Source organism: Dipodomys spectabilis, unplaced genomic scaffold (genome assembly GCF_019054845.1).
Source record: "Dipodomys spectabilis isolate Male_0828 unplaced genomic scaffold, ASM1905484v1 ptg000231l, whole genome shotgun sequence".
Classification (NCBI taxonomy): domain Eukaryota; kingdom Metazoa; phylum Chordata; class Mammalia; order Rodentia; family Heteromyidae; genus Dipodomys; species Dipodomys spectabilis.
In genome coordinates this window covers 1108589-1247934 of record NW_024870908.1, presented here as the reverse complement: position 1 = coordinate 1247934, position 139346 = coordinate 1108589, and the positions used below count along the sequence as shown (strand labels likewise).

The following is a 139346-nucleotide window of genomic DNA, read 5'->3' as shown; positions in this document are numbered from 1 at the left end:
CACTCACAAGGACTCTGTTGCAGACACTGTATTGTCATTTGCCCAGAAAGACTCCTGCATTGAAGGATTAATGGGTCCAATCCCTGAGAAGCAATTGAACCATAAGGGCTCTGCGTTCAATGATGGATTCATCCGCTGATGATGGATTCGTAATCTACAGCAATATTGGGAGGTGGTGGAACCTGTTAGAGGTGGGGCCCAGTAGGAGAAAGTGGCACACTAGGTGTATACTCAGAGGGACTCTCCCTCCTCCCCACCCCCTCTCTGTTTCCTGGCCACCATGAAGACAGCTCTGTACCACCTTGCCCTTCTCCCATCATGCTCTCCCTCACATCAAGCCCAGAAACAATGGAGCCAAAAGTCCATGGACTGTCACCTGTGTAACTGAGAGCATTCATTCCTACGCCAGGACATCTGTACTGATTGTGGCCCCACTACTTCTTTACAGGGCCAGCTTCTCTCCTTGCGTGTTAGGGACTTTAACACTGAGCTCTGCCTCCTACCTGCCTGTCTCCTTTCTTTTTTTAATTACAATTTTTTTGTTGTAAAGATACTATACAGAGGGGTTACAGTTACATGAGTAAGGTAATGAGTACATTTCCTATTGAGCATTGTTACCTCCTTCTCCTGTCTCCTCTTTCTAGACTGTAAGACCTTGCTGCTCTGATTTTGCTCAAAACATTACATGGAGCCTGGCCCTGATAGGATTCTCAGTAACACTGCTGAGAATAAACCCAGGCTCCACATTATAGCCAACATTCATACAAACACAACAAGCGTGTTACAGTATTCCCACTTGGCTGATAAGAGGTAAGAGGCTATGGGGTATTGGGGCTCACGCCTGTAATCCCAGCTACTTAGGAGACTGAGATCCAAAGGATCACAGTTCAAAAACCAGTCAGCAGGAAAGCCCCTGATGCTCTTATGTCCAATGAATTGCCAAAAAAAGCCAGAAGTGGAGCTGTGGTTCAAGTGGTAGAGCGCTAGCTTTGGGCAAAAAAAAGCTCAAGGACAGAGTCCAGGCCCTGAGTTCAATCTGTAGGACCAGCACACACACACACAAAGAAACTTGTCTGTGAGTCCCACACTTTGGAGGCCGAGGCAGGAGGATCCAGTGAGTGAGGGCACCCTGGGCTACATGGTGAGACCCTGTCACACACACTCAGCAAAAGGAAAAATAGCTCCTATGGGTTCACCTTAAAATTAAATCCTGCTAGCAAATATTATGACAGGCTTGAAAACTTTTCATATATTTGTCAGGCCCATAAATGGAAAATGAGCCAGACCCGTAATTAAATAAACAACTATATTCAGAATATCTCCAAACAGAATAAGAGAATATTTTTAGTCCAAAAATGCATAATAGAGACTTTGGTTCTTCTCCTTCGGTTGGGGCTGGATAGCTCTACACACAGCAGCAGCAAACAGATCAACAAACATCTTGTAAACATCTCAAAGGGGGGCTTCTAGCCAGCAGGATGTGCAAACGGAAGGGAGAGAGAAGAGCTTGAGAACTCCTCACCAAGCTTCCTCTCACCTCCTCTTTGCCCATCCTGGAGAAGGGTGGATTAAGGGCATGTCATCTCTTCCCCTGGGCCTCAGTTTCCCAATTCTAAAACAGGAGACTGGATAAGGGGATGCTGGCTGGGGCTTCATTAACCCTAAACATATATATAATTGTGAGGTGCTGTGGTTCACACCTGTAATCCTAGCTACTCAGGAAGTTGAGATCTGAGGAGTGCGGTTCAAAGCCAGCCAGGGCAGGAAAGATCATGAAATTCTTTTTGTTGTTGTTGGTGGTGGTGGTGGTGGTGGTCATGGGGCTTGAAATCAGGACCAGAGCACTGTCTCTGAGCAATTCTGCTCAAGGCTAGTGCTCTACCATTTTGAGCCACAGCTCCACTCCTGGCTTTCTGGTGGTTGATTCGTCTCATGGACTTTTCTGCCTGGGCTGGCTTTGAACTATGATCCTCAGATCTCAGCCTCCTGAGTAGCTAGGATGACAAGCATGAGCTATCAATGCTCAGCTTTGATCTTCTTTAAAGTTTTATTTTATCTACGTATCTAGTTATTTATTTATTTTAACATAGTGTAGCCTACTTTAGCTCCCCACCCACCCACAAATGCTGAGATTACAGGTGTGTGCCTTTACTCTGAGCTCTCTATATCACTGCTACCTAGAAAGTCGACTGGTACCACTATGTAAATTCCCTGCCACCCACCTTTCCTTCCTTCCTTCCTTCCTTCCTTCCTTCCTTCCTTCCTTCCTTCCTTCCTTCCTTCCTTCCTTCCTTCCTTCCTTCCGCTCTCCCTTCCTCTCTCCCTCCCTCCCTCCCTCCCTCCCTTCCTCCCTTCCTTCCTTCCTTCTGTTTTCCTTCCTTCTGTTCTTTTGTTTTGCCCATAGTAGGGCTTGAACTCAAGTCCTCAGACTCCTGCTTGTTTTTTTCTGTCATGGCTGGCGCTCTACCCCTTAACCATGCCCCCACTTCTGACTCTTTCCTGGTCACCTGGAGATAAAAGCCTCTGGGATTTGTCTCTCTGAGCTGGCTTTGAACTTTCCAACCCTTGGATCTCAACCTCCTGAGAAGAAGGTTACTTACAACACTGGGATTTGAACTCAGGTCCTTGCCCTTACTAGGCAGATGCTCTGTCACTTAAGCCACACCTCCAGCCCTTAAGCTTTTAGGTGTGTTTCTTTTGGAGGGGGAGAAGGGGGCTTTGATAAAGTCTTTTGCCCAGGCTGGCCTTGGACAGCCTGATCTGCCTACCTCAGCCACCTGAGTAGCCTGGGATTGAAACAAGCACTACCATACCCTGCTGCCTTCTAGATTGTTTATATCTGGCATCATTTCTGTATTTTCCCTCCATCCCCCCACCCCGCCCCGCCAGACACCTTAAGAAATGAGTTTCATTGGAAGTGTATGTATTTCTAAGTGTCCGATGTAGAAATGGCTCAGATTAGAGAAACCTGTGTGCTGTTCCACACTGAGTGGGAAGAGGAGTGCATTGTTAGGCCATTCCATGCTCACCACACTGGATGGTCTGGTTGACGCATTCCCAGGAGTAGCGTCCTATCTTGGGGCTGCAGCTGGCTTGCTCAGCTCGAGAATAGCAGCAGTCATGCTTATGACAGCACCTGGGGAGGGAGAGGTGGGACAGAAAGGCTGCTGGGAGAAGGCAGGGGTCTCTCAAGCCATCTCTCTCTCTTGGGCCGGCCCTGGGGCTTGAACTCAGGGCCTAGGTACTGTCCCTGAGCTTTTTTTTTTTTTTTTTTTGCTCAAAGCTAGTGCTCTACCACGTAAGCCCGCTTCTGGCTTTTGATGGTTAATTGGAGATCAGAGTCTCACACACCTTTCCTGCCTGGGCTGGCTTTGAACTGTGATCCCCCCACACGCAGATATCAGCCTCTTGAGTCGCTGGGATTACAGGCGTGAGCCACCTGCAGCCAGCTCTGGCCATCTGGCTAGGTGAATGGAGAGTTCCTAGGAGCCAGTGGACAGTGATTGGTGGACAGTTTCATCCCTGATTGACCCGGTTCTGGACGAGAACCTGTCTGAGTCCCTTTGTGCCCCGCACAGTCTCTACTCTGTGTGCCTGCTTTGCTCTATGCATGTTGAACTCGGCCACCCTGGCCTCTTCTCTGCCCCAAAGGGTCTGTGCCCACTCTGTACCCTATGTCTACAGCAACCACAAGCCACTCTGGTCCCTTCAGTCAGCCCCCACAGCATCCTCCACTCAAGATGTCTCCTGGGCCACCTGCTATGTCCTCAGGTTATGACAATCTCCTGTCACACCCTCTTGTCAAAGCAGGTCTGTCCTGTTGATTACTGTCCCTACTGTCAGCCCAGGGCCCGTAAAGCTCAGTAAATACTTCCTGTTCACATTGGTCCCTCCACTCATTCATTCAGTCACTCATTCATTCATTTGTGTATTCTGTATCCATGAACACTCTGGGCCAGGCCCTCTGAGCCGTGTGGAGGTGGGTGAGTGTCTGGACCCCACAGACCCAAGCCAGGGGGCTTCATCCACACAGGGGGGTCTGAGCCTCAAAAGCCATTGGGAAGGGATGGCTTTGTGCAGAGTGGCTTTCCTCCTGCCCGGTAGGCAGAGTGCAGAGCCCAGAGTGCAAATCCAGCCAGAAAGCCTGAGTTCCAGTTCCACCTCCCACACCTGACATTCTGCACAGCCCCAGACAAGTCATTTGATGGCTCTGTGCCTCAGTTTCTTCACCTATGAAAGGAGGCCCGTTGTAAAATGGGCCAGGGAGTTCCCAGGGCACATAGGAAATCTGGTTATCTTTATATCACTTTCTTTTTTTTTTTGTGGGTCATGGGGCTTGAACTCTGGGCCTGGGCACTGTCCCTCAGCTCTTCAGCTCAAGGCTAGCGCTCTACTACTTGAACCACAGCACCACTTCTGGCTTTTTCTGCTTATGTGGTGCTGAGGAATCGAACCCAGGGCCTCATGCATGCAAGGCAAGCACTCTACCACTGAGCTACCTTCCCAGACCTTTCTATCACTTTCTTTCAGCCAGTGCCATCAGCCCCTGCCTGGCCAGGGTGAGAAGCAGCTGGCATCAAGATTTGTCTTCAGAGGCTGGGAAGGTGGCTCAGTGGTAGAGCGCTTGCCTAGCATGCATGAAGCCCTGGGTTCGATTCCTCAGTACCACGTACAGAGAAAAAGCCGGAAGTGGCGCTGTGGCTCAAGTGGTAGAGTGTTAGCCTTGAGCAAGAAGAAGCTCAGGGACAGTGCTCAGGCCCTGAGTTCAAGCCCCAGGACTGGCGACATCCATAAATAAGATTTGTCTTCACTGGCAAGCCAGCCAGGGCCTTGTAATGAGAGGCGCTGGCATCTTCCCCCCACCAAACCCCAACTTCAGTGTGGGGCCCATCCTCCTGGCCCCTCACTACTCCTAGCCCGGTGCAAGCCTATACTCACGCACCAGTCAATGGCGTCTCGGGGTTGGCCATGTCCTCCGAGGCCACAAAAGCAGCCGTAGTTCAGGTAGGCTATAGGTGGTCGGTTGCCGGTGCACCTCACAGTTCCCGCCAGTTCCAGGATCCCCCGGCGGTACACATGTGACCTCCCGGATGCTGGATGGGGAACAAGGGTCAGAGGCTGCAGGTCAGGACTTTTCTAGTCCTAAAGAAGGGCAATAATGCCCAGCACCAGTGGCTCACGCCTGTCATTCTAGCTTCTCAGGGGGCTGAGTTCTGAGGATCGCGGTTCAAAGCCAGCCCAGGCAGGAAAGTGTGAGACTCTTATCTCCAATGAACCACTCAGAAACCAGAAGTGGTGCTGTGGTTCAAAGTGGTAGAGTGCTAGCCTTGAGTGAAAGAACTCAGGGACCACACCAAGGCGCTGGGTTCAAGCCCCACAACCAACCACAACAACAAAAAGAATATGCTTTCATCTCTATGTTTTTTTAGAGGGTGGGAGATGGTGGGACAGGGTCTCACTGTGTAGTCCAGGCTGGCCTAGAACTTGAGATCCTCCTGCTTCTGTCTCCTGAGTGCTGGGATTACAGGAGTGCACCACCATGCCTGGCCTACAATGATTTTTTTTTTTGAAGGAATCCAGAGCAAATTTGAAGACAGGTGTGTGTGTGTGTGTGTGCGCGTGCGTGCGCACACACGCACGCACGCACACATTTTCTTAGTAGAAAGAGCAGCATAATGGTGCAAAGGACTAGAAATATGTAAAAGAAGAAGAAAATGTAAAAATGAGTTTAGCGGGCTGGGAAGGTGGCTTAATGGTAGAGTGCTTGCCTAGCATGCATGAAGCCCCAGGTTCAATTCCTCAGTACCACGTACACAGAGAAACCTGGAAGTAGTGCTGTGGCTCAAGGGGTAGAGTGCTAGCCTTGAGCAAAAGCAGCTCAGGGACAGCGCCCAGGTCCTGAGTCAAACCCCAGGACTAGGGGGAAAAAATTAGCCCCGTTCCTGTCTGGATGACTGATTCTCACTCCCAAGCAACTAACATGCCGGCTTCAAACCTTCATGGGCTTTGAATAAAACTCAGAGTCCCCTTTGCACACAAGGTCTGAGGGAAGCCAGGCCCCCAGCCCTCACCAGCGCCCAGCCACCCTTCCAGTCACACCCACTACAAGCTGACTCTGCTGAAAGTGCTTGCCCCCTGCCCCTGCTCCCCCTGCCCTGCTCAGGACCAACCACCTCCCTGCAGTATCTGCCTTGTCTCCCAGGTAGCCCAGGGACCTGGACATTCTGTCCTGCTGCCCACTTCTGGAGGGTGACCCTCTGGCCTAGGGGCACGGGGGTGCTTTCAGAGCAGATCTCTGACTTGGGCAGCTCCGGATGCCCTGGGTGAGTTTCCAAGCAGAAACCTCTGAATCCACCAAGCACCAAGCACCCATCCCCCAGCACCCTCCCTGGGGCTGTCTGCAAAGTTCACTCCTGTCCCTGACCTAACACTCCCCGGCATCTCAGACCAGAGCAGCAGCTCGCATTTTCAATTCCTTCTGTTGTGGTGGTGGTGATTGTTTTCTCTTTTCTCTCAGGAACGGTCCCTTACCACCCGAGTCACACCTTCCACTTCTAGCTTTTCGCTGGTTAACTACAGATAAGAATCTCATGGACTTTCCTGCCCAGGCTGGCTTCAAACTGTGATCCTCAAATCTCAGCCTCCCCCCAGTTGCTGGGGTGACAAGCAGGAGCCACCAGGACTGGACTAGTAAGTGCAGGGCTTTGAACTCAGAGCCTCAGAGGTGCTAGGCAAGCAAGTACTCTGCCTCTTGAGCCACACCCCCTGTCCCTGGCACTGGGTTTGGAACCAAAGAAAACACTCCCTCTGCGCCAATATAGGAGGGGCAGGTCAGGCCGGGGTCTGTTTGCCCTGTCTGCCCGCGGCCGGCCTCCTCTCGGAGAGCCAGGTCTGTGTGTGCACACTCCAATGTCTGTCAGCCATGAGGCTGAACCTGGGGGTCTCACCGGGGTGCGCCTGCCCCCCCATAGGGCGTCTCTGGGAGCCTGTGTCTGAATCTATGCACCTGCTTGCAGGTAAGGTGGGGGCCAGCTCTGTGTCCCCACATGCCAGGTTGGTGGGGGCTGAGGGCATGCACCCCCAGAATATGGGGTTACTCAGTGAGGGCTGGTGAGAAGGTGCCCCCCCCGAAACCCAGCCCATGGTAGTGTCCTGCTCCCCAGCCTTAGATGCCACAGATCCACATGGGCAAGGCAGCAGCCAGGGCCAGGGGTGGAATGGGAGTGAGGGGCTCCCTCCCTGGGGCTCCCCAGTTCGTGATGGGGGTCCCTGAGAATGGGTGGCATGTGCAGGGGGCAGGACGGAGCTGGTTATAAATCCCTTGGGTGGGTGCAGAGCAGGGAAGCCCGGGGAGAAGTGGGGGGTCAGGGCCCCTGGGTCTGTGGCAGCACCTGAGGAAGGGGGTTGGGGTGGAGGTGGCGGGAGGGGGGGAGGGCTCACTCACCCAGGCCGGGGCCCAGCAACAGCAGCAGCGGCGGGAGCAGCAGCAGCAGCATTGGTGATGGTGGTGGAGGGCTGCGGGGCGGTGGCCGGCCCATCCAGGTGTGGGACAGTGCGGCTGGCTGGCTGGCTGGCGGGCAGCAAGGTAAGGTGGACCCCACCTCCAGCCCCGCCTTGCCCCGCCCCACCGCAGGCCGCACCTTCCCAGGACCTGGGCGGAGCCCGGCACTGCCCGCACCTGGGCCTTGCGGCCATCGGTGACCTCTGCCACCTCTCTCCATCCTGGTCACTACCTAATACCCCCCCATCTCCCACCCCCCGCCCCGGGGACCAAGAGGAGGGGAGTCAGACCCTGGGATGCCAAAGATCAAGGGGCTGTGTTTCTATAATCCACAGATACCCCCCCCCCACACACACACACACTTTGCCATTCCCTCCACACCGATGCTTACCTGGGCAGCCACAGGACAGGAGACCGGAAGGGAGGAGAGGCAGGGCTAATGTCTTCTTCAGAGTTGAAAATTAGACCACTTCTCCATGCAACTTGCTACAACCTCCTCACACTACCACCACCACCAGAGCGGGGGAAACTGAGGCAGCCAAACTTTTTTTTTTTTTGGCATAAGAATTCTGGTTTTTAAAACGTGAGTGGTGGGCTGGGAAGGTGGCTTAGTGGCAGAGCGCTTGCCTAGCATGCATGAAGCCCTGGGTTCGATTCCTCAGTATACCACATCCACAGAAAAAGGCTGGAAGTGGCGCTGTGGCTCAGGAAGGACTTGCCTCTCCTCTCTTGACCCAATTTTTTTATATATATTTAAAAATGAAATATAAAGGGATGATTCCTGCCTTATTCCTCCAGGTTGAGCAAGACACCAGGTGCGCATGAACAGGCTTGACCACATGCTTGTCCGCAGGCAGGTTATTCCAAGCCAGGCCTGGTCAAGGTCACATGGCCCTTGGACCCCAGGAGACCCTAGCCCCTCACCCCAGGTAGAGCATGCCACTCTGGGCTGGGCCAAGGACACACCGTCCTGGGTCCCCAGGAGACCATAGCCCATTTTTGATACTCTGTGTCCTTGTTAAACTCTATGCAAGCTCACTCCAAAATCCAGTCCCTTTGCCATTCTTCACTGGGAGTGCAGAGCCCTCCCAGCATGCTTTGGGCTAAACAGCCACTTGAAACCACCTCCAGGCCTTGGTCTCCTTAAGCCGACCATGTCGGCCATCCAGCATGGCTTGAGGTATTATTGGCTCTTTGTGTAAACCCAGAAAAGGCCTTATCTCTCCCCCTATTCTCTCTCCTCCAGACAGAAGGCTCTTCACCATTTGACCAACTCCACCCTCCATCTAAAAGCGTTCAGCACAAGGTAACCAGCTGTGGTTTGTGGTGGAGGCCTCCTGACCCAGCCCCGGGGACTTTAGGAATCCCCACTTCTTGTCTGTGGGGTCCCCAGAGACTCCAGGAGTCTCTCACACTTTGCTGACCCCCTACCCCCGACACACACACACCCTTTAATTAGGACTTTTGGGGATGACCTCTCCTAATTATTGGGATCCATCCATTTGCCTTCCCAAAGCCTCAAGGATGCCCGAAGGGGTAGGGCTCAGGTGACTCTGTAGTCCTACCAAATTTTCCAGATTGTCCCCCAGAGACATCCCATTGGCTTGCCTGCAGTCTAATATGGAGACTCTCGACTCTCGGGCTGACTGATTGACAGTCAAAGAAAACGGACTCGATTGTCTACTGAATTCTGGCCTCACTATCATGTCTGCTCGTCCTGTTCTGTCCACCAAGTCCTCTGACCTCTACTCCAGAGGCCCACCCTCCCCCACTCGCCTGCCTTGCTCAGTAAGTCCTTCACCATAAGCCTTCCAACTATTTCCTCTGAAACAGGATCTTTCCTTACCTTGTAGCAATTGCCATCTCCCTCCTCCCTCCTCTCCCTCTCTCCCTCCCTCCACCCCCCTTTCTGATGACCTCCAGACCTCTAGGTTCCCTCTTAAAGGCTAGCTGTCCTGAACCAGAGGTTCCATAAGCCCAAGTCTTTCCCACACCCTTTATTCCTCCTCTCTGCAGCTGGTCTGGATTCTCTTAAGTGAAAACTTGTCTGCTCCAAGCACGGGACTAGTTAGATAGCATACTCATCATTTTTGCCTTCAAGACTTGCACACAAACCCATTCCTTTTCTCTTGCCTCAGTCTACTCCCTTGAAAGTCTGGTTTTTTAATGTATCCCTTAAGGTAAGACTCCTCTACGAGGTGGCTCTAGGACCTCTGAGGAAAATCCTGCTTCCCTCAATTCTCTGCAGGTCTTGAGGATTGACACTTACCTAGTAAGCGATAAAGGTCACAAGATGGGACCTTTTGCCAAAATTATTCTAAAGGTTTTCTGTTCTTGTTATCAATGTTCATCTAAGCATGGAGATTCTGTTAATGTCTGTTGGTTGTTGGCTAAATCTTACGTTTTGCCTTGTATTCGGTTTTGTATGGTCTTTTTTTCCTGCATTGACCATGTGGGTCTATCATACAGTAGGCAAAAAATGTCTTCTGCCATTTTGTCACTGGAATTCCAAAAAACTTATGGCCGATTTTCATTTAAAAACAAACAAAAAAACTAAGCATGCCTTAAAAGTTTTGTACAGATGTGTGTGTGTGCATGTGTGTGTGAACATGTTCAAATTTATCTCATTGTAATACATGAAAACTGTCATCATGGTAAAAAAAAAATTATTTGCATTTTGACTGCAATTGTTAAAAGGAAAAAAAAATCTTGATCAATGAAAGTAGTAAAAGGAACGAGACCCAGCCCTGCTCTTAGCTGAGCTTGGATCACTACAATGACATCTCTCACTAGCAGTGTGGGATTTCTCATTCTCTGCTCAGTGACAACTCAGGTGTCTGCTCTGTGTGTGTGTGTGTGTTCCATACAGCTTTGGACAAACTCCAGAAGGTTCAAGGATGTAACAGATGGCCTGAGTATGTCTATGATTGTGGTTAGGTAAATTATCTGAGAAGCCACATTGGAGAGGTCTAATCTTGGAGTCTTTATTAGAGCACTAGCAGTGTGCAGGCAGCCAGTTGTTACAAAGGCCTGCAGCCCACAAATACACTTCACACTGTTAGGAAACAGATCAGAGAGGAAAGAAAGAACAAACACAATACCAACAAACCAATTCAGCTCCAGTGGAGAGCTGAATAAGGACACTACGGTGAAAGGAGAAGAGCCAGGAGACAGGACACAGGTTGAGAACAAGGAGACAAGTGGCGTGGAGTAATGGTGCCTTTTTTGTTGGGGTCTACATAGATAAGGGCAGGGCAGGGGGCAGGGTCACAGGAAATTCCCAGTTCCAGGCATTGGACTGACAGGTCCAGTAACCTATCAGTCCAGTGCCTGTCCCATCTCCAGGGATCCAGGCACACCCATCACCTGAGGAGGAGGGGGGCTTCACCTTCCCCCTTAGAAGACAAGAAGCCAGACCTTAAATGGACATACTCAGGTACTTGCAGAACTTTTCCATCTAGGGAAGATAGGCCTTAACCTTCCATATAGGGTATGCTTAGAGGCTACTCAGAGGTTGGTGATTCAGGACATTTAAGGAGTTAATCAATGCAGAATCAGAAAACTTTCCTAAGGCTGTGACACCTGCGTTTCGCAGAAGCAGAGCCCTCCCAGCTCACCTTGAGCTAAACATCTGCGTTCAATGAATGGCCTCTCTCACCTCTAGACTTTTCAGCACTGAGTGGAGAATTCCCTGCCCCCAACAAAATACACCGGGATGGCTGCAAGAAATTACTTAGACTCTGCCTCCTGAGCTTAGTAGTAATACAGTTGGCTGTGATTTACATTAAAAACTAGCATCTTGGCTAGGAAGGTGGCTCAGTGGTAGAGTGCTTGCCTCACATGCGGGAGGCCCTGGGTTCGATTCCTCAGCACCACATAAACAGAAAACCGGAAGTGGTGCTGTGGCTCAAGTGGTAGAGCACCTGCCTTGAGCTGAAGAGCTCAGGGACAGTGCCCAGGACCAGAGTTCACGCCCACAAAACAAACAAACAACAAAACAAACAAACCCTAGCATCTCATTCTTTATGTCCCATCTATGAAAGTAATTGTTTGTGTAAACCAAAGTTCACTTGAAGTGTTTGTTTATGTCAAGTTCCTTCAAATGAACCCCTTTTAACTCAAATGCTTTTTCTCCCAGTTTAACATGTAAACTGCCTTGGATATAGAGCTATAAGGACATGACTCTGGCATTCTTTGTTGTAGTCACAAAGGCTTACAAGGTCTTAACCTCAATTAGTATCTTAAAGTGTTATATGCAATTAAGAATAACTATTTCTATTTGATCTCCTTGTTGCTTTAATTGGAAATAAAAAGGATTTTTGGTGGCAAAGACTCCTTTGATCTGAGGATTGTAGTTCAAAGCCAGCCAGGGCAGAAGAATCCTTCAGAAAAATCCTTGAGACTTCATCTCTCAATTAACCAGCCAGGCTAGAAGCATGGCTAAATAACCAGCAAAATGTTCGATGTGGTTCTATGGCTCAAAATGGAAGAGTGCTAGCCTTGAACAGAAGTGCTCAAGAACAGTGGTCAGGCCTTGAGTTCAAACCCCATGACTGGCAAAAGAGATACCAACTGGGAAAAGCCATCCCAGCAATGAGCACCTAGACCCCCAGGACAAATGCTAGTCCTGGCATAGAGGGGACGTATCACATCCTAACTGGAGTTGCCCTTTCCAAATTAACCAGTATCAGATCAAAAGAAAATAATGACCATCCAATTAGTCAATGCCCATTAATGCCATCTAATGTCCATACCTGTCTACCTTCTAACTGGACGGGAACTTACATTCTTACCTTTGTTACCTGCTAGTTACAGGAAATAATCAAGGCCTCTTACCAGGCACTTAACTACTCCAATCCAGACCTAGCTTCTGACTGCTTTGGGCTCCAGCTCCAAATGGAACTTTTCTAACTGGTGGCCAGGGTCTTTAACAAGATAACAACCCTCTACAGGATACCACCTGGGAGCAAATCAAGGCCATCCTAGAACTACAGGCAACTGGAGACTTTGCTTACACTGCCCTGCCCGGCACAGATCTGGACCCTGAAGACCCCAGCCCTGTGGGGCACATGGGCAGCAAAGATGGCGCTGAGAGGAAGTTGAGTGGGCAGAGCCCGAGTTATTTAGGTAAAAATCTGATTGGATACCACGATCAGGCGAAGTGATGTCAGTGCGTGAACAGCTCGTGGACAGCAGGGAAAGTATTGAAAGCTTAGGCGTATGATAGGGTGACCTCTACAGTGATTGGTTGGTTCCTCTTCCTCCCCTTTTATGCCGCATGTTTTTTTGCTTTAAACAGTGCTTGCAGTGTGGTAATAAGCGAGTTCCTGCTTGGCTTGACTGCCCGCGGCATCTGACTGTCTCTGAGGCTAAGATCTTCCGCAAGATGGACGAAGACCTCACATAGCCCCCATGTCATGAGGAAAAGACCACGACACCCCTCAACTTTTTATAGTCTTTCAGAGTTTCATGTGATGGCAATCTGTTTTGTTCTCATAGCTCCATGTTGCTCCCCTCTCAGCCCAATCTATAAAGGACTTGCCTCTCCTCTCTTGGCCCAATCTTTCCATGTATTTAAAGATGGAATATGAAGGGAGGATTCCTGCCTTATTCCCCCAGGTCAAGCAAGACACCAGATGTGTCTGAACAGGCTTGACCACATGCCTGTCCTCAGGCAGGTTATTCCTAGCTGGGCCTGGCCCAGGACACGGCCGTTGGCTCCAGGAGACCATAGCCCATTTTTGATTCTCTGCTTCCTTGTTAAGAGCAATATAAGCCCATCCCCAATCTAATGCCTCACACAACCTCAAACCTGCGGGGAGATCTATGTCCCTCGCGGTTCCTCAATAAGCAGTCCTTGCCTGTTGATGATCAGATCTGGCCTATTTCTAACAGCTCAAGTGGTAGAGTGCTAGCCTTGAGCAAAAGCAGCTCAGGAACAGTGCCCAGGCCCTGAGTTCAAGCCCCAGGACTGGCCAAAAAAAAAAGGGTGAGGGCATTAGAACCCAGTGTGGGAGGGACCACCTGTAATTCCAGCACTGAACTCAGGAGGCTGAAGCAGGAGGATGAGCCACCAGAGGCCAGCTTGGGTGACACAGTGAACCCCATCTCCCAGAAAGGAGCAGGGAGCAGCTTGGATACCCTACTCCCTCTGCCCCGGGTCTGCCCTGCTAGAGGGCACCCAGCCTGAGTATAGATCATACCTCCACCTCAGGCCTTCCTTCACCACACACGATTCATATTGAAGTGGGGAGGCTGAGAAAAAGTAACTTCTTGCAGCCATCCTGGTGTCTCTAGCTGGGAGGGAGGGAATTCTCCACCCAGTGCTGAAAAGCCCAGAGGTAAGAGAGGCCATTCATTGAATGCAGATACCTAGCTCAAGGTGAGTTAAGAGGGCTTGGCTTCTGAGAAATGCATTTGTGATCACCTTAGGAGAGCTTTGCAGATCGAGAATGCTTTGATTCTGCATTGATCAGCTCCCCCCAATCACCAGCCTCTGAGTAGCCTCTAAGCATACCCTATACAGAAGGTTGAGACTTATCTTCCTTAGATGGAAAAGTTCTGCAGGTACCTGAGTATGTGGTTTAAGGTCTGGCATTTTGTCTTGGGGGCGGGGAGGTGAGGCCCCACTTCCTCCTCAGGTGATGGGTGTGCCTGGATCCCAGGAGATAGGGGCGGGCCCTTGACTGATAGATTACTGGACCTGTCACTTCCATGCCTGGGACTGGAAATTTTTTGTGACCCTGACCCCTGCCCTGACCCTATTTGGACCCGGATGAGCCTAAGCATCGTTACACCACATCAAGTGTCTCGGTGTTCATGTCTTTGTCCTGGCTCCTCTCAGGTCATCACGTGTCACAATTCAGCTCTCCACTGGAGCTTGGTTTGTTGGTATTGTGTTTGTTTTTTCTTTCCTCTTTGGCCTGTTTTCTAACAGTGTGAAGTGTATTTGTGGGCTGCAGGCCTTTGTAACAACTGGCTGCCTGCACACTGCTGTGTAATATTCTATCTTTCAAAATATGGCTTCTCTGCTAATTTACTTTACACAAGTGTGTCCCTGTATTGGGGCTTGAACTCAGGGTCTTGCAATCTTTTTTTTTTTTTTTTGTCGGTCGTGGGGCTTGAACTCTGGGCCTGGGCGCTGTCCCTCAGCTCTTCAGCTCGAGGCGAGCGCTCTACCACTTGAGCTACAGCGCCACTTCCGGTTTTCTGGTGGTTTATTGGAGATAGGAGTCTCACCAAGGTCTCTCCTGCCTGGGCTGGCTTTGAACCGCGATCCTCAGATCTCAGCCTCCTGAGTAGCTAGGATTACAGGCGTGAGCCACCGGCGCCCAGCCAGGGTCTTGCAGTCTTGCTTCCATTTCCACTCTAGGTTGTCCCTCTACACCTGAGCGACACCTCAACTTCTGGCTTTCAATACTAGTTAATTGGAGACAAGCATCTCCTGGATTTGTCTGCCTGGGCTGGCTTTGAACCCAAATTTTTTTTCAACCACTCCTGGGGCTTGAACCCAGAGCCTGACCGCTGACCTTGAGCTTCTTTTGTTCAAGGCTAGCACTCATACCAGTTGAGCCACAGCACCCCTTCTGGCCTTTTCTATGTATGTAGTACTGAGGACCTGAACCCAGGGCTTCATGCATGTGAGGCAAGCAGTCTACCACTAAACCACATTCTCAGCCTTGAACCACAATTTTTATACTCCAGCCTCCTGAGTAGCTGGGATGACAGATGTGAGCCATCAGCACCCCACCCTGCCTACCTCTTTTTACAGAAAGCTGCAGAGACTCAGACACATGAAGAACCAGGGAGTAGGTCAAGCAAGACTAGAACCTTACAAATGGCATTAGGCACTTCCTGCTTCCTGCACAAAAGATGCCAGACTTTGGGGTTGGAGGCGGGGCTCCATTGGTAGAACACTAATCAATGAGCAAAAGTGGCAGGTCCTGAGTTCAAGTCCTAGTCCTGAACCTGAAAAAAAAAATGGAAAGAAAAATGCAAGGCTTTGTCACTCCTGGGCCACACTTGGAAGCCACATTTCCCTGTGAGAGGGTAAGCTCCTCACCAACAACCTCCCCCCACAAAATCTGCTGTTTTCTCCCTGTAAGTCCAGACCTGCTGTGCCCGGTCCTCAGCCAGAGCTCAGGAAAAGCTAGATAGAACACGAGGTTCAGGTTGCAGAGCGCATGCATGACGTGCCCCAGTGTGGCATATGGCAGGTAGACAGCACTGGAAGATCTGCACAGGCTGCTGGGACACCATGACTGGCACCCAGGGTGTTGGCAAGCCCCTGTGGATGGCAGACTGGCAGACCAGAGGGAAATGCAGGCGGGGAGCTCGCTGCTCATCCCTTTCTTGCCAGGACTATGAGTGAGTCAAGTCCCGCCAAGAGGCGAGCATCCCTTAGTTGAAGCTTTCTCTCTGATGGTCCCTATCCTGAGAAATAATGCTGCTACTTCCACTCCGAGGCTGCCCTGCACTGACTCTGCCCTCTGGCCACGGTGGACGCAGACCTGTTCCAGCTGACCTCTGCCTGCTTGCTCACTCTCTGAATCGCTGAGCTGCGGCCATATCAGCCTGCCTTCCCTTCCCACAGAGCCAACTCCTCCTTCTCTCAAAATTAGACAGAAGCTGGGGTCAGGTGGTTCAAGTCTATAATCCTCACTATTCAGGAGGCTGAGATCTGAGGATCTTGGTTCCAAGCCAACCCAGTAGCCCTTGTGTGTGTGTGTGTGTGTGTGTGTCCTTAATTTGTAATAGACCCTTACAAGGTGTAAATGGTAAATCCTCCTTTGCAACCAGAGCTCACTGTTGATGATGAGATTTTGGGACAGGTAAGAAGGAATATGAGGGAAGGTGGCTCAGTGGTAGAGTGCTTGCCTTGCATGCCAGAAGCCCTGGGTTCGATTCCTCAGCACCACATAAGCAAAAAGAAAAAAGCCGGAAGTGGCGCTGTGGCTCAAGTGGTAGAGCGCTAGCCTTGAGCTGAAGAGCTGAGGGACAGCGCCCAGGCCCAGAGTTCAGCCCCACGACCGGATCCAAAAAAAAATTTAAAAAAAAAAGAAGGAATATGATTCCCACAATACAATGTGGGGGTTAGTAAACTCACACAGGTTGGCTCTGAGAATAAAGTTGATGTAAAAGCAAAAACGAAAGACAAAACAAAACGAAGCCAGCCCAGCAGGAGACTCATCTCCAAAGAGCCATCAGAAAAACAAAAAGCAATTTTATCGGCATTAATTTTTTCAGCATAGTTTGTTGTTTAAAATAATGTAATCATCAAAATGATACCTATTGTTACACTACTATTAACTAGGCTTCAGTGTATCAGTGTTTATTTCATTGTGTTAAATGTATACTTGTAAATAAAAATAGCTGCAAACCTTAAAAAAAAAAAAAAGAAAAACAAAAAGCAGAAAACGGAAGTGAAACTGTGATTCAAGCGGTAGAGTGTCAGTCTTAAGTGAAAAAAGCTAAGGGACAGTGCCCAGGCGTGTGTGTGCATGTGCACACACACATACACATACACACACAGAGTCGACAGAAAAAGCTGGGCAGAGTGCACACCCGTCATCCAGCCACTGGAAGGCTAGAGGCCTGTGAGTTAGAGGATAGCGTGGAGCCCACAGCGAGTTTCAGGTAAGCCTGAGTTACAAGGCCAGACTGAGGCAAGACTAGCTGGAGGCACTGACTACTTCTAGCACGAGCTTTGTCTTGCCTTCTTCTAGTCTCCGTCTGTGCCTATCCTTGGGGTTGCTTGGTATATCATCCATTAGTAACAGAAAGCCACTTGTGGACAGCTTTCTCCCACTTGCTGATGGGGAGAGTAAAGCTTGGGGAGGCAAAGGAAACTCTCCAGGTCATAGGGGTGCTAAGTGGCAGAGCAGAATCTAAATTCTAGGCCTACTGGATTCTAGAAATTACTATCTCAAGGACTTGAGAGATACAAGGAATCCCAGCCCAAACTAGCTGACTTCTATGAATCTGAAGAAAAAGTGGCAACAGCTCGCCACCTAGTGGTAGCCTGTGGTATAACTGGTTGGTGTTGCCTGGTGGTCAATGTCAGCTTCTAGAGAAAAATCCCACATTTGACCTGTGCTTCTACGCTAAACTTTTGATTATAAGCCAAAGTCTCCCCAATATTTACTGTGACAAATGTCAAACCTCTAAATTAGCAGACAGAATAATAAATACCTGCTCAAATTTCAAATTCTTTCCCCGTTGACATTTTGCCACATTTACTTTGTCTCATCTTTTTACAATTTTAACTGGACAGACTATTTAAGAGTAGTTTTCAGCAGCTGGGAAGGTGGCTCAGTGCTTGCCTCTCATGCATGAGACCCTGGGTTCGATTCCTCAGCACCACATAGCAGAAAAAGCCGGAAGTGCAGCTGTGGCTCAAGTGGTAGACTGCTAGCCTTGAGCTGAAGAGCTGAGGGACAGCGCCCAGGCCCAGAGTTCAGGCCCCACGACCGGACCCTCCCCCCCAAAAAAAATCAGTAGGGCTGGGAATGTGGCTTAGTGGTAGAGTGCTATGCCTAGCAGGTATGAAGCCCTGAGTTCGATTCCTCAGTATACCACATAAGCAGAAAAAGCCAGAAGTGGCACTGTGGCTCAAGTGGTAGAGTGCTAGGCTTGAGAAAAAAAAGCTTAGGGACAGCGCCCAGGCCCTGAGTTCAAGCCCAGGACTGGCTAAGTAAATAAATAAATCAGTAAATACAGCATAATGGCTTTTTTTTTTTTTTTGGCCTGTCCTGGTGCTTGAACTTGGGGCCTGGGAACTGTCCCTGAGCTTCTTCTGCTCAAGGTTATCACCCTACCACGTGAACCACAATACCACTTATGGCTTTTTCTGCTTATGTGTTATACTGAAGAATTGAACCCAGGGCTTCATGCCTGCTAGGCAAGCACTCTACCATTGAGCCACATTGCTAGCCTCCATAATGACTATTATTCCTAAGTTGCCTACAAGAAAAAAAATGTATCCTGTGGATTTAGTATGTAACTTCTGTAATTTTAGACTGCTTTCCAAAATGTACTGGTTTTATAATATTTCAAGTATTTGCTACCAAGGAAAATAAATATTCTACGAAGATGAGCCATTTTTTACCTTGTGGCAACAAGTATGCCTGCTCATACCTCAGGAGAAAGCAGGCCAGGTTTAGAAATTGTGTTAAGAGGGGCTGGGAAGGTGGCTTAGGGGTAGAGTGCTTGCCTTGCATGCATGAGGCCCTCGGTTCGATTCCTCAGCACCATAAGTGGGGCTGAGGTTCAAGAGGGAGAACGCTAATCTACAGCTGAAGAGCTGAGGGACAGCGCCCAGGCCCAGAGTTCAAGCTCCACAACTGAAAAAAAAAAAAAAGAAAAGAAAAAGATGATGCTGAAGATACAGCTCAGTGGTATGGTATTTGCACTTAAATTTGTCTATGCTGAATTGTTTTTTTTTTTTTTTTTGGGTCCAGTCGTGGGGCCTGAACTCTGGTCCTGGGCGCTGTCCCTCAGCTCTTCAGCTCAAGGCTAGCGCTCTACCACTTGAGCCACAGTGCCACTTCCGGCTTTTTTCTTTTTGCTGAGGAATCGAACCCAGGGCCTCAAGCATGCAAAGCAAGCGCTCTACCGCTGAGCCACCTTCCCAGCCCCGTCTATGCTGAATTGGAACTCAATATCCTCCCTCTTTTGCCTGAAGAACAGCTGGGATTGCAGTTGTGGGGTTAGCCATGCCCCTGGTAACTTTACTATAAGCCCACATCTAGCCTAAAATGTATGAGGATTTTCTAAAAATAAAATTGTACCTTTAGCAACTGAGGAACCAATGTGTGGGTACTTGGTTATAGTTTCCCATCCATATTGCCCACAACATGTCAGGTTTTATGTAGTTTTGTGTTTTTTTTTTTTAAGGTACGAGGGGTTGAATGCAGGGGCTCAGCTTGCTTGTTTGCAATAGGCATTCTACCACTTGAGACACACTTCCAGCCTGGCTTGTTGTTGGTGTACTGGAGATGGAATCTCTAGGCCTTTTCTGCCCTGGCTGGACTCCAACCAAGATCCTCCAGAAACCAGCCTCTTAATAGCTAGGATTACAGGCATGAGCTACCAGCGCCAGGATGACACACACTTTTACTTTCTTAGGTTTGCAATGAACTCATTTTTTAAAATTTAATTTTCAGCTTCCTGTATTTGTGTGTGTGAGTTCTTGGGCTTGAACTGAGGGCCTGGGCGCTGACCCTGAGCTTTTTTGCTCAAGGTTAGCACTCTACCACTTGAGCCATAGCTCCACTTCTGGGTTTTTTTAGTAATTCATCGCGCTACACCACTTACCATGGTTTTCCAATTTCTGACACATTCATTTCTCCTACTAAATTTAGAGTATCAGGAAACATAGGTCCGCTTTTAATCTGGTAGTAATTGTCCAATGTTTTGGTTTTAGGTATTAAGAGAAAATAAGAAGCTGGGTACCGGTGTCTCACACCCGTAATCCTGGCTATTCAGGAGGCTGAGATCTGAGGATGGAGGTCCAACTAAGCAACAAAAGGCTCCAGGTGTGGAATGCTAACTTTGCACAAAAGTGCAGGAGCAGCACCCAGTCCCTAAGTCCAAGCCCGAGGACATAAACAAACAAGCAAACAAACCACCAGACATGGAAGAGAGGGGAAAGGCTGGGTATCCTCACGGACCCCACCAGGGGCTCAGAGTGGGCTCAAAGCCGTCGCTATGAGTGGGGACGGTGAAAAGAACACGAACATAACCCTCCTCAACTTTGAAGACCAGAGCTGTTGGGATGTAGCTCAGTGGCATCCTGGGTTCGATCCCCAGTAACCCCCCCCCAAAAAAAAAAAAACAAAAAATAGTCTAAAAAAAGACAACAACAAACAAACTCAAACAAGAGACAGCCCCTCGGTTCGGGTCCGGAATCTGGAGATGTAAATCCCATCACCCAGAGAGCATCTCAGGGACCGAGCTGGGACTCCCGCCCGCCGGCAGCGGGACTCGCGCATGCGCGCCAGGTTTTCCTCCCACGCTCCCAAGTAGCGGCTACCCAAGTTCCGGCCTCGGCCACGCCCCCTCGCGTTGCCATGGAGACCGAGCGGCCCAAGCCGGCCGGTGGCGACGCCGGCGGAGCGGGTCCTCTCCGTCCGACTGCGGGGCGGCGTCCGGGGGCCGCAGCCATGGAGTTCTCCAAAAAGAGCGTGGAGGCGGCGGGGAAGCGTTCGGGGCTGGGCCGCTGCCGGCATTTCTTCTGGCTGGGGGTGGCCTTCGACACGGTGGGCGCCACGGTGCTGCTGACGGGCGTGTTCGCCGACCTGCTGTTCTACGACGTGCTGCTGTACCTGGGCGCCATCATCCTCTTCATCAGCCTGCTGTGGTGGATCTCCTGGTACACCGGCAACATCGAGCTGCTGCCCGACGACGACGACGACGCCGTCCCGCTGCGGGGGGCCTCGACCGTCTCGGGCCTGCTCGCGCAGCGCTCCACCTCGGCGGCGGCGGCCACGGCCACGGCCACGCTGCCCAGGCGGACGCCGCCGCCGGGCCGCCGCACGTCGGGGCCGCTGGGCGGGCGGCGCCGCGTCCGCAGGGTGGTGCAGCGCTCCCCGCGTCCGGGCCCGGATGGCGGCCGACCCTGGGCACCGGCCCCGGAGAAGCCGGCCGCCGCGGCCCAGGACGGCCGAGGGGCGGCCTGGCCCGCGCGGGGCCTCGCGCCGCCCGCGGTCCTTCCCAGCCCGCCGCCGCCCTTCGCCCTCCGGGTCCTCCAGGACCCCTCGGCGGCCGGCTCTGGCCAGCGGATGGCGCCTGTCGCCTTGAAAGGCTGGACCCTGGGGTCCGAGACTTCGACCCAGGGTTCCGAAACCTCCAACAGCTGCTCCGACTGTGCGCTCCCCGAGGCGGAGGACGCCGCCAGCCCTCCCGGCCCGGCCTCCCCGCGGCCCCCGCCGCTGCCACCCGTGGCCTCGCAGACTGACCTGCAGCTCCCCCGGGCCTCGCCGCGGGACGAGCACGGCGACTTCTGGTCCCTGGGCTTGAAGGAGCCGCGGGCGTCGCCCTCGGCCCAGGATTTCCAGGCCCCGTTTCACACCCACCCCCCGAGCTCCGAGAGCACCGTGCCCTTGTCCCGCAGCCTGTACCCCCACGGCGTGGGGGCTCCCGACGCCGAGCGCTCGCGGCCTTTTCACACCCGCCCCGCCCTTTATCCCGAGCACGCCCGACAGCCCCGGGACGACGCGGAGGCCTCGGTCCCCAGTGCCACCCGCCGGAGCGATGCCACGAAGGCCGCGGCCACCACCAGCCACCCTCTCCAGTGAGCCGCCCGCTCAGCAGGCCTCTCTGCCAGGCCGGTGCCTCGGGGAAGAGGAAGGCGTGGCCCGCCATCGCCCGCCAGCCTGTCTCCCAGATCCACGTCCCGGTGGCTCCTTGGACTCCTCCGATCCAGACATGAGTAAATAAATTATCAATAAAAGCCACTGGAAGCCAACGGGCCTCTAGGAACTAAGCTGCCGGCTCTACCAGATCACGGAAATCTGTTCCCCGTGCTTGGGAGTCCAGGGAGAGAGAGCGGGCGGGAGCTGTATTCTCTTGTGTGCTCGAAGGTCCTGCCAGCAGGTGGAGTTCTGGAAGGTTTTTGGAGGATGCCATCAGAGGGTACTTGGGGCAACCTTCAATGACATTGACTGGTATGGTGGGAAAGTTATTCCTTTTTTTTTTTTAATTCTAATTCTTTTTTCAGTTCCTTCTGATTTCATCAGAGAGGTTTGTCTATACTTTGGGTTCGTATTTTATTTTTTCTTTTTATTTTCCATTTTTAGTTCTATTGTGCAGGTGCTGGGGCTCAGGCACAGGCCTTCAAGCTCTCTTTTTGTGTGTGTGTGTCCAGAGCTGGTGCTCTACCACTTGAGTCATGCCTCCAGCCTGCCTTTTTGCTGGTTGGTTTGAGATAAGAGTCGCTAGGAGTTTTCTGCCTGAGTTGGCTTTGAACTATGATCTTTATATCTCAGCCTACTGAAGAGCCAGGGTTACAGGCATGAGCCACTGGAACCTGGCTTGGGTTAGGGTTTTTTTGTTTTGTTTTGTCTGCTGTAGGGCTTGACTTCAGGGCCTGGGTGATGTCCGCAAGGTTGTTTTCTCCCCCCTGGCCCCTCTCCAGTTCTGGAGCTTCAAGTCAGGACCTGGGCGCTGTCCCTGGTCTTCTTTTACTCAAGGCTAGCACTCTACCATTTGAGCCACAGTGCTACTTCCTACTTTTTCTGTTTATGTGGTATTGGAATCTAACCCAGGGCTTCATATATGCTAGGCAAGCATTCTACCACTAATCCACATTGCCAGTCCCCTGAGCTCTTTTTTGCTCAAGGCTGATACTCTACAGCTTTGAGACACAGTTTTCTAGTAGTTAATTGGAGTTTAGAGTCTCACAGGGGCTGGGAAGGTGGCTCAGTGGTAGAGTGCTTGCCTCGCATGCATGAGGCCCTGGGTTTGATTCCTCAGCACCACATAAGCAGAAAAAGTTGGAAATGGTGCTGTGGCTCAAGTGGTAGAGTGCTCGCCTTGAGCTGAAAAGCTGCGGGACAGCACCCAGGCCCAGAGTTAAGGTCCCACAACTGACAAAAAAAAAAAAAAAGAGTCTCACAGACTTTCTTGCCTGGGCTGGCTTTGAACCATGGTTCTCAGCTCTCAGCCTCCTGAGTAACTAGGATTACAGATGTGAACCACCAATGGCTGGTCTGGGTTTTTTTTATGACTCTCTAAAGCTTCATTAGGCAAAAACGGCACCCAGAAAAATGAAAATTTAATTGCATCTGGGTTCACACACTTACTTCAGGGTATTATTTCTACTCAAAGCTAAAATGGTAGGGTTTTCTGTTTTACAACAGTTGCAGTTGTTTATGGAAGCACAGGGATTTTATGTGAAAAATATTTTATGCAGATCAATGTAAAGGTAAGAGTCAACATGCAAGTGAAACTTGAATGAAGCTGAGTTTGGGAAACATTTGGCTATTCATGCCACATGAGCATTAAACTACAAAACTCCCATTGAGTGCATGTGTGGGTGAGGTTGAGGGGGGAAAGAAGCCACTATCTAAGAGCTACTGTCATACACAAAGGTAAAATCTTTCTCTTTCTATTCTGTTCCTCAGATTATCTGCTCCAGGGTATAGGGCAGAGTGGTGTGCCCTGCTCGTGGCTTACATTGTGCCAAGTTCTAAGCAGACTATTCAGAAAGACATTCACCCTCATTTCAGATTGGCTAATTTTATTTCAGCAATGGAACTGAATAATTGGTTGCTGGTGGTCACATTCATTATTTCCTTAGGATGCTCCTACTTTCCTTATAAGAGAGTAGATGCACATTCTAGATGTATACATACATATATTCTGTAGATGCTCTTTAGGGGCTAGATATATAGACCATTCTGGTTTTATATAGTTTGAGTATTTGATTTCTCAGAGGAAATGCATTCAGCAACTTGGGTTTATTGTACTGAATTTAAAAAACATAAAAGTCTGGGGGTTGTAGCTCAGAGATGGTCCTTGTCTATCATTCTCAAAACTCTGGGATTTGATCCCCACCACTGGAAAAGAAAAAAAATTGCCAAACACCACAAACCATAGTTGGAGAAAGAAAGGACTTGGAGCAGGAAAGGACTTAGCTGGAGTCTGTGGGTAATCTAGATTATTGAAACAATTCTCTAGGTGACACTAAGTGCCTGGAATAAGGTAAATATAAACAGTGAGCAGATGCAGATCTTATTGCCAGAAAGCACTTTGTGGTCTTTTCTCTCTAAAGCACAGGAAGAACACTGTAGAGAGGCGAGGCTTTTAGCCAGGGAAGCAGAGGACTGGGAGAGAGAAATGTTTCACAGGAACAAAACAATGCCTTTGAAAGAACTCATTGGCCAGGCATTTGTTGGCCTTCTAGCAAGTGCCAGACATCCTGTGAGGCACTGGGCATTGAGCGCTAAATACAAAGTTCCTCCTCTTTAATAAAGCACTTCTGTCCATCACTGAGATGGCCTCAGCAGTAACAAGTGCTTTGACAAAACCAGGGCAGACTCATGGAGGCGACGGGAGGTAGACTGAGACTTGGGGGCTGGAGAGAGGGAAAGGAGTACGGAGTGTCCGAAGGTTAAGTAGGAATTTAACATGGGGCTAGATGAGCCAGGTGCTGGGGCTCACACCTGTAATCCTAGCTACTCAGGAGGCTAGATCTGAAGATCATGGTTCAAAGCTAGCTCAGGGAAGGCAAATCTTTGAGCCTTTTATCTCCAGCAAAAAGCCAGAGGTGGAGCTGTGGCTCAAGTGTTGAGTACTATCCTTGAGTAAAAAAAGTTGAAGAGCAGTGCCTAGGCCCTGAATTCAACACCCTACCTCAAAAAAAAAAAGAAAAAAAAAAGAATGGGAGCTCAGACTGGCCTACAAAGTAAGACTCTTAAACAAACCAAACATTAAAAATATTTAAAATTGCTCTATTTTTTTAATGAGGTATTTAAATGATGATACCCTAACTTTGGTCCTCAGGTGACTTACTACCTCTATACAGTAATATATAGTAATGATTTTTTTTCTCCAGTAAAGCATGAGAATTTTTACACTAATTTGTATAGTTGTTTTTTTAATTAAGACACAAACATGAGGCATTTCTTCTTTTTTTTTTTTTCTGTCCTAAGACTGGGACTTGAACTCCATACTTGACGTTTTTGCTAATTGACTAGTGCTTTTCTGATGGAACCACATCTCCAGCCCCGCATGAGGTGTTTGTTAGTGATAATAGCTATTGGGTGTTCACAAGGCACTACACATGTATATAGACATTCATCAGAATGGGCACCATCTCCATTTATAGGACGGATGTAGTAATGAAAGTTACAAGAGTCAGAAGTCACAAGAACAGAAGTGCTGGAGTAGATGCATAATTGATGAGCAATATTTTATAAGGTATATACGATAAGCTTTCCTTCGAAGTGAAAATTATTTGTGAACCTTTTTATAAGTGTGTTAGTCTTCCTGTAAGCTACTGTAATACCCCAGGTTACTCTAGGCTACCTCTCTACTTCAAACTGGCAGAGAGAACATGAGAACAGCTCCTTGGTTTTCTTGTTCTACTGTAGATGATTGTATTTATAAATATATCAAATGAAGTTGCCTTTTTCTTTCCAGAACCCACCAACGTTTCCCCAGGTATAACCACCTACTTTGTAAATGCTCAGAGCTTACCTTAATCTTATTTCATCCCTGCCTCAGTGCTGGCGGTGGCTGTGCAGCCCCTCGCAAGACAGTTACTGCTAGAATTTTAAGCCATAAGAAGTTCTGCTGAGCCAGGTGCTGGTGGCTCACGCCTGTAATCCTAGCTACTCAGGAGGCTGTGATCTGAGGATCACAGTTCAAAGTCAGCCTGGGCAGGCAAGTCCATGAGACTCTTATCTCCAGTAAACCACCAGAAACCCAGAAGTGGTGCTATGACTCTTAAATGGTAGAGCACTAGCATTGGGCAAAAGAGCTCAGGGACAGCACCCAGGCCCTAAGTTCAAACCCCAGGACCAACCAACACAAAAAGTTCTGCTGTTCCAAATGAGATTTGTTTGAAAATAAGTAAGTATTTTTTTTTGTTATGTGTTACTACTATTAGCCACATATCCACAATGCCCTATTCTGGGTAGCTGCATCCGAAGACCAAATAAACCCATTAAGGAGAGAAAGCTACCTTCTGGAATTATGACAGTAAAACACTAGAAAATGATGTTATTGATTGACAAGTTCAGGTACATTTGCGTTCTAAAGAATTTTGGAAGAAAAACATGATTCTTTTCTCAGAAACCTAGTAAAACTCTGAAAAATATTCCAAATAGAAATTAAACAACATGAGTCATATAATTTTACTACTATTTTCCCAAAGAACAAGATAATAACTGATTGTTCTTAAATTTGGCCTGAGGATGGCTCTACTTGAGTGCTTGCATAGTGAACTCCAATCTAACTTAGTACTTAAATGAGATTGGAGGTCTATCTTAGGAATATACTTTTGTAACAAATAGTTGAATCTCAGCCAATCACAGCAGCCAAACTCCACTCAATCACAGGTGGACAACCTATCAGGCCATGTGCAAATAAGGTAAAGGCCCCAGAACTGGATTCAATCCAACTCTCCAAGCCACTTCTCCGTTCTGCCCATAAATGGTACCACACCACATTGTATGCCGCAGTTCTCAAACCTGCCAGTGAATGGGTGGTTCTCCTTTCTTCCAGTGAATGGATTGTTCTTCTTTGAGTGTATTGAAGGTTTTTAATATTGTCTATGTTCCCAAGAATATTAAAGCAGGAAATGACAATGTTATGACTATGGTGTTATTATTATTATTATTTTTGCTGGTCCTGGGGTTTGAACTCAGGGCCTGGGTGCTGTCCCTGAGCTTCTTTTTGCTCGAGACTAGTTCTTTACCACTTGAGCTAAACCTTTCGCCTTTCTCTGAATGGTTTTATTGGAGCTAAGAGTCCCATGGACTTTCCTGCCTGGGGTGGCTTAAAACGGCGATCCTCAGATCTCAGTGAGTAGCAAGAATTAGAAGCGTTGAGCCACAGGCGCCCGGCCTGAGTATGATTTTTGTATAATTTTGTTTTGCTGGTCTTTGACGGCTGTCAGTATGCTTTGTGTAGCCGGGCGCTGGTGGCTCACGCCTGTAATCCCAGCTACTCAGGAGGCTGAGATCTGAGGATCGCGGTTCAAAGCCAGCCCGGGCAGGAGAGACCGTGAGACTCTTATCTCCAATAAACCACCAGAAAACCGGAAGTGGCCCTGTAGCTCAAGTGGTAGAGCGCTCGCCTTGAACTGAAGAGCTGAGGGACAGCGCCCAGGCCCAGAGTTCAAGCCCCACGACCGACAAAAAAAAAAAAAAAAAAAAGTATGCTTTGTGTTTATGTCATTGGCCCTTGACTGGGAATGATTTGCCTCTTAGGACATTTGACTGTGTCTAGATGAGGAGAATGCTACTATCCTGGTGGAAGCCAGGGAAGGAGCTAATATCCACAAAGAACACATCTGTAATCCTGGCTACTCAAGGGGCTGAGATACAAGGATCATGGTTCAAAGCCAGCCCAAACAGGAAAGTCCCTAAGATTCATATCTCCAACTAACCAGTAAAAAGCTGAAAGTGGGGCTGGGAACGTGGCTCAGTGGTAGAGTGCTTGCCTTGCCTGATGAGGCCCTGGGTTCGATTCCTCAGCACCACATAAGCAGAAAAAGCCGGAAGTGGCGCTGTGGCTCAAGTGGTAGAGCGCTAGCCTTGAGCTGAAGAGCTGAGGGACAGCGCCCAGGCCCAGAGTTCAGGCCTCACGACTGACAAAAAAAAAAAGCTGAAAGTGGAGCGATGGTTCAAGTGGTAGAGCACTAGTTTGAGCAAAAAAGCTCAGGGACAGTGCCCAGGCCCTGAATTCAAGTCTCCCTCCCACCAACCCCATGGTAGTGTGGTACTGGCACGAGCATGCATGTACATGCGCACACACACACACACACACACACACACACACACACACATGAACACAGAGGCATAGCCATCTCCCCTCCTAATGGAATTATCTGGTCCAAAATACCAACAGGTTGAGAAACTGCTTTACATTTCTTTGTAATGTTGGGATGAGGAAGACTCTTAAATTTATGGTTCCATCTATAAGCATGTATATACATATGTGGATGTACAAAACTAAAGAGAGTTGAGATCTTGCATTTTTACTAATAAGAGTTTGGCCCTTGATTTGCCTTTGTTTTTATTTATTTTTATTTTTTGGCCAGTCCTGGGGCTTGAACTTGGGGCCTGGGCACTGTCCCTGAGCTGCCTTTTTTTTTTCTTTTGGTTATGGGGCTTGAACGCTGGACCTGAGTGTTATCCCTAAGCTCTTCAGCTCAAGGTGAGAGCTCTACCACTTGAGCCACAGTGCTGCTTCCAGCTTTTATCGGCTTATGTGGTGCTGAGGAATCGAACTCAGGGCCTCATGCATGCGAGGCAAGCGCTCTACCACTGAGCCACCTTCCCAGCCCCGTGCTGACTGCTTTTGGAAAGGGAGAGGAGGGAATGCTTTGGCTTCTAGGAACTAGTTCTCTGGCCCCTCCCTACAATGGAGCCATTTGAAAAGCATTAGTTGAGCATTTATGGTGACCTCATCCATAGCAAAGATTCACTGAGAGCTGTCATACAACCTGACCTCACTTCGCTAGCCATGGTTGTTTCTAAAACAGGGTCTTGCTTTTTGCCCAGGCCAACTGGAACTGTAATTGTCCTATTTATTTTTCCCACTATAGTTGGGATGGTAGTCACACACCATGGCACCCAACTATTAGTTGAAATATACCTTGAAAAGTGTGTGTGTATATGTGTGTGTGTATGTGTGTGTGTGTGTGTGTGTGTGTGTGTGTGTGTGTATGTGTGTGTGCCATTAAATTGAGTGCTGTCCATTAGCTTTTTCGTTCCAGGTTAGCACTCTACTACTTGAGCCACAGCTCTACTTTTGGATATTTTTGAGATTTTTATTTTTTGGCCTGGGCCTGGCCTTGAACTCCCATTTTTTGTCCCCTGAGAAACATGAGCCATCAGTTGGGTTAAAATTATGATCTTGTTCTGTGGCTCAGGTTGGCCTCAAACTCCTGTGTTCAATAACCTTGATGCTTCACCCTTCTGAATTGTTGGGACTAAAGGCTTGTGCCATCACACCCAGCTTTCTAGCCAGTGTTGATGTGTAATAGGGGGACAGTGAACCAAAATTTGACCAGTCAGGATTTTTTTTTTGTCAGTTGTGGCACTTGACCTCTGGACTTGGGCGCTATACCTCAGCTCTTCAGCTCAAGGTGAGCACTCTACCACTTGAGCCACAACTCCATTTCCTGTTTTCTAAATGGTTTATTGGAGATAAGAGTCTCACGGACTTTTCTTCCCGGGCTGGCTTTGAACCGTGATCCTCAGATCACAGCATTCTGAGTAGCTAGGATTAAGGTGTGAGCCACCAGCACCCAGCCAGTAAGGATTTTTTTTCTTTTTTTGTTGCTCGTGGGGCTTGAACTCAGGGCTTGGGCACTGTCCCTCAGCTCTTCAGCTCAAGGTGAGCGCTCTACCGCTTAAACCACAGCACCACTTCCAGTTTTCTAGTGGTTTATTGGAGATAAGAGTCTCACAGACTTTCCTGTCAGGGCTGGCTTTGAACCTTGATCCTCAGATCTCAGCCTTCTGAGTAGCTAGGATTACAGGCGTGAGCCACCAGTGCCCAGCTCCAGTGAGGATTTTTTTATGCCTTACAATACTTTGCGTCTTTAGAGCAATTTTCCTGTTCTGCTTGCAGTTAGCTTCTGTTACTTGTTATTTTTTTTTTTTTGGGTCCGGTCATGGGGCCTGAACTCTGGGCCTGGGCGCTGTCCCTCAGCTCTTCAGCTCAAGGCCAGCACTCTACCACTTGAGCCACAGTGGCACTTCCGGCTTTTTTCTTTTTGCTTATGTGGTGCTGAGGAATCGAACCCAGGGCCTCAGGCATGCAAGGAAAGCGCTCTATCACTGAGCCACCTTCCCAGCCCGAGCTTCTGTTGCTTGTAAGCCAAAGGTTTTAACCAACACAACCACTCCTGGGAAGATCACAAAAGTTGTTTCTGGGGAAGACTGCTCTTTTGAAACAAGAGTTTAATGGGTCTTCTGTGTATATGAAGGTGGATTCATTCTGGAATCTAGGCGTTCAGAATAATTAAACTGTAATGACAGTGGTGAAAGGTGTGCTGTGGGCAAGCATGCCTGTGCAGCTCATTAATGCTTGATGGCTTTTCTTTGTTTTCCAGAGGATGGTCTTTATTTTATTTATTTCTTGTGGGGGGTCTTAGGGCTTGAAACTCAGGGCCTGATCACTGTTTTTGAGCTTTTGTGTTTTTTTTTTTTTTTTTGCCAGTTATGGTGCCTGAACTCTGGGCCTGGGCGCTGTTGCTCAGCTTAAGGCTAGTGCTCTACCACTTGAGCCACAGTACCACTTCCAGCTTTTTCTGCTTATGTGGTGCTGAGGAATCAAACCCAGGGCCTCATGCATGCAAAGCAAGGGCTCTACCACTGGAGCCACACCTCCACTTTCTGCGTTTCAGTGATTAATTGCAGATAAGAGTCTTACTTTCTTGGCCAGGCTGGCTTCAAATTGCAATCTTCAGATCTCAGCTTCCTGAGTTGCTATGATTTCAGGTGTGAGCCACTAGTACCTGGCTTGATTTTTTTTTTTTTCTTTTATGTTTGTTGGTCGTGGGGCTTGAACTCTGGGCCTGGGCGCTGTCCCTCAGTTCTTCAGCTCAAGGCTAGCGCTCTACCACTTGTGCCACAACGCTGCTTCCGGATTTCTGGGGGTTTACTGGAGATAAAGAGTCAAATGGACTTTCCTGCCCAGGCTGGCTTTGAACTGTGATCCTCAGATCTCAGCCTCCTGAGTAGCTAGGATGACAGGTGTGAGCCACTGGCACCTCCCCTCCCCCCCCCCCCCCAAGGGATGAGGACTGAACTCAAAGCCTTGCATTATAGGCCAGTACTCTCACTGAGCTAAATCCCCAATCTCTTGCACGATATTTAACAAGCTGCTGCAGTTGGCCTGGTGAGTCCACGGTTCTAATAGTTTCCACCCCCACTCCCCTGGCCTGCAGGCCTGGACCTCGGCAGTCTTCCCGCCCTGGACAATCCTCTGCTGCCCTGCTGGGTGCTCTTCCAAGTCGGGGGGCGGGGGAGGGAGGTGGGGGGGGACGCTGGGTTCCACCCCTAGGCCGTTCCTGGAAATGATCTTTTCATTTTCCATCACTTCAGGGAGCTTTCCCCAGAAGATCGAGGGACCTTGGGTGATCTCAAGACTGTTTAGGACGGGCCGTGTGCATAGGGTCTTGGCCCCGATCCACTCGGTGGGTTGGAACCCACCCTTCCGGAGGTCCGGGTGAAGAACGCCGCCTCCGATTTTCATTGTTTTCAGGTGGTGCCGGCCGGATAAAGTCCTCCAAGGGGAGGGGAGGCGCGCAGGGGCGGGGGGGGGGGGGTGAAAGTCGGCGGCGCGCTAGCCCGTCCAGTTCACCATGCTCCCCCCATACGCCGGCTCTGATTGGCTAGCAGCCGCCGCTCGCACGCGCGACTTCCGGGGCGGGGGCGGGGCTTGGGAGGAGTCAGGCTTCCGGCGCGAGGCGCCTTCGTCGCGGTTTTCGGCCCCGATGGCGGCCCAGGTCGTTCACACGCGGTATCCCGGAGAGGCGGCACCCTCGGCCTCGGCGGCCGCTACTCTGGAGACGACGAGGCCCGGGTGAGATTCGGGTGTCTCGCGTCTGTGTCCCTGGGACCGAGGCCCGGGACCGGGATCGGGGAGCGGCTCTGGAAGGACCTGGGCCCTCTACTGGGTCGGGAGGCGGGCCGGGGCGGAGGTGGTCGCGGGCCCGGGACAGGTCCTGGGCTGGTGGGTGGAAACGGCCAGCTCGAAGCGGCTGTGCTCGGTCCCGGGCCCCCAGCCACCCCTTCCGCCCTCCGGAGGCCCCCCCCCGTCCTTCCCAGCCCCCCCATCCTTCCCAGGTCCCCCCCACCCTTCCCAGGTCCCCCCACTCCCATCCTTCCCAGGTCCCCCCCACTCCCATCCTTCCCAGGCCCCCCCCACTCCCATCCTTCCCAGGTCCCCCTCATCCTTCCCAGCCTCCCCCATCCTTCCCCGGTCCCCCTCCCCCCCTCCCCGTCCTTCCCAGGTTCCCCTCCCCCCCGTCCTTACCAGGTACCCCACCCCCCGTCCTTCCCAGCCCCCCCCCCCCCCCCGTCCCCATCCTTCCCAGGTCCCCCGTCCTCCACCTTGCGCCGGCCCCCATCCACTCCCCCAAACGCCATCCACCTCCCTGGGCCCCCTCACTGCGTTTCTGGACTGTCTTCTCCTTTGCTCTTCCCTCCAGTGTTACGGATGGCAGATCGAATCCTAAATTTTGTTAGAAATTTATCCGACCAAAAATAAGCTGTACACTCAATTCCAAAGTATTTTAAACCGTGTTGTAGCCAGCTTCTAATCTCTACCCCTCTCCTCCATTCAACACTTTTCAATAGAATGCTTTGTGTTCCTGCTGACCTCTGCTTAAAGCAAACACTTAGCATCCCATTCAGAATTACTTATGAATTACATCCTTAACTGTGTCAGATAGGGGGCATTGCCAACAGAGTGTGTGTTTGGGGTGGTGGTGGCAGTAAATAGACCAGTAAATAAGTGAACAAGATAGTTCCACATAGTGATAAATTCAATGAAGAAATATGACAGCTGAAGTGTGGTGGTCCAACCTGGAGTCAGGGATCCAGGGATCACAGTTCAAAGTGGGATAAAGTTTGGGAGAGCCCCTGTCCAAAAATTAAATAGCTAAAAAATAAAGGAATGTTTTAACAATACAGGAAGGCAGCAGGTAAAGGAAAAATGGATTTGTTAGATTTTTTTGGTGGAGAAGCATCTAATGTTGGAGCTTCATTGTGAATGAATGTAACCTTTAGCTTTCTGGGAAGACTGATGTTTGGTAGAATGAGTACTAACTAGCTCATCAAGTTGAAAGAACAGAAAGGACACTATGCTTGCCATAAAACAAGTGGTTGGAGATGAGATCAAAGGTGGGCAGGGGCCAGACTAGCAGAGAATCTTCTAGGATGAATATGGAGTTTGGATTTTTGCTTTTCATTGAGTGAAGGATGAAGCCATCTCTGGGCAAGAATGGAAGCAGGGAGAACTTTTCTCACTGATATGTGTTCTATAAAGGTTCCCTACTATTCTGTCCTGAGTTTAATAGCTTGGTGATCTTGCTTCTGCAGAATTTCAGATATGCTTACATTAGAGAATGACTTCTTCAATTCTCCCCCAAGAAAAACTGTTCGGTTTGGCAGTACTGTGCCAGAAGTCTTGCTGAAATACAAAAAGGTAAGAAGAGATGGCATGAGCATTGGGATTGTTGGCTGGAATACAGAGCTATTCTACCAAAGATAAGTTAGGTGGTGGGAGGTGGGGGTGGTTAGCAATAGAGTGTGCTTTGGCTGTGGGTTCAATCCCCAGTGCTTTAAAAAAAAACCCAAAGCCTCAGTTTATATAATACTGTCTATCAGTATGGAAATCAAGTAATTAGAGATTGTATGGTGCATTTAGTTAAGAAAAGTAATAAAGTATTTGATGTGTTTTTACAACTTCAGATGTCATATTTACTAAGAATCTTTTGTAAACATTAGCAAGTCCTAGAATAAAAAGCTGTTAGGATATTTTATTTTACTTTGTCTTATTTTTTGCCAGTCCTGGGGCTTGAATTCAGGGCTTGGGCACTGTCCCTGAGCTTCTCTTGCTCAAGGCTAGCACTCTACCACTTGAACCATAGCGTCCCTTTGGGCATTTTCTGTTTATGTGGTACCAAGGAATCAAACCCAAGGCTTCATGTGTGCTAGGCAAGAATTCTACCACTAAGTTATATTCTCAGCCCACATTTTGTTTATTTTTTTGTGGGTCCTGGGGCCTAACTCTGGGCCTGGTTACTGTCCCTCAACTCTTCAGCTCAAGACTACTACTTGAGCGACAGCACCACCGCACCTTTTCTGCTTATGTGGTGCTGAGGAATTGAACCCGGGGCCTCCTAATGCAAGGCAAGCACTCTACCACCGAGCCACCTTCCCAGTCTCCCTTTATTTTATTTTTTAAAAATATCTATTTATATTTTTGAGCTAAGATCTTGCTATGTATCCTAGACTGGTCTTGAATTCAATATATTTTTTCTGCAGCCTCTTGAGAACTTGGATTATAGTTGTGTGCCACCATGGCAAAACATTTTTTTCTTAAGGAATTGCCTAAACATTACTTTGAAAGAATAAAGTAGGGATCTTTGTGTTAGCTTTTGGTTCAAGTGATTCTACTAGATCTCAGAGATCTAGTGAAAGAGATGCTATAAATGGTGATGTTTATGTATAATATTTATACATTTGAATTGATACATATTAGTTCTCTTTTTTTCTTTGAGAATTTTTTTTGAGAATTTTCAAGGGTATCAAGAGTAGCCATACCTGTACTCTAACCCTCAGGAGGCCATGGATTGCTTTGGGCTACAATCAGATTCTGTATCTTCAAACAAACAAACCCACACAAAAGAAGAGCATCAATTGTAATACCCAAGTTTCAGTATACAAATATAGCTAAATATGAATGGCTTTTTGGGTACTTGTCATTTTTTTTCCCCCATCTGCTTCTACTCACATGAATTCTGTCAATTGTGTCATGGTTTTATAATGGCAAGGGATATGAGAAAGTGACAAGGTTAATTCCACCAGATGGTGAGGGATGTTGAAAGTCCTGCTGTTGATATTGCACAGGAAACCACAGTAATCATCATTTAACCCTCCCATTCTTCTTGTTCAGGGTGAGACGAATGACTTTGAATTGTTGAAGAACCAACTCTCAGACCCAGACATAAAGGTAGGTTGTAGTTGTGGAGTAGGTTGTTAGTTTGTACTTTGCAGGCTGTTCTGTCTTTCAGAGCTGGATCTTTTGCTCTACCGGGGGCTGTTATACTCCATTGAGGACATTTTATAATGGCTGGAAACTTTGGTTGTGACAAATGGGAATTAGGGGTGTTGGGTTGACAGGGATGATGTAAAATTAGGAAAACTTTTTTCCCCTTCAATATGTAGAAGTTTGAAAAAAAACAAACAAACTGGTGTTTCAACCCAGGGCGTTATGCTTACTGGGCAAAAAATGTTTTACCACTTGAGTCATACCCCTAGTCTCTATTGGCTTTTGGTTTATTTTCTTTTTCTTGCATTTTCTCTAGTTTTTGCTGGGGGCTGGCCTCTGATGAGATCTTCTTATCTCTGTAGCTGAGATTACAGGTGTAGACCTCCACACCCAGCTTTGTTTTGTTTGTTTTGTTGTGGTTTGAGGCTTGAACTCCGAGAGAGCTTTGTACTTTCCCCCCTTCTCCCCCCCCATGGCTAGTATTCTATTTGAGCCACACTTCCAGAGTCCAATGTTTTGCTGGTTAATTGGAGACTGTTTCCAGGACTTCTGTCTGGGCTGGCTTTGAACTGTGATCCTCTAGGTCTTAAACTCTTGAGTAGCTAGGATTATAGACACAAGCTATTAAGTCCCCACCCAGACTTGTTTCTCATCTACCTCTGACGTAGATGTGTCTGCCTAGAATTATTACAGTTGCTCTAGACGAGCAAGTCAGACTCATTATCTCCCTCCCAAGTCCCTGCCGCTGTAAGTTCAACTGTGTGTGGCTCTCCCAGGTCCTGAGCTGGGAGCCTTGGACTTTTCTGGACTTCCACCTTCACTCACTGAACCTTAGGGAAAAAGATGTTGGATCCCTCCCCACTTTGTTAGTGCACCTTAACAGTGTATGATCCTGCCGCCCCACCCCCATCCTCTCCAGAGGAACCTGACTCATATGACTCCAAGAGGGCATGTCTGGGCATGTCACTTTCTTTTCAGAAAAGCTTCACATCTCACTGCACGCCCTGTTCCCTAAATTTGTCACTCTTTACCTTATATCTTCCCGTGCAACTAGAGCAGATCCTCTGTCCACTGTGTTTGAGCCTGGGCTCTGGCTCCACTGCTTCTCTCCCTTACTGGCTATGTGACCCAGAGTCAGTTTTGTACTGCAGTACAATGGAGTCACTACCTGCATCATGGGGTGGTGGTCAGGAATGACTGAATTGATTACATGGCTTGGTTTGGGTGTTGTGTTGGTGGTTACTTCTGCTACTGGCATTGCTACTGTAATCTTCAGAATTCTTCACTCATTCAGACCCAGGTCTGAATGGTCAACTTATTAATTTTTTTTTTTTTTGGTAGTGGTGGGGCTTGAACTCAGAGCTTAGGCACTGTCTCTGAGCTTCTTTTGCTCAAGGCTAGCATTCTACCACTTGAGCCACAGTGCCACTACCAACTTTTTCTATTATTAATTTTTTTTTTTTTTGGGTCCGGTCGTGGGGCCTGAACTCTGGGCCTGGGCGCTGTCCCTCAGCTTTTCAGCTCAAGGCTAGCGCTCTACCACTTGAGCCACAGCGCCACTTCTGGCTTTTTTCTTTTTGCTTATGTGGTGCTAAGGAATCGAGCCCAGGGCCTCATGCATTCAAGGCAAGTGCTCTACCACTGAACTACCTTCCCAGCCCTATTATTATTATTTTTTTTTGTCGGTCGTGGGGCTTGAACTCTGGGCCTGGGCGCTGTTCCTCAGCTCTTCAGCTCAAGGCTAGCGCCCTACCACTTGAGCCACAGCGCCACTTTCGGTTATGTGGTGCTGAGGAATTGAACCCAGGGCCTCATGCATGCAAGGCAAGCACTGTACCGCTGAGCCACCTTCCCAGCCAGAGAATTTGTGATTTTGATAGCACTTTTCTTTGTTTAACTTGAGGATGAACAGATCATCAGCTGGCTGCTGGAGCTCCGCTCTTCCATCATGTACCTGACCAAAGACTTCGAACACCTGATTAGTATTGTGTTGGTGAGTTCGTTTAGTTAATATCACGGGCTAGTAAGTGCTTCTTGTTTTTGAAACTGTATATTTATCACTGTCTTCTCCCTTGTCTAGAAATTGCCTTGGTTGAATAGAAGTCAGGCAGTGGTGGAGGAGTACTTGGCTTTTCTCGGGAATCTTGTGTCTGCCCAGACCGTCTTCCTCAGGCCCTGTCTTGGCATGCTGGCTTCCCACTTTGTACCTCGTGAGTAGTTGTGCTCTGCTTATCAAAGCCAGCTCCTTCCTCCCTCCTTCCCCTTGTCCCATCCCTTTCCCCTGCCCTTCCTTATTAGAAAGAAAAGAGGTTCACAATTAATTTAAACTAATTAATTTAAATTAATTAATTTGGTTCTGCCTGAATGGCAGAGTCCTCTGTGACACAGGACACCAAGGCAAGGGGTAGAAAGTGTGTGTTATGTGTTACTTACTGCATGTGATTTTTTTTTTTTTTTTGGGCCAGTCCTAGGGCTTGAACTCAGGGCCTGGGCACTGTTCCTGAGCTTCTTTTGCTCAAGGCTAGCACTCTACCACTTGGAGCCACAGTGCCACTTCCAGCTTTTTCTGTGTATGTGGTGCTAAGGAATCGAACCCAGGGCTTCATACATGCTAGGCAAAGCACTCTACCCCTAGGCCATCTTTATTAAAGCACACTGGGGCTTTTGCCACCATGGATGTGCATGCTGGTATTCTGGAGGTACATGTCTCCTGTAGGGATGTCTAGGTCCAGCCTTGGTTTTGACAGGTTGTCCCTTGTTTTAATGAACCTCTGACAAAGTCTTAGAATTTATCTGAGATTTTGTAGCTATGTAAGCATTCTCTGGTTGCTGTACTTTCTCAAACGGTGAATCTATCATCATACTTGGCTTGGACTATGGGAAAAAACAGCTTTCCTGTATAGGCATCATTCTGTAGGTCCATGACAGATGAGTGACATGTGCTTCTTTTCCCTCAAAAGCGCGAGTGATCGTTAAGGAAGGTGACCTAGATGTTTCGGATTCCGATGATGAAGATGATAGTAAGTATAAGAGGGTTTTAAAGCAAAGCACACCCCTGGATTGTGGAGAACGTGATGGATGACTACAAAACATTGTGGGATCTGTTCCAACAAGTAGATGGCAACACATGTTCTCATGTAATTACTCCAGTTAATCTTGATGGCTGTAGAGAGGAATCTTGAAATTCTCATTTCTCTGATAGATTCCTCACTCTTGCTTTTAACTAATGATTTCAGCTTCAGGTTCTTGATTTTTCAGCTCTTAGTTTTGACGGTCACATGCCCAACTTTTCTCCTTATAGATCTTCCTGCGATTTTTGACACATGTCACCGAGCCCTGCAAATAATAGCAAGATATGTCCCATCGTGAGTATGCTTTTGTTACTTTGAATCTTAACATTTGATTCTGAAGAAACTAAATGGGCTGGTATATATCTATAGCTGTGTGCGTGTATATACGTGTACACATATATGTATGTATATATATGTATGCGTATACATATATACACACACACACGTCAGCAGTGGCGTGCTTGACTGGCTTGTGTGTGTCTGGGTTCTATCCTCAGCACCACAAAAGAGGAAAGGAAAGAAAATTGTAATCAGGGGAAAGCCATAAAATACAAGCGGCATCCGTATGGGCTATGTGTCATGATGCTGGCTGCATCATGTTGATGACGTCACTTTTTATTGAAAATAGTGCTTCTGTTTTGTTCACGTTCTTTAACCATTTTGAAAAACTTACATACCAGTTCTCCCGCAAATTTCCTGTGGTATTTGGAATTTTGCTTTTATCTTCAACAGATATGGTATCGAAATATTTTCACTGAGAAATCCCGATGTGTATTTGTGTCATGCCATATGAATAAGAAAACCTTTGCAGGTTTGTGGGTTTCTTTTTGGAGGGTAGATTTCTAGGTTGATTTTTTTTTTTGTTAACAAAGAATCCAAGTTGGTGTTCTTTTTGCTTTTTTTTAAAAAAGTAATATGTGTGGTGGGAAATGTTTAGACTTAAACTGAAACCCTTTTAAACTTTTATTTTTTGTTGGTCATGGAGCTTGAACACAGGGTCTGGGCTCTGTCCCTTAGCTCTTTTGCTCAAGGCTCCCACTTGATTATTTTGAGTTGCAGAACCACTTCCGGTTTTCTGGTGGTTAATTGAAAATAAGAGTCTCATGGACTTTCCTGCCTGGGCTGGCTTTGAACCATGATCCTCAGCTCTCAACCTCCTGAGTAGCTAAAATTCCAGGTGTGAGCTACCAGTGCCTGGCTTCTTTTAAACTTTTTTTTTTTTTTTTTTTTGTCGGTCGTGGGGGTTTGAACTCTGGGCCTGGGCGCTGTCCCTCAGCTCTTCAGCTCAAGGCGAGTGCTCTACCACTTGAGCTACAGCGCCACTTCCGGTTTTCTGGTGGTTTATTGGAGATAGGAGTCTCACGGTCTCTCCTGCCCGGGCTGGCTTTGAACCGCGATCCTCAGATCTCAGCCTCCTGAGTAGCTAGGATTACAGGCGTGAGCCACCAGCGCCTGGCTTCTTTTAAACTTTTAAAGGAGGAAGCTCCTCTTTTAAGTTGCTGTTAATATGAAGTTAAACCATTTTTTTCACCTTAGTTTTTAATTTAAAATTTTTTATTAGCATCTATTGTACACCATGGCCATTTTCTATTACTGTTTTTCATTAATAGATTTTTCTGTGGAACTATACATTTCTTTTTGTTTTGGAAGTGTAGGGGTTCTTGCCTGCCTCCCATCTGTCTGTGCTCTGGAATTGGGGAATGTGAATTTTCTTAGCAAGTGTAGTTTACATGCATTGTTTTGTTTTAATAGGACACCATGGTTTCTTATGCCAATACTTGTGGAAAAGTTTCCATTTGTTAGAAAATCTGAGAGAATACTGGTAAGAACTCTTTTTCACGAAGATAATGGGAATATTGTTTCACGTGATTGTCTTTTAAGTTATGCTAGTTTTTCTTAAAAGTTTTTTTTTAGATTTTAAATTTGAGACTTAAGATTTTGATTCTGGGCTTGGGAAGGTGGCTCAGTGGTAGAGTGCTTGCCTCGCATGCATGAAGCTCTGGCTTCGGTTCCTTAGCACCACATAAGCAGAAAAAGCCAGATGTGGCGCTACGGCTCAAGTGGTAGAGCTCTAGCCTTGAGCTGCAGAGCCCAGGGACAGCGCCCAGGCCCAGAGTTCAGGCCCATGACTGACAAAAAAAAAAAAGGAGTTTGATTCTGATTCCTTTCTTAGTGAGTACTGGGAATCCTCCATACCTTTTTCTTACTTGCAAGAAGTTAAGAGTCCATTTCAGAGGCATCGTTAGAGGCCTAATGTTGACACATGATAATCACTGGATAATAGCAGATCATATGTTCCTAATTGTAGGCATGCCTTGCCTGAGCAGAGAAAGCGGAACTTTTAGAGGCATGCAAATGGGGCTTGAATGCAGGACCTCATGCTTTCTCTTGGCTTTTTTTTTTTTTTTTTTGCTAAAGGCTAGTGTCTACCCCTTGAGCCATGCTTCCTCGTTCTGGCTTTTTTGCAGGTTAATTGAAGATACAAGTCCCTTGGATTTATCTGCCTGGGCTGGCTTGAAACTGTGATCTTTAGATCTCAGCTTTTGGTGTAGCTAGAATTACAGGTGTAAACCACCAGTCCCCAGCTTCTGTGATATTTACATCATCTGTGTGCTCCTCATGAATTCCTAGTGTCTATATCACTTTGTGTTTCCCCCCATAAGTGGTTAGAGGCACTAAGGAGGAGTTACTAACTTTTGCTCTTGTTTGTCCCACTGTGCTTCCCATGGACGGTTAAACCACTGCATCGCTAGGAAAATAGATGTCAGGCTGAGGGAGGAAGATCACTCATTTGAGGCTAGCCTAGTATATATACTGAGACCCTGTCTCAAAAAGAAGGAAAGGATACAGATACAGAAATTCTGAACGAATATAAGAAAAGCAAGGCTAACAATATTTGAGAAGTTATGCACTGTGTGCAGTTAGATGGGCAAAGGCTCCCGCAGGAAATGGGTGCATCAGCCCTGCCGCACCTGCTAGCCTGGCTCTGACAGTAACGCCAAGTGTTGATTTTTGTCTGTGTTATATACTTCAGGAATGTTACGTCCATAATTTACTAAGGATCAGTGTGTATTTTCCTACCCTGAGGCATGACATTCTGGAACTTGTTATTGAGAAGCTCCTCAAGTTGGATGTAAGTACTGGACAAACTTTTTCCTTCTGGTTTGCATTTATGGAATGATTGTGTTTGAGGTGCCATTGCTCCCTCCTCATCTCCTGGTCCTGCGTGTGGGTGTGCTGGGGCTGCAGCAGTCCTCTGGCTGGGCGCGGGCCTCCCCTTAGTCCCACGGAGGTCGAGTACTGTTGCTGAAGCTGCTGTGATTGGGATGAACTAGAGGCAGGGGTACTGGTGCTGTTAGGGTGCTGGCACTGTCGGGTGGCAGTCAGGATGGCATTAAGGAGAAGTGAAAATGACCTCTGATCATGCCTTTCTGCTAGGTGATGGGCGAGATGCTTATGGACTGTGTATGTGAGGGCCTTGTGCAGAAAGAGGGAATGGATGTTTGAGTAGTTCGTGTTGATTTCATATGCATACACAAGTTTGGAGTAAAGGGACTTGGATTTTAGTATTTAGTTCCTTCCTTCCTGACCCAGACCACTGGGAAGGTTCACCCCATCATGGTGGCGATGCCCACTGTGCTCATTGCTGTTCCCTTTGCTTCCCTGGCACAGGTCAGTGTGTCCTGGCAGGACATCGAGGATGCTGAAGAGGCTGCGGCCCACGCTCGGGTTGGGACGGACGTGGCCGAAGGACTGTTCAACATGGTCAGCTTTATTTTATTTTATTTTATTTTTTTGGGGGGGGGGGGGGTCCGGTCGTGGGGCCTGAACTCTGGGCCTGGGCACTGTCCCTCAGCTCTTCAGCTCAAGGCTAGCGCTCTACAACTTGAACCACAGCGCCACTTCCGGCTTTTTTCTTTATGCTTATGTGGTGCTGAGGAATCGAACCCAGGGCCTCAGGCATGCAGGGCAAGCGCTCTACCACTGAGCCACCTTCCCAGCACATACATGGGCAGCATTTTTAACGGCCAGTGGCCTATCCTCCTTTCCAAAGAGTCAAAAGTGTTCACTAGCCGGGCGCTGGTGGCTCACGCCTGTAATCCTAGCTACTCAGGAGGCTGAGATCTGAGGATCACGGTTCAAAGCCAGCCCGGGCAGGAGAGACTGTGAGACTCCTATCTCCAATAAACCACCAGAAAGCTGGAAGTGGCGCTGTAGCTCAAGTGGTAGAGCGCTCGCCTTGAGCTGAAGAGCTGAGGAACAGAGCCCAGGCCCAGAGTTCAAGCCCCACGACCAACAACAAAAAAAAAAAAGTGTTCACTAAACCTGAGAGTGCTTTCTGACCTGAGGAGGTGGCTGGGTGTCTTCCATGTTTACTAACCTTGCAACTATTTACTTCATTTTTTATTGAAACCTTGGGGGTTGAACCTGGGGCATGCTCTACCACTGAGCTTCCTATCCAGCTGTGGCATGCGTGCATGCGTGCCTGCGTATGTGTGTGTGTGTGTGTCTGTCTCCTGGGGCTTGAACTCTGGGTTGGGTGTTGTCTCTCAGCTCTTCAGCTCAAAGATAGCACTCTACCATTTTAGCCATTTCTGGTGATTTATTGGAGATAAGAGTCTCCACAATTTTCCTGCCCAGTCTGGCTTTGAGATGTGATCTTCAGATGTCAGCCTCCTGAGTAGCTAGGATTACAGGCATGAGCCACTGGTGCCTGGCTGCTTAAAAAACAAAACAAAACATTGTTAGTAAAAGTGATGTACAAAGGAGTTACAGTTCTTTCTAAAAGTCAGGTAAAGAGTACATTCACGGGCTAAGAATGTGGCTTAGTGGTAGAGTGCTTGCCTAGCATGTATGAAGCCCTGGGTTTGATTCCTCAGTACCACATACACCCACATACACAGAAAAAGCTGGAAGTGGCACTGTGGCTCAAGTGGTAGAGTGCTAGCCTTGAGCAAAAGAAGCTCAGGGACAGTGCCCAGGCCCTGAGTTCAAGCCCCAGGACTGGCAAAAAAAAAAAAAGAGTACATTTGCTTTTGGAAAATGTCACCCCTTCCTGTTTTCTCCCAGCCAGCTGTGGCTTTTAATTTGTGTTGATGGTACTGGGCTGTGAACTTTAGCCTGTGAGTTACTAGAAAAGTGCTCTACTTCTCGAGCCATACCTCCACTTGAGTGTTTTTGTTGGTTGGTTGGAGATAAAAGTCTTGGATTAGTCTGCTCAGGCTGGTTTCAAACTTCAGTTCCCAGATCTCCGCCTCCCGAGTAGCTAGGGTTATAAGAAGGAGCTCCTGCTGCCAGGTTCATCAAGCTTTGTATTGACAGCTTTTCCTCCTTCAAAGGATGAAGATGAAGAAACAGAGCATCAAGCAAAGGCTGACCCAGAGCTGCGAGTTCAGATGGCCCATCCTGTAGCTGAGCGCCTGGACATCCTGCTGGCTTTGCTTTTGTCCTACATCAAGGATGTCTGCTATGTGGATGGTAACCTATGGCATTGCCACTCAACACTCTGGGTATTCCCCACGCATTCCTTCTGGCATAAATCTGAACTCTCAACCTGGAGAAAGCTTTAGAGAGGTCTGCTATCTGCCACAGTCACACAGCTTCAGAAGAACAGACCTGAGATTCAGGCTCAGTTACATGGTGCTTCCAAGCCCTTGGTCTTTGCCTGTTGTGTTCAGAGCTAGTAGTGGTGCTTGGCAAGCTCTATGCAGAGCTGAAATTAGACTTGAATTGCTTGAGATGTTTAGACTGCTCTAGCCAGCACCAATGCGTAGTGGTTACCTGGCTGAGTGAGTTAGAGTTAGAAGTGGAAGGCCTTGCAGCAGGTCAGAACTGTTCCGAGCAAATCTGCAGGTGAAGACTTGACATTTTCCTAAGATTTAAGGATGAACTTCATTTATATGAAACATAAATGAAAAAATACGTTTTTGAAGTGCTGGCAGTCAGACAAACCCTGGGCCCCCAGATGCCAGGCACCAATCCTAATGACTGAGTTGTAGCACTAGCCCCACATACATTTTCTATGAATTTGAGAGGTCTAGTGAAAATTAAGTAAATTGTGAATATGTTCTTTTATTCTGCCGTACTGGGGATTGAGCCCAGGGTCTTGTGTGTGCTAGGCAGCATTCTACCTTGAGCTATGCCCTCAGCCCAATTAAAAACATATTTTATGCCATTCACTGTTTTAAAATTGTTTTTTTGGCCAGTGGATTTATCTGGTATTTTTTTCATTATTAACAGCATAACAAACCTCACACGTGTATCTTCAGTTATTTGCTTATGATAAATTCCTGGCAAGGATTGTGCTCAAGTTATATATCTGACTCCACCTGTAATCCTAGCTAGTCAGGAGGCTGAGAACTAGAAGATCAAGGTTTGAAGCCAGCATTGGCAGAAAAGTCCAAGAGACTCCACCTCTAATCATCAAAACACTGCACTGGAGATATGGCTCAAGTGGTTTCTTATTTTTTTATTTTTTTTGGGTCCGGTCGTGGGGCCTGAACTTTGGGCCTGGGCGCTGTCCCTCAGCTCTTCAGCTCAAGGCTAGCGCTCTACCACTTGAGCCACAGCGCCACTTCCGGCTTTTTTCTTTTTGCTTATGTGGGGCTGAGGAATGGAACCCAGGGCCTCAGGCATGCAAGGCAAGCGCTCTACCACTGAGCCACCTTCCCAGCCCCCAAGTGGTTTCTTGCTTTGAGCAAGAAAGCCAAGAGAAAGTCAGGCCTTGAGTACAAGCCCTACCCACTACCAGCAGTTTTTTTTTTAAGTAGGGGAGAGGCTATAGTCCATTATAAAGTTTCCGTTGAGAAAGGTTTTTGATTTTTTTTGATTTTTTTTTTTTTGGTCATGGGGCTTGAACTCTGGGCTTGGGCGCTGTCCCTGCGCTCTTCAGCTCAAGGCCAGTGGCCTACCACTTGAGCCACAGCGCCACTTCCTAGAAAGGTTTTTATTGCTGGGTGCCCATGGCTCATACTTGTAACCCTAGCTACTTAGGAGGCTGAGACCTGAGGATCACAGTTTAAAGCCAGTCCAGGCAGAAAAGTCCCTGTGAGACTCTGTTCTCCAGTTATCCACTTAAAAACTGGGACTGAAGCTATGGCTCAGTTGTAGAGCACTAGCTTTGAGCAAAAGAGCTCAGAAACAGCACCTAGACCCTGAATCCAAGCCCTAGGACTGACGAAAAGAAAGGAAAATCTGCAATCTAGCATTTTGTTTTAATCTTAGGTTACTGCATAATGCTAGATATTTGTGTGTTTGTAGTAATGGGTGTTGAACTCCAGGTTTCAGACTTCTAGGCTGGTGCTCTACTACTTGAAGCATGTCTCTAGTCTGCTGTTTTTGTTGGTTATTTTGGAAATGTTGTCTAATGAGTTTTTCTTCTCATTCTGCTCTCGAACCTAGATCTTGCAGATCTTAGCCTCCTAAGTAGCTAGGGTTTTGGGTGTGAGTCACCTGTACCAAGCTGTGTTGTTGATTTTAGTGAGGGGTTAGGGCCTCACTGCAATTAGGGTTGACCCCCAAACCTTGAATCCTCACACTTCAGTCTCCTGAGTGCTGAGATCCAGGCAAGTGCCACTTTGCTTTCATTGCCATGTTTAACATTGTTCTGCTTTGGGCAAATAACACTGATAGCTTGAAACTTTATACAACTGAGATGGTGAATTTTCTCTGTAGGTAAGGTTGATAACAACAAAACCAAGGAATTGTATCGTGATCTTATCTCCATCTTTGACAAGCTGCTGTTGCCCACCCATGCCTCCTGCCATGTCCAGTTTTTCATGTTTTACCTCTGCAGCTTCAAATTGGTAAGTAAAATGTCACTGTCAGTATCTTACTGTGTTTCTGTTTTGTTTTGTTTCGTTTTTCATTCTGCTTTTCTTAGTGGTAATGGCTTTAGAACTCAAAGCCTCATGCTGCTTCTAGGCAGACTCTACCACAGGAGCCGCACTCCTTTTGGCTTATATTATTTTGAACAGTGTCACACTTTTTACCCATGAGCTCTTTTTTTTTTTTTGTCGATTGTGGAACTTGAACATGGTGTGGGCGCTGTCCCTCAGCTCTGAACCCAAGGCAAGCACTCTATTGCTTGAGCCACAGTGTCACTTCTGGTTTTCTGGTGGTTAGTTAGAGATCAGTCTCACAGACTTTCCTGCCTGGGCTGGCTTTGAACCAAGATCCTCACATCTCAGCCTCCTGAGTAGCTAGGATTACAGGCGTGAGCCACTGGTGCCTGACCTACCCATGAACTCATTTATGCTCCTGTGTAACTGAGGTGACCCACATGGACCACCTTCTCTAGCTTTTTATTGGTTGAAGTCTCTTGACACTTTGCCTCTGCTGTTCTCAGACCATTATTCCCCTATATACCCACCTCCCCAGTAGCCAGGGTAGCTCCACCATGTCTGGCTTTGGTATTATTCTTGTCTGAAATTTTTTCTGGAGTTGAAAACTGGTGGAGTGAGACTCAGAGGTGTTTCTTTTCCTCGAGCTCATTTTATTGGTATCCCTAGTAAAATTCAGTTTTCATCTGGTCTGATGGGTGTTCTGCAGATGTCGTTCTGTCTTTGCTCTCTTTTTGGTACCCTTCACTTTTTTAGTTCAGTCTTTTCTATTAAAATCTCCTATGGAATATTTCACTGTTTATTTTCTTTATTCTTTCTGTATTGAAAGAATAGTCATACTTCAGAATTTTGAAACCTTGGGATTGGACTTTTTTTGGGGGGAAAAAAAACCAACAAGAAGGATCTGACTTATTTTTTGGGGAAAAAGTGCCAGCACAGGAGATTCTTTCCTCTTCTTTGCAGATGTTGTGTCCTTGTTAGAATAGTCAACAGAGAGTACCAGGAGAAGGTTGACCTCATCTGCCTGAACCCGAGTGTTCCAGCTTTTCAGCAGAGCCCTTTGCCCAAAAGCTCAGTGATTTTCCATGAACAGCATTTGTTCTTTACTCCATACTTAATGAGCCTGGCTAGGTGTAGCACGTGCAGGGACAGTGAGAGCCCCTGGGGACTCCAAGAAGTGTAGGTGATTCCTGCTTTCAAGGCGATGCAGAGCCTGAGCCACCTGAAGCACTGCTACCATGCACACTCCAGCTACGTCTCACACCTGCTCAGTCTCTGACATCCCCTTCTCTCCCCTCTACTTAGGATCTCAGAGCTCTGCACGTGCTAGGCAGCCACTCTTCCACCGGAGCCATCCCTCAAGTCTTTCTTGCTTTATTTTTTTTGCTAAGGTATTACGTGTTTGTCTGAGGCCATCCTTGACCATGATCTTCCTCTTGATGCATACCATGTAACTGGCATGACAGATGCGCCACTATGCTCGGCTTATTGGTTGAGATAGGTTACACTGTTGAGTTGGCCTTAGATTTCTGAGATCCTTCTGATCTCTGCCTCCTGACATGCTTGATTTTTGTTGTTGTAGTTGTTACTGCTGTTTGCTTTGTTCTTGAGATGGGTTCTTATAATGTTGCCTCATTTGTTCCTGAAATGCTGGGCTCAAGCAAGCCTTCCTGCATCAGCTTCCCTAGTAAGCAGTTAAGCTACAGGCACACATCGCTGAGCTGATTGCGCAGCTTTGATGCTGATGCTGAACTGGATCTGGAACCCACTGATTATTCAACACCCAGAACACCTTCAGTTTTCAGTAGTAGTATCTCCTGACCACTGCACAGTATAATTGAGATGCTAGGGCTTTTACTCTGTTGGTGCTTCTAATAGCTTACAAAATAAAAGATCGTGCTGGGCTGGGAAGGTGGCTTAGTGGTAGAGTGCTTGCCTCACATGCATGAAGCCCTGAGTTCAATTCCTCAGTACCACATACACAGAAAAAACTGGGAGTGGCACTGTGGCTGAAGGGGTAGAGTGCTAGCCTTGAGCAAAAGAAGCTCAGGGACAGTGCCCAGGCCCTGAGTTCAAGCCCCAGGACTGGCAAAAGAAACCAAAAACCTTTTTTTGATAGGGATTTGCAGAGGCATTTTTGGAACATCTCTGGAAAAAATTACAGGATCCAAATAATCCTGCTATCATCCGGCAAGCTGCTGGGAATTACATCGGGAGCTTTCTGGCAAGAGCGAGATTTGTTCCTCTTATGTAAGTAACCTGATTTTCCATGTTCTTAACATGCAAGCATTATCAGAGAAATATTGTTTCCCTTTTGGTCTATCTGTAAAGTGAAAATAAACCTATTCCTGCTTCTATGAAAGGTGTTGCTAAGCGTTGATTTCAGGCTGAGAATGTGGCTTAGGGGTAGAGTGCTTGCCTAGCATGTATCAAGCCCTGGGCTCAGTTCTTCAGTACCACATACACAGAAAAAGCCAGAAGTGGCACTGTGGCTCAAGTGGTAGAGTGCTAGCCTTGAACAAAAGAAGCTCAAGGACAGTGCCCAGGCCTTGAGTTCAAGCCCCAGGACTGGCAAAAAAAAAGTTGATTTCCAAGAACAGAATCTCTTGTTTGGGCCATTAGACCTCCTCCCATGTGAGGCCTTTGTCATCTGTCACAGGGAGAGGCATGGTGTCTTGGTGGTAGCACAGTGTTATGTGCTATTTTGATTCTTCTTGTAAGTTTATCAGTATGCACTTGAATTCTGAATCAGTTATGTGTTGGGAAAGAAAATTCTCTCAAAGGTAGTCCAAGACAGCTGGGATGTTGCTCAGTGCTCAGAGGTAGATAGATCCTATTCTCCGCATGCATGAAATCCTAGCTTGATTACCCAGCACTAAAAGAAAGGTGGCTAATAGAGAGGCCCGTTTAGGAGGCCATTTCCTTCCAGTGATGATCTGTGAAGATATTTCAATGGACAAAGATGCTGTTAGAAAACAAAAACAGGAAGTGGCGCTGTGGCTCAAGCGGTAGAGTGCTTGCCTTGAGCTGAAGAGCACAGGGACAGTGCCCAAGCCCAGAGGTCAAGCCCCACAGCCGACCAAAAAAAAAAAAAATTTATCAAGCCGGGCACCGGTGGCTCACGCCTGTAATCCTAGCTACTCAGGAGACTGAGATCTGAGGATCGCAGTTCAAAGCCAGCCCGGGCAGGAAAGACCGGGAGACTCCTACTCCAATAAACCACTAGAAAACCGGAAGTGGCGCTGTACCTCAAGTGGTAGAGTGCTTGCCTTGAGCTGAAGGGCTGAGGGACAGCGCCCAGGCCCAGAGTTCAAGCCCCACGACCGACCAAAAAAAGAAAGAAGAAAACAAAAACAAAAAAATGCCAGGTGTTGGTGACTCACACTTATAATCTTAACTACTTAGGAGACTGGAGATCTGGGGATTGTGGATTGAGGCCAGCCTGGCAGGAAATTCTGGGAGACTCTTTGTAGTTAACCTAAAAAAGTTGGAAGTGGAGCTGTAGCTCAATGGCAGGACACACTCAGGTACAGCGCCAATGCCCTGAGTTCAAGCTCCAGGACTGGCCAAAAACAACAAAAACCTTTCCTAACAACTAAAAGTCTTCTGGCTTGAATTGTTGACCATCGGAGTTCATCACAATCCCTGGGAAGCAGGGATACTGAGCTGGCCACCTTCCTCTTGTCAGATGTTGGTAAATGAGCTTTGCTTTTTGTCCATAGTGCTAAGGGACCAAGCTCTACCCAAGAACCCTTCTGAGTTGATTAGGAGGAACTGGCCTCTCTCCCTTGGGATGTTCTAGGAGCCTCCTGTAAGCACTGTCTTCCTACAGGCTCCGCCCCTTTCCATCTTCTTCTCCACCTGCACTTTGGTGCTGGAGAGTGAGCACACTAGGCAGGCTTACCACTGAACGACAGCCCCACCTGCAGAGGCACTGAAGGAGGCCCCTGGAGTTCTCCTAAAAAGTTAAAGGCAACCCACGGGGTATGTGTGTGGTAGCTTGGTTACAAAGCGAGGCAGCTGACGTGAGTGTGTCTTCTCTCCAGCACCGTGAAGTCATGCCTGGATCTTCTGGTTAACTGGCTGCACACGTACCTTAATAACCAAGATTCGGGAACAAAGGCTTTTTGTGACGTCTCTCTCCACGGTCCATTTTACTCAGCCTGCCAAGCTGTGTTCTACATGTTTGTTTTTCGACACCAGCAGCTTTTAAGTGGAAACCTGAAGGAAGGTTGGTGCTCTGGGCCTTGGTCTGGGTTTTCTCTCTTGGACCTGTGGGTGCGCCCTTCCTTCGGCCTGGGGAAGGCCATTCCCTGCTTCACTGAGACAAGGCCCCGCCAAGGCCTGTGCTGCAGCAGCCGGGAGCTGCAGCTCAAGTCCTGCGTAGTTTGTTAGTTGTTTCTTCTAAACCAAGCTTCTCCACCTTCCTCTATTAGTATTTTGCCCTGACTAGTTGCTGTGTGTGTGTGTGTGTGTGTGTGTGTGTGTGTGTGTGTGTGTGTGTGTGTGTGTGTGTGTGTGTGTGTGTGTGTGTGTGTGTTAGGACTGGCACAAATACCTCTCCTCCCCACACCTGAAAAACAAAAAAAAGGGGGAAGAGGGAGGGAGAGAGAAGTCCAGGCGTAGTTGAGCCCTTCGCGTTGCCGTGCGGCCGCTGTTTGTCTGCTGTGGCCATGGCTGTGATAAAGGCAGCCTCAGCCTGTGCTGAGCATGCGTACCGTGAGCCCAAAGCCACATGGCGTCCCAGCCCCCCAGGGCAGCCAGGTAGGGTGGTGCATGCCTGCGGTCATCCCAGCCTGTGGAGGCTGGGGGAGGAGGATGGAGGTAAAGCCCATTGGGGTGAGGCCACCTCAACAAGGAGAAGCAGTTTTCTCTCCTCAGCACAGCTGCCTTAGCTTGGGCAGGCCCGTGAGCCTGGGGAACAGCTGCGTGGAGCTTTATTAAGGAATTTCTGCGCACACACGTTTGAAAATGACTTTCTCCTGTGGTGTTGGTTTATTAGCTCATGCTAAGTACTTGTGCTAAGTACTGAGCCCTGAAGCTTTTTTTTTTTTTCTTCTCCAAAGGTTTGAGGTATCTTCAGGGCCTGAATTTTGAGCGGCTGGTGATGAGCCAGTTGAACCCTCTGAAGATCTGCCTGCCGTCTGTGGTGAACTTTTTTGCTGCTATCACGAAGTAAGTGGCGCTGATGTGCAGGGAGTGTGCGAGGCCGCCGCAGGGCGGTGTGACGGGTGTGAGCCGTCCTGTTGTGAGCTCCCAGTCACCTTTTAAACGTCAAAGGGAGAACGGACCGGCTCCCGCAGCACAGACGCGCTGCTGCCATTGCTCTCTCTGCGGTGTCCCCAGGAGCTGCTGCGGGTTTTGGTCGGTGGGGACGGTTCCAAAGAAGATGGCACTTGGGCTGCGCAGTGCCCGCGTGGTAGGGAGTAAGGCGTGCCTGCAGCTTCCTGGCCTCAAAGGCCCGAGCCGCCCGCGCCTGCTGGCTGGGCGTCAGGCTCTGCTCTGAGCACCTGCGTGCAGCACAGCTCATGGCTGTATCGGGGAGATGCAGGCACAGCCCGGTTCATTCCTTGCCTGAAGTCAAAGGGCTGGAAGTGCTTAGGGCGTGGGAGCACCCCCTCCTCTCCCTCAGTCTGGCTTCCTGGCCAGCACTGAGCAGGGTTCAGACTTAGGGCCTTCCATGAGCTGGACTGTCACTTGGGCAGCTGCTGCTGTCACTCAGCCCTGGTGGCACCCAGGCCCTAGTGCCCTGTGCGGGACCTCAGCAGTGACTACGCCTTCCAGTGGAGAGCACCAACCAGGGCTGCGGCCTGTGCAGTGCCTGCTGGGCTTCTTTCCCGTGCCTTTGGAAGGAAACGCCTGTGGCCAGGGCTCTATTTTCTCCCCTCCTCTCCCTTTCTCTCCCCTTCCCTTGTCCCACTGGTATGGGCCTTTGTGCCATCTGTCTCCTTTTCCTTCAAGGTTGTGGCTCTACTAGTTGAGCCACACCTCCCCTTTCAGCTTTTTGCTGGTGAGCGGGACATAAGAGTATCATGGACTTCCCTGCCAGACTGGCTTTGAACTACTGTCCTAAGATCTCAGCATCTGGCATAGCTAAGGTTGCAGGTGTGAGCCACTGGTGCTGGCATCTGCGTTTCTGAGACCCAGTCCTCCTGCGTCCTGCCCCCAGCACAGTCTCCATCCCCGCCTCAGTAACTTCGCAGGTCCTTCACACCAAGCCTGTCAGAAAGCGGACGCCTGTCTAGTGATGCGAGCCGGGGTTGCCTTGCAGACACGGTGTTCACGCTGCCTCCACGCAGGCCTCATCTGCTCAAGTGATAGCAGCTGTGTCCCGCCCCCTAGCCGGCTGCGGAATGCTGTCCAAGAGTGCCACTTGCCATTGGTTCACTTCCTACGTCATACAGTTGTCACACGTGTCCTGTCTGTGCAAGGGTGAGGACAGCGTGTAACTGTCTGCTGTTGGGTTTTGGTGTCCACAGTAAATACCAGCTGGCCTTCTGCTACACCATCATTGAGAGGAACAGCCGCCAGATGCTGCCGGTTATCCGAAGTTCCGCCGGAGGGGACTCCGTGCAGACCTGCACCAACCCACTCGACACCTTCTTCCCCTTCGACCCCTGCATGCTTAAGAGGTCTGACCTTTGCCCAGGGATTGCGGCCCCTTCTGTTAGCCACGCTCGCCTTGCACGGGGACACGGGCCTTTTGTGTAAGGGGCCGGGATGGAGTGGCCACGGAAGGGGCTGCCTTCTCTGCGTAATTCCTTTCATTTATTATTATTATTATTTTTTGGGTCCGTTCGTGGGGCCTGAACTCTGGGTCTGGGCGCTGTCCCTCAGCTCTTCAGCTCAAGGCTAGCACTCTACCACTTGAGCCACAGCGCCACTTCCGGCTTTTTTCTTTTTGCGTATGTGGTGCTGAGGAATCGAACTCAGGGCCTCTGGCATGCAAGGCAAGCGCTCTACCACTGAGCCACCTTCCCAGCCCTGCGGAATTCCTTTCAAAGCCAGTGCCATGTGCCACTGGGCTGTGGTAGGAGCCACAGGCCAGTCTTCGTGGTTGACACCCTTTCTCACTAGCAGCACAGCTAGCTGAGACGGTCTGGTCCCAGCCTTGATTGTGGAGATCAGATGAGCTGACTTTCCTAGGCTCATTTTCCACAGGCTCCTAGGGCCAGGGCGCACTGTGGCCCCTGTGCTGAAGTGGGAGAAACAGCATGTGAAGAACCCCATTGTGAGTGGAGAGAGGACCCCTCACAGTGCTTACTTACCTAGAGTAGTGGCCAAGTAGCGTCCACGCTGTGGCCTTCACTGCCAAGAAAGCAAGCATGTTCTGGCTGTGTTGGTGTACTCTACTTGACGTTGACGCATGTCCTTGTTGACAGGTCGAAGAAGTTCATTGACCCCCTGTACCAGCAGTGGGAAGACATGAGCGCTGAGGAGCTGCAGGAGTTTAAGAAACCCGTGGCAAAGGTGAGGCGTTCAGGAGCAGCACGCTGGGTGGGCCATTCTGAAAACGTTAAAAGTGTGTGGCTAAGCGTGGTAGGCACACATTCTGGAGATTTCCACCGCAGCCAAGAGTAGGGCTTGGTGGTATGCACCCATCATTCCGGCAACAAAGGGAAACACAAATAGGGGGATCGCAGTCCAGGCCTACAGCAGCAGTACCGGCTCAGACACAGCTCTCAGAGTGGCTCAAGTGGTAGAGCACCTATATGGCAAACGAGGCCCTGGGTTCAAACCCCAGTGCTGAATTTTTGATTAGCAAAATGCTTTGCGTACTGGTTTTGGGAAACAGTTCATTGAAAATAAGCTGTAGCCACGATTCCAGGTGTGAGCCATCAGCACCCAGCAAGGTTTTCTTAAAATGGTGCTCAGCTACTGTGAAGCCACATTTCCAACCCATCTTCTAGAAAGTTGTTTTTTTTTTTTTTTGTCGGTTGTGGGGCTTGAACTCTGGGCCTGGGCGCTGTCCCTCAGCTCTTCAGCTCAAGGCGAGCGCTCTACCACTTGAGCTACAGCGCCACTTCCGGTTTTCTGGTGGTTTATTGGAGATAGGAGTCTCACGGTCTCTCCTGCCCGGGCTGGCTTTGAACCGCGATCCTCAGATCTCAGCCTCCTGAGTAGCTAGGATTACAGGCATGAGCCACCAGCGCCCGGCTTCTAGAAAGTTTTTATTGTATTTTCTGTTTTGGGAGCTACCTGCCCTCTTGGAGCTTAAAATCTCTTTGAAAGTCAAATCTCAGACAGATGAGCATTTTTGTGGGTGATTTATAACAAAGGTTCTAGTCTTTCAAAAGGAAGACTTTCTTCATCGCATGCCCCAAGACCTGGCATGGTGAGGGGCAGGGCAGGGGGTGTAGGATGGAGGGATTGTCACGGGCACTTGTCTTCCTGACGCTGAGTTTTCTGTGCAGATGGCAGTGGAAGATGAGGATGACGATTTTCTGAAAGGCGAAGCGGCACAGAGTGAAGCCACCATCGGGCTCACGCCGAGCTCCTTCGATGCCCACTTCCGCAGCCCTTCCAGCAGCGTGGGGTCGCCCCCCTTGCTGTATGCGCCAGGCCAGTCCCCAGTGGTCTCGAGGATCTGTGACTGAGGCTCGCTGTCCTTCGAGGGAGGCTGTCCGGCTCCTTTACTAGAGCCAGCGCATGCCACGGGCGTTGCAGGTCCACGAGTGTGTGGAGTGTTGTCTCTTCCTTTGGTTCTCTTCAGATGAGAGGCAAAGACTTGAGTGTCCAGCGTGTGACCCGGGACAGGGGGTTCAGTGGGAAGTGCGTGTTGGTCTTTAATGTGTACGTGGCTTGTTATGTGATTAGTATCGTGGGCCCCGGGAGTTTCAGCGGGTGACTGTTTCCACATGGGTTCCTGTCGGAAGCCCCAGGCTCCGCTGGCCTGACCGGTGACAAGGCCTTTAGGTCGAGCCCTCCCTGGGAGGACTTGGGAGATCTGTTCCTTTGCTCCCCGCTGTTTTGTGTGCTGGGAAGCTCACAGTATGAGCTGGCATGGAAGGAAGTCTGAGACTGCAGAGGCCGGAGGAGCAGCAGGGAAGGGGAGAGGACTGCAGTCCCGGCAGTAGATGCTGTGCAGTACAGGAATGGGCTCCTGCTGACCGGAAGTGGCCTGCCAGTCAGGAGCCGCTTCCTGCCCGTTACACTGGGTTCTTTTGGCCTGGCATCAGTTGGTTATTTTGAGAATTTTCTTTGTCCAAACAGGAAAACAATCTTCTCGATTGTTTGGTGGCCAGTGTTGCTCGTTTGTCCTCAGTGTGGGTGTGACGTTCGGCTGTTGCTTATAAAGCCCAGGCTTGTTTACTTGTTTATGTATTTGTGAAAATGGCCACTTTTATGCCTATTTATTTTTCTCTACTTGTATTTATTTAAAATGGAGCAATATTTTCTTGATCCACAGATATTTTGTAATGAACCACTTGCTCTTCTCCAGGGCTATGCTTGCTCTTCTGTCATTACGTTGACTGCAATGTGGGATTTCAATTCCAGTCTGTAAATAACCTTTTTGAAAAAAAGAAATTTGTATTAAAAAGTCTTTTGGGTAGTGGTGATTATCTTTGGTGGCTTGTGGAAAGTCACTTGAGAGCCTTAGGTTCTCTTTTTAACTGCTGACAAAAAGATAGCCTTTGTGTACAGGATAAAACACAACGCAGAAGGAGGGGATGGGTCTTCAGACTTAGGAAGTAGTTAATAGTGTACAAGGTTAGGTTTACAAATAAGTGTTCAACTTCAAAGGGGGTTGACTACAGTAGCTATTGTGAAAATAATGCAATATTTAATCTGAAATTTTCATTCATATGCCAATAAATGGGGTTGTCTTAATAAAGATGTTTCACATAAATGTTCTTAGGATTTCTGGGTTTGCTTTAAAAACAAATTGTAAAGCTGGTTTGGGGTGCTAATGCACAGTTTCTGCATGGGAAAACAGCTCCCAGACTCTGCTGCTGCTTTTTTTTTTTCCAGTCATGGGGCCTGAACTCTGGGCCTGGGCGCTGTCCCTCAGCTCTTCAGCTCAAGGCTAGCGCTCTACCACTTGAGCCACAGCGCCACTTCCGGCTTTTTTTTCTGCATATGTGGCCCTGAGAAATGGAACCCAGGGCCTCATGCATGCAAGGCAAGCACTCTACCACTGAGCCACCTTCCCAGCCCCCGGCTCTGCTTCTTGAGGGAAAACTGCCCTGTTCAGAATCAAAAAACACAAACTAGTGAATGTGGTCCACCGGTCTTAGTGTCAGCAGCTCTGAGCCAAGAGGGACAGGCCTGATCATGTCGGCACCGTGCTGGCAGGGTGGTGGCGCGCAGCTGCATTCCCAGCACTTGGACTGCTGAGGCCGGGGAATGGAGGGGAGTTCAGGCCGGACTCAGGTTTCCCATTACATGCTTTGAAGGAATGGGTGGGGGGTAACGAAATCTCCTTGGAAGAGGATACGAATTTTAACAGGCAAGGGGCGGGGGGGGGGGGGGGGGGCTGCACGAAGCACGGGCCAGTACTGAGGCTTGAACTCGGGTCAAGGCTGGTGCTCTACCACCTGAGCCACAGGGCGCGCTTCAAGCCAGCCTTGGGAGGGCCTTCAGGTTCCGGCCCCTGTGAGAGTCACCTACGAGGTGCCAGCCGGTGCCAGGGCCCGGCCCCCGCAGCCCCACGCGCCACCTCACCGCTGGGAACCACCGCGCCAGCCGCGCGGGCCGGACGTGTGGCGAGCTTGGGAGTCACCGCATGCTGCGGCCTCCCGGCACGGAGCGGGGTGTGCGCACGGCGCGCGGGGCCGGACGGGCTGAGGAGCGGGGTGCGCACGGCGCGCGGGGCCGGACGGGCTGAGGAGCGGGGTGCGCGCGGCGCGCGGGGCCGGACGGGCTGAGCAGCGGGGTGCGCGCGGCGCACGGGGCCGGACGAGCTGAGCAGCGGGGTGCGCGCGGCGCACGGGGCCGGACAAGCTGAGCAGCGGGGTGCGCGCGGGGCCGGACGGGCTGAGCAGCGGGGTGCGCGCGGCGCACGGGGCCGGACGAGCTGAGCAGCGGGGTGCGCGCGGGGCCGGATGGGCTGAGCAGCGGGGTGCGCGCGGCGCGCGGGGCCGGACGGGCTGAGCAGCGGGGTGCGCGCGGCGCGCGGGGCCGGACAGGCCGAGGAGCGGGGTGCGCGCGGGGCCGGACGGGCTGAGCAGCGGGGTGCGCGCGGGGCCGGACGGGCTGAGCAGCGGGGTGCGCGCGGCGCGCGGGGCCGGACGGGCTGAGTAGCGGGGTGCGCGCGGGGCCGGACGGGCTGAGCAGCGGGGTGCGCGCGGCGCGCGGGGCCGGACGGGCCGAGGAGCGGGGTGCGCGCGGGGCCGGACGGGCCGAGCAGCGGGGTGCGCGCGGGACCGGACGGGCTGAGCAGCGGGGGTGCGCGCGGCGCGCGGGGCCGGACGGGCTGAGCAGCGGGGTGCGCGCGGGGCCGGACGGGCTGAGCAGCGGGGTGCGCGGGGCCAGACGGGCCGAGGAGCGGGGTGCGCGCGGCCGGACGGGCCGAGCAGCGGGGTGCGCGCGGGGCCGGACGGGCCGAGCAGCGGGGTGCGCGCGGGGCCGGACGGGCCGAGCAGCGGGGTGCGCGCGGGGCCGGACGGGCCGAGCAGCGGGGTGCGCGCGGGGCCGGACGGGCCGAGCAGCGGGGTGCGCGGGGCCGGACGGGCCGAGGAGCGGGGTGCGCGCGGGGCCGGACGGGCCGAGGAGCGCGGTGCGCGGGGCCGGACGGGCCGAGGAGCGGGGTGCGCGCGGGGCCGGACGGGCCGAGGAGCGGGGTGCGCGCGGGGCCGGACGGGCCGAGCAGCGGGGTGCGCGCGGGGCCGGACGGGCCGAGCAGCGGGGTGCGCGCGGGGCCGGACGGGCCGAGCAGCGGGGTGCGCGCGGGGCCGGACGGGCTGAGCAGCGGGGTGCGCGCGGGGCCGGACGGGCTGAGCAGCGGGGTGCGCGGGGCCAGACGGGCCGAGGAGCGGGGTGCGCGCGGGGCCGGACGGGCTGAGCAGCGGGGTGCGCGCGGGGCCGGACGGGCTGAGCAGCGGGGTGCGCAGGGCGCGCGGGGCCGGACGGGCTGAGCAGCGGGGTGCGCGCGGGGCCGGACGGGCTGAGCAGCGGGGTGCGCAGGGCGCGCGGGGCCGGACGGGCTGAGCAGCGGGGTGCGCGCGGCGCGCGGGGCCGGACGGGCTGAGCAGCGGGGTGCGCGCGGGGCCCGTCCGCCCGTCCGCGCGGAGGTCTGGGGCGAGCACAGGCGGGCGGTCCTGAGGTCACGGACGCGCGCCGGGGAGGGGGCGCCCGCGGAACCCGGACGCCAGCGGCGCAGTGGTTTCTCCAGGAAGGGCGCGCCCAGCTCAAACCTGCCGGGCCGGGGAGGCCCGGGGCGGCGTCTTGAGCGCGCCCGCCGCGGCGGGGTGCGCGTCCCCTCGGACCCGCTCCTCAGGCCACAGCTGCCCGGAGCACGTCACCACCACGCTTCGGGGACTGCATTTCCCGGCGTTCCTTGCGATGCCCGGCGTCCTGCGTTTGGACTACATTTCCCGAAAGGCCCCGGGCCTTGCCCGGCGCTCCCTCAGCCTTCTTCGGTGGGGACCACCTCCGTCAGGACTACATTTCCCGGCAGCGCCCGCGACGAAGAGAGGCGAGGTGTCTCGAGCGGCCGAGGGCGGGGACGCGGCGGCGGCGGCGGCGCCGGGGGCGCCGGGCAGCGGAGGCCGCCGCCTCCCTGGGTCAGCCGGGGCGGCCGCCTCGGCCATGCCGCTGCTCGTGGACGGGCGGCGAGTGCGGCTGCCGCAGTCGGCGGCGGAGCTGGTCCGAGCCCACCCGTGTCTGGAGGTGAGCGCGGCCGGCGCGGGGGGCTCCGGGGCGGGCCGAGGGAGACCCACCGCCGCTTCCGGGCTTCCCGGGACGGAGTTTGAACTTGGCGCGGGCGAGCGCCGCGGGCGCGGCCGGCCCCGACGGCTCCGGACCGCGGAGCGCCTCCCGCCCTCAGTCTTCGGAAGCCCGGGCCCGTCAGACCCGAGGGTCGGGGGCCAGAGAGGTTAGGCGACCGGCCCAAGGTCGCCCAGCACCGCGCCCCGAGGGTTCCCGGCGCGTCCGTGCCCCCCGTTTCCGGACCCGGACGGGCGGAGCGCTGCGTGTGGGGACGGAGCCCGGCGGGGGGGGGGGCTCCCCGCGCCTTCCTCCCCTCGCGGGGCGTCGGGCGCCCCGTTGTTCCCGGCCGGAAGGAAGCCCGCGCGCGCGCGCGCGCCCCGGCCGGACCGGGGAGGACACGCCCCGGGGAAGGGAGCGCGCGCGCGCGTGGCCGCGCTTTCCTGCTTTGTCCGGGCCGGGGCTCCGCGGGTTCGGGGACCCCCCCGGGAAGCGGGCCGGGGTGGGGGGCGGACGCCCGCAGTCAGGGCGCCGACGGGGCGCCCGCGCCCCGCTGTCCGCTCGCGCGCGCGCGCCGGCCCGGCCGGGGCGCGAACTCGGGGCCTCGGGCGCTGCCCCTGAGTGGCCGCCTGGGAAGGTCGGGAGGGCTCCCGCGCCGGCCGCGCTGCGACCGCCGTCCTCCCCCCCCCCCCGGCCCCTCCGCTCATCCTCCGCCTGGGCCTGCGGCCCGCAGAGTTCACTTCCTGGGCCCAACGTCAGACGGACGGGCAGACAGACTGACGGGCAGACAGACAGATGGGCAGACAGAGTCCTGCAGGGCGGCACCTGCGCTCCTTGCTGCCCTGGAATTTCCCCCTCCCTCCCTCCTTCCCTCCCTTCCTTCCTTCCTTCCTTCCTTCCTTCCTTCCTTCCTTCCTTCCTTCCCTCCCTCCTCTCCCTCCTTCTGTTCCTCCCTCCCTCCCTCCCCCCTCCCTTCCTTCCCTCCCTCCCTTCCTTCCCTCCCTCCCTTCCTTCCCTCCCTCCCTTCCTTCCTCCCTTCCCTCCCTCTGTTCCTCCCTTCCCTCCCTCCCTTCCTTCCTCCCTTCCCTCCCTCCCTTCCTTCCTCCCTTCCCTCCCTCTGTTCCTCCCTTCCCTCCCTCCCTTCCTTCCTCCCTTCCCTCCCTCCCTTCCTTCCTCCCTTCCCTCCCTCTGTTCCTCCCTTCCCTCCCTCTCTCCCTCCCTTCCTTCCCTCCCTCCTTTCCCTCCCTCCCTTCCCACTTCCCCCTTTTTTCTCCTCTTCTTCCTCCCTCTCTCCCTCCCTTCCTTCCCTCCCTCCTTATTTTCCTCCCTCCCTCCCTTCCCACTTCCCCCTTTTTTTCTCCTCTTTCTTCCTCCTCCCTCCTCTTCTTCCTCCCTCCTCCTCCTCCCCTTCCTCCTCCCCCCCCCTTTGTGTGCCTGTACTGGGGCTTGAACTCAGGGCCTGGTCACACCACCATTTGAGCCACAGCTCCACTTCCGGCTTTTTGTTGATGAACTGGAGACAGGATCTTGGCGCTCGCGGCTTCGAGGCAGGGCACTGGCTAGCTCCTTCCCTAGTGTTGGGTTCCTGTCAGACAGCTAGTGAAGGCGGAGGAGTAGTGCTGGCCAAGGAAAACATTTGAACCACCTAAGGAATCCTGCTTGTATGTCTGCAAGTTTGCAGGGCAGGAAGTGAGATGTGTCCATTCGTGGAGGGGCCCCTGGAGGTGGGTTGGCCTGTTTAGGGAGCGGGGTGTGGAAAGGCTGTAGCGTGGGGAGCAGCTCACTTGACGGGAACATGGTGGAGGGATCCAGGGTGGGCCTCTGGGGGACCCTTGGGTCCTGGCCAGCTTTCCTGGCCTTGGGCACGTGGGGAGGAGAGGAAACCGTCGCTTCACCTAAAAGCTCTTGGGAGAAATGAGCAGCATGTGCTATTTTAGGGAAAAAGGTAATATAAACTAGTCAGAGATGGTGGTGTCCACCTGTAATCCCAGCACGTGGGAGGTTGGGGCAGAGGCAGGACTGAGTATTCCAGGTCAGGTTGGGCTGCAGAGTGAGATTGTGTGTGCGTGTGTGTGTGCGCGCGCGCGTGTGTATAAGTGTGCACGTGCGCACATGTGTAGCACATGTGTATGAGGGCTTGAACTCAGGGTGTGTCATTCTTCCTCAGTGTATTTTGCTCATAGTTGGTGCTCCAATGCTTGTTTGAAGGTAATTGGAGATATGTCTGATTTGTTTGCCTGGCTGGCACTGAAACCCAAGATCCCCACATCTCAGGATCTGAGTAGCTAGGATTGTAGGTGTGTCCACAACACTCAGCTACACAGGGAGATGCTATGCCAAACCACAGAAAATACTATATATGTATGTGTGTACACACACATAATTATCTTTGGTTACCGTTCTAGTTCATATTTTGGGTTTTTTTTTTTTTTGCCAGTCCTGGGGCTTGAACTCAGGGCCTGGGTGCTGTCTCTGTTTCTTTTACTCGTCTAGTGCTCAAGGACTGAGAATGTGGCTCAGTGGTAGAGTGCTTGTCTAGAATTCATAAAGCCCTGGGTTTGATTCCCCAGTACCACATAAAAAGAAAAAGCTAGAAGTGGCACTGTGGTTCAAATGGTAGAGTGCTAGCCTTGAGCAAAAGAAGGTCAGGCATAGTACCCAGGCCCTGAGCTCAAACTCCAGGACTGGCAAAAAAAAAAAAAAAGTCTGCTTGACCACTTGAGCCACAGCACCACTTCCAGCTTTTTTGGTGGTTTATTGGAGATAAAAGTCTCACAGACTTTCCTGCCTGGGCTGGCTTTGAACCTCGATCCTCAGATCTCAGCCACCTGAGGCGTGAGCCACAGGTACCCAGCCTGAGGCTTTTTTTGGATAGGTAGATGATGCACTTTTTTGTATGCTGCTTGAAATCATGGCCTTGTACAAGCCAAGCAGCTTATTCCCAGCTGGCACTCTGTCACTTAATCTGTGACTCCAGTCTGGCTTTTTGTTGGCTAATTGGATATGGAACCTCATAGACTTTTCTGTCCAGGTTGGCTTTTATCTACTATCCTAACATCTTAGCCTGTTGTAGCTAGGATTTCAGATGTGAGCCAGTAGTGCCCATCAGGTAGGTGTGTGTGTGTGTGTGTGTGTGTGTGTGTGTCCGTGTCCTGGTGCTTGAACTGAGGGCCTTGAGCTTGCACTTGGATCTTCCCCTCTAAGCTAACACTCTGCCAGTAGACATATGTCTTCAGTTCTGACTGTTTTGGTTGGTTAATTGGAGGAGGTAAGTCTCCTGGATGTTTTTCTTTCTGGGCTGGCTTTGAACCTGGGTTCTCAGATCTTCCGCTTTCTGAGTAGCTCGGATTACAAGTGTGAGCCACCAGTAAGTACCTTGTGAACATAACTTTTCTGTTGTTGTTGCTAGTCCTGGGGCTTGAACTCAGAACCTGGGCACTGTCCCTGAGCCTCTTTGTGCTCATGGCTAGTACTCTACTACTTGAGCCACAGCACAACTTCTGACTTTTTCTGAGTAGTTTATTGGAGATAAGCGTCTCACGGACTTTCCTGCCTGGGCTGGCTTGGAACCATGATCCGCATCTCAGCTTCGCGAGCAGCTAGGATTATGGGTGTGAGCCGCCAGGGCCTGGCTGTGATGACCCATACTGCGTGTTCCCGTCTCTTTCTGCAGTTGGATGCCTAGAAGGCTACAGGCTTCCCTTGTCTGCAGTGTAACACTTCAGCCAACCACAGTCTGAAAATATTACGCGGAAAGTTCTAGAATATTAACAATTCATAAATTGTGAGCCATTCTTCTTTCAGTGTATTGTTGGGATTGTTCTACTTTATGGTTATCACTTTAGGTTCTGTTTTTATGTGTTACAGTGCCTGGTTTGGAACTAAACTTGATCCTGGGTGTGTGTGTGTGTGTGTGTGTGTGTGTGTGTGTGTGTGTGTGTGTGTGTGTGTGTGTGTGTGTGTGTGTGTGTGTGTGTGTGTGTGTGTGTGTCTACAGTCACAGGTGTGTGTGTGTGTGTGTGTGTGTAGCTACAGTCACAGGTGCTTTCAGGCCCCCGCTGGGGACGGGGACGGGGGCGGGGGCCGTGGGGTGGCCAGGCCGCAGGTCTCCGAGACCCCCTGGATGGCGGAGGTGGCCCTAGGTCTTTTTCTTTCACACGTGGACTGGACAGAGGGTTGAGTGGCCTGTCCCAGGCAGGCCCCATCTTCTGGCAGCCGTGGAGCCAGGCCAGCATCCCTGCAGCGCCTCACTCACAGCTGGGGGTGGGGTGGGGGGAGGGCACATGGCTGGGCGCATGCGCAGGCCATTGCCAACCCACGAAAAGGCCCTGGGCGCCTGCGCAGACCATTGCCACCCACGGAAGGGCTGTGCTGCCCAGAGTGGCCTCCCCAGGACCACTGGTTGTAACTCCCTTGCTTCCCAGAAGCCCATGATGTTGGTGCACGCCCCGCAGTGTTGGATATTAGGATAGCCCTCTGCTGCTGAGCTACACCACTGCCCTTGTTTTTTTTTTTTTCTTTCTTTTGGGCGATGCTGGGCTTTGAACTCAAGGCCTTGAGAGGTTGCTACCACATGAGCCATACCTCCAGTCCTGTTTGTGTGTGTGTATACACAAGCACATGTGTACTGGGGCTTGAACTTGGGGCCTCTTGTTCTTTGTTTGGCTTTTTCCCTCATGGCTGGTGCTGTACCATGAACACATTTTGTTGATTATTTCCGCCTGGGCTGATTAGCCTCCAGTCTCAGCCTCCTGAATAGCGAGGATTCCAGGTGTGAGTCTCCAGTACCTAGCTAAAAGAGGAATATTCTATCACATGGGGCATTGTATGAAATTCAAGTTGCAGTGTCACCTGTAAGATTTTTTTTTCTGCTTTTTGTTTGGTGAAAGCTCTGGGGCTTGAACTCAGGGCCTGGGCACTGCCCCTGAGCTTTTTCGTGCTCAAGTCTAGCATTCTGCATTTGAGACACAACTCCACAAAGTACTTCTTAGCAACTAATTGGAGATAGTGTCATGACCTTTCCTGCCCAGGCTGGCTTTGACTCAGTGTCTTCAGATCTCAGGCTCCTGAGTGGCAGTGATTACAGGTGTAAGCCACCTGCGCCTGGCTTTTCATTTTAGGAAATGAGGCGCAAACCTTTAAGGAGCTTGAGAGGTGGTAGAGCATCTGCAGGAGGCCAGAGCGGGGCCTCCAGTGGAGGAGTGGAAGGAGAGAAACTGTTAGCTTTACATTTTTGAAAAAGTGTCTATAATTCTTCCACTGAAGAGTTTAACCACGTTAATTTCTTTCATTTTCGATGGCGCTAGCTGGAACCCAGGGCTTGTGCATGCTTGGCAAGTGTTCTGCCCGAGCCACACGCTGCGCACGCACATGCGCTTCGCTTTCCTTTCTCCTTTTTTTTGGCCACACTGGGGCTTGAACTCGGGCTCACACTTGCTAGCAGGTGTTCTACTCTTGAGTAGTGCGTCCAGCCTCTGCAGTCCTGCCTCTGCCTCCCAAGTGCGGGGGTCGCAGTAACGGCTTACTGTGTAAGAATTGATGCAAATACTCAAATATCTGACACTTATCATATCCTACATGCCCTGTCCTTTTTTTTTTTTTGTCGGTCGTGGGGCTTGAACTCTGTCTGGGCCTGAGCACTGTCCCTCAACTCTTCAGCTCAAGGCTAGCACTCTACCACTTGAGCTACAGCACCACTTCCAGTTTTCTGGTGGTTTATTGGAGATAAGAGTTTCACGGACTTTCCTGCCCGGGCTGACATTGAACCTCTATCCTCAGATCTCAATCTCCTGAGTAGCTAGGATGACAGGCGTGAGCCACCAGTGCCCGGCTCATGCCCTGTCTTTAATGGTAAGATCACAGAACATTCCGACACTAGAGCAAAGGCAGAGAGACAGTCGCGTTTGCATCAGGCCAGCTGTGAGTCTGACTTTTCTTCTAGTGCTTTCCTGGTGTGAAAAAGCATTTCGCCATGATGGTAGTAACAGTGTTTACAGCTCTTTGGAAATTTACCCTTTCATGCCGTGTCTTCTAGCGAACAGTGAGGTGTTCTCCCCGCCCTCTCCTTTACTCGTGGCCGTGTCTGTTGCTCCCAGGCTCTGGCAGTTCTGAGCAACAGCAGTGGGCCCGTGTTGAGGTCCTTCCTCAGGATGCACTGGCAGAAGTGGGGTTCCTAGATGAGCAGATCGGGAAGGCCTTCACCCTTGTCTCTGAAAGGGAAGGGCTGGGGGTGGGGGGTCACCCACCACTGCTCCGACATGGTCAGGCATCTCCACTGTGGAGCCAAGCACCGTTGAGCGTTCGTGCACCTCCCTCCTCGGGAGGGCAAAGCACCTCCGTGCGTGCTGGCGTTGCAACGGTGAGTGTGACAGCACACTGGAGACACCCCGGAGGCCCAGGAGCACCTCGGCTCTCCCCACCGCTAGCTACTCACGCCTCACTAATTTACACTCGCTATTTATTTTGTTTTAATTAAACAGGAAAGAGCCAGACTTCTCAGAGGTCAGTCTGTTCAACAAGTGGGACCCCAGGGCCTTCTGTATGTTCAGCAAAGAGAGCTTGCAGTCACCTCCCCAAAGGATGGTAGGTTAGGAAGCCGTCAAGTGGGCGCTGCTCCCCGAGGCGACTGGATGCTTCATTTTATTTCTTTTTCGAACAGGCTCCGTCTCCATTCTGGGTTCTGATGATGCCACCACTTGTCACATTGTGGTCCTGAGGCACACAGGTATGCTCAGAGGCGAAGGAAGCAGCCACGTGACCCCTCCGCGCATGCGCCGGGCCGGCTGGCTGCTGGCATCTGTCTGGTGTCCTGGTCGGAATGGGTTGGCTGGCAGCGCGGCTGCTCTCTCTTCTCTATCCCTGTCTCTGTCTCTCTTTCCCAGGGCATCCAAAGATGAGGTGGGCCGAGTGGACAGGAGCGGCCTTGGCTCGCGCGCACGCTTGCCACGAGGACTAACAGAGCCGTGTCCCCTTCTTCTCCAGGTAACGGGGCCACCTGCCTGACGCACTGTGATGGGTCGGACACCAAGGCCGAGGTGCTGCTGATCATGAACGCCATCAAGTCCTTCTCCGACCACGCGCAGTGTGGAAGGTGAGCGCGCGCTGGCGTGGAGGGCGCGGGCTCGGGCGCGGCGCTGGCTGGCAGTGGACATTTGACTTTGAGCCCTCAAGTGACAACCTGCTTTCCCGTGCCGGGCCCGGCCGCACCCCCGCGCCGCCAACCTTCCACCACTCGGTCACTTCTCCAACACGGGCTGTTTGTGGGTTCCGAACTGGCCTGCCCACCCCCCCCCCCCCAATGTCCCCCACACAGCACATTACACAAGCCAAGCGGACACAGTGGAGTCCCTCGTTTGTGTAGGCACACAGCCCAGGGCCAGCTGCCACACCAGTGCCCACACCCCGTCCCCTCCTCCCTGTCACTAGACCCCGCTCTCCTCTCCACCTCACCTGCCCGTGAGCCTGCCCGGCCCACTCCACGCTTAGGTCCCAGGGAACGAACGCCAGCCTCCCTCCTCCTAAAATGTGAATGTGCGCAGGCGCGCGCGGCCGGCTGGGGCAACACCGCCCCCTGCAGGTGGCTCAGCAGCTCGGGGGCCAGGTTAGGTATTCTGTGTGCCTGGAGGCAGCGTGCGGGACGGGTCCCGTGTGTTCCTTGGGCGGCGGGTTTTGTGTCTGAGAGCAGGCAGGTGGACTGCAGCACCGGCTGCGGGGCTGGGGGAGGGGGGCAGTGAAGAACGTTTGCTTTTGCAGCTATCACCTTCCTGGGAACCCTGCCAGGCACACGCAGGGCAGGGCCACGGCCTTTCTCTCCTTCATCTCAGGGCCGCCCGCCGCACAGTTGCCCCCACAGGGACCCTGCTGATGCTCAGCCTCTTGCAGAAGGGGCTGGTGCTAGAGGTGGCTGATGGCGCCGAGGAGGACCCCAGCACCCGTCACTAAGCATGCACACGCCCTGTGCCCTGTGTCCCGCTGGCCCTGAGCCCTGCCCCCTCTCTTCCAGGCTGGAGGTGCACCTCGTGGGAGGCTTCAGTGACGACAGGCAGTTGTCCCAGAAACTGACCCACCAGCTGCTTAGTAAGTGCCACCTTCTCCCTCCGTTCCCACGCTTGCTCGTGGTAAACACCCCTGGTAGCAGAGCAGCGAGCCACGTGCACAGGCCAGGGCCGGCTGCAGTCGCAGACTGACCCCTCGGAGCGGAGTCCACAATGAGGGGGGAGATTAGCTAAGACGGAACTGGCAGAGTTAGAATAGCTGGCATGGGACTGCGGCAGGCCCGCCCGCAGCCTGGCAGGAGTGCCCAGGAGTGCTGGACGCGCAGGCGGCAGCGCAGGCAGGGGCTTGCGGGGAGCAGACACCAGCGTGGGAGGGTCACACCTCTACCTCTGGGGACCCGAGTCACCTGATGGGCAAACACTCAGGCCCAAGGCTGAACAACACTCGTGACAAATGGAACTGTGTAATGTCTCAGTAAGACAGTTCCGCAGACACTGAACACTGTTAGGGGCTGGGCGTGGTGGCATGTGCCTAGAAGTGGAGGCAGGAGGCTGAGATCTGAGTATCATGGTTTAAAGCCAGTCCAGGCCAGAAAGTCCATGAACTCTTTACTTCTACTTAACTATCAAAAAGCCAGAAGTGGAGCTGTGTCTCAGGTGGTAGAGTGCTAGCCTTGAATAGGATCAGTGCCCAGGTTCTGAGTTCAAGTCCCAGGTAGAAATGGCACAAAAAGGGGAGGGGGATTACGATACAAAAGTACTGCTTGCGAGGAGGGCTGGATTCCGTGGGTAAGGCAGCTGGCGGGATCCGAATCGCAGTACACGTGCACTCGTGCGGGAAAGTGAGGCAACCACCCTGCTGTCCCCAGAGCAGCCGGGCGCGGGGCCGGGCGGGCAGCTCGCTTGGTTCTGGCCATAGAAGATGGCGGGCAGAGGCCACTGAGCCCCGCACCTCTCCCCTAGTGATGTCAGCCTTCCCGTCCTAACTGTAGGTGAATTTGACAAGCAAGAAGAGGACATTCACCTAGCAACGCTGTGCGTGACAGGTAGGTTCTGCCATTTCCTAGTGAGGCTTGCTGTCTACTCCTCCCTCCTGCAGTAGCCTCTTTACTCCCGGAGGCGGGGTGGGGGGGGAATGCAAGGGGGGGATGCGGGGGGGGGGGGCAGAGGAACTGCAGGGAGGGGGCGGGAGGTCGCAGGGAAACTCAGCCGGCCTCATTTGTACAGAGTCGGAACAGCAGCGTAGCGCATCCTGACCCCGTATCTTACAGTTGTTTCTCTTTAGAATTAAATGACCGGGAAGAAAACGAAAACCATTTCCCAATCATTTACGGCATTGGTAAGCAGCATTTATTGGAGGGCTGGCGTGGTTACAGGGGCGCAGGCAGGCTTGGGGTTGGAGTCTTGAGGGGCGGACCTGTGATCCACCGCTGTTGGAACAGGACAGCCTTGGGTTCGAATCCTGGCTCTGTGGCTTACCCATGAGCACGAAGCTCCACTAACACATCTGTGAAGCCATGCAGAGAAAACAGCACAGCCTATTCCCGCACCAACGACGCTGTCACTCAGGCCTCTGCTTTCCCTTGGGTGACAAGAGGAGTCCTACGCAAGTGTGGAGCTCAAGCCCCCCCCCCCCCCCCCATCACGATCTGGAGGCTGGAGCACCAACTTGGCTCCTCTGAGGTGGACTCTGCTCTGTCTTGAAGCTCCTGTCCACTGAGCCTGGTGCTCAGTTCTTTCAGTCTCGATAATTCTGTGTGCATCAAGCACAGTAGCCAGCCTGCTGCAGGCGGGGCCTGGTCCCCCCCCCCCCCCCCCCCCCCCCCCGGCTGCCGCGCATGTTGTCAGGGTGTAAAGCCCTACTTGCTCTTGTCACATCAGTCCTCTTCCCCTGCAGCTGTCAACATTAAGACCGCCGAGATCTACAGAGCCTCCTTTCGAGATCGAGGCCCAGAGGCGGAGCTGCGGGCTGCCAGGGCGTTAGCAGGAGGCCCGGTGAGTGCGGACTCTTGGAGGGCAGCGGGAGGCAGGAAGAGGGCACAAACAGGGAGTCCGAAGAACCCCAGAAGAGGAGCTGATGGCTGCCTCTCGAAAGCTAAGCTTCCCCAGGACCGTGTACACTTGGTTACACCTAAGTGCAGAACCCAGGTCTCTGCCTCACAGCTGCAGGAGAGTGGAGGGGACCCCGCGTCTCCACTGCACACCCCGGCCCCAGCAGGCCACTGAAGATGCATCACATCCCACAGAGCTTAATCTCCTGAGGAAGGCCCCTCAATCTTTGAGTGTGCAAGTGAGCCGCACGGCCCCAAGCTGTAGGTGCTTTTTAAAGACTATTTTAAAAGGAGGGGCTGCACAACACAAGGCACACCCTGCAGAAGAAAAGCCAAAGAGACATTTTCATGCCTCTGCCCTGGGTCAAATGAAAGGGACAGAGGTCCCCCCAGCCTTTCCTCCCCAGCTGGGCAGGGACCACTTTCCCTCCCTCCCAGGGAGCCTCCTATCTGCCTAGCCTTGTGCCAATTAAGGGTGCTTCGCTTTTCACCCTTTAAAAAAAAAGGGGGGGGGGCTGTAGAGGGAAGCTAGGAGGAGGGCACAGAATTAGAGGGAAACAGGAAAAAATACATGAGAGGGGCCCATCAGCTGCACTGGACATGGATGCAACTCAAGGACAGTGATGGGAGGGGGAATGAGCGGGAAAGAGGGAACAGCTCACACTAAGCAAAAGGAAAGAAAGGTACACACCCCAAACACAGAAGAAATAGTTGTATTGTCAAGGTTTATAGAATTCACAAATGTTATAGACCATGATAATGACAATTTGCCTTGTGAAAATTAAAATGTATTTGTGACTGTCACTATCCTACAATACTGTAAAATTTATGTTGTCATTTAATCTCAATAAAAAATTAAAAGCCAGGTGCCAGTGGCCCATGCCTGTCACCCTAGCTACTCAGGAGGCTGAGATCTGAGGATCCCGGTTCAGAGCCAGCCCGGGCAGCAACATCCGTGAGACTCTTATCTCCAATAAACCACTAGAAAACCAGAAGTGGCGCTGTGGCTCAAGCAGTAGGGTGCTCGCCTTGAGCTGAAGAGCGCAGGGACAGTGCCCAGGCCCAGAGTTCAAGCCCCACAACTGACTGAAAAATAAATAAAAATTAAAAAATATTTTTAAAAAAGTAGGGGCTGTAGACAGGGCTCAATGTTTGCTTAATGAGCATGAACAGGATCATGGATTCAATTCCTAGCACTACCAGAATAAATTAGACAAAAATACTCACATGCCCCGTTTGAGGAATGAGTGGGAGGAGCTGTAGAAGCATTCAGAGTATAAAATGCACTCCTCAAGTCTGGGAACTATGGCATTCCTGGTGGCAAAGGTGATTTGTTCTGCCGGCCTTTTACCCTGAGTTTTCCCTGAGGTTGTTTTTTTTTGGGGGGGGGGGGGGGGCGGGAGGGATCCGGTCATGGGGTTTGAACTCTGGGCCTGGGCGCTGTCCCTCAGCTCTTCAGCTCAAGGCTAGCGCTCTACCACTTGAGCCACAGCACCACTTCCGGCTTTTTGCTTATGTGGTGCTGAGGAATCGAACCCAGGGCCTCAGGCATGCAAGGCAAGCGCTCTACCACTGAGCCACCTTCCCAGCCCATCTGCCGGCCTTTTAATATTCTCAGCATTCCTGTAGTAATCAAGCGTCTAGCCTGGGCACTGCAGGTTAGGTCACCGCTGTGCACTTGGGGGATGGATCATGTGGCGAATCTGCTTTATATGTTTTTATTTGTGCCAGTTCTGAGGCTTGAACTGAGGACCTCGGTGCTGTTACTTCTGCACTCGAGGCTGGCTAGCACTTTTACCACTTGAGCCATAGCTGGTTACTTGAAAGAGTTTCATGGATTTCTCTGCCCAGGCTGACTTTGAACCTCCATCCTCAGATCTCAGTCTCCTGACTAGGATTCTAGGTGTGCACCATTGGTGCCTGGCTTCAAGTTTTCCTTTCTATTGGTAGGCCAGTAGACACTGCAAGCTAAGCAGCCAGAGGTGACTAACAAGATGGCCATCTTGTGCAGCCCCAGGGAGCACAGAGCACAGCTGCCGCTCTGCCTCAGATAGCAGCGCCATGGGCAGGCGACACGTGGGTGCACTCAGGTGGTGGCAGCCCAAGGCGGCCATGGCAGCGTGCCTTACCTCTGCTCCTTGACTTGTCTCCCCCAGATGATCAGCATCTACGATGCACACACACAGCTGCTGCGGATAGGCCCGTATTCCTGGACGCCATTTCCACACGTGGACTTCTGGCTGCAACAAGATGACCAGCACATACTAGAGGTGAGGACTTCCATCTGCAGACCCTGCCTTCCTCCCCTGTAAGGAAACAAGGGCCTAGAGCAGAGAAGAGCTGAGCTGTTCCTACCGGGTAGGCTTACCTCTCAGCGTGCTCAGTTGGGGATAGGAATGTCCTCAACAGAAGGGGACAGGCAGGGTAGCGAGCAGCTGGAGTACGCAACATCCATCCAGCAAATGTGACCCCGAGTGTCCGGCCGGGGGACGTACCGGGACGTACCGCCTCTCCTCTCTCACGCGCCATCTCTGTTTTCTCAGAACCTTTCTACTTCCCCTCTGGCTGAGCCCCCACACTTCGTTGAACACATCAGGTCTACCTTACTGTTCTTAAAGAAGAACCCCTCTCCCATGAACACGCTGTTTCCTGGAAATCAAGCTCTCCTCTACAAAAAGAATAAAGACGGCCTATGGGAAAAGATTTCTTCTCCCAGAAGCTGCAAATAGGAATTACCAAAGAAAGCAACTTTTTGGCATGGCAAAGACTATCGATGGGGTTTGGAATCGGTAGGAATTTGCAATCCAGTAGTGTTAGGTCATCATTCTTACTCAGTCTTATACGTAATTTTCAAAATAAAATCTTATTTTGGCAAAGGCACGTGTTCACGTTGACTTTGTGCTTCCCTGCTATAAAGTCAACGGTCAGCGGAGAGGGCCGGAGGAGAAGCAGCGCGACAGGAAGCGCTGCCGCTGAGAAGCACGGGAAATGCAATCCAACTACTGAACAGCTTGCGCATTACACAGCTGCAGCCCCCACGTGTTCCCGAAGCTTCATCTCACCGCGCTGGGAGGCCAAGCTGTGCAGTCTACTAGTAAAATGCTCAAATTGTAGTGATTATGCACATTCTGTTTTTAGAAACGTTTTCTGTTTCTAAAAATGTTACTGTGCCTGATAAACAGTAAGGTTTCTAAACTGAGTTCACCCGTAACAATTCCAAGAACCTTTATTGAAACCAACATTCAAATAGTATCTCAAGGGGGAAATTTTGTTTCGGCAAAACTTAACAATTCCAAATATATAAAAACACTTAAAAATCTCATTAAAGGTGGTAATTTACCCTTCCCCATGTTATCTGTTAGACTTCATTGACCAAATAAACAGGGAAGACTGTTTAATCATCTGCACCAAAAAAAAAAGAAAATTGCGTCTTGACAAGTGGCAAATGTCAAAAATCACTTCAGATCAGAGTAATTAGAGGCTTAATGTGGTGTAACTAAGGCTTCCAACACAACAGTCCACAAACCAGTGTGAATTCCTACCCTCTCGGCCGCATCTTCAGCTACAGGAGGCGATGCCATGTTGGGGAAGAGACCGCAGGGTGACAAGCGTCCTCCGGGGCGCGAGCCGGGCGGAGGGGCTGCAGGCTCCTGACCTGAGTAGGGCCTCCAGGGAGCAGTGCGCACGCAGCACGTTAGTGTCAGCTCCGTGTCGGGGAGCCTCCGCCAGTCTTTCAGATGAACAGAAGTGAGCGGTGCAGGAGGGCACCGATTTAAAAGCTACCAGTATTTCAAAATATACAGATATATGGTCAAGAAGAGACTTTACAATTAATCTGAACAGATGAGTCCTCGGGTCTGTTTACAAATAGTATAAAAGGGAGGAAAGGTCCTGCTGCACATGGAGCGTGCACACGGACACAGACCTTCCTCAGCCTCCAGGAAAGCAGCAGTGGGGACAGCAGGCTGCCATGTCCTTCCTTAGGGTCCCAGGAGAAACCCACTCTTTCAAGCCAACCAGGGCTGTGTCTCCTGCGGCTCCGCTAAGACAGGCAAGGAACGCTGTCACCCGCACACTGCGGGAACCCCAAGTCCTGGCAATAAGTCTGTGCAACCTAATCTTTACATTTAGAGAGATGAGAGCAAGCGTTTCAAGTGGCGGGCACCTGAAATTCCCTGTTCTCTTCTGTGACTAGTGTTCTGTAGGGGAATGGTTGGTGCTGTACAGCTGGGCAGGGCGGAAGCAGCTGTTAGGCATACAATGAATGACTTCCTTCCAAGAAAGCCTGGCTTTCAGGCATATATTTGTGCAAAAGTCCAGGTTCTGCACAAACAACAGGAACTTTATCATGGGCACACGGGCCGGTGCACGCTTTCAGAGTAACATGGTCAGCGCAGCCTCACACCTCCACTCAACTCTTATCTCAAGCTCTCCAGCTCTTCTACCTGCAGGTGGTCATCTTCGGGGTGCTGGGCCTTGTTCTGGAGGGCTTCGGTGGGGCTGGCCTGAGGCGTGGGGGCCTCGGGGGGCTGCTCGGGACTGGGGGACTCTAGGCCACTGTGCTCCGACCCACCGGCCAGGTGTTCCATCTTCTCCAAGTCTTCAATGTGGCTGACGGAGCTGGTGTCACTCACGGTGTCGGAGCCTCGCACGGATCTCCTGAAGGGCTTGTGGCCTAGGAGAGACGGGATGGATGGCGCCGAGCCGCAGGGACGCGCTGCAGGCCTCTGCAGTCACAAGCTTTAATGCATAGATCCCCGGCCAGGCAGCTTGTAGACGAGCACTCGCAAGCCTGGCCACGGCCTCAGGCAGCCTGTCTCCAGACCCTAACCTGCCCCAGGGCGCCACTGAGGCACTACATCGGGATTAAATCTCAAGAAGAATGAGTGGCTGTTTGCAAGGCCAATGATGGCTAGGCTGCAGTGAAGAGAAACAGGACTTCAGGTGAAGAATCAGGAGGAGAAAGGCAGGAGCAGTGGGGGGGGGGGGGGGACTGTTCTGCGGGCTGCAGGATAATAGTCATGAACGAGGCCGGGGAGTCACATACCTGGAAGTCTGGGTTTGCCGCGAGCTCCCGAGGGGGTCGGGGGCGGCGTCACTCCCGTCCCCTGTACCTTGTAGACATACGTGTGTTCTGTGGACTCCAAGGAGCCTGATGGGGAAAGAGAGGCATGGGCACAGACTCCTGGCACAGGGTTGAGTGCCCTGGGAGATGCATTCAGCTTGCCCACCCACCAGTGGGGAGCTGGGCATTGCTGAGCCTGCCAGGAGCTGGACAGAGCTGCCCTGCATCCACCTCCTCAGCCAGGCTGGGGGGGGGGCCCGCAGGGGATGGGGCCCCGGGCTGACGGAGGGTGGCCTGGAGCAACGAGGAACACACGCCTCTGCTGGAGGCTGAGACCTGGCACACTGAAAACTCAAATGCAGCCATCATTCCCTGGGGAAGGAGTAAGGAAGGGACCTGAGGTTTGGGGACCGTTTCCCTCGTGGAACTTCTGCATCTTTTCCACATTCCAGCAACTGGAAATCGTCCCCTTGTTGGCTGTGCCCTCCCCAGCGCGGCACTTGGCCACGCAGAACACTCATGAGGACCTCAAGGAAGAGTCACACGGCCCCAAGCCCCAGATGGACACCATCTGGGGTTCCTTCCAGAGGACCCAGAGACAGAGGAGCTGTAAGGACAAGGGTGAAGGGAGTGAGGCCAGCACACTTTCAGCCCTACCTGCAGTTAGGTTAAAAGTTCTTCCCTTTTGTGAAGTTTGGACTGGAGAAAACCAGTTCAGCACGGATCCTACTACAGGGATCTGCCGCAGCACTCCCTGCAAGACAAGCGTTCGCTGTGGACCCCGCGCCGCGCAGGGCCCCTCCCGGCGGCTCATGCCCAGCGCCGCCTCACCTCCTCCAGAAGCCGCTCCTCGTTGGCCTTCTGCAGCTGAACCTGAGCTTCCTGAATTCCTTTCCGAACAACTTCTGTCATGTTTTCCAGAAGCTGTGGGAAGTAAGAAAGGTGTTATTTGTCCAAGCTTCTTGACTGTGGCCTAGAAAACTGTTAACAGCACTAGAGATGCTGTTCAAAGCGGTCAGTAAACAGGATTCTGTATTGAAATGCCAGGGTCAAGGGAAGGCGCGTAGAGGCCCGGGCAGCCGTACAGTGGCCTCACTGAGGGTAACAACGATCTTCTCCATGGTGAGCAAAGAGGCAGCAACGGCGGTCTAGTTTGAGGACTTCCGCCCCCGGGGGGACAGCTGTTCCTCAGCTTCCTTCTCTTCCCACCCACCCCACCGAGTCACGTGTGTCACCTCTCACACACACCTTTGGTTTGGAGATGTCCACGCTATCCTGCCAACAAGCAAGCGCATTTCCAGTAGGAAGCTGGTCCTCAGGACCCAGCCCCCCCCCCCCCCCCCCCCCCAAGGACCCAGCTCCTTTGAGGAAGAGCCCTGGACGCAGCACAGGCCCCTCAGTGACGTCACTGAGCGCACCAGGAATCAGGGACACTGCCAGGGAAAGGCTGAAAGGAGCAGACGCTTCTGAGGATAGCATCTGCCTTGCTAGCCGGCCAGGCAGAAATACTGACAGGCCTCACACACCCGTGAGTTTTCCTCAATCTCCCGGGCTGTGACGGCGATGGTTTCCACAAGCTCGGACACGTCTACGTCGTCGCTCGCCATCCCGATGTAAATGCAGCTCTTCATGCTTCTGTACTCGGGGCCTGCGGGAGGACACGGGTGAGCGTGGCCCCACGTCCTCCATCCCCAGGGCGACCACAGCACTTGGGGAGGGCGCGTGTGGCACGTGCAGCAGGGGGCGCGGGTGGCCGAGGAGAGCCACACTCTCCCCTGCATGTAAAGCCCCGGCTCTGGAGAGCAAGCGGCCCTTTCAGGGGTGCAAGTGGACTTGTAAGCGTAATTACCCATTTTAAATGTAAGGTCAGATTCCAATTCATTTAACTTTTTCAGGAGTCCAGCGTGGATTTTATCCCCCTCCGGATCTGACTTCAAACTGCTCTTATCATCATTCGCGTGTTCATACCTGAAACAGCATCAAGCATCAGTACTTCAATCTGGGAGATCAGGAGCTCAGGAAGCAAGGGCAAGGGAGCCCCTAGGGATGGTGTCTGGATGGAAAACTTTCAGGACTGTCTTGTGTGTGGCACCGTGTGCACACGCACACACCAGGGCTGCCTCACTGGGCCTGGCTCGGCTTGCCTGCCCCCCCCCCCCCCCCCCGGCCTCTAAATGGCCAGATGTCTACTGAATCCTGCACAGACGGCTCTACGACTCCAGCGTTCTGGACTGCTATGCACGCCATTACCTGACAACCCCTATCCCGGGCCAGTTGGGGTCATCAACATGGAGGAGGCCTGCGGTAGCCTCCACTTCCTGCTTGAACTCCTCCCGCAGCTGCAGCGTGCACGTCAGCACCGGCAGCTTGCTCTCGATGCAGGTGACCAGCTGGTCCACGTCCTCTCCTCGAGTTCCTAATGCTGTAAACCCACAAAGAATGATGAGGATGGCTTAGGGAGAGGCTGGGAACTGGGGCGCTCCACCCCACTGTGGAAGACCGAACCACAGTGGAGGCTGCTGTAGTTCTAATGGCCAATGAAATGCTCTGAGAAATCCGGTTCTTCTGACATGAAGAATCCTATCACAGGTTAAGAAGGAGCCCAGCATCTCTAAGACAGCGTGAGGAGTGTGGCGCTGGCTGGTGTTTGGAATAACCTCTGGGCTGAGGGTGCACCGCTGCTCTCCCCTGACACTGCCGCTCTGTGGTGTCTTTGCAGGACAAATGCCTGCATGTCCCAACTTGGATATGTTTGAGAAAAAAAAACAACCTTTCTAACAAGTGTTGAAAGACGCCTTAGAAAAAGAATAAAATGTTTTCTAAAAATGTTTTAAGTCATCTCACAAAAAGCAAAACCAGCTGGGCGCCGGTGGCTCACGCCTGTCATCCTAGCTACTCAGGAGGCTGAGATCTGAGGATCATGGTTCAAAGCCAGCCCGGGCAGGAAAGTCCGTGCAACTCTTATCTCCAATGAACCACAGTGGTGCTGCGGCTCAAGTGGTAGAGCGCTAGCCTTGAGCTGAAGAGCTGAGGGACAGCGCCCAGGCCCAGATTTCAAGCCCCACGACCGACCAAGGAAAAAAAAAAGAAAAAAACAGATTTCTTTCTTTTTTCAGTTTTTTTACAACAAAGTCTCCCTAGGTAGCTCAGGCTGACTCAAACTCAAGGTCCTGTCTTAGCCTCACTAGTGCTAGGATTACAGGAGTACACCACAACGAAAAAAAGACATTTAAGGACACCATGAAATCTGTACACATTAGTCTTTCCGCCAGTGGCAGAAGGGATCGGGGAAGCAGCCTGGGGCTCATGAGTCCTGCTCAAGGTCGCAGCGTGGCTGAGAAGGCTTCCTCTCACCAAAGCCCACCGTTTCAGGCCTGTGAGAACCCCCGGGGGCTGTGAAAACTACAGGCAGGGTCCTTACCTCCAAGCTGCTGCAAGGGAACCAGGAAATGTTTATTCTATCCCCGTTTCTCCCGACTTTAACCCCATTTCCTTGCTGAAGCTTAAAAAAACTACTGAGGCATGGTGAGAGTAAAACTCTGCCCGGCCCCGCCCCGCGATCTCTTCATCTTCCCCGCGTCAGAGCATGGTGCTTTGCCTTCAGAGAACAGATGCCAGCTTCATCCTGCACCCTGGCACCAAATGTCAGATGGCTGGCAGCCGCAGCTAGGTTTGAAAACTCCACTGGGGAAAGTGCCATGTGCGGGGACGGAAAACCCAGAGTGCTGGGTCATGGCAGGAACCCAGTGACCCAGGAGCCTCACTGTGGAGAAGTTACACTGCAGTACTGATCTGCCTAAACTTAGTCCCAGAGAGGACAGAGCTAGGTGGAGTGAGGCCCGTCACCCCCCGGCCTGGGCTCCAGTGGACATGGCCAGTTCTCCCCGGGAAAAACAAAGAGGAGGGGGGACCCCAGTGCTTACCTGCTGCTGTCGTCAAGGGGCTGAACCGCACACACACGCCCTCGGCCTCCAGATCCATGACGGTGAGGCCACTGGCGGGCACCAGCTGTTTCAGCTGCTCTCCCAGCTGCAGGGAAGTGCTCAGCTCCAGCGACCCCCGCCCGCCCATGCCTTGCCCACTCTACCCTGGCCACAGCCACTGCTGGAGCCAGCGGCCTCCCTCCTGTCAGCCCCTGCGTAGCGAAGTGTGTGAGACGCGGGCAAGCCACTTATACACTTGGAGTATTTCCAAACTGATGCTTGTGTCGCTGGTGTGGCACACTGGCAAGCCCTGCAGGCCCCACCGCGCCAAGCGCTCAGCCATGTGGCTACAATCACTGCTCTGGACGAACTACAATGCAGCAAGGCCCTGGGCCACATTGTTCAGGACACTCTTAAGCTTGAACTTGAGATGCTACGTCAGCGCCCCCAACGCTGCCCAAATGCAGTGCTCTGCCACACTTCCGTGCGGGCCACAGTGGTACCGACACCACGTCCGGCTGATGCTCGCGAGGCTGCAGGATGTCTGCGGCATGGCGGCCGGACATGGTGGCGGCAGGGACACAGGCGGCTGAGCAAACTGCGGCACTGCCAGAGGCGACTTCAGGAGCCCATTCAGACTGGCGCCCCAAACGAGGCCAGAGCCTCGCCAGGGGCCCCCACCTCGAGCTGATTCTACCCATACCCACGGCCACCCATCACCCGGGAGCGAGGCGGTGGAGGGAGCAGGAGACCCCGCCGTCCTTACCCAGCGGCTCAGCGCGTCACACGAGTGCCTCTCCCGGCCGGCTGCCGAAGGGGCCATGTTGGGTGCTGGGACAGCCTTAAGCCCCGGATCTGAAGCCAAACACAGAAGGGTTAAATAATCCAACTCTGATTCACTTAGATCCCCCTGGGGGCCCCCAGGCAACAGCCTCCTATTCTCCTAACAGCCCAGGGTGTCTGAGCCGGTCAGCGTCTCACCAACTCTAACCCAATGCATTCTCCAACACACAATTCTTCATTCCCTTAACAACAGGTCTGCTTCCTGTGAGCTACCGGCCAGCAGGGCCCGAGCACCACGGCACTGACTCCTTCCTTACCGTGGGCCTGGCTTCCTCCTCATGCCAGACCAAGGCAGACGAGGTTTCTGTCATCTTGGGGCTCACCCTAGCTGAGCAAACTGACCAGAAAACCCACTTTGCTGCTGCCTTCTAGAAGGGAGTCGGGGCTCCAATATGGCCCCTTCAGCTGGGCAGGAGACGTTCCTGTGAGCCACTGCACTCGTTCTCCCATGGTCTGGGGCGGCTGTGGACCGGCAGCGGGAGCCAGCCTCCTGCAGGGTGTGAGGCCCGTGCGTGAAGCTGGCGAGCGGAGCTGCAAGTGGGAGGATGCGGACGAGGTCTCTGGGTGGGTTGTGAGGGGATGGCTGCCTTCATTACAAGTTCACCCACTGCCAAGTGCACGAGGGATGCGACAGGCAGTGTTGAATGTGGGGTCAGAGGTCATCTGCGTGGGGACTGTGGTCATCTGGTTGGTGACACTTTATTCCCAGGCTCCATGCTCCTGAATCTACATCTCTGGGCACTAAGGCCCACATATCTCAAGCCCAGCCGCCGCCGCTGGCATTTGGGAGCTGGAAACTAGAGCAAACATGAAGGCATGCAGGACTGGCGTTCAAAGGAAGATCTGAGCAAAAACCTCTCGCACTATCTGATCTTCCTTCCTTTTCTTGTACTGGTGCCAGCATCAACGCTGGCCCGCACCACCCGTGCCAGCCCCTCCTGCCTCACTGATCCTCCGCACAGGAGACCCCCACCCCACAGGATGCACGCATGCCTTCAAACACTGCCTGCCTTCAAAGTACATCAACTCAAGAACATCAAAGATGAATTATATTGTACTATTCAAATGGTATCAAATGGTAGACACGGACACCAAAGAACCCTTTTTCCAAAATCACCTACCTGAGCCTGGCAATTCCTGGAAAAACCTGAACACGACTACTGGAGAGCTGAGCTCATCTTCCACCTGCACAAACAGAAGCCTGGTGTTGGTACGTGCCCAGTGAACCAGTTTGGAAATGGGCAGAGTGGTGCCCGCCCCTACCAGATCACTCAAGGGCTCTTCAGGTTCAGCTGCTAGAGCAGCAGAGAGCAACGGTCTGGCAAAATGTTTGGAAGTAAGTGACCCTGCTGCAAGAGGGCCCTGGTGCACTGGTATGCAATCTCAACTGTACCTGCTCAGTACTTGTGTCAGGAACTAAGAGACATCACACACTACCTCGCCACTAGGCATAACCTCATGACATGAGAACGCTCTGTCCTGTGCTAGCATGCACTAGTGCACACATCCAGTGGCCATCAGCTCCGCCCTGGTGTGCAGGCATACGCTGGGCAGCGATGCCCCCGGGCAGGCTCTGTGGTACTTCTGCGGGATGCAGGTCTCTGTCATTCAACGACAGCAGTGTCATAGCCTGAGTGAAGATACTCAAGGCAAGAGGACAGGTCCTCTCAGAGCATCCGAGGGTGGCCAGTCCTAAAGCCCTTCCTCTCAGGGGATTCCAACCCCGTCAGCCACCCGAGGAGCTAGATTCCATATGGAAATGCCATTTAAACACTGCTTAATGGCCACAGAAATAAAACTATTACTGCCTTTAAAGGAACAAGAGCTTAATATTTAAGTATACTGGAGAAAGCCCAATGGGCAAGTGGGGACAAAAAAAAGGTGACAAGCCAGCCATCCCCACTGAGGCATGAGCTACGAGCCAGACTCCTAAGTATGTTCCTTCTCTCTGGGACCTCTGGTCTCAAAGGCCCGTGTGTGTAAGAAACACATGGTAGACAGAGATTTATCAATTCTACGAACTAGCTGAAATACTAGATTAAGTATAGGAACGGCAGAACATTCAGACTACTGCAGGCAGGGCTCAAGTAAAAGCAGAGCCCAGAATAAGGGACGACAGAGAAGGAAGACAGGCAGCCAGACCAACCAGGCCGCAGCGCAGCGTGGCCAGCGTGGGTGCTACTGACCCCAGGAGGGACCATGGTGAGCTGGCTTCAACCGGAAAGCCTGAGCAGGGGAGGAAGGCAGGGAAGGCTATCTAGGAAGCCGCTGCTGAACAGGAGGGCTCTGCACTGGGAGCTGGGAAGGAGGAAGCAGAATGAAGACTTTTTGAGGGTCAAAGGAATGGCGTGTGAAAAAAAAATCTCAGGACCAGACAGCCGTGTTCACTAGTATGCATTGCATAAGCAGTCGCTGCAGCGTTGCCCACGTAGTTTGCCACCAGAAGAAGGCATGGAGCTCAGGTTTATGCCTGGGCTAGGTCTGGCCTTTTTTTTTTTTTTTTTTTTTTTTTTGGGTCCGGTCGTGGGGCCTGAACTCTGGGCCTGGGCGCTGTCCCTCAGCTCTTCAGCTCAAGGCTAACACTCTACCACTTGAGCCACAGCGCCACTTCCGGCTTTTTTTTTTCATTTTGCTTTATGTGGTACTGAGGAATCGAACCCAGGGCCTCATGCATGCAAGGCAAGCGCTTTACCACTGAGCCATCTTCCCAGCCCAGGTCTGGCCTTTTTTACATAAAATACTCTGAAAGAACTGGTGATTGCCAGGAATGGTGGTGCACACCTGTAATCCTCACATCGGGAAGTAGAGGCAGAAGCTACTCAAGTTCAAGACCAGCCCTGGCTGCATAGTAAGACCCTCCTCAAAAAGAACCAAGGGGATCGAACTCCAGAAGAGCATCTGCCTACCATGCACAAAGCCCTGGGTACTGCGAAAAACAGAACTGAGTAACTGAGTAACCAGCACCATCAAGCTCTGCTACTTGGAGGTGAGGGATGGGGGAGAGAGGACGAGCAGAAGAGTCCAGTGGGCTTCATGAGGTAGGTGGGGAGGGAGGAGCGCAGTCTGGCTCTGCCTTGAGTGCCAGCAGCGCGCTCACCTTGGCCCCCCTGGGTCCCTGTGCCCCCAGTCTATGCATCTGCCGCCCTTCTATGTGACAGCTGAGCCAGCAGCCTTGGGAAGTTAAAAATGACTCAGTGTCACAGGATCACCCCGTGACACTGCTGAGAGCAGAATGCGGGTCTCCTGACTCACAATCATGCCCCTGCTGCTCCAACGACCCACTCTTCCCAGCTTCTCCCAGCTAGAATCTGGGCCACCTGGCTCCAAAGTCCTAGTCAGAAGGCGACGTGGAGTAGCCCTGAAACCTAAATGTGCGCTAAGCAGAATCTGCAATAAACTCAACGTTACACTGTACTCTGAAACACTGAATGATCATATGGAAATCAAAACCTAACCTGTGGATTTCCTGAAATTCTAAAATACAGAGAAAACAAACCCACATGGGCACTCACAGCTGTTGCTGGCACTACTAAGTCCCCATTCCCGAGTGTCTCAAGTTCTTACCCAGAACGACAAGGGCAGGGCCACCTGCCTCCTCATCCCCTCGCCCTCCCCCCCCCCCCCCCAGCAGGTTTCAGAAAAAATAGCTCAACACTTCTGGATTGCACACCTTTCCGTGTGACAAGGAGTAATGGCTGGCAGGTGAAGCTGTGCTGAGTAAGCTCTCTGCGGAATCTAGGAAGTTGTTTCCTCTGGCAGTAGTAGGTTTGAACTTGGGGTCACACATGTGCTAGGCAGGTGCTCTACCACTGAGCCATGCTCCCGCCCTTTTTGCACTGGTTATTTTGAGATGGGGTCTTGCTTTCTGCCTGGCTTGTACTTAGATTGTCATCTGCCTATTTTAAGCTCCTTGTCATAGTTAGGATGACAGACGCATGCCACCACATCCAGTTTCTTCTGCTGAGAAGGAATCTCAGGGTTTTTTTGCTTTTTGTTTTTGTCTGTTCCTATGCTGGTCTGGAACCTTGATCTTCCCAGTCTCCATCACACAGGCAGTCAGGTTTCATGTCTAGGCCACCAACGCCTATTGAGAATACTAAATTTTAGCAGGATAAATGGATTCTATGAAAGCTATAGGAATTTAAATAATTGTATGGTATCATTTTATCCCAAAGAATGCTTTTATTGGAGCTACTCCAGTGAGGTGTAGCGCATCTGGGGAAAACCATTCTGTAACTGAAGCTAAAAGAAAGTTATTTCAAAAACAGAAAATTAGATACCATACCAAGACTTTGATGTGGTCCACTTTCTTCAAACTTTCCTGTAATCTCTGACTCTGCAAATGACAAAACACAATGTGTGTGATTTCATTAGATTAACACAATAGGTATAGTATGAGGGTCTTCACAGCACTTCAAACATAGGCCTCAAGTATCTGTAGCTTGATCATTCTAAGTCTGGATGTCAGCTTCTGCAATTCAAAGCTGCAAATACGCTTCAGTCTTTCAATTACATGTACGAGGTCCTGACTTCAAACCCGACTCAGTATCTCCCAAAACAAAAGGTACAGGGCTCAAGAAACTGTTAGTAATGAGATATTTGTAAGTGTCCTATTAGCAATGGGAGTCACTGATGTTATTTGCGAGAAAGCTGCTGAGGGAGAAGGTAGGCGCAGGGCAGCTGAGCACTGGAGCAGGAGGGGAGACCGTAACTATGAGAGCAGCGCGTGGCACCCGGCTAAGCTTCCCGACCTGTCATTTCTAGCTATGATCTTGACCAAGTTCTCTCGACTGTAAAAAGGGATGGCAGGATGTGTCCTGAAGAGTCCCGAGTGGTGCTCAGTGACGCACACCGTGTGATGTGTGCCATGGCCACTGTCCTCATCAGTCCCGCACATCTCCCGGTTCCCTCAGCACTGGTATGCCCAGAACCATCACCTCCTCATGGTGTCGGGCTACCTCCACAGCAGCACACACAGAGCCCCCAGGAAACCTCTTCTTCATGTGCCGTTGGCAGAGGAACTTCTGTCCGGTGAAGTTGTGGGACCAAGTAACACAACACACACTGTGCTTCATAGTGACGGGCACCAACAAAATGCTAACTGCCACCCACCTCCTCCTCCTCCAGGGAGGCGAGGAGGAAGAGGATGAGGAAGGGGGAATGGATGGCGCAGCATGGACTGTGACGTCCTAGCAGTTGAGCGAGGAGTTAGCGTCGGAGGAGGCCAGGGCTGAGGTGGCCTCCAGGGCATCACAGTGAATGTCATCAGTATTTTCTTGCACTCCTCTGGCCCAGGGGAATTGAAAGCTGTCCCTGGGGTACCCAAACCCTCCCCAAGCTGATGAAGTTACTACAGCAATAGAAGCTTCTCTCAGCCAAGAACCAATCAAGATATGAGCTAGTAGCATAAAGAGGGTATTTAAAAAATATACATACTGTGCTTTTGTAAACACAGATCTTCATTCTTTAATGTAAAAAAGAACTTGTGAATGAGGGCTACTGGTGGAAAAATAGGAAAGTGATTATTTAAATATAAAAATTGGAAAGGGTGACATTGACCAAGATGTCTTATACTCAAACTGACATGTCAAACTGAAACCCCTTTGTATAACTACGTAGAATATCTATTATACATATCCATGTGTATGTGTGTGTGTATGACACTTAGGAAGTGCCAGTTCCCAAAAAACACACACCCACATTTTAAATTTTAATATTTTTTGAGGTGCTGAGATTGATCTTGGAGCTTTGCATACACTAAAGATGTTTTGCCACTGATTACCACCTTAGCCCAAAAACATATTTAAAGCGAGACTGAATGCAGAACTTAGGTGGTGATCAGATGGTGCCCTAAGTAACTTTTTTTGATTTTGGTCAGTCACAGGGCTTGAACACCAGGCCTAGGCACTGTCCCTCAGCTCTTCAGCTCAAGGTGAGTGCTCTACCACTTGAGTCACAGTACCACTTCTGGTTTTCTGGTGGTTTACTGGAGAAGAGAGCCTCACGGACTTTCCTGCCTGGGCTGGCTTTGAACCGTGATTCTTAGATCTCAGCCTCCTGAGTAGCTAGGATTACAGGCATGAGCTACCAGTGCCCAGTCCTAAGTAATTTCTTTAGTGACTTATTGCTACCTGGCAGGGTAGACAACAGAGGCAGGGTTGAGAGGGGACACAGGACAAAAGGATACTTAGTTTAGGCAAGCTCAGCTCCTGCACTGCATAAAGGTAACATCATGCTTTCTAAAAGCTGTGGTTTGACTGCTGGAACCCAATCTCCACGGCACAGTGAGAGAGAGGCAGGGGAAGTGGCTGGGGCCAGAGCAAGGAGCCTTCGTGGTGGGATCAGAGTGCGCTTATAAAACCAGCCCAAAACAAAAAACAAAACCAAAACAGCCCAAATGAGCCTGCTCTTGCTAGTGCGTGTGCGAGCAACAAACCCTCTCTCCCAGGCACTGAGTATACTGGCCCTGGAATTACTCATTCTAAGGCATTTTGTTACAGTACCCAACAGATTAATATGCTACAGGATTATTATACATTTCTCACAAATAGAATACCCTGAATACAAGGAGAACTAGACTTAGATGCCCAGAAACCTCCAATTTAGGAACCCAAGCCAGTGTGTCACAAATCCAGGCCAAACTGGGCATGGTGTAACATGCCTCTAATAGCAGCACCGGGCATACTGAGTCAGAAAGATCAAGAGTTCACGGTCAGTTTGGAGGTCCTATCTCAAAAAACGGAGGGAGGGAGGGAGTGGGGGGGCTATAGTGGCTCATGTTTAGCTATTTGGGAGGCAGAGACTGGGAGGCTAGAGGTCCAAGGCCGGCCTAACAAAATGTTAGCAAGACCTTATTTCAACTAATAAGGGCATGATGGCATGTGCTGGATAGTGGCAGCTTAGCAAGGATGTGGACCCAAGTTCAAAACCAGCGCCACACAAATAACCACCCACCCAACACACACAAAAACACATACAAATATGGATGGAAAGAAAGGAACAAGCCACACAGCGGTAATTCCAGCTATGTGAGAGGTACAGAAAGGAGGATCCAGGTTCAAGGTTAGCCCAAACAAAAGCTGACAAGACTCCCTCTTAAAGAGCAAACCAGGTGTGGTGGTTACATGCCTAGCCTCCCAGCTATTTGGGAAGCACAGGCAGAAAGACTGCCATACAAGTCCAACCAGGTAAAAAGTCTGAGGCCTGATCTGGAAAATATCTGGAACAAAAAATGGTTGGGCCCAGTTCAAGTGGTAGAGCACTTGTCTCGTAAACAGGCCCTAAGATCAAAACCCCAGTGCAGCCAAAAAATAAAAATAAATAATATTTCCCCCCCTTTTTGCCTCCTCCCCTCTCTGAAAACCATCTTAACTTCTCAACCCTGGCTAACAGCAGTATTCCCTTTATTCTGGTTTTACTCAAACATAATGCTGGGTGTCAGCAACCTCTTCCAGAGCATGCAACAAGAAACAAGAACAGCCGAAGGCCCTTCAGCCACTTGGTTATGAGGCGGTAAGGCGAGGGGATGAGCAGCCAGTTGGTTATGAGGTGGTAGTCAGGGGGTGAGCAGCCAGTTGGTTATGAGGTGGTAGTCAGGGGGTGAGCAGCCAGTTGGTTATGAGGCGGTAGTCAGGGGGTGAGCAGCCAGTTGGTTATGAGGCGGTAGTCAGGGGGTGAGCAGCCAGTTGGTTATGAGGTGGTAGTCAGGGGGTGAGCTGCCAGTTGGTTATGAGGTGGTAGTCAGGGGGTGAGCAGCCAGTTGGTTATGAGATGGTAGTCAGGGGGTGAGCAGTGGACAGGGGCAGAGACGGAAACCGTGGTCACTGCCGAGGTGTCTACTCACCAGCTGGCAAGCGTGCTTTATCCTCTCCACGATGCCATCCAGTCCCAAGTATTGTAAAGACAACCAGAGAGGCAGGGCACGGAGTTTGTCTGCTGGCTTATTTGATGTGAGTCCGGCAACTAGAGTCTAAGAGAGTCCAGTATGGACACATTAATTGAAGAAGTTACTCTGCGGCAGAGTAACTGCTATCATCTACAAGGCACAGCGTGGGGGACGCATGCCAGGCACGCAGCCTGAGCACCATCCGATTGCCACTGCCAGAGACCTGGCAGTGTCCAAGGGCTCAGGGGAAAGAAATGGCAAAGCTACTCCAAGATGAGAATCCTGATGGATTCAGAAATTCAGGAGACAGCTTCTTTATAGCTACACAGGAAGTGAAATGGGAGGACCACAGTTACTGGGACCAGCCCAGGCCAAAAAAAAAAAAAAAAAGTGAGACACTATCTCAAAAAATGAAGCTGGTCTCAGTGATACACACCTGCAATCTCAGCCGTGCAGGAGTGTGAGGTAAGAGGACCGTCTAAGGTTGGCTGGGACAAAACTACAAGACCCTACCTAAAAACTGAACTAAAGCAGAGTGCTTGTCCAGTGAGCTGAAGACTCAAACTCTAACACTGCCAAAAAAGTCCCAATGAGGCAAATGGCAGTTCCTTATTCTGAGCAAGCATCCACCCAGCCGTAACTGTAACTGAGCAAGATGTCAGTCTTCAGTCATCTGGCACTTATTTTGCATGTGCTTGTCACTAACTCCTCTATTACCAACCAATAGAACTTAGGATTTTTAAAAATGCACTAGGGCTCAGGATGTAGCTCAATGGTAGAGTTTTGGTTTTTTTTGGGGTCTGGTCGTGGGGCCTGAACTCTAGGCCTGGCCGCTGTCCCTTAGCTCTTCAGCTCAAGGCTAGCACTCTACCACTTGAGCCACAGCGCCACTTCTAGCTTTTTTCTTTTTTGCTTATGTGGTGCTGAGGAATCGAACCCAGGGCCTCAGGCATGCAAGGCAAGCGCTCTACCACTGAGCCACCTTCCCAGCCCAATGGTAGAGCTCTTATACTAGTAGGTACACAGCCACAGGTTTGATTCCTAATACCACTAAAAAAATTGTCTTGTTGCCAGGCGACGGTGGCTCACGCCTGTAATCCTAGCTACTCAGGAGGCTGAGATCTGAGAATCGCGGTTCAAAGCCAGCCCGGGCAGGAAAGACCGTGAGACTCCTATCTCCAATAAACCACTAGAAAACCGGAAGTGGTGGTGTAGCTCAAGTGGTAGAGCGCTCACCTTGAGCTGAAGAGCTGAGGGACAGCGCCCAGGCCCAGAGTTCAAGCCCCATGACCGACAAAAAAAAAAAAAAATTGTCTTGTTGGGTGTGATAGCGCACACTCGTTCCCAGCATATGGGAAGCTGAGGTAGGATAACTAAAGTGTCTAAAGCTAGCCTGGGCTATATAGTGAGATACTGACTTAAAAAAAGGGGCTAGAAAGGTGGCTCACTGGTAGAGTGCTTGCCTTGCATGCATGAGGTCCTGGGTTCGAGTCTCAGCACCACATAAGCAGAAAAAGCCAGAAGTGGCACTGTGGCTCAAGTGGTACAGTGGTAGCCTTAAGCTGAAGAGCTGAGAGACAGCTGGACCCAGGCACAGAGTTCAGGTCCTATGACCAAAAAAAAAAAAAAAAGAAAAGAAAAGAAAAGAAAAGAAAAAGAAAACCATTGCAATCTCTTAGAAAATGTGGATTAGAAGCCTATTGAACTCAAGACCTTGAGCTTGTGAGGCAGATGCTCTTCCACTTGGGCCAGGCCTCCAATCCCTTTTGGCATTGTTCTCAAGGAAGAGTGTGGCTTTATGTTCGGGCTGGCTTGGCATGTGATCCTTCTACTTGTGCTTCCCCAGCAGCAGGGTTAACAGGCACAGGACACCACACCCAGCTGCTTGTGGAGGTGGAGTCTCATGAATGCTTTAGCCCAGGCTAGCCTCAAACCCGGATCCTCTGATCTCTGCCTCCCAACTAGCTTGGATTATAGGCTTTAGCAGCCTTGACAAGCCGGGAATTTCACTTTGGAGAACCTATTTTTCCTGGAGTTCATTTTCTATTTTTTGTTGGTTGTGGGGCTTCTAACTCTGGGCCTGAGCACTGTCCCTGAGCTCTTCAGCTCAAGGCTAGTACTCTACCACTTGAGCCACAGCGCCACTTCCTGGAGAACCTATTTTTAAGAAATAATTTGCAGGGCTGGGAAGGTGGCTCAGTGGTAGAGCTCTTGCCTTGCATGCATGAGGCCCTGGGTTCGATTCCTCAGCACCACATAAGCAAAAAGAAAAAAGCCGGAAGTGGTGCTGTGGCTAAAGTGGTAGAGCACTAGCCTTGAGCTGAAGGACAGCGCCCAGGCCCAGAGTTCAGGCCCCACAACCGGACCAAAAAAAAAAAAAAGAAAGAATTTACAAAGTAAAAAGACATTCATTCAAACCTCTATTATAGAAACTTGAAAATATCCTTAAAGTTCACAAATGGCCATGACTAAACATGAGCGATATTTGAGTGATGGAATATGATGCAGCTATAAACTGGTCTGAAAGTCCTTTACACACATAGGGAATAAACCTATGATGAATAAACCAAAAAAAAAATAGACAGTATGGATTCATGTCATAAATGAAATGAAGGAAAGCAGACTCCGTCTGGCTGTTCTGTAGTGAATGGTCCCTCCCTGCCCCCGCCCCCGCCCCGCCCCAGCCAGGCAGGCAGCTCACCAGGGCAGGGTCATCGTGCTTGTACAGCGTCACTGCGGGGACAGCGGGCAGCCCCAGCCAGGGGCCCGGGGTCAGCGTCATGCTGTGGCATTTGGTTGCAGCCTACGCACAGGAGAACAACTTGTCACCACATGACGAGAGTACACCAAACCCACTCCCCACACCCTGCCGTGAAGTATTTGGTGAACACCTACAACAACATACCAGCACTGACGAGGAGACATAACCGAGAGCCAATGTTGCCAGATTCACCCTGGAGGAGAAAACACCAATCTGAGAACTAATTACTCACTGTTTCTTCTTCACTAAGTATGTGCTGTCCAAAACTTAAGCCCAGCTGCGCGGCTGTGGGGTGACAGCCCCGTCATTGGCTCTCACTCCAGCCACAGGAGGTGCGGACTTTACAAAGACAAGAAACCCTTGCAGACTCACTTGAACCGGGACATGTGTCAGGGTGTCCCTGTCTGCTTGGGACACTGCACCCCTTATGCTGTGTCCTCCAGCCACTGCTCCCATTTGTCTTTCTGGAGGCAAGATAGCAGGCCTCGGCCTGGACACACTGGCGGCAACTGCTCCTGGGACTTTTTTTGAGGCTTTGGGATGGAAGCAGACAATTCTGTTGACAGAATGACTGCGGAAGCCTGTTAAGCACTGGTCTTTTTAGTTATGTGAACCTTGCTCTAAGAACCTTCGGGGATGACTGTCGCTACAGTGGGGCTGATGTCCCCTCTTCCTCGGGACCTCGCCTCTACCTACCCTTCCACGTGAAGCCATATGCCATACTGCTCACAGAGCTCTCTCAATCGCCCAATCTTGTCTGTGTGTCCAACTGCAGCTGTTCCTATGATAACCCAAACAAGAAAAGCTATTCAAAGGAGCAAATGTTATAAGCCAAAAAAAAAAAAAAAAAAAAAAAAAAAAAATCCCTGAGTCTATCAAGTGACTAAACATGGGTAGATCTGTTTCTTTTAAACATACAAGAAATCAGGCAGGAAGTAGTAGTTTTCCTGTTGTATTTAAATATTTTGTGAAATGAACTGCTTTATTAAAGTGCAATTCATATGCAACAAAACCCACTGGCATACACGTGTGGTTCAGGACGTGTAGTTCTCTACTTCCTGGAAGCGTCCTTGTCCCCACGGCGGCCCCTCAGCTCCGTGCAGCCCCACAGCCCGAGCCTGTTCTGTCACTCAGTACAGTTTGTCCATGGAAGCACAGATCACAGACCTTTCTGTGTCTGGCTTCCGTAATTCTTCCCAGTGGACATGCCTGTCCCTGCTTAGTCTCCACAGCAGGTCCGCACCAGCCAATGGACACCTGAACACTTATGAGTTCTTGGTATGGAGGGACATTTTCAATTCTCTTTGGTAAATACCAAGTAATGGGACTGAGGGGTGGCGCGGTGGTAAATATGGAAGTCTTGTAAGGAAGCGCCAAGCTGTCCTCTCGCGTGGCTGTACTGCTTGGTGTCCCCACCAGTCACACAACAGCTCACCAGCATTTGGCACTTTTTTTTTAAACTTTAACGTCATCTCACTGCTTTTTCATGGGATGCTGAGGACTGGCGTCAACTGCCCCACCCCTGAGCTACACCCGCAGCCTGTGCTTTCAAATGATGTTTCTCTTTCCTTTTTCTTTTTAGTTGGAGACAGTCTCTCAGTGTAGTCTAGGCTAGCCTCAAACTCTCAATCTTCATGCATGCCTCTGTTGGTGCTAGAATTACAGGTAGGTACTACACCATCACCCCTGGCTAAACTCCACTGGGAATTGAATCTAGGATTTCATGCATGCTAGGCCAGTGTTTTGCCACTTGAGCCAGGCCCCGAACCCTTTTATATTTTTGTTTCTGAAAAAAATGTCTTAATAACTTTGCTTGGGCTGGCCTGGAACTTAGAACCGTCCTATCTCTGCTTACTGAGTAGCTGGGATTATAGGTGTGTACCACCATGCCTGGCTTAACTTGAATTTTCCTAATGACCACTACTGATGTTAAGCATCTTCTAAAGCTCTTGTACACTCACATTTTCTTAGTGTATTAATTCATTCCAGCAGCTTTTCTCTAGTTTCCATAAGACATGATAGATATACAATCATGCCACCTATAAAGATAATTTACTACTACTTTTCTTTTCTTTTCCCAGTCCTGGGGGTTAAACTGCTGGCTAGCGCTCTACCGCTTGAATCACAGCCTTACTTCCCATTTTCCAGTGATTAATTGGAGGTAAGAAAGAGTCTCACAGATTTTCCTGCCCAGGTTGGTTTCAAACGGCTATCCTCAGCCTCCAGAGTAGCTACAATTATAGGCATGAGCCACCAGCACTGAGATAAAACATTTTTTTAAGAGTTGGTCTTTTTTTTTTTGGTTGTGGGGTCTGAACTCTGGGCCTGGGCGCTGTCCCTCTGCTCTTCAGTTCATGGCTAGTGCTCTACCACTTGAGCCACAGTGCCACTCCTGGCTTTTTCTGCTTATGTAGTGTTGACGAATCAAACCCAGGGCCTCAGGCATGCAAGGCAAGCACTCTACCACTGAGCCACCTTCCCAGCCCTTAAGAGTTAGTTGGTCTTTTCAGGCTAAGTTTCTCACCTAGATTTCCAAAGTCCAAGACTGGGTTTTATGATACATACCAGCATTTGCCACAAGCAGCAGGGGCAGCCTTCCACGTTCTATATCGTCTTTAATCAATTTCTCCAGAAAGGCAACATCCTAGGACCACAAAAATATGAGATGACCAACACGAAAGGTGCACACTGCAAAGTTACGACTTCTGGGATGAGTGTCAGTGGGAGGGCGGGTGTGGCTGAAGCACTTTACCTGCATGTATGAAAACAGAGCAGTAAGCCTGTTGAAATTTGTGTTAGAAGGGAGGATGGGGGCGAGGGAGAGTGATAGAAGGGAGGATGGGGGCGAGGGGGAGTGATAGAAGGGAGGATGGGGGCGAGGGAGAGTGATAGAAGGGAGGATGGGGGCGAGGGGGAGTGTTAGAAGGGAGGATGGGGGCGAGGGGGAGTGATAGAAGGGAGGATGGGGGCGAGGGGGAGTGATAGAAGGGGTGAATTTATGAGCTACATTGTATACATGTGCAGAAATGAAATCCTATTCAACTACTGTATGCTAACAGAAAGTTTAGAAAAATAAAATCACTTTTAGATTGAAAAGAAAAATTATGACTTCCAAAAGTATCACAGATGACTCTCAAAGTTAAACACTCAAACAAGTCTGACTCTTGATAAATTCTGTTTCCTCTAATCATAGATGTCAAAACCAAATAGTTTCCCTTCAAACTTAATTAGAAAAAACAGCAAAATGAGGCAAAAAGTGCTCATATTTGGAACCAACACGTCTCTATTTTTAAATATATGCATTTAGAGAAAATCTTGTACCTCCCTCAAAAGATGGATGAGAGAGCAGCTACTTACTGGTATACCCGAGTTAAAAGTTGAGCCACGTTGCAAAAGAAAGGCAGAATCCTAAAATCGATCCTCTTCCTACTAGCCTAAGAGGTTTATCACCTGCATGTCTAAGATAACTGAACTTAACACCAATATGCAAAGAAGGATCCCATTTTCATAACCTACCCATTCCCATACAGGGTGCCAAGGACCCTGAGTAAGCAGCCAGCATGAGCTATGCAGCAAGATACAAAGACCTGGACACGCCCCCGCAGTGACAACTTCAACCATAGGCTTTAGAAGGAAGTTTTGGCACTGATCTGAGCTACCATATTTCTACTTAAGACAGGCAACAGAGTTGGGTAAAGTGTGTACTTAGTATGCATCAGGTCCAGTGCTTAATTTCTAGCACCAAAAACACTTCAAAGAACGTGATAAAGTGGTTACAAGATTTTTTAGAATAGAGTGGCTCCTCCTGTAATCCTAGCTACTCTGGAGGTACTCTGGATCATGGTTCAAGGCCACCCAAGCAAAATATTTGCAAGACCCCATCTCAACCAGCTGTGGTGGCATGTGCCTGTTATCCTAGCTATGTGAGAGCAGAAGAACTACAGTTCCATGCCAGCCCATCTCAACACAACACAGCTATACAGCAGGAAGTATAACTAGGAGGATTGTAGTGCAGGCCCACCAGGGCAAAAACCAAGATCCTATCCTATCCTAACCAGAGTAAAAAGGGCTGGACAGATGGCTCAGGAGAACATCTGCCTAGCCAGTGCAAAGCTGTTTCACTGCTACTCAAACCCCAGTAGCACCAAAATAAATAAAAGATCCTTTAAGAGCAAGCTAAGGATGTGGCTTAAGTGGTACTACACCTGTCTGTCTAGCAGCTGCAAGGACCTGAGTTCAAATCCCAGTACTGACCCAAAAAAAGACCCTGGGGGTCCTGACCTATACTGGCCAACCTTCCTGGACACAATGCAGCAATACACATTACACAAAGGAAAGATTGAAGTAATAAATAAGCTACTACTAACTACCTGGAGGTTAGCAAACAGAAGTTTAGTTGAAAGACACACTTGAAATGCAGCTCCATCTTATCATATAAACCAAAGGGCAACTTACCATCTGATGCTGTGATCCAAACATAGTGTTGCAGGGCACACGGCACAAGCAGGGGAAGGGCAAGCCGAGCTGCAAGACGAAACACATGGTTTTAGAAGACCTTTGTTCCCACTCACTTATGAATGTGACAGACAAGCCACAGCATCTCAATGACAGGAAGCAGAGGTAGAAGTGATTCCAAGCTCTACACAGGCACAAATATGAAACCTTATGTGAAAAGCAGGAAGGGCACGGTAGAGAGTCTGCATGACAAGCTCAAACAAAGCTCTGAGTTCAAACCCCAGTACTATTAAAAGAAAAAAATCTCAGTCAAGCATGGTAGCACACATGTATAATCCCAGCACTCAGGAGGCTGAGGCAGGAAGACCTTGAGTTCAAAGACAGCCTGGGGTATGTAACAAGTCCCTGACTCAAAGAAAAACACAAGAAAATCATTTACCCCCTTGTCTCCCTGGAACATTTATAAATAGGACTGAAGTACACAGGAATGCTAAGCCCCACCCCCTGACAAAAAATGTGAATTTAAATAGTTTGTAAGAGGAGACAATGTAAAATTTTCTAAATGAGGGAAGAGGAGGTGGCTCAGCACACAGGGTTACCCCTGAACACAGACACATAACGTAAAAGCAATCGTAAATGAGTCAAGTAACTATCTTTGGAACAGTCTAAAGTACACTAAAAAAAAAAGACGTTTGCAAACAAAGAAACTACTGAGCACTGGGCATTTCTGGGTAACAGGGTTCTTCCTCCAAACACAGTGGTAAACATCACCACCAGAGGCATTTAGAGAACAGCAGTGCCTTCTTTATAGAAATCATGTACTGAGAAACAAAGGGTAATGAATGGAAAGCAAGGCAAATTAATTTTATGTTCTTCCTTTTTAGCTTCTGAATACATGAGTTTCTAAGTTTAGGAACTGTTAACAGTTACAATAGACTGTTTGTACGATTTCAGAAACAAGAGTAGTTAAGACCAAAAATTTAATACTTTATTACATTTTCTCTTCTTGGAGGAATACACAAGTTTTTACCAGGGGCTGAGACTACCAGGGGCTGAGACTACCAGGGGCTGAGACTGAGATCTAAAGATGGTAGTTTGAGGCTAGCCCAGGTAGAAAAGATAACCAGCGAAGCGCAGGGCTAGAGACATACTTCAAGAAGTAGACATAGTCCAGCTGAGAAGAGTAAGGCCCTGAGTTCAAATTACAAAAGTTCATAGCTACTAAGGAGACTGAAATTGGGAGAATCATGGTTCAAATCAAGCTTAGGCAAAAAGTTCATGAGATCCTCATCTGAACCAATAAAAAATTAGTAGGGCTGGGTGCCAGTGGCTCACACCTGTAAACCTAGCTACTCTGGAAGCTGTGATCTGAGGACTGTGGTTCAAAGCCAGCCCAGGAAGGAATGTCTGTGAGACTCATCACCAATTAACTACCAAAAAACCAGAAGTAACACTGTAGCTCAAAGTGGTAGAGGATTATCCTTCAGCAAAATAGCTCAGAGACAGCGTCCAAACCCTGAGCTCAAGCCCTATGACTGACCAAAAAAAAAAAAGTAGGGCACACTTGCCACCCTAGCTACATAGGAGGAAGTGTAAACAGGAGGCTCATGGTCCAAAGTGAGCCCAGGAAAAAGCAAGAACCTGCTCAGAAAAGAATGAAAAGTAAGCTGGACGCCAGTGGCTCACGCCTATAATCCTAGCTACTCAAGAAGCTGAGATCTGAGGATCATGGTTCAAAGCCAGCCTGGGCAGGAAAATCCATGAGACTCTTACCTCCAATTAACCACCAGAAAACCAGAAGTGGTACTGTGGCTCAAGTGGTAGAGTGCTTGCCTTGAGCTGAAGAGCTCAGGGACAGCGCCCAGGCCAAGTTCAAGCCCCACAACCAATAATCAAAACAACAAAAAAGTAAACAGTCAGTGAACACACCCATATAAAAAAACTACACAGCCTGATTCAAGTATGGAAAGAAAGCAAAATGTTTCCTATGATGGCCTCTGGGCAATTAGAAATACAATAATTCCAAATTCAATAATATATGTAATACTAATATATTTTCTCTCCCTGCCCCCCCCATATATATATGATACTCTCTTACAAAACAGGAGACAGACAAGTGCACCATCTTTCTTTAAACTACAGAGCTAGAGCTCTCTAGAGCTAGAGAAATGCATAGATATGTTTCAAAGGGTTCAGGACAGGCCGGGCGCTAGTGGCTCATGCCTGTAACCCTAGCTACTCAGGAGGCTGAGATCTGAGGATCATGGTTCAAAGGCAGCCCAAGCAGGGCTGGCTTTCTTATCTCCAATAAGAAACCACTCAGAAAACTGGAAGTGGCATTGTGGCTGAAGTGGTAAAGAGTTAGCCTTGAGCTAAAGAGCTGAGGGACAGCGCCCAGGCCCAGAGTTCAAGCCCAGGACAAAACACTGGGGCTGGAAGTCAGTGACAGAATGCTTGCCTAGCACGGGTGAGGTCCTAGGTTCTAGCCACAGCTAGAACACAAAAGCAAAGCCAAACCACATTTGAACACTGTTTGTATCATATTACCTGATTACAAAGGTATTGGCCCAGGCCAGGTCTAGCAGCAGCACTAAGGTATATAACAGGCTTTTTATTGTATAACACATTGAATCCATCCACGACGAAGTCTTCGTATCGAGAATGAATGGCAAGCCTGCAGATCTTGGCGAGTCCTTCTCTTTCTTCTTCATGGAAATAGGCACAGCCATTTTCATACCTATCAAGAGATCCCATAAATCAATGTACTCTTGCTTCTAGCTAGTTCTGACCACTATATCCCAATGTTAGACATGAGAGCAATTCTCTTCTCAATGAGGAACTATCTCCTAGAGTAGGCAGGGAGGATTGGGGTGTGAGGCGCACTCAACTCAGTGGGCTGGCTGGCCACTCACTCCAGCAGACTTTATAATGAAGACAGGTAAGGACATGACACTCACATTCAACCCTAGAAAGCAGAAACTAGGAAACAAACACCTGGAGTCCCAGATACAAAAGTAGAATCCACACCAAGGAAGGAATGGGTGATGCAGGTATGGCTGTTGGCAGTGTCAGCCCTAAAACCTTCAAAATAAATCCTTTTCTTTTTAAAAAAGTGCTGGCAGGGGCTGGGAAGGTGGCTCAGTGGTAGAGCGCTTGCCTTGCATGCATGAGGCCCTGGGTTCGATTCCCCAGCACCACATAAGCAAAAAGAAAAAAGCCAGAAGTGGCGCTGTGGCTCAAGTGGTAGAGCGCTAGCCTTAAGCTGAAGAGCTGAGGGACAGCGCCCAGACCCAGAGTTCAGGCCCCACGACTGGACCCAAAAAAAAAAAAAAAATGCTGGTACTGAGACTTGAACTCAGGGATTGGCTACTGTCCCTTAGCTTACAACTCCACTTCAGCTTTTTGCAGGTTAATTAAAGATAAAGAGTGTCATAGACTTCCCTGCTCAAACAGGCTTCAAACTGTGATCCTCACATCTCAGTCTCCTGAGCAGCCAGGATTACAGGTGTGGGACACTGGCACCCAGCAAGTCTTGCTTTTATTATAATTTTCTTGAGACCTTTTACTCAGTCTCCTAGAGACTGAGGAAGATGATTGAAGGTATTTGATCTAGATCATTGCTCTATCTTGTATGAATGTGCAAAACTTGGAAAACAAACACTTAAAAATAAGTGTGGGTGTCAGGCACCAGTGGCTCAGGCCAGTAATCCTAGCTACTCAGGAGGCTGAGTATTGAGGATTGGGGTTCAAAGCTAGCCCAGGCAGAAAAGTCCATGAGACTCTTATCTCCAATAAACTACTCAGGAAAAGCAGGAAGTGGCACTGTGGCTCAAGTGTAGAGTACTAGCCTTGTGCAGAGAGGCTCAGGACAGAGCCTGGGCGCTGAGTTCAAGACCCTCCTTTCCCCCAAAAAGGGGCTGACTCTAGCAAACATTTCAGTGCCTTTACACTCAGTTCTTACCTATATTGACGCAGGATCTCACTTGGTCCCCATAACACCATGAAGCAGATAGTAACCATCTTCCCTCTTTTTTGTTGTTGTTGGGCATGGGGCTTGAACTCTGGGCCTGAATGTTGTCCCTTAGCTCTTCAGCTCAAGGCTAGCACCACTTGAGCCACAGTGCCACTTCTGGTTTTCTGAGTGGTTTATTGGAGATAAGAGGCTCATGGACTTTCCTGCCTGGGCTGGCTTTGAACCATGACCATCAGATCTCAGTCTCCTGAGTAGTCAGGATTACAGGTGTGAGCCACTGGCGCCCGGCCCATCTCCCCTCTTAATACACAAAGATCAAGTCGCACAAAGAGCTTAAGCAACCTTCAAGTGAGGCAAATATCTTACCAGAAGGTAGAATGTCATCATATGTCTTTACCTGAAAATTCTGCACAGCCACAAGGTGGTATCGGAAAGTATCCTAGTTGTTAGTTTTCTCAGCTTTTCTTTGTCCAGAGTTGATATATAAGCTCCAAGACTGTGACCCAGCAAAGCCATGTGACCTTGTTCTCCAATACTCTGGACTCTGTTCATTAAAATTTGTTACATTAAGAAAATAGAATCAAATAATATAAAAGGAGCTATAGTGTTCCATAGAAATTTGTTAGACTTGAAATCCATGCAAATTTTCATAAGGCATTAATTCATATAAACTCAGAAATTCAATGCATATTAAACACTGAAAATGTCAGGAGAAAAATATATTTAAAAAATAGAATCCTGGGGCTGGGAAGGTGGCTCAGTTGGTAGAGTGCTTGCCTTGCATACATAAGGCCCTGGGTTTGAGTCCTCAGCACCACATAAGCAGAAAAAGCCGGAAGTGGCATTGTGGGTAGAGTGCTAGCCTTGAACAGAAGAGCTGAGGGACAGTGCCCAGGCCCAGAGTTCAAGCCCCACACCAACAAAAATAAACAGGTAAATAAAATAAAATATAGAATCCTATCAGCAGAGCTAGGTGCTGATAGCCCAGGCCTATAATCCTAGTAAATCAGGAGGCTATATCTGAGGATCAGAGTTTGAAGCCAGTCTGGGCAGGAAAGTCTATGAGACTCTTATCTCCAATTAACCACTAGGAAACTGGAAGTAGAGCACTGGTTCAAAGAGCACTAGCCTTGAGCAAAAGAACACAGTGCTCAGGCCCTGAGTTGAAGCCCCATGGCTGACCAAAAAAAAAAAAAAAAAAGAATGTTATTATCTTTCTTTGTACAGAATATGCCCAAACTACTTGAAAGTAATTTTCTTTTCAATATTTTAACAATTAAATTCCAGCCTCAAGAACTAGAGAGGGGAGGCTGGAGATTACTAAGTGGTTCTACCATGATCAAAGCCCTGGGTTCCATTTCTAGCACTGCCGGGGGAAAAAAAGGAACTACAGAGAACAGATTAAGGATGAAGTGGTCAGACCAGGCCTGGTGGCTCATGCTGGCCCTCTCCATTACCGTGTGCTCAGGGGCTCCTCGCCTTCGTCTCCGTGCATCAGATTCTGCACTAACTGCAGGATGCTCACCATGTCCTGTCCACTGCAGAACAGAAAGTCAACAGCCTGCTGAAGAGAGCACGCAACCCCACTCCCATCACCAACTAGTGCACTTGTGAAAGTTTTCCTTTCTTTGGGCAATGAGCTGACTACAAGGGGGAAGAAATGTGTTTTCATATATAGTTTATACTTGAACAAAAAATCAACTCTCAAATCAGAATTTAGCCTTATTTATGATTAATTAACTCTACCTAAATATGAAATTTTTTTTAATTTCACATTTTGCTCTAGAATATGTCTATGCCAGTTCATTTGAACAGAGAATATTTAATAATCATGTTAGAAGACTCAAAAGACCTCTTAAGATGCTAGAAGGTCACAAAGGCAGTGAGAACGTTCTAAGGCTGCTGGCATATCTGTTTTCCTCCATGGAGGAGTCTTGTCTGCTTGGACTAATAGCTTTAGACAGGTAATGAAAACATTTCTTACCAGCTCTTCCCCAAGCTGGGAAAGCTGTAATATGCTTTACCTACATATACTTCCATCTACGACATGCTTCTAGTTGCTCATTGCACAAGCTTCCTCCTGCTTAGAAGAATATGAATGGCTAACAAGGTAAGAATGGTCACTGGTAACATAACTTGTGACATGTGCAATGTAAAAGCAGTATCTATGGATCAGAACATGACTAAGAAAATTTTCATCTTCAAACAGAGCATCACTGTCAGAACAATGCTCAAAACCCATTCCTTAAGGCATTGACCTTCCAGTGAGAGCAGCTCTGGCCCTCACACAGTGTGGGACTGGGGTAGGGAAGGGAAGTCAAGGCACATTTTGCTGCTGGCCTTGTGACTTTGAGCTAGCTATCCAAACTTGTTAAGCCTTTAGAGGCCGATTGAAGATGCAATCAACATATCACCAGACTCAAATACTAGGGACTCAGCATTGTAAGGGTGAAAAATGTGCTGCCATTCTGAGTTTCAGATGTTCCTGGGAGTGTCTCTTCTAGGGGAACTGCTGTGCAATGGCAAAAAACAAACAAATTTTACCACCCTGTGTCCCTCCAGGCCTGCGATAAGGAGTCTTACAAGATTTGCTTCCTATACTGAGTTGTAGAAACACTTCATATGGAGACAGCCTGGTTCATGCTAAGTGGGAGGAGTATCTTAAGGTCTTAGCATCTGGGTATTTTAGATAGGATGTTTCCTGGTACACCAGGATACTTCCTCCATACTTTTCTTTTGCAACTTTATACAATTTCTATCTAGGTCAAAGAACAATTTAAGGGAGTTGTACTATTGACCTACGTGCAGTTTCCTGGTTATAAAAGAGAAAATAAGTTTGACTTAGGGTGGGATTTTAGCTTCAGATTAACTGCTAGCATCCTGCAAAACCTGTAGCCAGCTACTTACTGTTCTCTGTTAGTTCAAACCACAGACTTAATTTGCTTTAGTTGACAATCAATGACTACAGCTGACATCTTACTTTGATCTACTATATTATAAAGATGACAAGTCTTATCTAATTGAAATTTCTGTCAAAATAAAGCTCAGGCTACTGAGAAGATCCTAAAGTCCAAGGATGAATTACGCGTGATATTTCAGTTATAAACACAAATTTGTGTATGGCTTTGGAGTGGTGGGGTCATATTAAGTCATATTAATCAACCACCCAATGGCATTTCAGTTTTCCAATGTTCTGTTGAACATTGCACTGTGTAAATTTTATTTGTTCTCATTAAACTAAATTTGTAAACAAGCAGTAGCAAGTCTTGGATTAGAAAAGGTTTCACCGTAACTGATCTCCGTTGCCACTTGCCTGCCCTGGAGTGGTCCTGGGATGTCTTCCGGTGCCGGCTTCCTTCCACTCTCCTCCTCTGGTCTTCTAATGGAAGAGGAGAAAAACGGGTCACTGACTTTATCATGTCAAACTACTAACATGTGAGCATGCCAAGCTGACCTAGAACCTCTGAGTGACTGGTGTAGGATTTGAAACGCATTGATCACGTCATTCCAGCCTCCGTTTTGGATCGAGTTTCAGAAAAAGAACATGACAAAACCATTTCAACCCACTTTTGGTTAGATACTCAATATGACCTGAATCTGTAGTAAGAACTATTTACAGATTCAAATCAGTGTTATATAAGACTCTTTACAGACAGAACTGAAACTTCAAAGTTCTTCCCCTCATTTCAAAATCCTCTAATTATAAAGTTCCTTCAACCCAAGACAAACACCAATTTTCACCTCAGTAGAAGCTATGTGTGACATGCTGGAGTCTAGAGGTGTCCCTGAAAGAGGGACACCAGAGCCACCAGTCTCACAGCAGGCTGGACACGTTGAGCAGGGTGGCTTCTGCCCCACACACTCACCTCTGACTGTTCTCCAGCATCTTCATCGCCTCTTTCAAGTTTTTCCCCATTTCAGCTAAGGTAGGGTCTGCTATCTGGAAAACAATCCAAAATAAAGCAAATTTGGACACTCCTCTATTACTTGGACAACATAATTCACCAAAAACTCAAATCCAAGTCCACTTCTACACTGATTACAAAATACTAAATATAAAAGTGTCTAATAGTACAAAAGTATAAAACAAAAAGAGCTACAAAAGAGTGTAATAGAAAAAAGTCTTCCTTCTCCTCAAAATGACAGGCATGCGCCACACAGCCCAACTATCAAGTAAAAAAGGAACCTCAAACTGCTAGTCTGAACACCTCTGGTTTTTAGTTGTCTCCAGCTACCAACTCAATTACAATTCAGTATTTCCAAGAATCCTTCATGGGGAAAACCACTTTCACATCTTCATATTCTAAGGACACTGACACCTATTTTTGGTGGTGGTTGTTGTTTTGTTTTTAGAACCCCAAATCTGGACTTGATGCCTGACAAAAATGGTTGCATTCATGGGGCTATGGGACAGAGCATATTAGCCATTCGAATAGGCAACTGCTGTCTATCCACCTGAATCCTTACACCCTTTACTGAGAACTGGGTTACAGATGCTCTTTCTAGCACAGAGAGTTCCCCAAATACATTGTGAAAGCAGGTTTCACTGCGTTTCTCTTACCAAGCAGGGAACCCAAATTGCATGAGCAACATGATTGATAAACACTAGAATCACACGCAGCCTCATCATCCTCCATCCGAATCCTGCTCATGGACTACACTGGTGGAGTCTTCATTGTTCTCAGTCCAATACTTTTATGGGGGTAAGCCAAAGGCAGGAGTGGACAGGAAGGGAAAGGAGCATTTGCAGGTAAATTTGAGTAATTCAAACGTGCATAAATGCTGACCCTCACAGCACACATGCTTGTTGCAGTAACTGAATGATCTAAAATATGAAGTGCTATCCAGTTGCAAGATAAATTCTAAAATAAGTTGTGTTTATCAATTCATTGCTTAAAAGTAAAAGCCATGCCTACACAAGCATCTGCAAGGGAAGCCACTGCTGACTCTTCCCATTCACGTCCTCAATACCTGTCACCGTGTCAGGCAAGGTGGCTTTATGATTACTGTTACCGCACAACAACACGGCAACAGCCAGACACAAACGTGGATGAATGAAGAGTTGAACTGTACCACAGTACCTCTGGTTCACTATGTGGATGGTGACATGATCTTCTATGTCAGCTTCTTAGAAAGATCACTAATTTCTATCCTTTAGTACCAAGCACAGGGTCTGTTGCAGAGTAAGTACTTAGGCAGACATATTAGCATTAACACTTACACTATAATACAGACATTATGCTCACGAATCTCCTCATAGGCCTCACTTCCTAATTATCACTATGGAACCAGTACTCTTAACATTAGGCATAAATTTGATTCTCAAATTTATTAAGGAAGCAAATGAAGCAACATACTCAGAAAGCTCTGTATTCAAAAAAAAAAATCACAATTAGAACTCAGGCTGAATGTTAAAGTTACCTTTGGGTGAGTAATATTTTCACAAGGTAAAGCAAACAAACAAATGAGCCAGGTGCTGGTGGCTCACACCTGTAATCCTAGCTACTGGGGGGGGGGGGGGGGGCAGGGAAGGGGGGGGGGAGAAGCGGGAGAAAGGGGCTGAGATCTGAGGATCATGGTTCAAAGCTAGCCCAGGCAGGAAAGTCAGTGAGACTCTATCTCCAACTAACCATCAGAAAACCAGAAGTTGGTGCTGTGGCTCAAATTGGTAGAGTACTAGCCTTGAATGAAAAAGCTTGGGGACAGTGCCAAGGCCCTGAGTTTAAGCCCCATGGCCAACAAAACAAAAACAACAAAAAACACCCCACCAAAGTGTCTCCCTTCAGGGAAATTTTCATTGTACAACAGTCTTAACTGGATAACCATAAAGCTCTCATCTACCCCAGGACACTTTTAAGAACCAAAGGGGCACTAGTGTAATAATTAACCCAGAACCAAAGGTATAAACTGGGATGGTCCTGGGCAAACCCGGATGTACCGTTACCCTGCCCTTAACGGAGATGTTTACTTCGGTTCTTAAACCTCATTCCTCATTCCATTTCCACAGGGGGCTCTGAGCAAGCTCTGAGTGGAATAAAAACAACACACTACTCTTTGGTCAAGATGACGAAGGGAACGTCATCCTTTGGAAAGCATCGCAATAAGACGCACACGTTGTGCTGCTGCTGCGGTTCCAAGGCCTGCCACCTTCAGAAGGTGACATGTACCAAATGTGGCTAGCCTGCAAAACGCAAGAGAAAGTGTAACTGGAGTGCCAAGGCTAAGAGACGAACTACTACCAATACTACCGGGGCAGGTGGGATGAGGCACCGAAAAATTGTCTATCGCAGATTCAGGCATGGATTCTGTGAAGGAACAACACCTAAACCCAAGAGAGCAGCTGCTGCAGCGTCGGTTCATCTTGAGAATTTAAAAGATTGGCCATACAATAAATGTTCTGGTTTAAAACAAACAAAAAAGACAGCACACTAGAGTTTGGAGCAGTCCATGGCTGGCAGCGCCCGCCTTGGTGCTTGGTGCTCGATGCTCAGCACCTGACAATTCCCGGGTGGCCCCCACAGACTTCCTATTCCACCTGTGAATATGTTTCTGTAGGGCCTTCTAGAAACAATTCCGAGAAAAGGTCCCTTTATCACAGAGCACTCACTCAATAGCTTCCAACCCGGCCCCTACACCGCCTGAAGCCAGTTGGCATTTGGCCGGCTTCCTTTCCGTTCCTTTTCTCACTGAGGAAGCAGAGCCATCACAATATACAGAACGGGGTGCTTTAAATGGCTTCTCTAGGCAGAGATGTAACTTAAGCCTTAAAAAGGCTTGTAGCAATCAGACCCTTCAGAAATAAAATCCTACAACAAAGTATCTATAAAGTATGAACCCGCAAATGCCTACACAGGTTTCATTCTTTTCTCTGAGACAGGGGTAATGTAGCCCAGGATGGCCCCAAAGTCCAGACCCTCTTGACCACTGCCTCTTGAGTGCTGGGATTACAGGCGTGCACCACCACACCTGACCACATACATGTTTTCTAATCACAAAACTAATAATTACTGCTGAGAATTCGGAAGCAGTAATACTCATTAGGCATAAATGACATTTCAGCTAGTTGATTCTGTGTATAACTAAGTGGATTCAGTATTCTGCTACAGGTACATATAACGGATGCATGGTAGGACGTAACTCAATTTCAAGGCTCCTAAAGAGAACCATTCAATCGTATACTCATTGTCACAGACAAGAGATTTTAAAAGACACTTCATTTGGTAAAACAAGCCTACTCTTCATCCCTGTAGGGCATTTAAAAATTCATTTTATACTGCATGATTTTCATCACTGTCAGCCAGTATGGGATAGCAAAATACCCTGCCACTATCAGAAGGATTGCAAGGTAAGGTGGTAAAGGAAGTCAGAGAGCAATTTGCAATTTTATTTTAGCTAGTCCTGGGGCTTGAACTCAGGGCCTGGGCACTGTCTCTGAGCGTCTTTTGCTCAAGGCTAATACTCTACTACTTGAGCCACAGTGCCACTAATGGCTTTTTCTGTTTATGTGGTACTGAGGAATTGAACCCAGGGCTTTATGCATGCTAAGCAAGCACTCAACCACTAAGCCACCTTCCCGACCCCTTAAAGTCATTCTTAAAAGAAAATCTTAAGGGGTTAGGAAGGTGGCTCAGTGGTAGAATGCTTACCTCGCATGCATGAGGCCCTGGGTTAGATGCCTCAGCACCACAGCTGGAAGGGGCACTGTGGCTCAAGTGGTAGAGTACTAGCTAGCCTTGAGTTGAAGAGCTGAGGGGCAGCACTCAGCCCCACGACTGAAGGGGGTGGGGGGAGAAAGTATTAAGCTAACGATAGAGTAGGCAGTATACTAGTGGCAAAATTCACAGAGAAGGTTTGTGAATCACTGCAGTATGAGAAATACAGAGCTTGGGCTGCTTAGCATATGCAAGGCTCTGGGTTCAGTTCCCAGGACTGTAAAAGCACTAAATCTTTCAAGAAAAGCAGTTTCTAGAAAAGCAGCTTCTAGAAGGAGGTACAAGGGGAAAGAAAGCCTAAAACTTAATTTAAAACAAACAAACACATAAAAGCTGGCTGCCCATAACTCACTGGTACTATTCAGGAGGCTGAGATCTGAGGATCACAATTCAAAGCCAGCCCAGTCAGGAAAGTCTGAGAGACTCCTATATCCAATTAACACCAAAAGGCCTGGCTCAATTGATAGAGCACTAACCTTCAGCACAAAAGCTCAGTGCCCAGGCTTTGAGTTCATGCCCTAGGACTGGCACACACACACACACAACCTACATAAATCATAACATTCATCAATAACAGAAGTATAGGAGTTTGGGGTATAGATCAAGGGCATGGAATCAACCTCCAGTGCCGTAAGACTTAGTATGCAATGAAGTGCACTTTCAGGGAAGGAATGCTCAGATTGGACACAAGAGCTGGGTACTGTGAGAACTGTTTCCAAGCTAATTCTTTGTTGTTGTTGTTCAGTTGCAGGGTTAGAACTCAGGGCCTGAGCCTGGTCCCTGAGCTCTTTGGTTCAAGGCTAGCACTCTGCTATTTTCAGTCACACCACTTCTGGTTTTCTGGTGGTTAACTGGAGTAAGAGTCTCATGGACTTTCCTGCCCCATCTGGGCTTTGAACTGCAATTCTCAGATCTCAGCGCCCAGTTTCCACTGTAGTTCTTAGAGGTACAAAATTCACTACTTTCTTCAATGGGTAAAGTCCCAAATTGCTGTTTCTGATATACTGACTACCTTGTCCTCACAGCTCTCCAAACAAGGTCAGTCCTGGACAGTGATAACCACTTGCTTCTCCACTTACATTTTATGTTATTTTCCTTCTAGGTGAAAACAACCCCTGCTGCCCAGCATGAAACAAGTACCCCAAACACTCCATGTCCACTGCATCTGAGAAGCAGCAGGAGAGCAGCACAGCAATGGCCGCCCCAGAACACTGTAGCTCCTATGGGTCGATGGTAACACAGGACAGGAGTTCTCCAGGCTGATAACTTACAAAACTCGCTTGCTTAACTTTGTTGGACTCTCAATGTTTATATCTTTATTTCAACAGTTTTTAATTAAGAACCAGGTACCTGGGCTGGAAATATGGCTTAGGGGTACAGTGCTTGCTTGCCTGGCATGCATGAAGCTTCAATTCCTCAGTACCACATAAACAGAAAAAAGTCAGAAGTGGTGCTGTGGCTCAGAGTGCTAGCCTTGAGCAAGAGAAGCTTCAAGACAGTGCCCAGGCCCTGAGTTCAAGCCCAGGACTGGGAAGAGAAAAAAACAAAAAAAGAACCAGGTACTTTTTGCCTCCCTCCATCTTCTAAGGTTTAGGTGTTTGCTGAAAGGCTTCTTTTTTTAACTCCAATGGAGGATATGTTGAGTGTGTGTGGGAAATGAAGATATTCGATAAAAACTGGTTCATTAAAGCCTGATCTTCCCAGTTGATAGGAAAATTTTTTAAAATATCCAAATAAACATTTATTGCTAGGCAAGTAAATTGGGTTTTGTACTTTCAAGTGTCAGAGACAGGTCTGTCCACAGTTAGGAAGTCAACTTTTTTTTTTTTTTTTTTTTGGGTCCGGTCGTGGGGCCTGAACTCTGGGCCCGGGCGCTGTCCCTTAGCTCTTCAGCTCAAGGCTAGCACTCTACCACTTGAGCCACAGCGCCACTTCCGGCTTTTTTCTTTTTGCTTATGTGGTACTGAGGAATCGAACCCAGGGCCTCAGGCATGCAAGGCAAGTGCTCTACCACTGAGCCACCTTCCCAGCCCCCAGGAAGTCATGTTAAATTCCCTACAGGACACTTCTATTACATACCGCATGGGATTCACCTTTTCTCCTATTTTTCCTCCACCTATCCCTCCTTCCCTGATAGGAAAGCTTTTGTATTCCATGTGATAATTAGAATCTAACCTTGCAAATTCCCACAGAAGAGGCATCAAAGAGCAAAAGAGGACCCTCATTTGACACTCAGTAGTCCCTGAGTAGGGTACTGGGTAGGAGGGTAGGCAGGGAAACTCCTAGCAGATGTCAAATCTCACTCGCAGTGTGCTACGTGGAGGGAAAGGCTTCCATCACTTGTCCTAGAAGCAGGTTGGAAACACTAGAGATCCAAGTTCAAAAAAACACCTTCCTAAAAGCCATTGCTTCTAGAATCCATTCACTTTTCCATTAGACCATGAGCAAGCACTTCTAAATACCCCCTCCCCATCTTACCCCCCCCCCCACGCAGGAAAAGACGTATAACAGGCAAACTTCTAAGTATTTCTAGTTTATCTGGAACCACATATTTATTCTAGAAAAAAATTAAATTGTTTAAAGCATGCCATAGCAACTAAATAGCATAACTTCCTCAGAAAATCTACTTTAAAGTGTTCCTAGAATTTACCAAAGGACAAATCAGAAATATAACTATTATGCTTGTGCGAGTGAGTTTGACCTGCTCCACAGTATGCATGTTGGAAATGTCACAATGAACCTTAATGCTAATTAAAAATAATTTTTAAAAGAAAAAAAAGAATATATTATTCTTTACTTTTTTTTTTTTTTTTTGGTCTGGTCATGGGGCCTGAACTCTGGGCCTGGGCACTGTCCCTCAGCTCTTCAGCTCAAGGCTAGCACTCTACCACTTGAGCCACAGCACCACTTCCGGCTTTTTCTACTTATGTGGTGGTGAGGAATGGAACCCAGGGCCTCAGACATGCAAGGCAAGCGCTCTACCACTGAGCCACCTTCCCAGCCCTTCTGTGTGTCTTGAGACTTTTAAGGTTGAGCTGTGCAAAGGTGCCAATATTCATTCAACTGTTAGCAACTTCAGGGTGAAAGCTTTGCTTTGATGTTTCTGGTTTTCTGCAACTGGAAAAGGATTATATGAAAATCTTACCCTTCTCTCAGTCATTTCTAACTCAGAATGCATTGCCACCTAAATGAAAAGTAACATTTGCAGCAAAGCAAAACCCAGAAATTCTATTAGCAAATTAAACCAAAATAATTTTTTTTCTTTGTGCCAGTCCTGGGGCTTGCACTGTCCCAGAGCTGCGTCTGCTCAAGGCTAGCACTCTACCACTTGAGCCACAACACCACTTCCAGTTTTTTCTGCTTATATAGCAGTGAGGAACTGAACCCAGGGCTTCATGCATGCTAAGCAAGCACTCTACCACTAAGGCACCTTCCCAGTCCTATGAAATACTTTTATGTCATGGTCCTTGAATGCTGCTTAGAAGAGAAGGAACTTCAGCTAGATACGTGATTTAACTTCCCAGGATGTAATGGGCTTTTCTGTCTCTTGATTTATATATGTATATATGTATTTATTTTATTATTTATTTCTTTTTGTCGGTCGTGGGGCTTGAACTCTAGGCCTGGATGCTGTCCAGGCTCTTTTAAGCTCTTCAGCTCAAAGTTAGTGCTCTACCACTTGAGTCACAGAGCCACTTCTGGCTTTTTTCTGTTTATTTGGTGCTGAGGAATCGAACCCAGGGCCTCATGCATGGGAGGCAAGCACTCTACCGCTGAGCCACCTTCCCAGCCCCTCTTGATTTATATTCTAATAGCAACATTATGAGACACAATTACAATGTAAAGTAAAACTCTACATTACTTTTACAATTAAGGCAAACTCTAGAAAAGCATAATTCTGAGTCACATATTTTCTCTTAAGAATCTCTTCCAGGCCAGGTGTGATGGGAAACACTTGTGATTCCAGCAAGCAAGAGGCTGAGGCAGGAGTACCGAGTCTGAGGCCAGCCTCACAGCAAGGCACTGTTTCAACAAGCAAAAGAAAGAGAAAAAAAAAATCTCTTCTACAAAATCTTTACTGGTCACCCACTCCATGGACTCCCTGCTTGTTTCCCACTTCTATGCTAGGTTTTTTGTTTTTTTGAGGTTTGGGGGTTTGAACTCAGGGCCTTGCACTTATTGGATAGGTATTCTACTTCTGACTTACAGTCTTGTTTTGCAGTGGTCATTTTGAGTTAGGAGTTTCACTTTCTGCCCAGGTCTGCACCTAGATCGTCATCTTCCGAGTTCACGTTCCCCTTGGAGCTGGGGATGACGGGCACACACCACCATGCCTAGCTATTGGTTGAGAAGTGGTCTTGCATACTTTTTGCCCAGGTTGGCCTGGAACTGTGATCCTCCTATTTTATTCTTAGCCTCTGAATAGCTAGGGTTACAAGTGTGAACTACCATAGGAGCTCCTATGCTACCCTTTACCCCTCCTTGCCACATAGTATTTGTCTAAATATGTATTCTCTTTAGCAGCCCATAACCCCAAGGGGAATCACATCTATTCACCTTGTGTATTGTGCAGCACTCAGCACTAGGTTTTGTCTTTAGTTGGCCTTTGACAAAAAATAAAAATAAAAAAACCATATAAATCAAAACTGGTTTCTGCTTGTAGGTAAAGCCAGTTTATACTAAACTTCAGAAACTCCTGATATTTATAACTGGAACTCTTAGAACACAACAGTAGCTTTGCTACCGACCACTGCCCCAAATTTTGAGTAATCACCTAGGCCAAACATTTTTAGGAGCAGAAACTTTGTAGCATGGCAAGTCCCATCAGACCTCTTTGCCGCTTAGCACTAGGTAATCCCTAGTGCAGTCCTCCTCACCCAACCAGTATGAAAACCCCTCACTTCATGATGAGGCAAAGACCAGCTTTAACTGAAAGCTACAATCACAGCCATCAGCTCCACACAGGAGTCCTCCCATTCCATGTATGAGCAGCTCTGCAAAGCACACACAGAAACCCATCATTTCAGGCTGGGCTAACAGGGTTCAAAACTGCCTTTTAAAGCAGGGAGAGCAGTTCTGCAGTCCTCATTGCTAAGTAATCATCAGGAAGTTCCACTCCTGTTGTTCTTCCTCCTTAAAAACATCAGGCTTTTCAATATGGTGATAAAGGACTTTCCAAAATCAGGTGTGAGTAGTGTTTAAATCAAAAGCAGAGTGAAAGCTGCATTGTTGGGGGGGTGGGGTAAGAATTAGATGCTGTGAGCAAATTAAACTCCACAGCTGTCCAGCAGAACTATTTCTGGTGATGGAAATAATCTAGACCTGTCTTGACCAGTAGGGCAGTCACAAGCCACATGCAGCTTTTCCACACTTGGAAGATTGCTAGTTTGAATAAGAAAATGAATTGCGGGCTGGGAAGGTGGCTCAGTGGTAGAGTGCTTGCCTTGCATGCATGAGGCCATGGGTTCGATTCCTCAGCACCATATACACAGAAAAACTGGAAGTGGTGCTGTGGCTCAAGCGGTAAAGCGCTCGCCTTGAGCTGAAGAGCTAAGGGACAGCGCGCAGGCCCAGAGTTCAAGCCCCACGACCAACTAAAAAAAAAAAAAAAAAAAAAGAATTGCAAGTGTTATTTAATCACAATTAATCTAGATTTAAGTCAGTAAATATTGCTAGTGTCTCTTGAATTGTACAGTGCAGCTCTAGATTCTCTAAGTAATTTCCAAACAGAGACAATTCCCAATTCCTCCCACGCCCAGGAGGCAATTGCCTCCATCTGGGGCAATGCCAGTGTTGCTGGCATGGAGGATGGGATGGATGGAAGGTCAGGCATGCTGTTAAGTGCTTCAATGCACAGAACTGTGCCTCACCTCCTCCATGAGAGCCAGTCATCTGGCCAATGTCAGGAGTGTGAAGCTGAAACCCTCAGCTCTCGGTGTGCTCAAGGATGGAATGAAAGTAAACACAAAACACATTTCAGGCTGGGGGCATGGTTCAAGCGATAGAATGCTTGCCTAGCAAGTGCAAGGCTCTGAGTTCAATCCCCAAGTGCCCAAAAAAATCAAAACAAAAAATAAGAGTAGACCCTGCCTAAATACAATACACAGGAAGAGTAAGAATTTTAAGTAACCGAAAAAACTTTAAAATAGCAAGTTTTAGTGAAAGGTGTAGGCATCTAAGAGGTAAATAAGGCCATCCGCAATTACTTTGTGGCATTTTGTACTTGAATTTATGAGACTATTCCCCAGCAGTCTCCTAGTATAGTATTAAGGGGCTCAAACACCTATTTTTTTACTCCGCTAGTTTGAATTCCTTGTCCCCTTAATTAACCTAGCTGCTTTTTTTTTTTTTTTTTTTGAGGCCCTGGGTTTGATTCCTCAGCGCCACATAAGCAAAAAGAAAAAAGCCGGAAGTGGTGCTGTGGCTCAAGCGCTAGAGCGCTAGCCTTGAGCTGAAGAGCTGAGGGACAGCGCCCAGGCCCAGTGTTCAGGCCCCACGACCGGACCCCCCCCCCCAAAAAGAAAAAGGAACAGCATTATGTTTGGACCAAAGGAAAGGCGAAGAGTGAGTCTATTAAATGACGAACACATATTACATCTTGAAGAGATGTTGAAATTTTAGAGGACAACTATCAAATAACATTGTGGTTTCTGTAGCCACATCAATTATGCATGATCAGTTTAAATGGGATCATTCAGAACTACTCAAATAGCTCTCAAATTTATACCAGCAATGTAGAACTTTGCCCAGTGTCGTAGCCTATTCATCATGATACAATCCAATGTTTTGCTTTGACTCAAGTTATTTTCAGAATACAATCATCCAAACACATATCATAGCAACCCTATAAGGTTCTCTATGACTGCATGGAATATAAAAATAAGAGCCCTAGCCTTAAAAAAAAAAAAAAAAAAGGCACATTCACAATTTTCACAGTGGCCTAAAGCAGAGACTTTCAGTCCATGTGTTCTGAATTCCCGAAAGTTCACTGCAGTTTTTGTGACTGCTCCAGCCTTAAGCATTTAAGAGTTACAGTACCTTTTCAGATCTTCATTTAAAAGGTTTAGGATCCTTTATTATCAATTAGAATTTAAGGAACAACCACTGTAATCTACTAGTCAAATGTCAGGAAAGTAACATTTAAAGAAGGATGTCTACCCACTCTGTTTTGCATATTTTCCTATACAGAACTATTCTTGGAAGAATGATCACCCCAGTTCTCTTAGGTTTTTAACTGAACAACACAAAGCCCACCCCTACCTCTTATGAAATTAGAAACAACACTGAAAGGACACTTTTTTTTGGAGGGGGGGGGTTCCGGTCATGGGGCCTGAACTCTGGGCCTGTGCGCTGTCCCTCAGCTCTTCAGCTCAAGGCTAGTGCTCTACCACTTGAGTCACAGCACCACTTCTGGCTTTTTTCTTTTTGCTTATGTGGTGCTGAGGAATCCAACCCAGGGCCTCAGGCATGCAAGGCAAGTGATCTACCACTGAGCCACCTTCCCAGCCCATGAAGGGACACTTTTATAAATCATTTGTATTCAATAACTGGTGTCATAAACCTGATCTTAACCAGTTTCTCAGCTTCAGCTGTTTTGTTTGCTTGTTTTTCAAACAAGAGTCTCCCTGTGTAGTGTAGGTGGGTTTTGCAACTGGGATCTTCTAGACATTTTAAAGATGTTAGGAGGTTGGGGGACCTGCTGTGCAATATTTCCCAACACCTCTCTGCCCTCTGTGGCAACCTAACAAACCTCCAGATTGGCCAAATGTCTCCTTGAGGAACAAAATTTCCCTATGGTTGAAAATCATCGATCCTACATAAAATGCTAAGTACCAAAACGTAGACACTGCACTAATCAGAAGACTAGAGGGAAAACCAACATACATTATCTTTTCCTATTTCAGTTAAATGTTTTGCCCAGTTTATACCAAATGCCCAAGAAGATAAACCACCATGTGTCTGGCTCAATTTCCACCGCGACTGCCTTCAACTCTCCGGCCACACAGTGAACAAATCCACATCATCTGCTGCTGATTCTCCTCCTCCCTGTCCCTCTACCCCCCCACCCCGCCCTCACGTAGGAAGAACTGAGTTTGCACCAAACTGGACTTGCCGAATCTCAAGCTGGCACGGAGAAGAGGGCAGGATATTAGGCACCACAGGCATGATCCGTGAAGAAACCCCAGTAAAACACCTGTTCTAGACGGGGGGGGGGGGGGGCCTCAATCGGGGACAAGGAGAGCCCATTTCCACGCCAGAGCAGCCAGCCAGATTACATCCCCCACCTCCCTTCCCCACCTCATCCCCCCCCTCGCTCCGAGGGGAGGCCAGGGTCGCGCTGCTGGTGCCACCGGATTTGGGGGTGGACACCTAAGTCCCTCCTGCGAGGCGGATAGGGAGAGCCAAGAAGTCGCCGAGCCGTGGCGATCCAGGAAACTCAATTCACCAACGACTGGGGGTGGGGTGGGGAGGGGAGGCGCCCCACCCCTTCTTGACCCCAGAGCTTCCCGCCGGGTGCTCGCCAGCTCCCGGCCCTGGAGTCACACGTGTGTACGTGTGTGTGTGTGTGTGTGTGTGTGTGCGGTGGGGGGAGGGGGTTCTCCTTAAACACGCAGCTCCGAGTCCTGCACCCCGACCCCCAGGTTCAGATCCCGAGGCTGAAATTTTATCTTCACTCGCCCCCCCCCCCCCGCCCCAGGGCCTCCAGATGAACCTTATCCACGCTAACAAAGTTTAACCGTTTTCTTCCTAACTTGCAAGCCGCGGCGCACACGTCCGAGCTTCGCGGGTGAGACTTTCTTCCGTTCCAGCAGCTTCCGGGGCCCGCGGGGTTGAAGCGCCTGTCACCGCTCGCTCCGGAGCCCGCGTGCCCGCGCGCGCGCGCGGCAGGACCCGGGCCCGGCCTCGCCGCGACCTCCCCGGGCCCCCCCCCCCGCCGTGACGCGACCAGGCCCGGGCGAGGCGGCCGCTCCCCCCCACCCCACCCCGGCGGGTCACAATGGCAGCTCGCGGGTAAACAGTCGGCCCGGAGGCCGAGGGAAGGGGGTCGGCGGAGGAGGGGGGCCGCGGCGCCGGCCCTCACCCCCGGGGTACCGACCTGGTTTAGGGACGCGTCCATGGCTGAGGGGAGCGGCCGAGTCCGCGGGTGGCCCGGCCGTCCCGGACGTTACTTCCGCCCCGCCTCGCCCCGCAGCGGTTTCCACGCTGGCAGCGCTGACGTGCCCCGCGCCCGCGGCCGGCGGGGCGGAGAGGAGGAGGAGCCGGCCGGCGGCGGCGGCGTCGCCGGGCGGTGGAGCCGCGCGTCGCGGGCGGCGAGGCGGGGCGGGGCCCCGGCGGAGTGGGCGGGGCCTTCTAGGCTTCCGTACTCGGCCCTCACGACGCGGCCGGGGGAAGGCGGGAGGAGGGAGGCGGGAGGAGGGAGGCGGGGGGGGGGGGGGTCATGGAACCGTCCCACACGGAACCTTTTTCAGAAGTGAGCGGCCCTCGTCGGAGTGGAAATATAACCGTCACAAAGTATCACTGCTGGAATGAAGATTTCTGGAACTACTAGACACGCACCTGCATTCCCGGGCCCGGGCTCCCCAGTCCGTCTCTGCCACTCCACCCCTCAGCATCCTTCAGGAATGGAGCAGTCCATTCGACCTCGGGGCGGGTGGGCGGGGCGAGCGCCTTTGCGCCTGCGCAGCGCCGACGGAGTGGGTGGCTCAGTGATTTGGGGGCTCTTTAAACTCCCACCGGGCCCCTGGTCCAAGTTGGGGGTGTTTGTCTCAGCTCTTCCCGTAGCAGCCTGGAAGGAGAAGATTTTGAGACAGCGCCTCCATGTCATAATTACACGCTTGTCCAGGGACGGGAGGAGAACAGTGATGATGATGATGATGATGATGATAACAGGTCTGCCCGCGGTTCCATTTTATTAACAGCAGCCCTTTGATGCCCGTGTCGTTATCTCGTCTCACCGGGCGGCTCTAGGTAGGACTGAGCGCCAGGCCTGGGCATCCCGGGCCGGACTTCCCTATCCATCACTCCTGCTCTATGGAGGGGCCTGGTTTGTTAGTAATCCCTCTCACTGTGATGATGAATGGACTGGAAAATCACCAGTGGGTGTGGTGGGTAAGACACGTTCTCCCCCTCTCCCCCCTCCCCCAACCCCCACCCCCAGCCCGAAGAACTTCTAGTAGCAGCCACGGTAACATTTCGTTTTCTCTTCTGGGCTTATACGCCTGTCTTCCCAAAGCTGTGGGTCAACAGTTTTGCCAGCCTAGGAAATGACATATTTTGCGCTATTTTGTATTTTAGCCAACTGTCCCGTTATGTGAAACAAGCATTACCTAGCAAAGTATTTCCTTGTGTGTTGCCAGCCTTCTGAAGAAACCGGTGTCTGGTGTCGTGGGGGCGTGGTTCAAATGGTAGAACACCTGCCCAGCAAGCACCAGGCCCTAAGTTCAAACCCCAGTACTGCCAAATAAGCAAACAACTAGGGACGTTACAAAGGGCAAAGGGCATAGGAATTCACTTTTCCAAGAACGATAAATTGAATGTGCCTCTTTCTGCATGAGCAAGTCCCATTGCTTTAACCATGTGTTATGAAACGTTGCAAACATTTATAAAAGTTGGGGGGGGGGGGGAGAGAACATCTAATAACCAATGTATCCACTACCTAGATTCTACTTAATATGCTTTTTACACTTGTTAAATTGTCTTTAGTTGTACAAAAGGGTTTCAGTGCAACATGTCAGTTGATGAGTAAGATGCATGTTGATCCATGCCACCCCTTCATCATCCTCATCTCCCCCAACCCCATCCATCCCCTCTCGTATTTTCTTTTATCTGTTTTAGTCCACATGTATCCAGATACAATTGGGTACACTGCACCCCAAACACATCACCATAGGTATCATTAAAAACTTGCTTGCTTGTTTTCCCTCCCTCCCGTCCTCCCTTTCTTCTTCCCCCTCCTGCCCCTCCCCTTCTTCCCCCTCCTGCCCCTCCCCTCCTCCTCCTCCTCCTCTTCTTCTTCTTCTTCTCCTCCTCCTCCTCCTCCTTCTCCTTCTTCTTCTTTTGTGTGTGCACCAGTACTGAGGGTTGAACTCAGGACCTGGGTGCTGTTCCTGAGGGGTTTTTGTTTGTTTGTTTGTTTTTTTGCTCAAGGCTAGCATTCTACGTCTATAGACACAGCTCCACTTCCAGCTTTATTATTATTATTTGGGGAAAAGATTATTGGAGATTTTTTTTTTAAGTCTGGGAATGTGGCTTAGTGGTATAGTGCTTGTCTATCATGCATGAAGCCCTGGGTTCCATTTCTCAGTACCACATACACAGAAATAGCCAGAAGTGGCACTGTTGCTCAAATAGTAGAGTGCTAGTCTTGAGCAAAAGAAGCTCAGGGACAGTCCTCAGGCCCTGAGTTCAAGTCCCAGGACTGCAAAACAAAACAAAACAGTTAGACTTCCCTGCCCATGCTGGTTTTGAATTGAAATCCTCAGATCTCAGCTTTTTTTTTTTTTGGTCAGCTGTGGGGCTTGAACTCTGGGCCTGGGCGCTGTCCCTCAGCTCTTCAGCTCAAGGAGAGCACTTTACCACTTGAGCTACAGCGCCACTTCCGGCTTTCTGGTGGTTTTATTGGAGATAGGAGTCTCACGGTCTCTCCTGCCTGGGCTGGCTTTGAACCTCGATCCTCAGATCTCAGCCTCCTGAGTAGCTAGGATTACAGGCGTGAGCCACCAGCGCCCGGTGATCTCAGCTTTCTGAGTAGCCAGGATAACAGGCATGAGCCATCAGTGTCCAGCTCTTATTTTTTTTTTAAATTTATCTTTGACAAAAGTTTTTATTTTATTGCCCAGGCTAGTCTCAAACGTATCCTGCCTCTCTGGAGTGTTAGGTGTGTCACCATGCTCAACAAGCACTTAATGTTTAAAGCAGCCTCCAGTTATCTGTGGATTACATTCTACAAAATAAATTCTAGAGAGTTAACAGTTAACTTTATTGTTTAGAAAAGTAAACTGTAAATCCAATGTGCAGAAATCAGGAAAACTGCTTCATCCTTTGTCAAATATTGATTTATAACAATCTTTCCCATTAGATTCTAGAAGCACAAACAAAGACAAGCTCCCCGCTCCCATAGGAAGCTCAGGTGGAGGTCAAGGGAATGGTCATAGCTTTCATTTTTGTTCTCAAGTTTATGATGTTCTTTTCCACTCGAGTGGCTAAAGAATGTTGTTAAAATGATTGGCTTGTGGATGGACTGACAGGTAAATCTGATCATCACAATTCAGCATATTACTGGCTGCAAAGGAGAAAGGAAATGGTGGTTCACACCAATAACACCCAACTAAATAATAAATAAGACAAGGGAGACCTTAGAAAAAATAGAATTAAGTGACAAAAATCAGGAGTTGGAACTGATGAGAGAGAAAGAGTAAATAACCATGAATTTCTCATTTTTTAAGTATGAATCCATGGTTTCTAAAACAGACACAAGGGTGTGTGTGTGTGCATGCAAGCACACGCATGTGCCCACACTAGTGTCTGGACTTGAAGTCAGAGCCTCTCACTCATGCTCTCACAACTGGTTCTCTACCATTTGGGTACACTGCACCCCAAACGGATCACCATGGGTATCATTAAAAGCTTGCTTGCTTGTTTTCCCTCCCTCCCTCCCATCCTCCCTTTCTTCTTCTTCCCCCTCCTCCCCTCTTCCCCTTCTTCCCTCTCCCCCTTTCCCTCCTCCCCCCTGTACTCCAAGCTTTTTACTGGTTAATTGGAAGTAAGAGTCTTGAAGATTTGCTTTCCAGGCTGGCTATGAACCATGATTCTCTGTCTCAGCCTTTTGAGTGGCTAGGATTTCAGGCACGAGTCTCTGCAGATGCTGCACAAGGATGCTTTTTCTTTCTTTTTTTTTTTTGCAATTAGCTATGACAAGGATGCTTTTTCTAGAGTAGGTGAAGGCGTTTGTGATTAGGGATTTGAGGATGAAGATGAACATAAAGACATTGCAACATCCATATTACAACATTTCATGTTCTTCTGCACTGCCTGGTCTTCTAGTATCTGCATGGGTTTTTCTCTTATAAATTAAAATTTCTAAAGTAAATGGCTTGTGAGAAATAGATTTCATTCACTAAACCCTTCTGAGCAATGTCAGAGAAGACTGCAATCCCTGAAAGCAACTCCAGGTGGCAACCCTGAGACCGCTCAGGTCTTCCCGTGCTTCATTAGGGGACCCAGCGTTCACTAATAGTGGCTCGAAGGAAAAAAGAACAAAATGTTTTTATTGTCAAAATATGCACAAAAGGATTCTGGCCTGGCACCGGTGGCTCACACCTGCGATCCTAGCTACTCAGGAGGCTGAGATCTGAGAGATCATAGTTTTAAGCCAGTTCAGGCAGGAAAAGATCCATAAGACTCTTATCTCCAATTAACTACCAAAAAAAGCCAGAAGTGGAGCTGTGGCTCATATGGTAGAGTACTGGCCTTGGGGGAAAAACAAAACAGGACAGCACAAAAAACTAAATACCACATTTTTGTTTATTTGTGGAATATAGACTTCAATAACAGACTTTTACAGGTGACACAGATACACACACTCACACATACATATGACAACAGATTTGTATAAAGCCATCCCATTTTGGGGGGGGGGGGGTAATATGTTAAAGCCACAACCAGAAAACCACACAAAAGGGATATAAGCAAAGAAGGTGACGGGCAGGTGAGCTAGAACTGCACCTCGTTGGAAAAGTCCGACAGATTTACTCAGGAACAGAGCAGAGTAGAAACCACTGAATCAATAGGTAGATAAAGGTCAAAGAAACTGCAAGATTGCCAAGAATGGAATAGAGAAGTTTCCTGTGATAAAACAAAACAGATTAGGGGCAAAAAACAATAGAAGTTACCTTTTCACAGTGCTAGAGTTTGAGTTCAAGACCAAGGTTGGTTTCACTCTGAATCTCTCTCTTTTCCTTCCAGACAGCCTTTCCTCTGCATAAATGGATGTCTTTGCCTAAGAGCTTGTAAGGACACCAGACAAACTACCTACCCCACTGACCTCATTTTAAAGCAATCGTATGTGTGTGTGCCAGTGTCAACATGGCTGGGTGGTGTTCTGACACTTGACTCACACCTACTGTCCTTGATCACCTCTTTGAGAGTCTTCCCTTGAACTGCAAACACATCTGGGGGTTGGGAATTTGGGGGACACACAATTTAGCTCTCAATAATGGGATAATACATTGAGGGATGGCATGCAGAAGAACTGGTTCTATGCCCCACAGTGGAGAATTAAAGATGTAATTAAGACTTAAGTAATGTGGGCTGGGAATGTGGCTCAGTGGTAGAGTGCTTGCCTAGCCTGCATGAAGCCCTGGGTTCGATTCCTTAGTATCACCTGTGCAGAAAAAGCCAGAAGTGGTTCTGTGGCTCAAGTTGCAGAGTGCCCTCCTTGAGCTAAAGAAGCTCAGGGACAGTGCCCAGGCCCTGAGTTCAAGCCCAGGACTGGTAAAATAAAAATAAAATAAGACAAGCAATGTGAAAATCAATCTAGGATCAGACAAGATGCACCAGGACTCGCTGTCCAGCAGGAGCAAAGGACTTTCTGGAAGTTGTTTGAGTAAGATCAGTCTGAAGGTTGGGTAACTGTATTACATCAGTATTTTCATGTTATGTAAGAGGTCAATGTTTGGGGAAGGTTAGGTGAAGAATATATGTGAACCATTTGTCATTTTTTTTGTTCTATCTGTTTTGGCTACTTTTTTTTAAAGTCTGGAACTACTTTAAAATTAAAGTTAAAAATTTAAACATTGCCAGGTACCTGTGGTTCATATTTATAATCCTAGCTACTTGGGTGACTGAGATCTGAGAAGTTGGGTTTGAAGCCAGCCTGGGCAGCAAAGTCTGAGAGACTCTTTTCTCCATTAAATCACCAAAAAGCTGGAAGTAGAGCTATGGCTCAAGTGGTAGGAACTAGCCTTGAATGATAAAAGTAAGGGATAGTAACCAGGCCCTGAGTTCAAGCTCCAGTACTGGGACACATGCATGCATGCATACGCATACACACACACACACACACACACACACACACACACACACACACACACACACACACTCTTTTAATTAAAAATCAGGGATAAAAATTCCATAGGCTCAAAAATTCCATCTGTGGTGTAAGTGCCTACTGGCCTTCTAGGAGCTTCTCTGGGAACTCAGCTCAGCTGGTGGGAGGCCCTGGCCACTAAGGGTGGTAGTCTGAGGAGCGAAGGCCGTGGACAGACACAGTGCTGCATTCACTGAATGCCTCCGATTTTGACTTTTGACATTTCCCAGCGAAGTGACACAATGCCCCAGGACCCGGTATGAACTGGAAGCACCAACGCTTCACACATAAGTGTTTAAAACACATCACCCTTTGGGTAACTGGGTCTGGCTACATCTTTTCTTCCACACGGAGAAATCACAAGCCACAAACCCCACTGTTCTATGATGCACAATTCAAAGGGCATTTTTATTTATTTATTTTGCCAGTCCTGGGGCTTGAACTCAGGGCCTGGGCACTGTCCCTGAGCTTCTTTTGCTGAAGGCTAGCCCTCTACCCTGGAGCCACAGCGCCACGTCTGGCTTTTTCTGTGTATGTGGTGCTGAGGAATGGAACCCAGGGCTTCATGCATGGTAGGCAAGCACTCTACCACTGAGCCACCTTCCCAGCCCAGGGCATTTTTTTTAAGCATGTCTATTAAGAAACATCCTCAATCTCTCCAACCCCACACCCCCAAAACCCAAACCCCCCTCAAACGCCAGGCACACTCACACGAAGTTCCGAATCCTGCCAGCCCCTCTGCCCATCACAGACCGAACCCACCTCCTGTCTGCCCAGTGTCCCTGAGCCCTGGGCGGGGCCAGGCCAGGACTCCGCCCCCTGGGCCAGGCAGCGGGCACCGGATTGGGTGTGCGCGGTGGGGGCGGCGCCCAATCGCCGGGCAGCAGACAGGTGCAGGTGGGGACGGTGAGGGAAGGGGTGGCGGCGGCGTGGGCAGGCGGGCAGGCCGGCATGGCGAGCTGGTGGCGGGCGCTGCAGCACGCGGCCCGGCGCTACCCGTGGCCCACCAACGTGCTGCTGTACGCCGGGCTCTTCTCGGCGGGCGACGCGGCGCAGCAGCAGCTCCGCGGAGGCCCCGCCGACTGGCGGCAGACGCGCAGCGTGGCCACCCTGGCCGTCACCTTCCACGGCCACTTCAACTACGCGTGGCTGCGGCTGCTGGAGCGCGCGCTGCCGGGCCGCGCGCCGCGCGCCGTGCTGGCCAAGGTGCTGTGCGACCAGACGGTGGGGGGCCCCATCGCCCTCTCGGCCTTCTACGCGGGTGAGGGGCTCCCCACGGAGGCCACGGGGCCCCGAGGCCCGGGGTTGGGGGGCCGGGAGTGGGGGAGGATTCCAGGGGATGGGGAGCCGGGGTGGATGCTTGGGGTTCGGGCTCAGGCTGGAGCTGGGAGCTGTTAGAAGGCCGGGTACTGGGGGTGGCTGGGGTGGGGGGTGGGTGGCTAGAGCCTGGGGGAGGGGAGGGAGGGAAGGAAAATTGGGGGTGGGGGACACACTGTTGGTGAAGCTTGGGGATTGGGGAGCTAGAGTTCCAGCATGCTAGAATAGGAGCTGAGAGGCTGGGTTTGTCACCAGTTCAAGGCTGGGTCTAGGGGTGTGTGTGTGTGTGTGTGTGTGTGTGTGTGTGTGTGTGTGTGTGTGTGTGTGTGTGTGTGTGTGTGTGTGTTGGGTCTTGGATTTAGGGTCTCACATTCTTAACTTGGCTCCCCCACCCTCAGACCCTAAGGCTGACATGCTACCACTTGAGCCACAGATCCACTTTCAGCTTTTTGCTAATTACTTGGAGATCAGAGTCTTCTGGACTTTTCTGCCCGAGCTGGCTTTAGACCTTGATCCTTAGATCTCAGTCTCCTGAGCAGCTGGGATTTACATGCAGGAGATACCAGTGCCTGGCCATTCTGCTTTAATGTGTTTTGTTTGTTTGTTTGGCTGTAATTCCATCACCTGCTATTGTAATTTAAGATTTACCACATTCCTTTGCGATGTCCCCAGTTTTAGAATGGACAGCTTGCTTTGCGTTCTCCTTTCAGCCTTTTACCCCAACAGCTGGTGGGTGCTCCACCACTTGGAGCCACAATTCCCCCCCACCCCCTTGGAATCTCGACCCTCAGATCTCAGCCTCATTCTCCTAAGTAGCTAGGATTACAGGCCTGAGCCATCAGTGCCCTTCTGGCAGCATCTTTTACAATTCTGTGTGTTTTGCAAACAGGTATGAGTTTTCTCCAGGGAAAGGACGACATATTTTTGGACCTGAGACAGAAATTCTGGAATACTTATAAGGTAAGATGGGCTGCTTTTTGTTGTTGGTGGTGGTGGTGGTGGTGGTTGCAGGGCTTGAACTCAGCTTGGGCCCCATCCCCAAGCCTCATTGTGCTGAGGAATCAAACCCAGGGCCTTATGCATGCAAGGCATGCACTCTACCACTAAGCCGCCTTCCCACCCCAACTTTCCAGTTTTTGAGTGGTTAGAGATAACAGTTTCATGGGGACTTCTCTGCTCCAGCTGACTTCAAACTTCAATCCTAAGACCATAGCCCCCTGAGTAGTTAGGATGACAGGTGTGAGCCACCAGTGCTCCGCTAAGACAGGCTCTTGAAAAAAACGTAATCCATATATATTTGAGTATCTTTTAACAGTATGTACATTGTCAGTGAAGCTGCTCTTAAGTTAGGGCTCCAGTTTGGTTGGCTCAAGAGTCCCAATTTTTTTTTTGTCAGTGGTGGGGCTTGAACTCTGGGCCTGGGTGCTGTGCCTCAGCTCTTCAGCGCAAGGCGAGCGCTCTACCACTTGAGCCACAGCATCAGTTTTTTGAATGGTTTATTGGAGTCTCGTGGACTTTCCTGTCAGGGCTGGCTTTGAACCATGATCCTCAGCTCTCAGCTTTCTGAGTAGCAAGGATTACAGGGGTGAGCCACCAGCACCCAGCAAAAGTCCCAAATTTTGAGCAAGAGATTTTTTTTTTTGCCAGTCCTGGGGCTTGAACTTAGGGCCTGGATGCTATCCCTAAGTTTCTTTTGCTCAAAGCTAGCACTCTACCACTAAAGCCACAATGCCACTTCTGGCTTTTTCTGTGTATGTGGTACTGAGGAATGGAACCCAGGGCTTCCTGCATGTTAGGCAAGCACTCTACCACTGAGCCACATTCCCAGCCTTTTTTTTTTTTTTTTTTTCCCAGCCTTTTTTTATTTTTTGAGGTGAATATCTCTCACTGTCTTACTTATGCTGGTCTCAAATTTCTGGGCTCAAGTGATCCTCCTGGCTCAGCCTCCTGAGTAACTGGAATTGCATGCATGCAGTCCAGTGCCCAGTTGGAATATTTTCAAGGACTAGGGATTGAACTCAGGGCCCCATGAATGCCAGGCAAGAGTTCTACCACTTGAGCCAAGCTCCTAGCCATTGTTTTGGTTTTGCATAATGAATGAGGAGACGCTTGGGGGGATTGGCTCTACCTCCTCAAGAATGGGAAAGAAATAATATATTTGTATCCCTCCCTCCCTCCCCATGTTCATAATGATTTCTGATGATATCCTATTTACTCTTACTGACTACAGTTTGATAAGTTTTAGAAGCTATTTGCAAAGCAGGAATTACAGAATATGAGTGGCTGAATGAAATCAGTCTCACCTTCATACCCAGGTGTGTATTTGTCTGAGTCCTTATGTGAAACAAAACAAAACAAAAGCCTTCTTAAGTCATTAATCACAAAGGTGTTTATAGAATATAATGTTTCTTCCGGTTATTCCAGGCATGAAGAAAGTCACCTGCTGTTGTGTTTGCTCATGACAAATTTATATACTCCAGACCAACGAATAGTTTATTCACTTATTCAGTGAGCATTCAGTGAACAATCAATATTTATTTTCTGGTGGTACTAGGGGGTTTTGAACTTGGGTCCTCACACTTGCTAGGGAGGTGCTCTTATTTCGGAAGCCACATCTCCAGGCCTGACTTTTTTTTTTTTTTTTTTTTTTTGCTGGTTATTGTTTTGAGATAGATTCTTGTTTCCTTCGCAGCTTGGGCTAAAAGCAGGACAGGACTGGAGGCATGGAGCAAAGAGGACGGGAGGCATGGCTTAAGCGGTAGAGCATCTACATAGCAAGCACAAGAGCGTGGGTTCAAATATTAGCCTCAGTGCCATAAAAAAAAAAAAAAGGAGGGAAAGACAAGGCAAGAACAAAGAAGCAGGGGGTCACAGGAAGGATCTGGAAGTATTTAGGAGGTAGAACAGACAGCTTGCTGAAAGGTGAGAAGTGTGGATGTTTGACACAGGTTTCCGGCTTCAGCAAGAAGAAAGGGCGCTGATTTGAGAAGGAAGATGCCAACAGTTTGGGAAATGTCTTTTAGACCCCTTAGATTATTCTCGGAGATGTCCAAACAGAGGAGACTTAAGAGCTAGAGGTCTTTAGACCCTGCAGACTTGGGTCCAAACTAGGCTCTCTTTAGCCAAGCTTGATCAATGAAACTAAGAATACAAATGTTTAGAGTCTAAAAGAAGCATCTGGAAAACATGTCTTGTGAGAGTGAGTAATGGTGATTGTTGTTGAGGACCAGCCCCTGCCTACTTCATATTCTTCTGAAAAAGCTTCGGAAGGACGGGCCTCATTTATTTGTTGTTCCTGTCTACGTCACACTTGGGTTTGGGGGAGGTTTGTGATTTGTGTTTTATTTTCTGCACAGATGGCTGGCAATTTTGGGCTCTTTCGGCCAGCTGTACTGCATGTTATCTTTTAGAAACATGTCTGCTATTCTTCTCTTTTATAGTTTTAAGAAGTGAGTTGGAATGATATAAAACTAGAGAATTTAAAGAACAGCTAATAATTTCAGACTTACAGAACTTAAAGATCAAGCTTGACAAACATTCACGTCCCCCTAATGCAAATTCACCACTTGGTAACATTTGCTTTGTCATGATAAAGCCCCATTGACTTTATTATTTGCTTGCTCCATACTTTCATCCTTCAATTCATCCACCCACTTATCTATCCATCCATCCATCTATTCAGCATCTGTTTATCAGCAATCCATCATCCATGCATCTATCCAGCATCTATCATCCATCCCTCCATGTATCCAAACATACATTTTCTTGAACCACTTGGGAGCTGGCTTATACAGAATTATCTGTTACCCTTGGATACTTAAGGATCTATTTTCTAAGAACAAGAATATTTCTTGAGCCGGGCGCTGGTGGCTCACGCCTGTAATCCTAGCTACTCAGGAGGCTGAGATCTGAGGATCGCGGTTCAAAGCCAGCCCGGGCAGGAGAGACTGTGAGACTCCTATCTCCAATAAACCACCAGAAAACCGGAAGTGGCACTGTAGCTCAAGTGGTAGAGCGCTCGCCTTGAGCTGAAGAGCTGAGAGACAGCGCCCAGGCCCAGAGTTCAAGCCCCACGGCCGACAAAAAAAAAAAAAAAAAGAATATTTCTTACCCAGCCTCCGTTCTCTAGGTTACTAGAGTTTGCAATTTCAAATGTTACAAAGATACTTTAACTTACCATCCATATCCCATTTTCCCCACTGGACCAGTTTTATCTCATCCCTTTTCTCTCTGACCTAAGGCCCAGTCTAGCCTCAGAAATGGCTGGTACTTGTCATTTTTCTTTACTGCCTATTAACCAGCAGTATTTCCTCAGCCTTAACAACAACAAAAACATAAGCCAAGTGCTGGTGGCTCTTGTCTGTCATCCTAGCTACTCAGGAAGCTGAGATCTGAGGATCATGATTCTAAGCTAACCCAGGCAGGAAAGTCCGTGAGACTCTTATCTCCAATTAACCACCAGAAAACCAGAAGTGGCGCTGTGGCTCAAGTGGTAGAGCGCTCGCCTTGAGCTGAAGAGCTGAGGGACAGTGCCCAGGGCCAGTGTTCAAGCCCCACAACTGACCAAAAAAAAAAAAAAAATCAATCATGATATTGCTTCCTAGCAAGGGTGTGCTAGCTCATGTCTCTTCACTGCTGTGGAAGCAGGTATCCTTGGAGAAGAAGAGAATTGTGGTTCCAGGCCAGCCTAGGGATAAATGGAAGACCCCATCTCAATCAGTAGCTGGACGTGGTGTTGCAGGGGTTAGTTTCTACCTCTGCCACATCCGCACATACCAGGTGGCACTCAGCCTTCCAATGTGAGCATGCTTTCTCCGAGCTGCCTCGGCATTCCTTTTTATGCTTGTTTCCTTTTTTTTTTTTTTTTAATCAGTGGTTTATAATTCCTTACTGTGTTGATTTAGCATACTCAGGTGTCTCAGGTTTGGCCAGTCTTTCAGGCTGGTTTCCCTATCCTAGCAACCATCTTCCATCTTTTTTGTTGCTGTTGTGTCGTTTTGTTTTGATTTGGGGTTGTCAGTCCTGGGGCTTGAACTCAAGGCCTGGGTGTTGTCCCTGAGCTCTTCAGCTCAAGGCAGGTGCTCTACCATTTGAGCCACTGTGCTACTTCTGGTTTTTTGGTGGTTAATTGGAGATAAGAGTCTCTCAGACTTTCCTGCCTGGGCTGGCTTTGAGCCACGATCCTCAGATCTCAGCCTCCTGAGTATCTAGGATGACAGGTGTGAGCCACTGGTGCCCAACTCCCAGGTTGGCTTTGAACCGTGATCCTCATATTTCAGCCCCCTCAGTAGCTAGGATTATAGGCATGAGCCACTGTGTCCAGCTGATCCTGTTTTTATAAACATATTTCTGCCTCATTTGCTTATGCTTACTGGAAAATTACAATGTAAATATATACATTTTCTTTTCTTTTCTTTCCTTTTGTTTTCTTTGTTTTTAGGCCCAAGACCTGACATTTTCACTCCTTGGCTAGCCCTCTACCAACTAAGTCATACCTCCAACCTCCTATGTGATACTTTCTGGAAGGAATTGGTACTGGTGCCAGTTGACTTCATTCTGCACTTATGAATATAACTAATAAAAGTGTCTTGGGCCAGGTGCTATGTGCTCAAACCTGTAATCCTAGCTACTCAGGAGGCTAAGATCCGAGGATTGAGGCTTGAAGCCAACCATAGCAGGAATCTTATCTCCAGTTAACTTACACCAGAAGCCAAAACTGAAACTGTGGCTCAAGTGCCAATTTTAAGCAAAAAAGCTAAGGGACAGGGCCTAGGCCCTGAGTTTAAGTCCTTGTACCAGTGCACTCACGCAAACACACACACACACACACAATATTGGGCCAATTGCTTTTCCCCCAGCTCTTTACCTTTGAGGGTTTTTTTTTTTGCCAGTCATGGTGCCTAAACTCTGGGCCTGGGTGCTGTCCCTCAGCTCTTCAGCTAAAGGCTAGTGCTCTACCACTTGAGCCACAGCACCACTTCCAGCTTTTTCTGCTTATGTGGTGTGGAGGAATCGAACCCAGGGCCTCAGGCATGCAAGGCAAGTGCTCTACCACTGAGCCACCTTCCCAGCCCCACCTTTGAGGTTTTAAGTAGTTAATTTAATCAGCTTAGTTGGAAATGTAATACTGCCTGGGAATACAACCTGTCTTTTTTTTTTTTTTGCTTTGTTTTGTTTTGATATAGACTGAACGGTGTGCTTATTTTGAATGACTTAGAAAGCGTGCTAATAAAAGGTTTTCTTTCTTCCAGAGTGGTCTCATGTACTGGCCTTTTGTTCAGGTAAGTTTCAAATGACTTAGAATCTGGGGCTGGAGATGTAGCCCCCAGCATGGTGAGACATTGAAAAAAAAATCACAAAAAACCCCCCAAAGAACGAAAACACCCTAAAACCCAAATCAACCACAACCATCAGCCCCAAACCTCCCCGGCTTGCTAGCTCACGGCCTGGGCTTCTGGCAGGCTAACAGACTCTTCCTGTGTGTTCCAGCTGACCAACTTCAGCCTTGTCCCCGTGCACTGGAGGACAGCCTACACTGGACTCTGTGGATTTTTCTGGGCCACATTCCTTTGCTTTTCACAGCAGAGCGGGGATGGCACTTTGGAGTCGCTGTTCGTCTTCCTCCATAAGAAGGAGGCCGCCGCAGAGGAAAGATCCCCTGAGAAATAAGAAGCCCGGCAGCGCCCCCTCCCACGCCCCACCCCATGGCCAAGGGCCACGCCTCCACGCACTGGCTGCTTCACACAGAAAACACTTGCCACTCAGTTACGTGCTGCACTTTGAAGATGGAGATGATTAGTCATCCTTTAACTTTTACCTGAACCTTCTCCCCTATTCTAGTCGGAGAGTCTTCATTCTTTAATGCTTCCTCTAGTATTTTGGCTAAACTCATCACCAGTGGCAAAAGGTCATTTCAGAATTATTAATATTTCTGGGGCTGGGAAGGTGGCTCAGTGGTAGAGCGCTTGCCTTGCATGCCTGAGGCCCTGAGTTCGATTCCTCAGCACCCCATAAGCAAAAAGAGAAAAGCCAAAAGTGGCGCTGTGGCTCAAGTGGTAGAGTGCTCGCCTTGAGCTGAAGAGCTGAGGGACAGCGCCCAGGCCCAGAGTTCAGGCCCCACAGCCGGACCCCCCCCATAAAAAAAGAATTATTAATATTTCTATTTGAATATTTTAATGCCAGTAGAATTCAGATGCCCAGCGTTTTATTATTATTTATTATTATTATTTTATTTTGATGTGCCAATCCCAGGGCTTGAACTCAGTTCCTGGATAATATCCCTGAGCTTTTATTATTTTTTTTTCTCAAGGCTAGCACTCTACCACGTGAGCCCACAGCTCCACTTCCAGCTTTCTTTCTCTCTCTCTCTGCCTCTTTTTCTTTCTTTCTTTCTCTTTCTCCCTTTCTTTCTTTCTTTTTTCTTTTTTTTTTTTTTTTTGAGATAAGAGTCTCACAGACTTTCCTACCCAGGCTGGCTTGGAACCTTAATCTTCAGATTTCAGCCTTCTGAGTCACTAAGATGACAGGCATGAGCCACTGGGATTTTTAAAAAGGATCTATTCTTAAAAAAAAAACAACAAAAACTCAGGTTCTTTGCTATACACTTTTGAATCAGATCACCTTTTATACCAAAAATAGTTCTGATGGTAAATTTTTATTTAATTCAAATGAAAAACCTGATGATCATGTTTTCCCCCAATGATCTGTAATTTGTGATTATGCTGATATTAAATTCTATAAGCACATTTTTATCATCCAAAAAAAGGAATCATGTCAGACAGACATATTCTTTATAGAATATTTTATTGATATCTTTGGCTTTTATATTATTATGTCTAGCATAGTACTTTTAAATTAACATTTTCTAGTTTTGAACATATTTGATGACACTACAGATATATATATATATATGGTATATTTCCTAAATATATGAAATATCTGGCTTCGTAGTGAACTATGGTGAATGAAAGTTGTAAAAAAAAATTTCTTCCTCTATTCTGTACCAGGGAACATAATTACTCTAAATTTCACACTGCATCATCTGGTATTTTCATTTATTTTCTTTCACTCAAGGCTCTACCACTGAACTACATCCCTTGATCTCTGATATTACATCTCTAAAATTCGGGGCTTCAAAAATAAATCTTTACTCTTTAAGGTAGATTTGAAACATTTGACCTAGTCTTTCAGATTTGTTCACTTTGTCTAATCTCAACCCCATCAGGATTAAAAATTATGTGAATAACCAGGTGTGGTGGCACATTCTTGTAGTCTCAGCTGCTCAGAAACCTGAGGCAGGAGGGACACTTCAGCCATGAGTTTCAGACCAGCCTGGCCAAAATTCTTGAGACTTGTCTCTAAACAAAATAATAAATAGTATGTGAATATCTCAAGAAGTTTTAGCCAATTTTACCTACGAGTTAATTATTTCATAATCTTGTTGGTTCCAGTGGCATATTTCATAAACTTCAAGTAATGAAGTACTAAATTCTTAGTTTGAGAATTTATATTTATGATCAAGAATGTATACATACGCCAGGTGTTGGTGGCTCACGCCTGTAATCCTAGCTACTCAGGAGACTGAGAACTGAGGATCATGGTTCAAAGCCAACCTGGGCAGGAAAGTCCATGAGACTGTTAACTCCAATGAACCACTAGAAAACTAGAAGTGGTGCTGTGGCTCAAAGTGGTAGAGTGCTAGCCTTGAGCAAAAGAGCTCAGGGAGAAGCACCCAAGCCCTGAGTTCAAGCCCCAAATCAGACCAAAAAAAATGTATACCTAAATTTCTACACATGTAATTTGTATGATTGTGTACATAGGTCATAAGTGTATAATTTCTAAGTATATAATTTATGTGAGTGTAATTGATATGAAAATGTTTTACATTAGTAATTTCTTGATGCTTGAATTCTAAAACAACTGGATATTTACATTAGTTTAACAGTAGTTAACGTAATACAGAAAAGTATTTCACAATATGTAAGACAACTTTTGTCATCAAAAAATACAAGAAGCCAGGCGCTGGTGGCTCATGCCTAGTATCCTGGCTCCTCAGAAAGCTGAAATCTGAGGATTACGGTTCAAAGCCAAACCAATGCAGGAAAGTCCTTGAGACTCCTATCTCCAATTAACTACCAAAAGAGCCAGAAGTGGAGCTGTGGCTCAAGTGGTAGAGTGCTAGCCTGGAGCAAAAAAGCTCAGGCATAGCTGTCTTTGGCAGCTCATTCCTATAATCCTATCTACTCAGGAGGCTGAGGTTTGAGAATCATGGTTCAAAGCCAGTCAAGGCATAAAAGTTCCCGTGAGACATTTATTTCCAATTAACCACTCAAAAACCAGAAGTAGTGCTGTGGTTCAAGTGGTAGAGGGCTAGCCTTGAGCACAAAGAGGCTCAGGGACAGTGCCCAGGCCCTGAGTTCAAAGCCCAGGACTAGAAAAAAGTAAATAAAAAGCTCAGGGACAGTGTCCCGGCCCTGAGTTCATGACCCATGACCAGCACACACACACACACACACACACACATACACACACACAATTATATCTAGAGGTGGAAATATGGCTCATGTGGTAGAGCCCCGGCCCACCAAGTACAACGCCCTGAGTTCAAACTACAGTACTAACAAATAATAATAAAGAAGAAAATGGCTGTGACTGACATGAGAAAGGGGTTTTGAGGAGAGAGCAAGAAGACAGGAAATATTTATGGGCAGCTCAGTGGCAGAGCACTGGCCTGAGATGTGCAATGCATGAAGCCCTGGGTTCCATTCCTCAGTACCACACAAACAGAAAACACTGCAAGTGGCACTGTGGCTCAAATGGTAGAGTGCTAGCATTGAGCACAGAGAAGCACAGGAACAATGTCCAGGCCCTGAATTCAAGCCCCAGGACTGGCCAAAAAAAAAAAGTAAAGTTCGTGAGACTTTTATCTTCAATGAACTGCCAGGAAATTGGGAATGTTGAAAGTATAAAGGGATGAAGATATGTGTGATTACTCAGCTTACATGCAATTAAAAAATCATGTATAACTTGCACCTTATGAGCCATTTTCATTTGTGGAAAAGTTGATAAAAGTTATTCTCTTGAGTCTCTTTTTTTTTATTTTTGTCTTTTCTTTTTTGGTACTGGGGATCGAACCCAGGACGTTGCACTTGCTAGCCAAGCGCTTTGCCACTGAGCTACATCCCAGCCCTAAAAGTTATTCTCTTTTATCTGTATGGTGGTTGGTAAGATGAGAGAGAATTAGGCCATTTGACAGTTTGGTGTATGTTTAAAATTTTTGATGAACCAAGTTTGTGGGTCTCTTTGGAAGACATCCATATTTTTCTCAAAATCTGTTCGGTAGGGTAATAGAGTATTCAATCACTAGGCAGTCCATGATTGACAGAGATTCATTCATACAGATGACAGTTGGTTATTACCTGATGTGTGTTATTCCACTTGGGCCAGAATAAGAAGCAGTTTAATGAGAAAAAGGACCAAAGGTTCTGGTTCCAAGAGGAAAACATTCAGTCTCTAGTACTTCATTAAAAATTGCGACTTGGGTTTTGAATGGTTTGAGTACAAAATTTGTTCTATTTTCTTTACATTAAAACCTCCAGAATTTCAACTCTGATGTGTCGGGTGGCTTATGTTGACTGCTTCACTGGGCTCAATGAGCATGCATGGTTTGTTTAAGAGGGACAACTCACAGTCATAATTTCTAATTTATGCATCATTGCTATGTGCTTTATTTGATTATTGGTTGCTTCTAAAGACTCACCTTTGAGGGTTCATTTTCATTCACACACGTACACATACATTTTGTGTGTATGTATTGGTGTGTATGTGTTGCTTGGATTTTATTTTTCCAGTGCTAGCCCTTGCATTCTTCCTTAACTTTCTTTGCTCACCACTGGTGTGGTGAGCCACACCTCCTGTCCAGAATTTTTTTTTTTTTTTTTTTTGGTAGGTTGTGGGTTGAACTCAGGGCCTGGGTGCTGAATCTGAATTTTTTTTTTTTGGTTGGTCGTGGGTCTTGAACTCTGGGCCTAGGCACTGTCCCTGAGCTCTTCGGTTCAAGGCTCACAATCTACCACTTGAGCCAATTGGGCCACTTCTGGTTTTCTGATGGTTAATTGGAGATGAGTCTCAGGAACATTCCTGCCTGGGCTGGCTTTGAACCACGATCCTCAGATCTCAGCCTCCTGAGTAGCTAGGATTATAGGGGTGAGTCATCAACGCCCAGCTGTCCCTGAGCTCTTTCGCTCAAGGCTTGTGCTCTACCACTTTGACTTACAGTGTCACTTCTGGTTTCCTGGTAGTTCATTGGAGATAAGTCTCATGAACTTTCTTTTTGCCAGTCCTGGGGCTTGAACTCAAGGACAGTGTGCAGCCTACGCACTGTCCCTGAGATTCTCTGTGCTCAAGGCTAGTGCTCTACCACTTGAGCCACAGCACCTCTTCCAGGTTTTTCTGTGTATGTGGTACTGAGAAATTGAACCCAGAGCTTCATGCATGCTAGGCAAGCACTCTGCCACTAAGCCACATTCCTAGCCCTCATGAACCTTCTTGCCAGGGCTGTCTTTGAACCATGATCCTCAGATCTCAGCCTTCTGAGTAGCTAGGATGACAGGTGTGAGCCACCAGAGCCCAGCTCTGTCCAGCATTTTACTGGCTAATTGGAGAGACAGTCTCGTAGATTTATCCTTTTTATAAAATTGCATCTTTATTTTTGGTGTCTTTCTGTTGATAGAATTGCTGTTGTGGGAACGGTTTATTATAGTTGAACTTGTGTGACTGGAAGGGGAATAGCAAGTAGCTGTCGGGAAATTAATTTAAAGTGTGGGAGATGAGATACTCTTCCTTGTACACAACATGCAGCAGTTAGCTCTCTGATTTGAACAGGGACAGAAACAATGAAATCAAGTTACATGTAGAGCTAAGGTTTGGGGTTTGTAAAATTTTCAAGCATTGTTCTGTTTTCTGCTTGAGGGTTGTAAGTTACAAAACTGAAATTCAAACCACTAACCCAAAGGGAAAATCTTCCCTGTGTATATGATGGCTCCAATAACAGTAAAAGGTCTTGTAGAATAAGGCTACTTTCCGTGTGTGTGTGTGTGTGTGTGTGTGTGTGTGTGTGTGTGTGTGTGAGTACTGGGGTTTGAACTCAAGGCCTGGGGGCTGATCCTTATCTTTTTGTTGTTGTTGTTATTAAAGGCTGGAACTCTACCACTTGAGCCACAATTCTACTTCCAGCTTTTTGCTGGCTCAGTGAAGATAGGAGTCTTACCCATTTTGCTCCCAGGGCTGATTTCCAACCATGATCCCCAGATCTCAGCCTTGTGAGTTGCTAGGATTACAGGAGTAAACCACCAATGACAGTTTTTTTTTTTTTTTTTAAGATAGGGTCATTATGTAACCCAGGATGGCCTAGAATTCACTTAGGTAGCTCAGTTGGCTTTGAACTCACAATCCTCCTCCTTTGGCTTAGGCTAGTTTTAGTGCTTTTGTTACTAAAGAAAAGTGGAGGAAAAAAATTAATATCCAGGTTGAATGCCAGAAAAGATATTTAATAATATTTAGAGGACTTAATAAAGGGATATAAAGTCTTAATAAACTGAACAGGAAAATATAAACCCACCACACAGAAATAATAATCTGTCAATTTTCTGCAAACAGTTTTTGCTCCATAATGGTAAATAATACTAAAGCAGAACAAGATTTCTAGGCTTTTAGCCAATAAGAGATGTGTGAGAAGAAATAGTGGAGAATTTTCTGCAGGTGGTGATGAGTGGATTTTTGAATAGAGTTAACGATTGCACATAGTTGATTTAACCCTCTGGGAGAAATTTTAAAGGGCAAAATATCTATGTCTTGAGTCATTCCTTAACAGTTGGGAGTGATTATGTTTTTGCTCGAAGAAATGAGTATTTTTCACTATAAAAAAAAAAAAGAAAGAAAAAGAAAAAGAAGGTGCCATATGTTGGTGGCTTACACCTGTAATCCTAGTTACTCAAGACGCTGAGATTTGAGGATCCTGGTTTGAAGCCAACCCAGGCAGATAATTTGTGGCAGCCGGAAGTAGAGCGGTGGCTCAATTGGTAGAAGCCCATCTGTGAGCTGAAAACTCTAAGGGATAGCACACAGGCCCTAAGTTCAAGTCCTAATACCTGTGTGTACATGTGCGTGTGCACACACACAGTATATAAAATAGAAAATTATAAAGCAATTGCTAGAGGAAGTAATCTTTGCATGTGAATATGAAGAAAGAATAAAAATTACACCTGTGGTATAGCTTATTGGTAAAGGGGAGGCCTTAATCTCAGCAACACACACATATGCATACACACAGACACACACACACACACACACACACGACAAACAGTTAAAAAAAAATTAACAACTTATTTACTGCTGCCTACTATGCTTTTCCTGTCTAATAGACAGGTTCCCCTTCTTCCAATCAGAACATCTGATACTTGCTCAGAGGTCCCTCCTAAAAGCCTTTGCTCTTGCCTCCTCTGATTGGTGGCTCACACCTTTCAGTTGGCTGTGGTTGCTAGGTTACTGATAATTCATTTCCCCTCTGACTCTGAAAGGGTTGGGATGAGCTCTATTCAATAGGGCCTTCAAATAGAACTTCTCTTTTCTTCCATGGTTAAGGCCAATAAGGTTTCAGACCTGGTGATTGAAGAGTGCTGAGCCAGGTCTGGGTGTATCTTCATGGGAAATAAACAGGAAGGTAATGAGAACCAATGTGTACCTGCTCAGCTCCCCCCCCCCCCCCCCCCCCACATACACCGTGGCTAGTGCTCACCTGGCCCAACTTTGAACCTTGCCCTGCCAAGGAAATTACCAGGGAAAATCAGATGGCTCTTCATTTATTCTCCACCAAATCTATTAATCATTGTAGCAGTTTTATGCTCCAGCCCTTGTGGACTTTCCTTTTGGCAATCGGAGATACATGTTTGGACGATTAACTATTTGGACATCTTCCTTTCTGTGGATGAATTTCCAAAGTCTGGCTTGAAATCCTGAAGCTAATGACTGATTTCTAGATTCCCTGAGTTTTGACTTTCTCTTCTTTCCCTAAGAATGGTGAATGCCATCTGTTCAAGAAGTGGTAGAGGGGAATTCAGATGAATGTTTCTATAATACCATTCATTCAGCCACTCATTTCGTCAAGCATTTATTTTTATTTTATTTTACTTTGAACTCAGGGCCTGGGTGCCACCCCTGAGCTGCTGCTTCTTTTTTTAATTGGTAGTGGGGCTTGAACTCTGGGCCTGGGTACTGTCCCTCAGCTCTTCAGTTCAAGAGAGCACTCTACCACTTGAGCCACAGCACCACTTCCGTTTTTCTGAGTGGTTTATTGGAGATAAGAGTCTCATGGAGCCAGGCGCTGGTGGCTCACGCCTGTCATCCTAGGTACTCAGGAAGCTGAGATCTGAGGATTGCGGTTCAAAGCCAGCCCGGGCAGGAGAGACCATGAGACTCCTATCTCCAATAAACCACCAGAAAACCGGAAGTGGCACTGTAGCTCAAGTGGTAGAACGCTTGCCTTGAGCTGAAGAGCTGAGAGACAGCACCCAGGCCCAGAGTTCAAGCTCCACGGCCGACCAAAAAAAAAAAAAAAAGTCTCATGGACTTTCCTGCCTGGGCTGGCTTTGAATCTTGATCCTCAGATCTCAGCCTCCTGAGTAGCTAGGATTACAGGCGTGAGCCACTGGCCCTGGCCCCGAGCTTCTTTTGCTCAAGGCTACTGCTCTACCACTTGAGCCACAGCCTGAAGAGCTCCATTTTTATTTTGAGCCTGGTCCAAAACAATGGCCTTCCATTATTTTCATTTACCAGAATAAAGAAGGAGACTAAGCTGAAAAACTAAGCTGATTATCTGACCTTGCAGGAAATCAGGATTAGAAACAGAGAGAGAAGTCCAATTGCCCAGCTTCCATTAGTATGAAAGTGAAATTCCTTCATTCTTAATCCTTACACAAAAGAAATCACCTGAAACGCCTGGGCATTAGATAACCCTTCATTTCCCTATTATTCTTTTTCTCTGAGGCCTCAGAAAATTTAAAATGACCAGCTCTCTTGCTGTGTATGTGTCTGTTTTTCTCAAGCCCTTCTTTGTCTGTAAAAATCAACCTCTCCTTTGCTTGGATCTCCCAGAATCTTACTCTATTTTATAGCTCAAGTTCCTCAATTCTAGAACTGAAAATCTAGCCAATGCACAAGATTACACGACCTTGTCATCGTTTGGAAGCGGAGAGCTGTAGCTCAGGTGGCAGAGCTCCAAGCCTTGAGTGGAAAACTAAGGGGGATTGTGAGACCCTGAGTTCACACACACACACACACACACACACACACACGCACACACACACATACACACACACACACACACATGAAGTCAAAACAGGGTTGGGAAAGGTGGCTCAGCGGGACAGTGCTTGCCTAGCATGCAGGAAGCCCTGGGTTCGATTCCTCAGTACCACATTCACAGAAAAAGGCAGATGTGGTGCTGTGGCTCAAGTGGTAGAGTGCTAGCTTTGAGCAAAAGAAGCTCAGAGACAGTGCCTGGGGCCCTGAGTTCAAGCCCCAGGACTGGCAAAAAAAAAAAAAAAAAAAAGTCAAAACACCCAAATTAAAAAAAAAAAAAACCCTACTCAAGTCAGGGATGGGGCATGCATGTAAGCCCCAGTGCTCGGAAGGCGGTAGCAGGAGGATTAAAAGTTCGAAGCCAACTTGGGCTACATTTGTGAGACTCTGTCTCCCAACCACACAAACTAACGCAAAAGCTGGTACAACGAAAGACGAATGAGCTCTTCTGACTCCTCATTGGCTGGTTGCTTCAGGGTCCTGGTCTCCCACCCACCTCCTCACTCCATTAGAACCCCTCGGGATGGACAGGCCTGCCGCCGCTGCCGGCCTGGAAAAGAGCAAAAGCCCTGTTTCTTCCTCCGCCTGGACCTTGCTTAGGAGTAGGGGGTGTCCACACTAAAATTGGAGGTTCAGCTCCCAGACACAACGTGAAACTGGCCACATGTTCCAAAAATAGATACAGAGCAAGACTGATCACAGCACGGTGCAGCCACAGGAAGAGAGAACTTTTGTTTGTTCATTGTCAGCCATCTTCCAGGCGGCTGGCAGGAGCTCTAGGTTTAAATAGGAACCAGGCAAAAGATAGGAAGGCATAGTTAACCGGTCAGGGCACAGGCTCAGGTTCTGGTGGTCAGAGACCGCCTGCAGAGTTGGTCTGGTGGCTCCCTGTCCCATGACTGGTTTCACTCAGAGTCACTGACTCCTGTCCTCCTGCCCACTCCAAGAAGGCTGCAAAGTACTGCAGGAGGGAGGGGATGGCTCGGGAGAAAGGACATGAGCCAGGCGTCAGTGGTTCATTCCTGTAATCCCAGCTACTCAAGAGGCTGAGATCTGAGGATCGCAGTTCCAGTTCAGCTCAGGCAGGAAAGTCAATGGGACTCTTATCTCCAGTTAACTACCAAAAAGCCAGAAGTGGTGCTATGGTTCAAAGTAGTCGAGAGCTATATCCTTGAGCCAAAAAGCTCAGGGACAGAGCCTAGGCCCTGAGTTCAAGCCCCAGGGCCAGCACACAGGCATGTGTACACGTATGCATACACACACACACACACACACACACACACACACACACACACACACGAACATAAGTCAGAAAAATGGAGACGAGGGTGCCTAGTATTTCTCTTGCTTTTAGTGCTTTTCAGCAAAAGCCACCAGGAAGCAGCAATGTGGACATTTTCCTTCCTAAACGTCACTAGAAACCTCATCTTTCTCCCTGCGGGCACCAACTCAGAAAGGAGATTTGTGATCCTGCCTGAATTCAGCAAAGCTATTTATAAACCTTTCTGAGCTCCACACTGCTTTCTTTCACAGGATTTTTAACCTACATAGTATCAAACACGCCTCATCTAACCTTTAGAATGGATGCCATAATTGTAAGCATTGAGCTACAGCTGACTGGATGGCATTAGATTCTCTAGGAAAGGCATTTAAACTGGAGGCAGTTTTTCTTTTCTTTTTTTTTTTTAAACTTCCTGCGGTGTTCAGAATGTCTTTTACAGTAAAGGACCTGAATCTGGATGGGAAACAACTGTGAAATATATAGAATGTACTCAATAAATACTTGAATAGCCAGGCACTGGTGGCTCACATCTGTCAGCCTAGCTACTCAGGAGGCTGAGCTCTGAGGATCCTGGCTCAAAGCCAGTCCCGGGCAGGAAAGTCCATGAGACTCTTTATCTCCAATAAACTATTAGAAAACTAGAAGTGGAGCTGTGGCTCAAGTGGTAGAGTGCTAGCCTTGAGCTGAAGAGCTGAGGGACAATGCCCAGGTCCAGAGTTCAAGCCCCATGACCAACAAAAAAAAAAAAAAGAAAGAAAGAAAGGAAGGAAGGAAGGAAGGAAGGAAGGAAGGAAGGAAGGAAGGAAGGAAGGAAGGAAGGAAGGAAGAAAGAAAGCTATTCCTTTGAATTCCCTTCCACCTCTTCTTGTACAGATGGCATTTCTCCAGCCCCAGGGAA

General features: G+C 49.1%; 6 protein-coding genes and 1 pseudogene across 7 annotated transcripts in view; 5 read left to right on the top strand and 2 right to left on the bottom strand.

Moving 5' to 3' along the window:
* Positions 1 to 7538, bottom strand: part of LOC122123709 (group 10 secretory phospholipase A2-like) — an 11163-nt gene extending 3625 nt beyond the window's left edge. The window contains exons 1-3 of the mRNA XM_042698127.1: positions 7441 to 7538; positions 4943 to 5083; positions 3030 to 3136 (exon numbers count right to left, since the gene is read on the bottom strand). Of these exons, the coding sequence (XP_042554061.1) occupies positions 3030 to 3136; positions 4943 to 5083; positions 7441 to 7538 (346 nt within the window). The remainder of the gene's footprint in view (positions 1 to 3029; positions 3137 to 4942; positions 5084 to 7440) is intronic.
* The window catches only part of Bfar (bifunctional apoptosis regulator), a 36757-nt gene extending 26654 nt beyond the window's left edge, over positions 1 to 10103 (top strand). Inside the window, exons 9-10 of the transcript XR_006150453.1 lie at positions 5598 to 5613; positions 10083 to 10103. The gene's annotated coding sequence lies outside the window, so the exon portion shown is untranslated. The remainder of the gene's footprint in view (positions 1 to 5597; positions 5614 to 10082) is intronic.
* A 21543-nt stretch (positions 10104 to 31646) lies between these two features.
* On the top strand, positions 31647 to 55725 carry Rrn3 (RRN3 homolog, RNA polymerase I transcription factor). The gene is made up of 18 exons (XM_042698382.1): positions 31647 to 31768; positions 33289 to 33394; positions 34868 to 34924; positions 36867 to 36956; positions 37044 to 37173; positions 37924 to 37983; positions 38265 to 38328; positions 39787 to 39856; positions 41069 to 41167; positions 41707 to 41799; positions 43374 to 43512; positions 45709 to 45839; positions 47995 to 48125; positions 49922 to 50106; positions 50942 to 51050; positions 52355 to 52507; positions 53258 to 53345; positions 54290 to 55725. Exons 1-18 carry the CDS (start codon positions 31680 to 31682, stop codon positions 54470 to 54472), a joined length of 1977 nt encoding a protein of 658 aa, XP_042554316.1. The 5' UTR covers positions 31647 to 31679; the 3' UTR covers positions 54473 to 55725.
* Positions 55726 to 58556: 2831 nt separating this feature from the next.
* Positions 58557 to 71663, top strand: Ntan1 (N-terminal asparagine amidase). Of its 2 annotated transcripts, XM_042698163.1 has the most exons (10): positions 58557 to 58706; positions 65222 to 65324; positions 65401 to 65466; positions 65724 to 65832; positions 66745 to 66818; positions 67729 to 67782; positions 68022 to 68075; positions 68634 to 68731; positions 70944 to 71057; positions 71331 to 71663. In XM_042698163.1, exons 1-10 carry the CDS (start codon positions 58626 to 58628, stop codon positions 71514 to 71516), a joined length of 939 nt encoding a protein of 312 aa, XP_042554097.1. In that variant the 5' UTR covers positions 58557 to 58625; the 3' UTR covers positions 71517 to 71663. The 2 variants fall into 2 exon arrangements, with proteins under 2 accessions (XP_042554097.1, XP_042554098.1); XM_042698164.1 differs by lacking the exon at positions 65222 to 65324.
* A 332-nt stretch (positions 71664 to 71995) lies between these two features.
* Pdxdc1 (pyridoxal dependent decarboxylase domain containing 1) lies at positions 71996 to 114682 on the bottom strand. Its single transcript, XM_042698161.1, has 23 exons — positions 114502 to 114682; positions 101559 to 101632; positions 101006 to 101071; positions 99150 to 99230; positions 98090 to 98236; positions 96267 to 96456; positions 93720 to 93788; positions 91830 to 91908; positions 89961 to 90045; positions 89409 to 89457; positions 89205 to 89306; positions 86462 to 86587; positions 82904 to 82954; positions 79740 to 79803; positions 78542 to 78630; positions 77776 to 77881; positions 76103 to 76274; positions 75702 to 75820; positions 75379 to 75500; positions 74684 to 74776; positions 74510 to 74606; positions 73835 to 73939; positions 71996 to 73462 (listed from the first exon to the last, which is right to left on the bottom strand). Exons 1-23 carry the CDS (start codon positions 114520 to 114522, stop codon positions 73206 to 73208), a joined length of 2364 nt encoding a protein of 787 aa, XP_042554095.1. The 5' UTR covers positions 114523 to 114682; the 3' UTR covers positions 71996 to 73205.
* Positions 103725 to 104127, top strand: LOC122123743 (annotated as a pseudogene).
* Positions 114683 to 121408: 6726 nt separating the features above from the next.
* Mpv17l (MPV17 mitochondrial inner membrane protein like) lies at positions 121409 to 128740 on the top strand. Its single transcript, XM_042698310.1, has 4 exons — positions 121409 to 121753; positions 122699 to 122769; positions 128061 to 128090; positions 128299 to 128740. Exons 1-4 carry the CDS (start codon positions 121444 to 121446, stop codon positions 128476 to 128478), a joined length of 591 nt encoding a protein of 196 aa, XP_042554244.1. The 5' UTR covers positions 121409 to 121443; the 3' UTR covers positions 128479 to 128740.
* Positions 128741 to 139346: the final 10606 nt, after the last annotated feature.

Excerpts from the sequence above, each read along its gene's own strand:
- Rrn3 (XM_042698382.1), top strand. The coding sequence starts at position 31,680 with ATGGCGGCCCAGGTCGTTCACACGCGGTATCCCGGAGAGGCGGCACCC. Across the intron at positions 38,329-39,786 it reads ATAGCAAGATATGTCCCATC|GACACCATGGTTTCTTATGC; the intron begins GTGAGTATGCTT and ends TTGTTTTAATAG. Across the intron at positions 51,051-52,354 it reads TTTTTTGCTGCTATCACGAA|TAAATACCAGCTGGCCTTCT; the intron begins GTAAGTGGCGCT and ends TGGTGTCCACAG.
- Ntan1 (XM_042698163.1), top strand. The coding sequence starts at position 58,626 with ATGCCGCTGCTCGTGGACGGGCGGCGAGTGCGGCTGCCGCAGTCGGCG. Across the intron at positions 58,707-65,221 it reads GAGCCCACCCGTGTCTGGAG|GAAAGAGCCAGACTTCTCAG; the intron begins GTGAGCGCGGCC and ends TTAATTAAACAG. Across the intron at positions 68,732-70,943 it reads GGGCGTTAGCAGGAGGCCCG|ATGATCAGCATCTACGATGC; the intron begins GTGAGTGCGGAC and ends TGTCTCCCCCAG.
- Pdxdc1 (XM_042698161.1), bottom strand. The coding sequence starts at position 114,522 with ATGGACGCGTCCCTAAACCAG. Across the intron at positions 86,588-89,204 it reads AGCACGATGACCCTGCCCTG|ACTCTAGTTGCCGGACTCAC; the intron begins GTGAGCTGCCTG and ends GGACTCTCTTAG. Across the intron at positions 73,463-73,834 it reads CGGCAAACCCAGACTTCCAG|GCCACAAGCCCTTCAGGAGA; the intron begins GTATGTGACTCC and ends CGTCTCTCCTAG.
- Mpv17l (XM_042698310.1), top strand. The coding sequence starts at position 121,444 with ATGGCGAGCTGGTGGCGGGCGCTGCAGCACGCGGCCCGGCGCTACCCG. Across the intron at positions 122,770-128,060 it reads AATTCTGGAATACTTATAAG|AGTGGTCTCATGTACTGGCC; the intron begins GTAAGATGGGCT and ends TCTTTCTTCCAG. Across the intron at positions 128,091-128,298 it reads TGTACTGGCCTTTTGTTCAG|CTGACCAACTTCAGCCTTGT; the intron begins GTAAGTTTCAAA and ends TGTGTGTTCCAG.